At 38.4% G+C, this 144,179-nt stretch overlaps 1 protein-coding gene across 5 annotated transcripts; it reads left to right on the forward strand.

The window, feature by feature from the left end:
• Window positions 1-47,413: 47,413 nt before the first annotated feature.
• CYRIA (CYFIP related Rac1 interactor A) lies at window positions 47,414-101,706 on the forward strand. Of its 5 annotated transcripts, none has more exons than XM_066314770.1 (13): window positions 47,414-47,530; window positions 63,055-63,105; window positions 64,876-64,944; window positions 82,992-83,071; window positions 90,943-91,064; window positions 92,285-92,390; window positions 93,439-93,575; window positions 93,658-93,735; window positions 94,009-94,125; window positions 94,220-94,299; window positions 95,819-95,945; window positions 98,517-98,587; window positions 99,708-101,706. In XM_066314770.1, exons 4-13 carry the CDS (start codon window positions 83,002-83,004, stop codon window positions 99,769-99,771), a joined length of 972 nt encoding a protein of 323 aa, XP_066170867.1. In that variant the 5' UTR covers window positions 47,414-47,530; window positions 63,055-63,105; window positions 64,876-64,944; window positions 82,992-83,001; the 3' UTR covers window positions 99,772-101,706. The 5 variants fall into 5 exon arrangements, with proteins under 5 accessions (XP_066170867.1, XP_066170865.1, XP_066170869.1 ...); XM_066314768.1 differs by lacking the exon at window positions 82,992-83,071 and adding an exon at window positions 83,258-83,337; XM_066314772.1 differs by lacking the exon at window positions 82,992-83,071.
• The last annotated feature ends 42,473 nt before the right edge of the window (window positions 101,707-144,179 follow it).

Below are 144,179 nucleotides of genomic sequence, written 5' to 3' on the forward strand. Positions count from 1 at the left end.
TTCAAATTTGAAAAAGTACTTTTTTCAAAATAGATCACACCTTTACTCAAGAGCTGCACACTAGATGTGGGTCTGTTTTTAGTAATGGTTTAATGGTTGCTAGACTTTTTTTATTTTTCTCTATAATGTAAATCTTTCACTTCTGAGGGGAAAAAATCTAAACATTAATAATCTCAGTTATGTATTTAGGGAAAAAAAAAAATAAAAAAAAAAATAGAGAAAGAGCAATGAGAAGATTTGCCCAAGGTAATAAATGGACTGGATCATTTCCAATGGGATTAAAAGAGAATATAGGATGCAATCAGAAGGGAAAACAACACTTAATTTAGAGATATTTATTCTGTAAGGCAATATTCTATCTTTCACCGTCTCACAGCATTCCTAATGCCTTAATATTCCCACTTGGCTTTATCATTGTGTTCTTTACATTTGAAAAGTAGAAGTTAGAAAGAAAAAGTGACACGCTGGCAGCCTCTCAGAGGATTTTTGGCTGCATCTCCCAAAACAATGTTTAATCTTTGTTTATGTGAGTGGCTCAATTGCTGCTTTTAATGTGCCCATTTGAATGTGTAAGAATTGCCAAAGTGGATTCCAGTTACCAGATCTGGCAGTAAATTTTGTGTTCTTGGTTACTTTGGGTGACTGTGCATGGACATGAAATAAATCCAGAAATCTGGGCAAGGCAGGGTGGGCTGTGGACTGGGGAGCACAAATGTACAGTTAAAATAGTGCTAAAGCCAGAGGATGACAACAAGGTGCTCAGGAAAGGTTGTGATGGGCAGTCCCTGAGCTTGTGCAACTGACGGTGCTGTCAGACAAGTTGTTTTGTTATATTGAGATTAATATTATTAAATGTCTTTGCATTTCTTACCAGAAGGGTTCCTAAGAAGAAGGAGCATATATCAACAGTCAGATTTATGGTGGGGAATATATTTATGGTGGGGAATATTCTGTTAGTCCTATTTCACCCCAGCACTTCCTTCTCTAGAACAGTTCTTCAGCCTTTTGGATGTTCCTCCTACTTCTTGTTGATTTGTGTAAGGGCCGAATTTTAGTAATGGTTGAGAGTGAAATTCATTGCTAGAGACAACATGAGGCCATAGAAATCTGTTGGTCAGATGTCTGACCTCCAGAGCACCTGTCATGTGAAGGATTTTGGGTTTTATTTCATTGTTTTGCTGCATAAGAAAGGTTTTCATTTGTGATGCAAGTGCCAAAAGAAAAGGGAAAATATAATCAATCTTATCTTCTCCAGTGGTATTTCTGGCAAATATGAATGCTATAACAAGGAAATTACTGTTTCTGTCTCTTTATCCCAGTCTGAGCATGAAATAAGAAATGGAGCAGAGCAGCAAGACCACAGAGGTTCAGGCACAGCCCTAGAAGGCTGGTTTAGCCCAGGAAGACAAAATATGGGTTGTTCCTTTGCCACAGGTCAAAGTGGGCACAGGTCAAAGCAGCAAAACCCAAGCCATGCGTACAAGTACAAAGCAAGGAGCAGGTTTAAGTAGAGACAGGGTTGAGTTGCCAGAGGGGTTAACTCTCTTCCTATGCACTTGGTCGTACCTTCAAGGCACATCAGTTCTTTGTTCTTGCCTTGTTCTTTCTATTGACTGGATGTGATGAGTTTATTGTTCATTTTATTTAAAAATATCTGCAGAATTATGTGATTTTAAATTTTGAGGAGCTGCATATTTGTTATTGTTTTTGAAATTATTATTGGTTTATACATGGAAACAATTTATTTCTCCACATTTTTTCCTAAGTATTTATGAAATATAAATAGATTAAATACTCCTCCGAGCAAATGAAAGAGGAAAAAAGATAAGTTTTTCACAACCAAAACTGTAGACATTAGGAAATACAGTTTGTCAGGAAATTTTTGAATAGTTTGGTTTCTGTGCCAACTTGTGCCTTTTTTCCTATTTTTGTGCTTTTTTTCCTGTTTTTATAGATTAGAATTTGATCTAAGAAGAGCTGACTGGGCACTGGCTATTTATTTAATAATTATATACATCTCTTGACTTGAAAATAGAACTGCTCATTGAATGGCTTACACATGGTTTTATTCCTTTTTACCTGCAAGATATTCACAAAAGCATTTAACCCAGTCATATTTCTTCCAAATCTGCAGCCCTCTGCAAAAGCCTGGCTTCACAATCAGGAATTGCAGATGAATTCTCAATTCTCATCCCTGAGCTGGAATGTCAGAAGTTCTAAACCAGGATTTTCTCTTTAGATTGATGATTACATGAGGCAGGAGGTTGCTGGGGAAATCTTAGCAGTCATTGTCTGAATTCAATTACTTCCATGTGGACTGAACTCTGTCAGTTAAAAGATTATTTTTTTTATCGTAAGGGTTTTTTTTGTGTTGACATTACAACCCATGATAATAACATTACTTATAACAGACAGAAAAAGATGTCACAAAAAAGCAAAAAAATAACTTCAAGAAAAACTATCAAGATCTCTGAGTTAAATGTGTTGCATAGGTCTGACTTTCAAAAGAATGAGGCAGCATTGGTTGTTTTCCACAATGCACAGCTGTGACAATGATGTGGAATTAGAGAACAGTCTGTTGAAGTCATACTCACATTGGTGACTCACTTGCATGAGAGGCCCCATCCAAATGAGCAGGACACATCTGAAGCTACCTGTTACCAGTACTTATTAATAGTGCTTGAGATTTGACCTGACCTTTGTTTTTCCTTCTTTTTACAAGCAATCAGCTCTTACCCAGATTTCATTCAGAGCATCATCCTTTGAAAGTAGTGATGCCAAATGCCTTCTCCTGTTCCTCTTTTAAACCATGGCTACAGAGTGCATGAGCATTTGCATAAGCTATTACACAAATACAACTAAGACATTTTCAATTTAAATGTGTATAATACATTTGGCTTATATGAGCCGTTTCAATAAACCAGAAGAATTGATGGAATTGCAGCTGTCAATAAACCTATTAGCTTTAAGGAAATTACTCACCGAAGCAGGATGTGTTTTGGATTCCACAGAGGAAGGGAAGATATGAGTCGCTGGTTTTTCACTGAAACAGCTCCCCTGATACCTCTCCCTGAGCTGCTCATATTAAGCTTATGCTTTAAAGCACTTCAAAGCTGCTGGGCTACTTTGAGGAAAACACATGCTGAGGATCAATAAGTTATACTACAGTTAATAATGTGATTTAAGTTTTGAAATATATACCAGAGATATGAAATCATACAAAATCTTTTTTTTTCTAATGGCAGATTGTGCTTCCACAACTATGAAGTGATGTTCTTGCCTTTGGTCCAAACATAGTCTTTTCCTTATTTCTCTAACATAATTAGGTGCTAGTCAGTATAAGAAAAAAAATCATAGATTTGAGTGTGCTGGTTTTGGAGAGGAGTACATAATTTTTTGTTTTACTTGGAAACAAAAGAATATTTATATCCAGAAGCCCACCCTATTCCCTTTTAAACTTTGATTAATTTATCTACATATTAACTTAAAGGTTATCCCTGAGTGGGTCTCTAATGTCAGTAACTGTTGCAAATACTAATCCTATGTTGTGCTCTACCCTGTGCTGATGGATCTGACTGCCACACACAACATTGTGGCCTGAATTATTTTCTATAAAAGTTTGGGCAGAGGACGTGGCTCACCTTGGACCTCCATAGGGAACAAGATCACTGCTGAGCAGCACTAGCCATGCTCTGCAGGAGCCAGGCTGAGGGCACTGCTGTCATATTTTTGAGTTTCATCAAGTAGCATTTTGGAGATGGCTGTAAAGCTGCACAATCTGATTAAACTTCTTCCTGTGATACAACGTGGGACAACAATTGCCACAGGGGGAAAAGGAAACTGGAACATTAATTAGTACCTGGGAGTATGTTTGCATTTTGGTAGATTCATAAGCAGCAAACTTTACCATGTCACTACATAAGATCATTACAATACAGTGACAAACTCTCTATATCTATAAATATTAAAACATTATTTGCTGTAACATAGCTCCTCCTAGACAGAAGTAGAGCAATTGTATGTTTGGGAACAGATACATTATAATTTCCAGAAACTTCCAGTATTGTGAAGGGAAAAAGGAGTTCTGTAAAGATTAAAAAAAAAAAAAAAAAAAAAAAAAAAAAAAAAAAAAAAAAAAAAAAAAAAAAACAAACCACCACAAACCACCCCAACCACCCCAACTTATTACTGTTGCTGCTATGGAAACTGAACAAAGAACAATAACTACTTGCCAATTTCTTCTGGCTCCTACAGTGAATAAGCCTAAAATACTGACATTTCAAGGACAAGAATTGCTGTCAATAACTAAATATTTAGGTATTTTGAGATTTACCAGCACATTACTTGGAGGTGTTCGGTTTCTAAACCTTTGTGATTTTTTTTTTTTCTGAAGTACAAGACATTATAAGCATGTGATGAATGTTGTTATGGAACGGCAAATAATTTTTACATGGATTAATTAATTAAAGGGTCAATCTAGTCCTGAAATTAGGAATGAATTCACGACATTTTATTTATATTTATAAAGGACAGTGCTTTTATAAAAAGAAGAAACACATTAAATCTGTAGGTGTACCTAGCCCTGCACAGCACCTAGGAGCTTATAAAGAATCAAACGTCCTTGTTTAGATAGTTATTGCCGCTCAGGTATAATATGCTCAGTGCAGCTGTATCTGTATAAGAGGCTTCTGCTGAGACTCCCTTCTGATTCATGGGTGGTTTTCCTATGTAGAGAAGAAGTAGTAGAAATTGGGTGTTTTGCCAACAATAATATAAGGCTTACAATATATTTTTAATAGTCTGCAGTTTGGACTTCATCTGGAAATGAAGGTGAAGTTATTTAAGGGCACGGAATAAGACTTTCAGTATGCTTTCACTATGTTTTCCTACTTCAAAAACAATAACTGAATCCTAAACTTACTGGAATGAAATGGCAGCATTCATTGCTTAGCTTGGTAAAAATTTTTACTTGTTAAAATTTAGAATAGCATAGGTAAAATTAACCACAGAAAAGTTTGTATCTGTGGGGGAAAAGGTATGTAGACTCTTCTGGCAAGTAAAAGATGAGAGAATTTACTTCTGTTCTCCTTTGCCTAGATTTACAGTGGGTGTTCTTGCTGAAAATTATCTCTTCAATGAGAGATGGACATTCTGCTATTCAAGTTCCTCAATATATTCTCCATCTTCATCTTTCTCAGTCTGTGTTTAAGGCATATGGTATTCTTCCAATTCTCTCTGTCAGATGTTAATTTGAGTATCCTCCTATGTGCAACAAAAAGAGATATGACTTAAATATGTTTCAACTTTATCCTACAACATCTCAGAGACAGGAATATTCTTGATGTGGGTTGAAGAGAAAAAGAAAAGTGATGAGACAGAATGGGTGTTGAAGGTCCTTCAAACCTGAGTGATCAGATGGGATCCATCCCAGGGTGATGAGGGAGCTCGCAGATGAGCTTGCAAAGCTGCTGTCCATCATTTACCAACAGCCCTGGCTCACTGGTGAGGTTCCTGATGACTGGAAGCTGGCCAATGTGACCCCCTCCACAAAAATGGGTGGGAAGGAGGATCTTGGCCAGTCAGTTTGACCTCAGTACCCAGTAAGGTAATGGAACAATTTATATTGAGTCATATCATGCAGCACTTACAGGACAGCCAGGGTATCAGGCCCAGCCAGCAGGGGTTTAGGAGGGGTTGGTCATGTTTGACCAGCCTGGTCTCCTTTTATGACCAGGTGACCCTCCTGGTAGATGTGGGAAAGGCTGTGTATGTTGTCTATTTGGATGTCAGCAAGGCCTTTGACACTGCCTCCCACAGCACACTCCTGGAAAAGCTGGCAGCCTGGGGCTTGCACAGGAGCACTCTTTGCTGGGTTAGGAACTGGCTGGATGGCTGGGCCCAGAGAGTGGTGGTGAACAGTGCTGCATCCAGCTGGGGCCAGGCACTAGTGGTGTTCCTCAGAGGTCTGTGCTGGGACCAGTTCTGTTAAATATTTTTACTGATGACATGGGTCTTTCCTTAGTAAATTTGCAGATGACACTAAGCTGGGAGCATGTATCGATCTCTTGGAAGGTAGGCGGGCTCTGCAGAGAGACCTGGAATGGTTGGATGGATGGGCAGAGTCCAATAAGATGAAGTTTAATCAGTCCAAATGCCGAGTTCTGCACTTTGGCCACAATAACCCCCTGCAATGTTATAGGCTGGGCATGGCATGGCTGGACAGTGCCCAGGCAGAAAGGCACCTGGGGGTTCTGGTGGCAGCAGCTAAACATGAGCCAGCAGTGTGCCCAGGTGGCCAAGAAGGCCAGTGCATCCTGGCCTGGATCAGGAATGGTGTGGCCAGCAGGAGCAGGGAGGTCATTCTTCCCCTGTACTGGGCACTGGTGAGGCCACACCCTGAGTGCTGTGTCCCGTTCTGGGCCCTCAGTTCAGGAAGGACATTGAGACACTTGAGGACATCCAGAAGAGGGCAAAAGGCTGGTGAGGGGCTGGGAACACAAACCCTGTGAGGAACAGTTGAGGGAGCTGGGGTTATTTAGCCTGGAGAAAAGGAGACTCAGGGGTGACCTTATCACTCTCTATCACTTCCTGCAAGGTGGCTGTAGTCATGTGGGGGGTTGGTCTCTTTCTCCAGGCAGAGACTGACAGAACAAGAGGACACAGTCTAAAGCTGAACCAAGGAAAATTTAGGCTGGATATTAGGAAAAAGTTTTTTACAGAAAGGGTGATCAGGTACTGGAATAGTCTGCCTGGAGAGGTGGTGGAGTCACCATCCCTGGATGTGTTTAAAAGAGATTGGTTGTGGCACTCAGTGCCATGGTTTAATTGAGGTGTTAGGGCATGGGTTGGACTCGATGATCTTGAAGGTCTCCTTCAACCTAGTGATTCTGTGCATCATTCTGTGTGTGACCCCTTAATAATGAACTCTACAAAATTTTACACAATTGTCCAATACCATTTCTTAAGGATCTTTTCAAACAGAATGAATGTTTAAAAAAGGTAGTCATGAAAATCACAGATGATAGGGAAGGCAACTTATTGTCAGCAACATTCTCTAGAAAGAATCATCAAAAATCTAGAAAGATTTTCCTATAGTATTATTTCTAAATGGCTTTGCAAGTGCACTTCAGTCATAATGAGTGTGATAATCTGGAGGAGGAGATGCTATGTTACAGAATACTAGCAGCTATAAATACCAAAACCCTCAAAGTTAACACCTAAATTCCCAAGCATTTCCAATTCAATTAAGGTTCTTTCTTACAGAAGAGTTTCATGAATTCTTTCAGGCATTTACAGGAGCCACTGGAATTTCTAATATGTCCTTTCATGCAGAATTTTCCTGAATATAATATAAGCACAATACAGCATTGCCAGTTGTTACTCTGTGCTTTTATTGCATACTTATTTTTAAGACAGACAACTTCAGAGCATTTTCCTGTCAAGAGTGCATAATTCTGGAAATCCCTTGCTGTTACAGTATATAGCATCAGAAGCTTCTGCGTTGAATTAGAAGGAGTTTCCAGTTGTATTTTTCTTCATCATTTCCCCAGTATAGCAGCAAATGCAAATGACATTTCTGCCTGGGGTTTTTCAGTGTGCAATCCGCTTATGACACAAACCTGCCTCTCATTTGTCCCTCTCTGTCCATAGACAGAAGTCAATCCTTCAAATATGGAAATTAAAATTAAATATAAAATCTTAGAATTATAGCATTGCAGAACCTCTATAGTAGGTGGGGAAAATAATGAATTTGAACTACAGAATAATTATTTTATTGTTTTAACGTGACTGCAAAGTATCTGTCTATCACACATAAAGTTATATTTCAAACAAATTTGCTTGTCTTTGTCTTGTATTTCTTAGTAAATTCAGTTCAATCATTTTGACAGGATGAAAGTATTAGTGGATTTAGTATGCTGAATGAAGATTCTTCCTTGTCTCTGCTCCAATAAATAGAACTACTTTCAAAATTTCTAATAATTTATTTACAAGTTAAATAGAGAGATAGTTAAGAAATATTTTAAACTCAGATCACCTGAGTTTTGCCATACCATGAGTGGAGGGGAATAGATAAACTCTGCAATCTTAAATATAGGTCCATTAAATTTTGTCTACAATTATATCAAGGCTAATTAGAATTTTGTCTACTACTAAACTTGTCCATCACATGGTAGCAGCTCACTTCAACACTTACAATATAACAGGTGGATATTTTTGGCTGTATGAAGCTGAAGGGTAAAATGTTTGTTATTTATGGAGAAGCCAAGATTGCACACTGCATTTTTAGATGTTTGCAGAATAAAGATATCAGGAATGTTCATCTGCAGGAAATTATTTCCCTTACACCAGACTGCCTTTAAAAACATGACATAACTTGAAGTCACAGCTTACAATGGTAAAGTCGTGTTATTGAAGGAATCATTAATATCAGACTTCATGGTCTGTAAAATGCATTCACAACTATGTCAACACATTACACAAGTTGGTGTCAGCAATTTTGAGTGAATTTGAAATTTGATGCATATCCTACATACACATACACAAATAGGAGTTTTACACTATAATATCCTGGAATGGCCATTCCTTCTCCCCAAACCAGAAGTAACATGAAATGAAGCAGTAATGGCACTTTCGGTTAGAAGTGTTGAACAGTTTAAATGTCACTCCCATTTGCTGGATGAACCCTCCTTCCCTCTGGAGCAGGTATAGTGGAACCATGGAGGAAACATTTTAACAGTGGTCTTAAAAGAATTAATGAAAACTTACCAAATAATTTTCAAATGAAAATCAGGGAGTTTTGCATAAATGTTTCTATTTCTATTCTTCTACAAAGAATGAGAAATACAGAAAATTCTAGGGCTTTTTCTGACAGAAAACATAGTTGGCCTTGTTGCTTCTGCGCTGGTAAACTGAGCAGGGAATATACCTGAGCTCTGTCACTCTGTCATGAGATCATTCCAGCTCTTAACCAGTAGGATCCACGGCATAGGTCTTGCTCCAGCTCATTAAGGCTTTCTCAGGCAATGCCTGGATGTGCCTCAAGGTCAGCCCCTGCCAGGACCATAAGCTACAGAAAGTTTGCATTTGAACCCCCTGCTTTGTGGAAGCTGTAACGTGCAGACGGCATCATGATCAAAAATGTGCCAAATCCATTTCATTTGCACAGATGTTGCAAATGAGAAGAGAAGGAAAACCTACTCCTGGAAATGTTTTTATAGAAGAATAATATTCATTAGGTGAAAATTATATTTCTGTGAGAAGACTTGCAAATATTTCATTAACAGTAATCAGGTTTTGTATAAGATTAAACTGAAAATCACTAGATCAGCTTCTGCTTTTCTGCCACGTTCCCTCACTGTGGCCTGAAAGAAATGAGGAATATTTGAGCTACTTGCTAATGGGATCAGAAAAAGACACTTGGTGTTCTGTTTGTGTGTGAAGCCAAAAAAGAAGAATGGCAGTATGTGTGCTGCTAGAGTAATGATTTGCCATGTCAGATAGGTAAGAAAAATGGGAGAATCAAGAACAAAAGGACATTGTTGTGTTTTAAGTAATTATCTATTTATCTCTTGTATTTTGCTTTGGTTGGTTGGTTTTTATTAGTTCTTCATAGATACTAATCTTTCAGCTGAACTTTTCTTTTTCTTCTTTTTTTTTTTTTTTCTCCTACCTGTTGATTTTGCCTTTATCTTTAGGAGGGAAGTTGTGAAGTTGTTGTTTTCTTATTGGCAAGCATGAAAGCTTGGTATTTTATCAACAGTATTCACTGCACCATTCAGATAAGAATTCACTCTGAATATAACCCTGTGTGAGGAGATTTACTGCAAATTACTGCTCTCTGTGCGAGGTTACAAATGCCAATAAGATACTGGAGGCTCAGAGATAGTGCTCAGCCAACACGTAAAGGTCAGCTAGATAAGTAAAAGGAAGATTGCTTTCCATCACACTGATAATTTCTGTTTCATTTGGCATTTTGTCCCTGCTTAATTATATACTTTATCTAAATCAAGTAGAATCTGAGAAACTTTTTCATTGAGATTTTTGCATTTAAATAAAAAATAATTAAAATCATTTCTATGCAAATAGTGGAAAATTTTGAGTTTGTATTGAACAGATCATGCTAATGCAAGCAGCCACATGAAAAGATATCTCTAGATTGTCTTTTCTTTCTCTCAAAGTTCAAATAGTCACAGTGTCAGCATGTTTCCCTTGCAGATTCCTCACTCAGATCATAGCGTTTTTCAATAGTATTCATGTCCAAAAAGGATCAAAGCGGTGAATAACCATCCACTTCCTGTCTCTAAGCTCCTAGAGCTTGCAGTTGTATTAGATTTGCTTCCACTGACTCCTCTTTTCCTAAATACATCAGACATCAAACATCAACACAAATAACCGTGTGGACAGTAAACGTATTTGGATACTATAACACTTAAATCACAGATCTTTTCAGTTTTGTTAGTGAGATGACTTCCGCAGGCTGTGGTGGACATGGTGCAGGGGGAAGAGAAGCCAGTTAGGCTAACATGGGTACATAACCTCTTTGTTCCATGCGAGAGATGGCATGGTGCTGCTGGGAGCCTTGGCAGTGAGCACAGGTTCCTGCTGGGAGGCTTTCATGGGCTCCTCCCTGCTCCATGAGCCCCTCAGATGGAGAGATGATCCCCAAACCTGGAGCATGGCTGGAGGACTTTCCTCCCTAGAGCTATTTTTCAGACACTTCTGGTTATCCCAACACCCTAGCACACTTGAGTGTCCTTATCTTTACTACATGCTAAAGAAAACCTTGCTGATGATCAGGTCATTTGGTTTTGATTTGCTGTTGGTTCCTGATTTGCTTCACTATTGCTGGCACTCATGATATGCTTGTTTGGGACACTACGAGTGGGACTTCTTGAAGACCTACAAGTTGTTTTGCCAATTTGGCTACTTCCTTGGTCACAGCAAAACTATCCTGATGCCTGAGACAGAGGGATGATCATGTTTTTAATCTCAAATATTAGACCTTTGATTTATGAAGAGTCTGACTGAGATTCAACATATAAATATATTTTATCTTGTTCTGGAAGGAAATACAGAAATTCAGTCTGGACTATATTAATCTGTATTCTTTTAGTCTGCACTTGACCTTCAAGTTCTAATGCCTTAAGGAGAGAAATTTGTAACCAAGGAAACATGAATTATTTCCCTTATTATTCAGTAAATTTGACACAAACTACAGAAAGCATCCATCCATTAGAGCTCTAAAGCTAGAATGTTGTCCTACTTCCTTTTCCTATAATTTCTTTCTGTCTTTGATAAATTACTTATATCTTCAATGTCAGATATCATGGATATACAGACCATAGTAGAAGAAATAAAAAGAAAAAAGCAATTATGCTCCTTGACATATATGAAGAAAGATTTATGATTTCTCTTTCCTCTGTAGATGAAATGTTTCTTGCAGAAGTACAGTACATTACCCAGCAGTTCCCTCTGAAAAGGGTCGTGATTGGAGGGGGTGGTGGTTGTGTCAAAGATCCCAGATTGTTATGATTATCTCTGGTTTTAATTAACAGTTTTGACACCTTTCAGACAGAGCTAATTCTGAGAAAGTGCTGATAGGAATAGTGATAATGTTATGATTAATGCACATGATCAGGACTAGGAAGACCAAAGTTAATACTATAGGTTGGCTACAGAATTCTCTGCTCTGTTTAAAACGTTCAAAATTTCCTAAGCTTAGTTACACCCCAGCCAGGGTGAGTATTGGAGAGAATATGAACATGGCTTTTTAGAAAAGAGAGAAGATGATTAGAAATAGTCAGTTAATGACAAATGAACTCTTTGGCTTCTACTGCAGAAGTAAAAATAGCATCCTGCATGACTTTCAAAGAAAATACTGAATTTTCCATTTTTGGGGGTTATATTTTCTGGTTTTCTTCTTTCTCTGTCCACAATCATCCAAAGTGTACCAAATAAACAAACATGCACAAACCAGGAGAGTTTCCCATGTTGCTATGTATGCATATTGCAGATTTGTTGTAGGCAGGAGTTATCTAACTAAAAACTTGCAAGGAAACCTTCCTGTGAAATTTCTTAACAATTTGAGTTGAAATTCAAGGTGTCAAATTGTAAAGGTGAAAACAGCAATGAAATTGTTCAGAGTCTTTTACTGTAAGTACATGACTTATTATTATCAGTCCTAACACCAAAACAATTGGTGATTGAGGAAAGAGAAAAAAACTTGACTTGGTGTGCATAGAAATTAAGATTAGCTCAACGCCTTCCAGTGTAACTATATCAGATTGGAAAAATGATCATGATTTATGATTTATGACTGTTAATTAAATCTCCCTTCTCTGTGTCATTACAAATACCTTTATCCAGACAATTATCTGATGACTCTACGTGACATACTGATGAAAAACTAGACTCAAACAACTCAAAACTTGGCAAATATGACAATAAAAGATAATCACATGGAGAATACTTGTCAACTATTCACAGATAAAATTGAACATACAATCAATAAATAATCCTTGAATTTTCTGTAATTATGTAAGGAAAATACTTTTATAAATATATTGAGTGCAACCTCAGACAGTTTGCCAATGGCGCTGAAACCAAGCTGTGGTGTGATTGACCACTTGTGCAACACTCATGAAGTTGAATCAACAAGGCCAAGTGCAAGGTCCTGCACCTGGCTCAGGGCAATCCCTAACACAAGCACAGCCTGGATGGAGAATGGATTGAGAGCAGCCCTGGGGAAAAGGTCTTGGGATTTTTTGTGGATGAAAACCTGGACATGTGCACTCACATTCTAGAAAGCAAATCACTTCCTGGTCTGTATCAAGAGATTATATAGTTCAGATTAGATAATGGGAAAAAAATAAAATACTAAGAGAGGGGTTAGACACTGGAATAAGCTGCCCAGGGAGATGGTGAAGTCACTATCTCTGGAAGTGTTCAAGAGGGGTCTGGATGTGACTTCTGGGAATATGCTTTAGGGGCGATTATGTTGGTGCTGTGTTGACAGTAGGACTGCATTATCTTCCAGCCTCGATGAGTCTGTGATGAGCATTGTGACCAGTGGGTCAAGGCTCTCAGGGGCCCTCACCTGGAGTACTGTGCCCTGCCCTGGAGTTCTCAGCATGACAAGGACATGGATCTGTTGGAGTAAGTCCAGATGAAGTCACAAAGACGCTCAAAAGGCTTGAGCACATCTCCTGTCAAGACAGGCTGAGCTGCGGTTTTTCAGACTGGAGAGAAAAAGGCTTCTGGAAGAACTTATGACACCTTTCAGTATATAAAGGGGCTTCTAAAGAGCAGGAGGAACTTTTCAAAAGGACACATAGTGATCGGATAAGGAGAAATAGCTCCAAACTAAAACAGAGCAAGTTTCCATCAGATACAAGGAAGAAATTCTTCATTATGGGGTTGATCAAGCACTGGCACAGGTTGCCCAAAGAAGTCATGAATTCCCCATCCCTGGCAGTGTCCAAGGCCAAGCTGGATGGGGCTTTGGGCAACCTGGTCTAGAAGAAGGTGTCCCTGCCCATGGCAGGGGATGGAACTAGATGCTCTTTACTGTCCCTTTAAAGCAAGTCTATTCTACAGTTTTATGATTCTACATTCAAACTATTTTATTAAGGTAAAACCACCTATGGTAGTTGCTATAATAATATCAATTCCTTGATTCGATCTGGTTGATAAAGTTACCAAAGGTAAAGTTTTTATTTGAGAACAACTTTAAAACTAAAAAATATCTAATTATTGTTACTATATTATGATCAATCTAATGACAATTATAGGGCACTTAGCTTTGCCCAACAAATAAAAGCTATATCTGTGGCATTCAAGTCTATATATTATAATGCAAGCAACGTCTTTCATAAAAAGAGTTGTGCAAGAATGCCTTTCTCATCAATTGATCATTAAAAGGAAAATACTTTCAATAAATAGCTTTAAGCTCTAGTAGTTCCAGATAAAAATTCAGGAGTCTTAAAACAGAGTTGGATTTTTTGTATGCAGTCTCATCATCTGGTCCATGACTTCTAGTATACAGAACATTATTGGACTCTGTTACAAGAAACATTAAAATGGAGCAGTAGAATATTTTTACAGCTAACATGCAGAAGAATATTACAAATAGTTAGATTTTTGTGCCTCTCTAAGTGCTCACTAAATCTTGATTTTCTTATTTGCTTGAGTAAATAAATTTTAATTATTATGAGAATTCAGACAGCTGATTTCTTTCTGCTGCAATATTCTGTATTTGCATAGAAACTCTCCTCTAACAGGGTGACTGCATGTGACAGGTAAATATTGCCTATATTTCGGTCTTTACCCTTCAGCCACAACATCTTGGCCTCTATTTCTTGTTGTCTACTGTGTTACATCCTATTGAGCATTATGGAAAGCCTAATGGTGATGACATTATTTATCAACAGAGAATAATAGCAAAATGGCAAAGGATAATTACTAAATGTCAGAAAAGGGACAGGTGAATGCATTCTATAGTTTTGATAATACTGACATTACATTCCTGTGGAAAAATGAAGGAAACTCAAAATTTTTTTTTTCACTGTATTCACTGGTTCCAGTGCTTTCACATTTTCTTTTGTAATAGATGACAAGTAAGCACCTTAAAGTAATAAAATAATTAATTTTGGAAAAGTATATGGGATAGAAGGGAGAGTTTTTGTCTGTGGTTAAAAACTTCTATCACATCTACACAACTTCACCTTCCATCATACCAATTTCACTTGATTCTCTGTGCATTTAATTTGGTTTATTTTTCCTGACTTCTATTTCTTGCTGCAGTGGTTTGGATGCCCATTAAAGCCATTCTATCACTGCTCTCCTCACTTGGGCAGGAGAGAGAAAACATAACTAAAGGCTTGTGGTTGATATAAGGGCAGGGAGAAATCACTCCCCAGTGACTGTCATGGGCAAAACAGACTCAGCCTGGGAAATTGGTTTAACTTATTACCAATCAAAAGCAGAGCAAGATAATAAGAAGTAAAAAAAAAAAAATCTTAAACCACCTTTCCCTTACCCCTCCCACCCTCTCTGGCTTAACTTTATCCACAATTTTTTATTCCTCCCCTCCCAGTGACTCAGGGAGGTGTGGAATGGGGGATACAGTCAGTTCATGTTGTTTCTCCTGTTGCTTCCCCCTCAGGGAGAGGAGTCCTTTGTCTGCTCCAGCATGGGGTCCCTCCCACAGGAGACAGGTTTCCAAAAACTGAGGCCTTCCCATGGCCTGCAGCTCCTTGTGAGCAGGTCCATCCCTAGATTGGATCCCTCCCATGGGCTGCAGTCCCTCAGGAGCAGCCTGCTCCAGCTCGGGTCCCCCATGGGGCCACAAGTGCTGCCAGCAAACCTGTTCCTCTATGGGCTCCTCTCTCCATAGGCCACAGGTCCTGCCAGGAGCCTGTTCCAGGGCAGACTTCCCATAGAGTCACAGCCTCCTTCAGGCACCCAGCAGCTCCACTGTGGGCTCCTCCATGGGCTGCAGGTGGATCTCTGCTCCGCCGTGGTCCTTCATGGGCTCTAGGGGCACGGCTGCCTCACCATGGGCTGCACCAGGGCTGCAGGGGAGTCTCTGCTCCAGCACCTGGAGCACCTCCTGCTCCTTCTTCTGCACTGACCGGGGGATCTGCAGGATCTCGTTGTTCTCGTGTGTTCTCACCCCACTCTACTCTTCTCTGTCCACAGTTTTTTCTGCCCAATAACTTTACTTTTCCTTCTCAAAAATCTTATCACAGAACTGTTACCACCACCGCTGATTGGCCTGGCCTTGGCCAGCAGTGGGTCCACCTTGGAGCCAGCTGACCTTGGCTCTGTTGGACGTGAGGCAGCTTCCAGCAACTTCTCAGAGAAGACCTCCCTATTGGAGCCCCTGCTATGAGAATATTGCCAAGCAAGTCAAAAACATTTGCTCTCTATCCAAAAGAGAGAGACACCAGACAATTCATCTGTCTGAACATGAGCATTCCTGTCTATTTGAGTTAGCCTAGAGAGGCCTCCAGCTGCTGCTACAGAATGGTGCGAGACTTGCCAAGACAAGTGTTTCATTTGTCAACACCATGCAGGTGTTTGGACAGAGTGGGACATCCCAAACCACGTGTTTAGGGGTCTGGATTGAGACCACACATATGCACATTTTCAGAATATAACTCATCCACTTTGTTTGAACCATGTAGCTCACAATGATGAAGTGCATTAGGAGGAGGCACCTACCCTTTCCCTGCATTTAGCAGAGAGAGTTCAGGGATTTCATTCAGTTAGCTATGCTTGCCACTAAATATATGTTCATCATAACTGACAAAAATGGAAGCATTTATTCACACTAACATTTTATAATATCAACTTTAAAAATTGAACCCGAATTAGAAGCACTACCACCACCCAGTCTCCCCAAAAGTGTCAGTAGGATGTTAAGGTTATTCTCCCATTGTGAAACTTTATCTTCTATTAGGAGAAAGCCATTGGAGATCATTTAGGAGCAATGACCTATGGGAAAGTCTTTAAAAAGAGGACTGAAATAATTTTTTGTTGCCATTGTTATAGTCAGATATGTTAACACAGAAGATAATGCAACTTTTTGGGGAAGAGACCTCTATTAGATATTTTTGCAAATACATTCATAAACCACAAAATGGTATCTTCCATGAAAAACTGAAGCTGGCACTGAAGTCCCAGCAAATAAGTAGTTCAAAAATTAGAAACTCAGACAGTTTAATTTCTTCCTCCAGTTTAGGCCTTTTTCTTTTTTAAATTTGCAATAATGTCCTGAACACTAGTATACAATACTCTTCTAATCTTTCCTCACTGATCTGTTCAGGTTTGTACAAGCATACCTTTATAGTCATCGGAACCTGGATTAGAAAGCAGGTATTTGACTTCTCAGGGGCTTGTCCTAACCCCCACCCTGCAGAGTTGGTCAGGTGCCCCATCACAGACTGTGGCTGCTTCCACAGAAACTCCAGAGTGAGAAAAGGATCCAATACAGTGACTGAAGGTAAACCCTATCATTATTCTTTTAGGTAGTATGAAAAAAAGCAAAAAGATTTTTGAAAATTCATCATTATGCTGAATCCAAACCAATTACTCAAACAGTTAATAATCCATTGCTTATTAGTACAACATGTTTTTTTCAAGCATCTGGATGTGGGTGTTAAATCCCAAACAGCTGTTAGTGATTCCCTGATGTATTCCTGTATTTTTATTATTGTAATCCATGTATCTCTTGAATATTAGAAACATTTTAACACATAGAGTTACCAAGCAACTGCTCAAGATAGCTTTATTATAGGCACATTTCTTGCACGCTTCATGAGGCTGCTCTGTGAACAGAATTATCAAAGCACAGGAACAGAAGACTAAGCTGGAGAAAGAGGCCAGCTAAAGGAGACAGCAATTTTAGAGGACTAATTCTATGAAACTCACTCTATTTAATAAACATCAAAGACTCAAAGAGCGTAGAGGCTGTTAACTTTCTACAGCTCCAGGCTTCACACTCTGACAAGTAAGGCTGGCTGCAAGCTTCTTGCCACAATCAGGATTTTAAAGACTTAAGTCTTTCTATCTTGGTCCTAGCATTATACTTGTGTAGAGCTTATTCTCAAACATTCAACCTTAAGTACAAACCTAATGACCCCAACATAAACAAGCAGCTTAATATGACAGTTTGTTTGTGGTAGCAGCACTCCTACAATGCAGTGTCAGTATTCCTCATTTTATTTAGTCTAGATTTTGCACCTTTTAGTTGCACCTCATCATATTTTTAGGCCTTTTCTCCAATATCAATAGAGCTCAGACCTTGCATCTTTTATAAAAGCCAGATATTTCCTGTAATCACATGATTTCTCAAAGCTGCAGTGCTTGGAAGCAAGCAGCTATATATTTTATATATTGGTCAGCATACTTTGATTATGGTAAAATTCTAAGAAACAGTGTTTTTAGTAAACTGCAATTTATATACACATTAATGCTTAAACTAACAAATATAAAATTTAATTAGAGATATGAGGAGAAGATAGTATTAATGTTCCTGAAAATTACGTGTTTCTGAGAATAATGATAACAAACTAGAGTAGAGCATTAAAAAAAGTGAATGTATGAGACATGAAATGTTGTTCATTGAAAGGATTTGGGGTTTAAGGCTAAGTACTTTATAGGAAAATATGATTTTATTCAGTCTGAAAAATACAAGCTGTTTTTCTTTCCTTCCATACTTCTTACTCCAAGTGTGCTATGTCATTGTAGAATGAATATTCTGGGTTTGTTGTTTTTTTTTTTTCTAGCAGAAACACCCACAAGAGGATCTGCAGGAGTTAGCACATCTCCTGCAGAGCTTGTGTTCAGGCAAAATTAAGAAATCCTTCTGGATAGCAGCTGACATGGAATAGAACTATTTGTCTTTTCCTTGTAACCTTGAGAACTCCAGCTTCCAGGAACACAGCTTACTGCTATGCTAAACAGGTCTGTTACTGACAGGCAGCTGTTTCAGGCTTTGCAAGCAAATAAATGCATTTACTGGGTACTGTGCTTGGATTCGTATTGGAGTTCAAGCAGAACAAGCACCAGTGTCTGATCTACAAGTTGGATAAACTGTATCTGTATAAATGAGAGTTTTCATGTAGAAATGAAGTATGCTTTCACATAGCTAATCAAATGGGATGAAAATATGTTGAAAAGCTGTAGCATCCATATTTCCCATTAAAAGGATGCTCACCTTAGAGTTAAAGAAAGTGATAAGTTCTACAGGATAACTTGAAAAAAATAGTTGCATGTTATTAGCAGGGCAAATGTGATAGTTTTTCCAAAGTATACCTTGGGTCAAATTGAATTCAAATTACTTGGAATGTGAATGCACATGAAAAGCCATGGATTGATGAGATTTCTTGAGCACGTCTCATACCAGCACTGATGTAGTGGTTGCCATAAATTGCCACCAAGGAGAGGGAGCGCTGAAGAAAGGATGGGATGACTTTCTATTCCACACCTGAAACCATAGTGGGAACCATAGCAACAGCTGAGCATGAGACTACATACGTTTCATATGACATAAAGAACATGATAAACCAGGTGACTCACACTGGGAGCTTTTAATTTTTAAGTGGTTTATCACAATGTGTGAACCCTAGTTTTGTGTTGAAGAACATTTGGTTTTGAGATGCCTTATTTTGTTCATCAGACATTAACATCTACTCCAAGCAGCTCCAAAGTTAAACCTGCAGTTGTGTGTCATAAAAGTTTAACCCCTCAACACTATCTGAAAGTCTCACCTTTCTTAGTAAATAGGTCCATCGATTTTTGAAGATTGACTAGCAAAAGTCAACACTAGTGATATGGAGGATGTTCATGAATATAAAAATACAGGATTTTAGAAGCAGCTTTTGGTGATTTTGTAAAAGTAAAGAAACAGCTTGTACTGAGAACACATAGAAGATCAGCTGTTAAGCTTGGTTGTTAGGTAGTTACTAAGTAGAAGTCATGTAGGTAAGATGTATAATGTTGAAATTCAGCCAAGCGGGACCTAAGTATTTGTCAAACATCAATAAAGCAGAACTTTGTGGCCTGAATCCAGCAAAATCAAGCTCCTAATCTTTGGCAAGAGCAAAGTAACCTGAAAAATTGCCAAACCTCCACTGTGCATGCCCAGCAGCAAAGATCAACCTGAGGAAGACATCAGCCTTCCTCCCAAGACCCCAACTCATGACCACCAGGAGGCATGGCAGCCAATTAGACTAGGAAGTGAGAGAAGACAGGGAATGAGCAGGTAGGGAGGTGTGGGATTGTGGGATTAATGTGTATTTACAGAATCACAGAAGAATCACAGAAGAATCACAGAATCACAGGGTTGGAAGAGACCTTCAAGATCATCGAGTCCAACTCATGCCCTAACACCTCAACTAGATCATAGCACCATGTGCCACATCCAGTCTTCTTTTAAACACATCCAGGGATGGTCACTCTACCACCACCCCAGGCAGACCATTCCAGTACTTTATCACTCTTCCGTGAAAAACTTTTTCCTAATTTCCAATCTGTATTTCTCTTGGCATAGCTTAAGACTGTGTCCTCTTGTTCTGTCAGTTGCTGCCTGGAGAAAGAGACCAACCCACACCTGACTACAGCCACATTCCAGTAAGCTACAGAGAGTGATAAGGTCACCCCTGAGTCTCCTTTTCTCCAGGCTGAGCAACCCCAGCTCCCTCAGTTGTTCCTCATAGGGCTTGTGTTCCCAGCCCCTCACCAGCCTCGTTGTCTCCTCTGGACACACTCAAGCATCTCAATGTCCTTCCTGAACTGAGGGCCCAGAACTGGACACAGCACTCAGGGTGTGGCCTCACCAGTGCCCAGTACAGGGGAAGAATGACCTCCCTGCTCCTGCTGGCCACACCATTCCTGATCCAGGCCAGGATGCACTGGCCTTCTTGGCCACCTGGGCACACTGCTGGCTCATGTTCAGCTGCTGTCACCAGAACCCTGAGGTCCCTTTCTGCCTGGGTACTGTCCATCCCCAGCCTATAATGTAGTGGAGGTTATTGTGGCTAAAGTGCAGGACTCAGCACTTGGACTTATTAAGCTGCATCTTGTTAGACTCTTCCCTTCCATCCAACCATTCCAGGTCTCTCTGCAGAGCCCTCCTGCCTTCCAACAGATTGTCTTAAACCTGGACCTTGTCTTGACCAGGTGTGCATGGTTAGGAGGGGGTATCCTCCCATGTGTCCCAGCTGGAAATAAAACATACCTGCTTTATAATTTCTAATTGTAATTCTGTTTCAAGCATCTTCTCTGGAAATACACTCACCAGCCTTTCCCCACTCACCTGAGGAATTAGGCAGGATAATAGCAATCATTTAAACTTCATTTCTTCAGACTGCTCTATTTTAGCTGTAGAAGGAACATGGCATTGTTGATAGAATATGCTTCTACTAAACTGCTTTTTTGTGTAATATCTGGAAAAATAAACCAGCTTTGTATTTCCTTTTGCATAATACATTAACATCCTGTCATCTGTAAATACTCAGACTCAACCTCCTGTCAGATTCCATTTGTATTTCTATCTAATATTTTCTTCCCTTCCTTTCAGCACACTCTTTGATACTCTTCACTATTTTACTGGCTTCATGGGAGCTTGTCTGTGCATGAAATTAATTTAACAACTCCTTTTGAATCCTGTTTTAAAATCTTACATTTAGGTTGATTTAATTTCTGAAGTAATCGAAATAGGTGATAAAATACCTTATTGAAGATTTCTAAATACATTGGTACTCTGGAAAAAATACTGCAGATTGCAATAATTCTCTGCCTTAATCCAGAATAACATTTTACTTCTGGTCTTAAAGTCTATTGCTACTGAGACTCTCTCTAGTGAAGTGAGACTATGATTGATGTTGAAAATAGAATTAAATGAATAATATAATATAATGTAATTTATAATTGTAACATAGTTCTACCACAGCAGTGTTTTTTAATTCTATTTTAATTCTATTTGATATAGTTCCTGGAAGCTATGAATGATTCTGGGAATAAAAGAATTATCATCTGATAGACTTCCTACTTTCTGCATGACTATTGCAGTACAGAAGGGCCCAAAGATCTTCTACAGTGAATACTTTTAATTTGATTAATATGGTCTGTTTAACTGATTTTGTTTCATCTATTCATTGTACCTCTCATCACTTTGAGCCACTAACATGGGGGTCCCCACATCATTCCATTGGCTATGGATGGAATCTGGAGGGTTTGAATAAGGAAAATTTGTCTCTCAATTTCTGACTTTTTTATCATTCAGGCTGCCTCATCAGGACATCTTCTCAGCTCTGATAGATTGACCTCATTATTTGGATATTGAATCCACAACTGCCTCCTCTTCATTCTTGTCCTTCTCTTTCTCCTCCTCCCCCATGCTGTCTTTATATATCTGCACTACAGAATGAAAAATGTACCAGGAGGGACCCTCAGCACTGAGACCCTTTTCCTCCACTCAGCACTGTTATGTTCCCTGTGTGTTTCTGGAAATCTCCAACAATATGTCTCCAAGAAAAATCCTAGGGGAATCCTGGGGAGCGGTCTACCTGCTAGGAGGCAATATCATTAAATCTATCATTATAGCATAGTATCATCAAATGCTTGTTTCCCAAATGCAAGCATCCCTAACTCTCACTCATGCTGAGGCAGGTTGCACCACAGCTGCAGAAAAACTACAAAAATGTTGTTTCTGAGCCATAAGGTTATCAAATGTGGGCATGTGGGTTAGTGCTGTGCTATACAGTCACATGCAGTCTGTCACAGAGGAAGTTAGATCAGGACTGGGGGTTGTTTTAAATAATGAGTTTAAGTTACTCATTATTCTTACTCCTTTGTCATCATACCCCCAAAACAAAGAAAAAAAAATATTATTATCCACTTCTACCAGTAAAACACTTAGAATTTGCCTCAAAGAGACAGACAATTACCTCAGTGCAATTATATAAATTGTTGATGCCAATCCTAGAAATCTTAACATTTATTTTTGTATGAAAAGTACATATGTGCTTGTATACATATATTGTAACTGAGAAAAGCTACTGCTTAGCAAATAAAAGCATATTGTCAATGGAAAATTTGTCAAAATCCCAATTTTCTACAGGCTCTTACAACAGTACATTTTTCTAGCAGCTTTTTCATATCACCAGTCCACTTACTGAGAGTAGACAGTTTCTGGGGATTTACACAGGTTAAATTACCTTATGACATTGTATGATTGCTTTGGAAGACAGCAATATATCTACTGCATCCAGTGCTTGGGTCCTAGGCACTAGCAACATTATTTAAAGCAAGGAGCTGTCATGAAGATTGTGCACTCACTCTTTGCCCCAGTACAGTTCAAGAGGAGGATACAGCTGCTTCATACTTCCAAAGATTTTAGCAAAAGAAATCACTTTTTTTTTGTTCCACGCTTTTTATTCTGCTTCTGCTATTTACATCTTTAGGATACAGACTGAAATAAAAATTTCTTGCATTTAAAATCTAGTGAGATATGATCTCCTACTGAAGGAGAGGCTTCAGGAGCTGTAGTTTTATTAGTAGTAGCTTTGGGCATCTAATCTTTTCCTGGGACTGGGATTATAACAGTTAATTTCTTCATTGATGGAGGAGGAAAAGAAAAAGAGAACAAATGTCAACACAGTGATGTGTTTAAAAGGTCAAAATTAAACATGAAGTTAGATCTGCCATGGGACAGGACAGCAGTGCACTAAAAAGGGAATGACCATCCTTGAGGAAGTGTCCTGGCAGTCCTGCATCAGGGCAACAGCCAGGAGTTTTCACTGTGTTTGCCAGCAAGGACACAGCTCCCTCCACAGTGGCATCAGGGACAGTGAAAAGCCAGTCTCTGCCCTCTACATGGACTCTACAACTCTGCTCAGCTGCCTCTGCACTGCCTCTTAGGCATGGAGATGTCACAGCTCCAGCCTCTTGAAAATCTGCTAGGGGATTTCCATTGTCAGATTCCATTGACAACAGACCTCAAGGCTCTTCTTTCTTGTACAAAAACCAAACAAATATCTGATATACCCCTGATTTTACTTTATAATATCTGACTGGAAACACATTACTTGCAAATATGGAAAATATTTGACTTAATTTTTATTTTAAACAATATCTCAAGACATATTCCCAAGGAGTTTTGTTAATACTGACTTTAAGCAATTAACACAGGTGATTCTTCTGCCAAATGTTGATTAAGGTAGTATAGTGAACAATCTGTACTAGGACTAGATCTCTAAAGGATGGGAAGAAATTCTCCTTAAAAATTTGGTGCTTTTCCACAGTAGTTAACTATCCTTTCCACTCATGTTATGATGAAGCCTATAGGAATTTTTAGCAATTTCAAAGCAGTCTGGTCCCCAGAAGATGCCGTTAAGGAGCTTCCAGAAGACCTGTCAACAACTAGTCAATGCTCCCTCTCACCCATCCACCTCTTAAAACTAATTATGAACAAATAAGTGAAAATATATATTTGGTGCAGGATGATAAATCACAAAAGAAACAACAACAACAACAACAACTCCAAAGTTAAAAAAGGCTCTAAACCAAACAAATTTTACAAAAATCAAAGAAAAAACCCACAACCACCAAAAAAAAAAAACCCATAAAACCCACCAAAGTAGCTGTTAGGCATAGGGAAATATATACAACCTTTCCCTGTATTTTTTTTTTCTTAATATATTTCATTTTGTTTGTTCTGAGCACCATCTGCTGGATGTTGCCAGCCTGCAGTAATATCCCTCCCTGGAGTGAGACACAAGCTGAGTGAGGCAGATCCTATTCCACATACAAAGACACCACTTTTTATGCAAATATCCTCCCAATCATCATAAAACACAGGCAACTGACACATGTTTTATCATTTATATTTAAACACAGGAGAGGTGCTCAGTAGGTCATGAATTGCATCAGTGTTAGAAGTGCTGAAACAAATCAGTGGTACAGCTGAGTGCTCCTGTATCAGGCACTAATCTGCTCTTACCTCCAGACAAGCAGTGTGCCTGGAGAAAGGCAAACTCTAATCCTAATTACCAGACTCATGTTTACTTGCTGTTAGAAGGTGTAAAAAGAGGGGTTTGACCTTCTGCTTTTGTTTCAGGCTTACTACCCTGCCTTGTCACCACCATCTGATGTGTTTGCTGCTTAGAAAATCCCAACTGAATTTCTCCAAAATGTCTGGTTTCACTGACTCTAGTACCTCCCTATTAGAGCCTATTAGACTTGTATAAGGAAAACACAATCTCATCTCATTTTGTAATCCACAAGACACCTACTTTAGAAGTCTTTCAAACTATATGCATGTAAGCTGTGACATTAAAATGTCTACACTAGTCTTTACTAGCTGTTGCTTAATTTTTTTTTTACATTAATTTTGCAAATGTTACGGGATTTTGGCAGATATTCATTCAAATCTTGGGGAAAAAATAGAAGTAATGTAAATTGCTATCAGTGCTGAGTCACTAACATACAGTTATTATCTGTGTGGACCTGACACAGTTATGAAGAGAACTGTACCAAACACTTTTGAGCAGAAAAGTATCCTTGACTGAGGTATACCTTGAAGGGAATGATATAAAGAAGGAATCCTCTCTTCCAGAATTGTCTTTTTTTTTTTTTACCATAAACTCCCTGATTTGTTCCTGAAAACTGAAGCAAAATGGAGATGTTGCTAAGAGCAAAGGCAAAACTAGTGCAGAGAGAAGGAGCAAAAGAGAACACCCCGAATCACATTTGAGAGGGATTTTATCCATGTGTCCTAAAATGCAAGCGATTTACTCCACAAAGAACACATGTCCAACTGAAACCACTTCAGGACAATTTCTACTCGTTATTTTTCCTTTGATATCACAGGATATATGTAGGCCAGATTGAATATACTGTCTACAGTATTTACAATAAATAAATAAATTCCTTCTGCTTTGGATTTTGTCATGACTGTATGAAAAATACTGGAGTCTAGGTAATAGTATGTGTCTACAAAGGGTAGATCAAGAACCATCATTGTGATTGTTAAAACATCCTGCTAATTTCCTTAGGTAATTTCTTTTCTGAAATGAAAAAGATTATGAAAAAGTTGGGTTTTTTTCCTTCCTTAGTCTCAGTGTAATTGCTCTAGCATTCCAAAAGATAATATTCAGGGATTTATAAGCAAAGAAATAACAAATTTTTGAGAGACAAAATAAAAAAGTGAGAAATCATTTTATGCCATCAAAATAGGAAATCAACAGCACTATTGTTAATAATTCTGCACCAGATGGCACAACACTATTGCCACTGTGATCCAATTGAAGTAGAAACAAAAATATTTAAGATTTATGGAAAGATAGGGGAAGCCAATATTCATTGCCTGAGAATGTTCTTGCAATGTCTGATAACAATAAAACACATTTACTGAGCTAAAATCAGGCAGTTGTGCCAAAATATGGGTTGAAATGGATCTTTGGAAGTCACGTGTCCTACTCCCCACTCAAAGTAGAGCCGGTTGCAAAGCTGAATCCACCTTTGATCCATAAGGTAGTCAGGGCTTTGTCAAGCCAAACTTTGTATCTAAGGATCAAGATTCCACAGTCTCTCTGGGCAATCCATTCCAGCGATTTATCACCCTCATTATAGTAATTGGCTTTGTCTTACTTCTTAACTGGGATTTTAACTGTCTGCAGCTTGTGCCCATTTCTCCCAGCACTGGAGGCTGTGCACATCTAAGAGGAATCTGGCTCCATCACTGTAAATGCTCACTAAACCACTGGAGAAAAAACTGTTTGTTTGCTCTTCTATGGGCTGGACAAACCCATCTCTCTACAACTGTCTCCATGACATATGTGCCAGTCCCCAAATCATCTTGATGGCCCTCTGCCATACTCAGCTCAATTAATCAGTTTTACTTGTGCTGAGAAGCACAAAATTTGACATAGTACTTTCAAGGTGGTCTTAGGACTGCTACACTGAATAGACAGCAGCAATCACATCCCTCCTCCTGTGTCTTTCATCTTACTAGTACAGTCCCTGATGTTCTTAGGCTTCACTGCAAAATACATACAAACCAGTTGCATAAAAACCAAACGCTGCTGGGTATTGTGTTGCTCTAATATAATTGTAATGTTGTTGTGTTTGACTGTAACTGAATTTCCAGGAAAATATGTCATTAACTGCAGTTGTTATTTAATTAATAAACATATAATGTAAGCCATGTTATCTGTTTTAAAGATAATATCTTAACAAAGTTCTGTTAGCTGGAGGATCCCTCCTATGAGGTATACAACAAAATACCATGTGGGAAGACACAGCAAATGCAACTGCAGTAGAAGTACACACCCCTTTGCACTGCTGCTGTCAGTTTTATCCAACACTAATGAAGCTGTGTAGAACTCCTACAGAGCAGATAATTATTACATTATGCAGACGGGAGGAACTGAAGCATAAATAAGCAACTGAACTAATTTTTAAGTCCGCAGTTATGGCCTAAATGACCTCTTACTGAGTGGGAGTTTTAGGAATGATTTAATTAGAGGAGAACTGGGTCAAGGCTAAATGCTTTTGAAAATCCCAATCTACCTTCTCAAACTCAAGGTCAAGTAGAGAACAGAAGTCAAAAGAAGGCTCCCCTCCTAATCCTGTAATTTATTTATGCATATCATACTCATAAGTAGTGAATCAGAGTCATCCTACTCAGGCTGTAACATTCCCACTGGGAGTAACACAAAGTTAAAAAAGGGGAAAATTCATTGGTTTCACAGTTCTTAGGAATAGAAATAGCCAGCTAGACAGTAGATGGATGTAATACTATATAGGTTTTTTTAAACGATTTTTTAATTCAGATATTTAGTGTTTATGTACAATACATTGGTATCCAGAACATTTTTCGCACATTGCAAATAAATTATATCCCACAAACAGCATTTTTATCAGGGTGACCTCTCAAGCCACCTTCTCAACAACATATTTTCACATCATGTTAAGACAGTTTGCTTAGCTTCAAATCCTGAAATGTCTTTTAGAAGACATAAGGACTTTTTCTATTTAATGGTATGATTTTTTTTACATGAAATAAAAGATCTCAAAAATGTTCCTGGGTGAACAGGAAGGTTTTCTTTATTTGTTTTCCTAGAAAACATTTCAAGAATTTCAATAATCTTAAAGTCTTTGAAATTAGGGGTGCTTATTGTATTACAACAAAAATTGACACTTATAAAAATGTCAACTTTATGAAGTAATAGAACAGAAAAATCAGGAAATAACCATACAAGTGATGAGTGCCACAAGATGGCACTGCTTCATGCCATTGGCTCAGAATTCTGTGTCCTAAACTTACAAATTTATTAACAGAGACGATAAAATAAAACCAGTAAAAAAATACATATATAAGCTTACAAATATAAAATTAATATTAATAAATTTTAAAAATTAAATAGTTTGCTAAATAGCAGATTCCACAGAAATAAGGTAGAACTCATTCAGCAATGACATATTTGCCTCAATGTAATCCAGAGATGGAGAGTAAAGAACTCATTAAGGTTGTCTAGTATTAAAGCTTTCATTGTAAGACTTAAGATTCAGGAACTATTTGTCCCCACAGCATTCCTCCACCTTCTTCCTTCCTTTGAAAGATAAAATTCATCTACACTAGTTTCTCTGGTCAGAAGAAGTATTTTGCAGAAAAAAGGAGTTCTGCAGTATGGGCACTTACACATTTGTGCAGAGGGTGTGTATTAACATTATTGACAGGCCTAAGAAGAATTGTGCCCAAGCTTCCCACAACAGCAGTGTGACAGAGCACAGTGCTTCCATCCTGGAGAACAGGAATTCTTTTCAAGTTTGGAGAAAGGTGGATCAAAAGAACCTCTTGGGCACACCCAATACATTCAGTTTGGTTGAAACTTAAGAGAGCTGATGCTTATTCAGACCTAAAAAGTTGTGTCTCTTCTATTAGTGGTTTGGTCCATAAAGCTTAGGTAGCTTTATTACCCACATTCCTTCATAAATGTCAAGATCAATTTTACCTGGAAGGTCTTGTCCTGGACCTTCTTTGCATTTCTCAGGGAACACTGTGTTTCCAAAGGCCTATGGAAGAAGGCATTCATTCCCACTGACTTCACTGGGAAAATGTAGGCCATTAAATCTTTACTGGGTTAGCAGTCCTAAGTTCTATGTACAAGTCCTGCTGGGGAGCTCATCACCGAATTAATGTACAGCCTGTCTTTATGTCAATACAGGGGAGGGCAACTTTCTCTCTTGTGGGAAAATGTCAATTTACAATATTTTTCAGGCATGTCTTAGAAAAACACGCCTGAGACATTTGACTGAGTTTTGAGCTGCAATTCATCACAAGTTGAGTTGTGTCTTCAAATAAAGCCAAAGATAAAAGGAAAATCTATGCTGAATTTAAAGGGATGTCTGAAATTCTTTCATTTTTGGATCATTTAAATATTATCTATATTTCTTCTACCTCTGTATTTGGAACATGCAGGAAAAGAAAACATTTAGCTACAAAATGTGAGTGTCTGTGTACAACAATATTATCTCAAGTATGAAACATCAAATTTGATAAGCCTTTGCTAGAAGGCTTTCTAAAAAGTATTAATTTGCTATTCTAAAATATTTCCCAGCCATTTGTTAATAGCAGAATCATTTAGATTGGAAAAGACTTTAAGGTTTTGTTCAACTATCAATCCAGAACTGCCAAGTCCAGCACTAAACCATGTCCCTAAGCACCACATCTACACGCCTTCAGGGATGGTGACTCACTTATCCCAGTCCCAATATTTGACAACTTTTCTGGTGATTAGATTTTTCCTAATATCCAGTCTAAACCTACCCTGGTGCAAGCTGAGGCCATTTTCTGTCATCCTGTTGCTTGTTACTTGGGAAAAGAGATTGACACCCACACCATGGCCCACCATGGTGAAGTTCACTGGCATGGTCTGTCTATGATCTCATTGATCAAAGGTCCATTCACACCTACTATTGGGAAAATGATTTTCAGGCATTATTTTAACAGCTTGCACGGAGAAGAAAAGCAGGAAAAAAAAAAAAAAAAAAAAAGAGTGAGCAACATCAGGGATTTAGGATACTTTAATCTCTTCAAGACAGGAAACGAATAATAAGTGTGAATTTTGGCAAAGGGCTTCTCAGCTCAGATCTTTATGTGTTTGCTGGGAAAGGAGGAGAGACAGGAGGGGGGAAAACAGACATAGTGTTTGGAAGATTGGCTCAGGACCCTGAAATATGTGTTTGTAGAGAGTTCCTATTCTGCAGATAGTCCAGCCTTGTCAGGTCTCTAAGCAACAAGATCTATAAAATGCACTTGCAGTAACAGAGATTAAATTGCCTCAAATGTGCATAAATTTTAAGCCAGATCTGAATCTTTATTTAGTTATTACTTTCTTGTCACAGTAAGGAGGGGAATAAATATTGTCATGGCTTTTAGACCTTCATAAAGCCTATTATTTTCAATATTCATATAATATCTAGAAATTATTTATATTCAGAGTTCTGAGAAATGCTCAAAAAGGGAGATGCCCTTTACCTGAAAAATTCACCTCTTGATATTTTTCCAGAGGGTAGTGCTGACAGAATGTAGAAATCCCTCTATTATGGAATATTCATTTGTGTCACACCTTTATGTAAAATATACCTTTTTCCAGTGTTTGTGATTTAAATTACATGAAACATTTATGTAAATAATAATAAATGAATACACTAAATTTAGAAATAAATTTAGCTGAATTAGGAAAAAAATAATAATTCTGTTAGAAGTAGACTTCTAAAATGCCAGATGCAAATATGATGTTACTTCTATTCCATGTATATTTATCTACTGCATAATTATATTTTTTAAAAAAAAATCACAAATTAGATTTAAATCTTTCAGGTAATTCACAACATTCATTAAAAACTGTACAAGAAATTAAATAATATTTTAAAATGGAAAACAAATATTTTGAAGATTAGGAAAAAATCAGTATTTATGGGACCTGAAAAGTGATTTTTTTTTCTTTTTTTACGCCTGCATTAAGGTAACATTTCAGTGACCAAATAAGTCTACTATAACTGATTGAATTTTATAGCATGAAACCAGCATTCTATAGCACAGAATAAAGAGAAGATAACAGCTCAAGTGAGGTACTAAAAGGTGTGAATGATAAAGTTTGTGCTATTGAAGATCTGGTAGTTTTATTTATTCATTAAATATACCAAGGTGTATAGCAACAGCATTCTGACTGGGAACATTGGAGGCCAATGTGTAATCAACACAATTTGCTCCATAACTCTATGTAGAACAATACAAACTAGCTTGGTTGGACAGGAACCTGGAGAGGGTTCAGTATCTGTACCTCACTTGATAAAGTCTCTTTCATTGATAACATCCTCTGGACTGGATAATCTTGTCGAATAATAATAAACACCAAGCACATGTACAGACTTGTACAGATAAAAAAATAAACATAGGTGTCTCCATCTCGAGCTGAATTCCATCCTAGATGTATTTCTAGGAGGCCATTAGAGAGCTGATGTGATTGCCTTGACTTCTAGGACTGTTGGATATGTGTTAGTGTTGACTTCATCCCTACCTGCCATTGCAAAATGGTCTGTATCACCCTTGTGTTTGACACATTTCTTCAAGGCTTCCAAATATGCAAGGCATCCCAAAAAGTAGTGGATATTTATGTGTGAGCAAGTGAACAGAGGATATTTTGAGTTTCAGTATCCTTTTACAGCACAAAAATGGCTCAGCAAGCACCCAACATCTATAATGTTCCTGGCACCCAGTAGCTTTAGTATCCTTTTTTCCCCCCCTTTCTTTTGTGGAATGTGTTACATACTCTGGTCTCTGCTTTTAGATAGTTTAAGTGGCATTCATCTGTCCTATTTTACACATTTTTATATGATCTGATCTCTTAGAATAATTTTCTAGTTAAGGAGGCTACGACACATTTTTAGACAGCAATTAAACGTGTCCTAAAGTACATGGTTAAAATAGGTCAGATGAATCACATGCCCATTTCTCCTGATTGTTTATACAGTATGGCTAACTCAGGTGTATGCATCTAAAGTCAGGCCAGATGAATCATGCAATGTGGTATCCCTTAAGGACAGATTTGGAGGGAGGAGCTGCATTCCTTCCAAAGTGACTTGTTACCACAGTGTTGTCAGAAGTCAGAAAGATTAATTCTACTTGCATATTTGTATGAAGTATGATCATCATCTTGCATGTCATTGTTTGTAAGTCTCAACAAGTGAAAAGTTTTACCGTGGGAAAATAGGTATAGCATCATCAATACTCAACTGAGCATTTTAAAATTATTTGGTTTAAAAAAAAGCAGATAATCACACTTTCACAGCATTAGTCTCAAACATATGGCACAAAATTTGTTGGCTTTATGTCTTTTTGCCATTCTGAACACAGAACAGCAAGCATTTTATGCAGCACAAGGGGAACCAGATAGACAATGACTTACTATGCATAAAACCTAACAGTGCAAGGTCCATGCCTCACATAAATTAATCACTAAAAGAGGCTTGAATTTACACAGCTGGTTTATACCAGAATAATTATTATTATCATGTGATTATTTTGTTCTGGTGCTAGGAGTCCTAGACCTAAATTTACTCTGTCCTCTAAACAAAGACTGAGAGTTGAATAAGGCCTTGCTGGGATGAATATTTTAGCAAATGCTTTGTTCAACATAGAATAATCCTCTCACTTTTGATCCAATTCATCAAATCTTTCTTTATGCAAATACAATTCCTAGTGAAACTGGATTGTACACAGATCAGTTAAATAATGGAAGCTAGAAATAACTGGCAACATCTGAAAGTTCAGCAAACACGAGCAGAAGAAAGAGTAGAAAGCAGGGGTGAAGGGGATGAGGGAGCTTCTCTGTCAAACTGGCTTTGGCATCAAGAAAATGCCAAATATTTACTGCCGGCAATAAATTACTGCACATGGCCATGATATATGCATATGCAAGTTGCTAAAGCTCAAGGGGCTGAACAACCATGAAATGACAAGAAAGTTGAAAACACCTTCCTGATGGAATTGAGAACCATGAAATCTTTAAAGAAGGAAAAGACATGGAAGACTAAATCTGAATATCCTTCAAAGGCAGTTCTGAAGAACTGCATGAGTTCTGATTTGGCCATTTCTTCTGCAGCCTGAAGATTTAATCCTGAAGGAGGTACTCACATATCCTTGGCCAGAGGACTGTGAAGCATCTATAAGTTAGTCAGATGAAGGATGAGAGAAACCTTTAAAATCTATTACATAAATGTTACATAAATGTTACTAGTCTTTACATTAAAATTGTGTTTCCTAAGCCTTTATGGCAGTATTGTTCACCTTTGCGTGTGTACCTTCTTAATAAGAAGACTGGTTATGTTAGCAACTCCCAATTGGATGACCTGGTTCCACATCCCCAAAGTCTGGAACTTGCAAGAGTTGGACACCATAGTAATGGATTAAGGTTAAGTTTTGTATAACAACTTGCTATTTCATGTGAATGGAAAACTGAGAGACCCGGGGGAAAAAGCTTCAAAGACAGGAAAAAGAGATAGCAAAATAACCTGTGGTTTGCAGTAGCCAAGGAGATGTGAGTCTTTATTAAAAGACTTAGGAATTCTTTTTTGCTCTGCTTTTAAAGCACAATAATGAATATCGTAACATGGCATTTTTTGTTGCTCCTCCATGCATTCTATATTATCTATAACTATTGTGTCTCTGGGAAGGTTATGAATATTGAAGTTATTTTACTCCTTGAATTTTGCATCCTAGCTTTTTCAGAAAAAAAAAAAAAAAGAAAAAAAAGGTACAAAGGGAAAAAAGGCTTTAAACATGTATTCAAATGAAAGATAGCATCTATAAAAAAGATCATCTTGAAATAAGCCAGTAGACCTCCCAGGAATGTTCTATTACAAATATTGTAGCAGTTGGAATGAATACCTCCTGCAGTCTCAGCCTGCTGCCATAACTGGTCTGACTCTGTTACAAGGCATCCCAAGAGGAAAAAAAAGAAAAAAAAAAAAAGTGTCATTTTAAGGACGTGCAATGACTCTTAAGGGCTGTCCTCATTGACTATGACACAAACATCTAATGTTCCTGGTGTCGCTTTCTACAATCAGCACTTTAGTATGTTCAGTAATTTATTTTTTTTTTTTAAGGAGATCCTATTTCACTAGACCTTTTGTAAGGGCTTTTTAGAACTGGTTGCACAGAAGCTGCCAAGACCCATATTTGCCAGTTCTTTGAACAGTTAAGCCTTCTCTCAAGTGACCTCTCTGGTTGCAGTTGGGCCACCAGCCCTACACTTTGTTCCTTTTCTTTTAGCATGCCTATAAACAAGAGTAACTTGCAAGGGGGTATCTGTAAAGAAGAAAAGCCATACAAGGTTTGATCAAGAACCAACCTGTACCTTTATAACTCCCTGGAAACATTTGACTTGCGGCAGACCTCACATTATATTCAAATATCTGTAGTGTGACATATGGATGTCTGAGGCAAAAAGTGATGAAATGCTCCTGCAGGCATTTCCAGGTCTGACAGAAATACTGGTCTCTGATGAAGATTCAGAACAGATATGTATGAAAAAGAGCCACTGGATTTTTAAGTAACTCTTAAGAAAAATAATTACTACTTTCTGATATAACCAGTGGGAAGACAGAAGTTAGGACCTTTGCTTTCCTCAGAAAGCTTTTTGCTTGAGCCTAAGATACACTAAATTCCATTAAAATTTCTTAGAGAAATACATCATTAAATAATTACAACAGGACTGCATTTTGCTAGCCTGGGCCATGTGGAACATGGCAGGGGCCATGACTGAGCCCGTTCCCATCCTGGGCTCTGGCAGTGGGGAGCGGTGCTGGTGGAGCAAGGACACCCTCAGTACTCCCATACCAACTCCTGCCCTGCACCCTGTTGCTCATTTGGACACTTCATTTGAACACAGAGACCCCAGCCCTTCCCAAGGTGCCTTCTGCAGGAAATGAATGAGGAAAGCTCAATATGCCATGTCCTTTGCAGGGGAGCTCCAAGGGCAGCTTTGATGCCAAGGAGAGGCTTGGCTGGCAGGCAGAGCTCTGCTCCCACCCTCAGTGGGCACCAGGAAGGTGCTGACAGTTTGTGCTCCCCACCAGGCTGAAGCAAAGGGCCTATTTCTGATTCCTAGAATGGGCTTGATTTGTGAAAAGAGGGTGTGATGTTTGCTTTAAAATTATAGTCATTTTAAGGAAAGGCTTAAACCAAGGCCGTAGGAAGCACAAGTGATGAAATATTGAGGTATCTGTGAAGTAAAGTGGGGATTTTGAGAACTGGTTTCCAGATTAAGATGCCTAATTTCTGCCTCAGCCACAAACACCACAACTTGCACTCATCACTACGGCATCACCTATATGTTTTGAGGTGACAGCTGCTGCAGAAAAAAAAGATTTCTATAATCAGAATACAATTTTGTGAAACACATTGTGAAATTTCTTCTTTTTCTTTCCTTCATAGCACATATCACTGTTATAGCTATGTCAATTATCCTAGCCCTTTACTGCTGTTCCTAGCAACATATCCAGGCCAAAACAGCCATTATGACTTGCTGAGATGCACATAGCCCAGCACAGTATTAATGCTCCAGCTGTGAATGGGAAATCAGAGATGGAGTCACATTTTCCTTACTGCATGCAGGTAGTAATTAAAGCTACCAGAGATTTTCTTCACTGGATTCTCCCATGGCTCCCTGAAGTTCCATTCCCAAACTTTATTAAAATACAATCTGTGCAATGTTTTTCTGTGTAAGCTATAAAGTCCCCTTGAGAACAATTGTTTGTGAACTGATGGGCTTTTGCTGTGCTTTAAAGTAGTTCTAATATTTCTGTATATACAGGAACATACGTCACTGTACACATTCAAGTACTTTGTTTGCAGTTTGGGTTTTATCAGCCTACACTAACATAAACATGCCCTTGACAGGTATGGGACTATGTAGATACAGTATCATAACATTTTAAGACTTCAAAGATGAATTCTCAGTATTCAAGGGTATATGGGGTTCTCTTATATGCCCAAGAAATGCTTACAACCAGAAGAAAAGGCAATCAGATTGCTCGGGTTTATTTAAGAAAATCCAATTAATATTGCTGCTCATTTTTCAGCTCTTACTTTACAACTTCATGCTTCATGTTTTCTACATAAAATCTCCTCTTGGTATATTTGTGACTTTTCTAAACACTGCAGACTAAAAGTTCAGTGCCAGCTGACTATGCCTTCTATCAATTTTTTCAATGACAAGAACGTGTGCACATGTGTTTCCTGCTCGAGGTGAGATTCATATTTACAGGATATGGAAAGTTAGCAGGACAAAAGTAGTGATTGTGTAGAAGGAAACTCACTTTCATTAGCAGGCATCCTATTTACTCTACTGTCACCTCCCATGATATGCTACATACCATTTCAGACACCAAAGTTCTTTTAGTGAAAACTTCCTGCACAGAAAATGGAAAGTTTGAACAAGAAAAAAAAAAAATTAGAAAAAAAGCAGCTGAGTTTACCCATGGAAAAGAATTATCAGTCAGATCTTTCCTCAGATATACCCACCCAGCATCTACTGAGCCCAATGATCACATATGAACTTGATCACAGAAGATTATGAAGAATTATTTGGTGTAATTAAAAAAAACCCACTTTTTTTAAACCCACTGCATTCTACTCACTGAAGGACTGGCTGTCTTCAAAATACTTTTTCCAAAACCTTTTAATTGTGACCGATGCTAAATTTTCCTGGCAGTGGCTGAGGAAGGATTCCTGGACAGAGGAATAACATCCAGTGGGATTGGACAATGATCCTCAGCGGTGATCTATAGGATTACTGTGGGATAAAGCAGTAAGTTTGCATTCATAAATCCTCATAAAATGGGCCCAGAGACCCAGTCATTGTGTTGGAAAGCCAGTGGCTCAATTCACAACAGTGGAGGAGCTGCAGGGCTCATGGTTACTCTGCCTACATATGGGCACCACAAGATCTGGAAATTTAAGGGAAATCATTTTCCATGCACTGAATTCTCCTGTAAGTCCTCTGCACTTAAAAATTGAGCTCCACGTGATTGCCACTCAAAGTACTGAAATTAATATAAAACCAATTCCCATGAATTGGTGCAAAGACTACTTTTGCCTAATTTTTTAGGGTTTCTACAAAAAATATAAGAAAATAACTATTATTTGAATGTTGCAAGAAATGGCAAGCTTTGCATCTTTGTTTAAAAAATGAAAGTTTTGATGCTGATTTCATCCCAGAATCACCTGCGACCATTCTTTTGCAAAGGCTGTAACACTAAAATTTAAAAGCCTGTCATTTACCCACATGATAAATTATATTCTGTGAAGCAAGATTTGACCATAAGTCAGCTCATATGAATGACTGAATTTAGAATCATGGAATAATACTCTTCTCTGCTCGGTGATGCATGAATTTAATTTTGCGCAGTGATACAGATCACTGAAAATGACCATTTCCAGGGTTATGGAAGATCTTGCCGCTGATTAGAAAACATTGAGTGCACCTGAATATAACAAACAAAAAGGCTGAGAATCAGTATAAAGATCTGAAGTTCCAGCTTCTGAGAAAAAAAAAAAAAAAAAAAAAAAAAAAAAAAAAACCAAAAAACCAAAACCAAAACAAAAAAAAACCTGTGAATGGTTCACTAGTTACTAAAATAGATCGAGTGTTACAACAGCAAGAGCTTGTAGACGTTACTTGTGTAATAAAAATATGGGTGGTAGCAAATTATATTGCTGTGAAGAGCAGATGAGGAGAGACGCCTACTGAAACCTGATGCTGCCTTTGAACTTTAAAATTTTGACTTAATAAGCTTTGCAGTGGCGCTGCTTAGCAAAGAGCTGTCACGAAGGGCAGATTTGTTTCAGAGCAGAGTTGCTTTATTAAAAATCCTCAGCATTTCCATAAAGTCCTGATTCAGAAACAGAAGGAGGAGTTACACTGAACTTGACTGCTGACCTGACAGTGAGAATGGCGCTATTGTGCCCAGGACTGAATATGCATATCTGTGCTTCTCTGCAGAGCTTCACAGGGCACTTTCCCTCCAAGGGAGAGGAACCCTTTAGAGATCTGAAAGCTGCTACTGCCTGATACTGAAACCCTGAAACAGACCCTAAGCTCTGTAGGTTTCACAGTCATTAAGAGGTTAAAATGCAACTTTTAACCTCCTTCTGCCTTTTTTTTTTTTTTTCCTCTGCTGTAGGGTAATCAATGGACTGCAAGCCATGCGCAGCAGCGTGGCCCACGGCGTCATCTTTGTGCTATTCAGCAAACTGCAAGCTAGATGTGCTCAATTAATAGTGAAGACTGTCAGGAAAGCAGAGCTGGAAATGCTTATTTGGTACTGCATGAATTGAACCTGCTTGTTTGAATAAAATACTAATTACCTCACTGACTCTTTTGCATTAAGCCTTCTCTTTATGCTGCGCTTTAGTTGGTGGGAAGGAGTTAGTACAATTCAGCAAAAAATGCGATACAAGCTAATGCTTGGGAAGGAAAAACTCTAATGGCACATTAAGTGTTGTCAATTGCATGCCTTTCTCTATTATCGCTGAGCTTTCAGGATAAAGAAAATACCATCTGTAATCATTGGCTGCACAAATAAAACACAGAAAGGAAATTCATTCCCTCATCTTGAACCTCAGAAAAAGGCAGGGCTCTTTTCTGCTCTGCATGTGTTACTAGGAAGACTAGCATGCAACTAAATCACTTTTTTTTCCCCAGATTTTAACTGAATTTCAAACTCTGTGATGCAGATAAATCTGCTTGTGATTTGATCTAGTAATGATGACAAGAAAAGCTATTTTAGTCGACTTCTTCTGTGCCATCCTTGAGACATAGAGGCTGTCTTCTCTAGGAATTTTTTTAATCTTTTTTCAGTCTTCATCTGTGGTTTTCTTTTGTCTTCATCTGATGGAAGCTGTGGTGCAGTTAAGCATTTTCATGTTAAGACTGCACTGAGACAAAGGTCTTGGTTCTAACAGCTCCTTCTAAAAGTGATATCAGCGGCAGTAACCACTTATTTTAAGCAAAGACATTCAGAAAATACACTAAAAGACTGAGAGGATATGCTTCATTCCATTTTTATGTTTCATTTGTTTTTTGTAAAATTATTTTTTCCATAAATATAATAGAGTTTCTCCTCTAACAACTGAAGGAACAGAATTTTTGTCATAGGAGAAATAGTTTTCTATTGCCATCTATTAATGAGCTAGAAAAGACTGTTTGCATAACCTGCTGTCTGAAAAATACTCTGTTTTGCAATACAGTGACAAACCGAAATCACTCTACAAGGCAGAACTGCAGGATGTCTAACTTGGACCGTTGCAAGAAGCAATGCCAATGCAACAGCACCCCCTGAGTTCTTGTCACCCGTGGTGAGAAGCTCCTCCCTAGAATTAAAGCTCAAAGCAACATCACGATGGAAGATGGCTTTGTGCACTTTAAGGTGAATGGATCTCAAAAGATAAAACAGGGAGGGGGATGAGATTAGGAAAGGTGACATTATTGGGTAAACAGCAGAAAGTGGGATGGAACAAGATATTAATTTCTTAATCATAGCATTTGATGGGAAAAATGAGGCAAAGATGTACTCTTTATTGCTTATCTCTACTAAGTGGAAACCAATAGCATCTTTCTAAGGTCCTTGAGAAGGCTATCAAGAAGACCCAACCCTTCTGCATATCTGGAAGTTTTCAGGGCCAGGTTGTAGGGAGCTCTGACCAACACGGCCTTGTAGAACGAGATGATTTTAAAGTTACTTCCAACAGAAACCACTTTCTGATTCTATGAGAGGGACAGGCTCTCTTGAGTGGTGCATGGCAGGTGGAGGGGTTTCAACAATGCATGTGTGTTCAAAAGAGATGTTCACACTTGTAAGGCAGTGTCCTCAACATGAGGACAGTCATGAGCAGAACAGCTTTCACACAGAGGCTATGCAGTTTACTTCCTTGAGGGTTTTCAAGATCCAGCTGGATAAACACCAGAGCAACATGGTCTGATCTCAAATTGACCCTACTTGGAACAAGATGTTGGACTAGACACTCCCTGAGGACCCTTCCAACAGGAATTATTTTATGATCCCGTGACCCTGTGATTTTTCAATTTTTGTGGACACAGGTCTTTTTTCCACACATATAAATGAGCCTTCCATTTATTCTTATAATTGACTCAGAACTAACTATTATTATCTGTTATTATCTGTTTGACTGCTGACTATTGACTTTCCATAGTTACTGCTGTACTTTTCTTTCAGTTTAGTGATATTTTATTTCATTTACATATAGACACAACGCTTGTAAGAAGAGATGTAAGGTTATTCAGAGAACTCAGAAGAACATGTTCAGCTTTTCTTATTCAGATGCCAGAAAAGGCTGAAATAGTTTACTAAGAACAAGGATATTCTAATTGTAATAAGACAGAAAAACCAATAATGCACTTTTGGGAAGTGAGGAAAGCATTATCTCAATGTTTCTAACACTTCTGTTGCTGTGCTGTTTGTATTACATGCTAGACAAATTATAGTCTAGGCTTGGAATGTCTAAATTGTGGAGGGCTAAAACTGTTTTCATGTTGGCACCATCTCAAATGGAATCTAACAGTACCGACACACTTATATATATTTTTTAATTTGGAACTCCTTTTTAAAGAAGTGGCATTCTTCCTTTTTTTTTCAGATTTTAGGTGAAAAAAATAATTATAGGAATGCAAGGATTTTTTTTGTCAAATGACATGTAAGACATTTTTAAACTTATCTTCTTTGATCTCAAACAAATAAAATAAATAAAACACTAAGATAAGCCAGTCTCCTGCTGGCTTGCCTGTAGTATAGACGTTCTACATTTTGTGAAATATGGACAAAGAGAAAAAAGGGTCCTGAAGAGAAAAAAACTCACTAGGCTTACACCAAGTGATTTTTATACATCCTGATACATCAAAGAACAGACAAATCCAAGTGACTTTAATAAAAGCTATAGCATGTTAAGTTATTTGCTATAGGAGAAGAACCAAATAATTGTAGGAGAACTCATTTGTTTAAATTCCTTGAGTTTGCTGGGCACTAAGCAGATGGCCACTCCAGGAACAATCAGCCCATCTCTCTGCACACTGTGCTGGAAATTGTCACATCTACTCATATCTTCTTCTAGAGCTGACAGGTTGAGCACATCTTAATATGGTTCATTCAAAATGAAGTGACCCAGGAGAGAACTACAATTTAAACTGTTTAATCTAACCTGTCTCATTTTGACTACAATAGACAGCAAAAGTCTTTGGGGACAATAAACAGAGGCAAGCTATGAGTGGTGATGGGGTGGTACCAATACAATGGAATTGAGAAGATGACATCCATTCACATCTTAACGCTCCTGCAAAGGAGGGTCTGGATCCTGAAAATCCTTACCAAATAGTTTATGCAAGACAGGGTATTAGATCATATTTGGTTCGATGTATTCTTTAAACAATGGTGCTGCATACATAAAGCATTTGCTAAAAACAGTATTTAAAACTGCAAAGTTAAGATTTTAGGAATTAAGAAATATCAGAATTAAAATTTTCATGTTCATTTCTCATAGTACAGTTGGGCACCTACCTTTCTTTCTGGCTGAAAAGCAGAGGTTTGGAAAATTGGTTTATAAACAATGGGCATTCAAGTATATGGATTTTGCAAAAGTTGGATCCACACTGATATAATATGGGAAATTCAAAGCTTGGCTTTTCCTATTACAAAAGACAGGAATCTAATTTAGCAACCAAACTGTTACTTCAAAACACTTGTGTAATTTCCCATAACAACTACTCATCACTTCATACATCTTCAAATTGGAGTCCTGGCCTTTTAAATTACCTACAAAGATTTCAGCTCCATTGAAGTTTGGTGACTGCCATATAAAAATGGGGCAAAATTAGATGGCTGAAATTTCCATTTCCATCAGCTCTGTCCTCCACTCTGAACGAGCCTGCTGTACTCAATGAAAGCTCTACTGCTTATTTCCTGAAGCATATTCTGAATATTGTGTTGATCAGCAGCTATTTGAATGTAAATTGAAAGAAGAATCTTAGGCCACCTGAAAACTTCAGTGGCCCAGGAGCAGCATCAGAAACAGCTCTCTTGCTCAGTGTACATCTAAGTCTGACACAAGCACAGGAAAAGTGACTGAGGACCATTTCAGTTCTCTAATTTGAATTTATTGTGGATGTAACTGAGTCCTACTGGTCAGCAGAGGAAAATAAATTTTAGGAGTGGAACAACAATAGCCACTATGCTCACTGAGAAGTAGCTGTAGGGTTGTGGTTCAGCTTATCAGCCATGCTACTAGAAAAAGCTTCATTTATTGCTGTGGCTTTGAAAGGAACTACATAGACCTGGCTGGTCAGAATATTCAGACTCCGTGATTTTGATCCAGGCTGAGAGCTCTTGAGGAATACAAATTAAAAAACCAGGAAAGAATAATGAACTTTTATAAATGTTTCTGCATTTATAGGGTATTATACATGGTACATTTCTATAAACAAGCTTTGTCCCTGATGAACTACATAGTTCATAGAAACTTACCAAAATTTAAAAAAGAATGTTTTGTAATGCTAGCATATACCAAATATACACAGGTTTCTGTAAACTGCCATCTATAGCAAATGTAAAAAAAATAGCTGACACATAAACACCAAAACCAGAAAACAGCTCTCTGAAAAATGTCCTTTCAATGACATTCACACATGATATGATAATATATATTTAGCACTTCAACTTTGTGTTGCTGTAGATGCTGTGTTAGCTTCTCAAGCTTTCAAGTCAGCATTCCTATGTGTGGGGATGCTGGGAGCCTCTGCTCCTCTGCTTCTCTCCATAAGTTCTATGTGAGTTTGATGAAAAATACAGGATTTTCAACATAGAAGATAACAGAGAAGCAGAGCTGTGGTTTGGGATAATCATGACTTCATGGGACACAGGTCGGATTGCTGCTTGCTTTCCACATTAGAGTAAAAAAGTATGTGAATCATGCCAGATACACATTTGAGCTAGATAAATACACTGCAAAAATGTCTAACAGATTATTTTTTTAAAAAATCTAACTCACAAAAATTCCTAATCATCTATCTATAGCTCTGAAACGATGGAAGTTATCCATCTTGTATTCTTGTGATTCCTGCAGTATTGGTTCCCTCATTTGCATAAAATGAATAGAATAAATTGTTACGAATCCAAAAATATACGGTTGCCAGGATACATCTTGCTCGATGCAAATGAAAATGGGTTTGTGCCGACCAGCTTAAAGTAATTTGGAACTTAAGACATTTTCTTATTAATAGTGATAAATGAAACATTACATATACAGTGAACTATTGAAATTATTAATATTTGTTTGGCAAAAGGAATGTTACTTCAAGCAAATCTGAACTAATGGTTTTACAATGTAATTCTACTAAAATACCCTGAGGTTTTACTGTAGAAGCATCGTTCAGAGTGAATATTTCATGCTTGCTTCTTTATAAACTTTTGAATGTAAGTGGCAAGTTTCTTGTTAATTGTCTTTTTATGATTTTCAGGGCTACAGCTTTAACAACAAGCATCTATCAGTGTACAGAAACACTGTTATTATGTTTTGTCTATGCATAATATGTGGGTAAAGTAGTTATAGTTGACAACCATATACAAACAAAGTCTCAGGATCTAACAACATTTCTATACAATGACACAGACATATTCCTATTTAATGTATACTATTCTGACTTGCTAAAAATTAAAAAATATAGTTTGTTTTGATTTTAAGCATTATATTTTATAAATCTCAGTTTTTTAAGCTGTACACATGCATATCAATATTTTTAAAAGCCTATGCCAGAAGTTAAACTATATCATTTTTTTGAGTAAATTTTTTTAATTTGCATTGAATGTCTAATGGACACAATTCATGCATTAAAAAAAAATTACATTTTTATCGTTTGCCATTCAAGTTGTATACATGTCTTTAAAAGGGAATTATATATCCTATATATTGACTTCCAAACAGGTAGATAAACAGGGATCAGATTTCCAGCTGTATTCAGGTGAGATTCCAGTGGGTTTAGTGAGTGGTGTAGCTGCTCTAATCTACCGTGGCTGGTCTCTTGCCAGCAAAGGGCTGGCTGCCCATGCCTCTGCCAATGTCATGTGCCAGTTGATGCAAGAGAGAAACTGGGGGTTACTACTGTCAAGGCTCAGTGTGCTCTGAGAAAAAAGAAAAAACCTCTTTATGCTGAAGATACCTTAGACAGTTGAGATGAGGAAGTTTTCTCTACCCCCTTATTAATGGTTGGTTCTTTGTTAGGAGACAAATATACTGACAAAGCCACAGCAGCACTGTTCTTCTTTCATAGGAAACAATTTAAGACACAATTCAGAGTTATAAAATTATAGATTAACTTCCTCTTCTCCTCTTCTGGTTTGTTGTGTCTTGAAAGCTACTGGCTTTGCTCCTAATTTTCAGTCACGTAACTGAAAAAGATTATGTCCCTAAATTATAGAATAGCACTGAGGCTCCTCTTCACAAGTTACCATTACAAATATCAGTGGTACTGTGAATTATAGAAGTGATGACAGGATCATACTGAATATTCATATAATTTACTTAATCGACTATATAATTATCCTTTTTCTCTTTATCAATTAAAAAAAAAAAAAAATCCTTCCAGACTGAGGAAATGATTAAGGGGCTGATGGGGTTGATGGAATGGGCACTGAAATTAAAGACACTCTCCTTTGAATCTGGCAATTTCTGAACAGAACTCTAAACCTTTCTTTTCCTGAAAATGCTCTTTGTACTAACCTGTTTCCTTTCAGTCTGCACAGAGCTAAAATGAGCATTAAGGAAGATTTCCTTTTATTCTACAAATAAACTCCTACATGTAATACTGGAGAAAAGTGCTAGATAAATACATTAGTTCTGCTTAGCAAGTTAAACATTAAAAGCTGCAAACTCATGTGCCCATCTTTTCTGAGACTGCTGGTTGCATCCAGGTGATTTTGAATGCAATTCTGCATACAGCCATGAGTTTCAAGACTTGCAAGGCACCATACCCTACAAAAGACTAAACAACACTGGTTTCAGGTAGATAAAAATACAAGTATTTGCCAGTATTGCAGATGACTTTATGAATCATTCCTGTTTAAAAAAAGAATCTGTGTCACCATTTAAATTTCAGCAGATGTTATAAGGCCAGCACCTAAAAAAATCCAGAGATTGCTGCTATGCTGCTATGTTCTAGTTTAGCCATGGCAACTGGTTGTGTATACATTGTCATAACTATGAAATAAAATGTGTTAAAATCCCCTCAGATTTCAGATTGCAAATCTATTTGGATGGGAGTCAGTGTGAAATTCAGACTCCTAAGTTTTAGATGCCTGTCAGCAGGTGTCTTTAGCTACGTGACTTAAATTTCCACTGCAGTGACAACAGATTCCCTTGGGTAGCAATGGGCATTCTGACCTACATCTACAGGTCACAGGACCTAGAGGTATACTTCTGAAACACCGGTAGGAAATAAGGCAAGATACCCAAGGGTAACTTAAAAATCTCTGGATATTTGTGCTCATCCCACCCATGGATCAGGACTGAGGTAGCTTTAAGTTGTGATAACCGGACTGTTACTGGCTGGCCCATTGTATTGCTCACCAGAGAACTGATTTTAGGTGCCCACCTGCTTCTTGTGATATGTGAAACAACTTTATGAAAGCACCAGACCTGCACTTTAGTACTGCCTGTAACGGGAGATTAGACACCTAAATAACGTCTAAGAAATGAAGGTGTCTGTATATCCATATTTAGAGGCACTATTCACCTCTGTAAATGCAAGCACATCCTTTCACCTGAGAAAGTTTCGGGTGCTTGAGGTATTGGGATGGGGCTGGTAGAGATGAGAAAGAAATTTATGGGTATGCTGCATCTCTTCACAGAAAAAACTGGGTGATAAGTGAGATCACTCACAGAGCCTAAGTGATAAGAAATTATTTTACTGAGGAATCTGATCCTTACCCAATGTGCTGCAAACTGAATTTGCCTCACACAAGCACTAAGATAACAGTTTCACAGAGACAGTTATGGCTTGGCTAATATGCCAATAGGCAGTGAAATAATTGTTTCCTGGTCTCTAACGTCATCATCCAAAGCTGAGAATCTGAAATCTATCACTCGCCTGCCTTTTCCCCTACAGGCTGATCAACTTCAGTCTCATGGTAGTATGTGACACTATAGCTCATTTCATCAATATCTAGCAGACCCTTTCTTTTGGAAGGATTTAAAAGTTGGATTTTTTAACTCCTAAATATTACCTGCATGCAGAATAAAAATATTCTTCTGGCTAAGTCATTGATGCATTCAGTGCAGACAACTTTAAGACCATACAAGCAAGCAGTCATAGGATATTTCCAAAAGATGGGTGACAGCTTCCTCTTCTCTTGTAAAAGCATCCAGTTCAAGACACGACCATTACAAAACAGTCAGAATGCATGCCCCAGAAAAATAATTAGAAGGGGACATTACGTTGCTAGCTGGGAATCTGAGGTTCAGTTCTTTCTCCTGGTTCAAGTTTTCCATGTGACTGTTCTTCCCGCTTGAAAGTGGAGCAATGCTATTTACTTCTTTTAAAAGGTACTTTGAGACTTGTGGGTAAAAAATGCAAGCCAGCAGCTCAGTGTTCTACTAAGCTGGGTGCTGTAAGCTAAACTAAATGTGCTACAGCACCAGACACACAGCCTTTTAATAGACTAAGTATGTCACTTGAATTATTTTCTAACTAGACAATTTGGAATTTTCAGACCCAAAAAAAGAACAATTCAAGGACATCTGGATCCAGCCTGGGTAAAGGGAAGAAGTTAAATCATGAAAGTTACGCTGCTCTGGAGTGCTTGCTTGGAGGGAGTGACAGGCCAGAGGGTCAAGGCAGCAGCGGGCCCATGTACTCACAGCTCCACCAAACCACTCCACTTCGCAGCGCTCCAAAACTTGCCAACTTATTCATGAGAATCACACCTCTCAGAGCACACAGCTCTCCTCAACACATTTGCCCGAGGCAGGACGCAGCTGTGAACTCCCAGGTTCACTGGCACAGAGCTGTGATGGCTTTGTGGTCAGCATCACAGCTTCTCACATTTAAAGAGCTCAGCAAGCATAGCCCTTTGAATAAACGAGCAGGTATTTCTGTACTGTACTTCTAATTCGGTCACTTGTAGGCTTTTTGTTTTGTTTTTCTTTTCTTGCTTTCTCGCTGTAAATGACGCACAGACTGACTTTTGGGGAAGGGGGAAACCAAGCGCCGCACAGCAGCCACTCTGGCGACTTTAACCTCATTTAACCCTCAGCACAGCAAGAGGAAGTACAAAGTATTTTCACGAGCTGTGAATGGGCTCAGATCTGTTTTTGACGTCTTGAGGAAGCGCTGCCTTCTGCAAAGCCAGAAATACAAAAAAATGTATGTGAAGTCCCGAACTCCGGGGTTTACACACAGACACCGTCCCGTCCCACTTGCCCACACCAAAACAGAGGCCACCAGAGAGAGGGGGATGGGATCCCTGCGAAATGCGGAGGCTTTGGGTCAGCGTCCATGTCCCCGGGCGGGGCGCAGCGCGGGCGGCAGTCACACGCACCCCTGCCCTGATTCCTGAGGGGGCAGCCCAGCGACCCGACCCGCCGTCTGCGGAACCAGGGGGTCCCCGCGTACGGTCTGCACGGGGTGGGGGACCCACCTCCATCACCCCCAACCCCATCCCCATCGGAGGGCGCCTCGCCCCGCGGCGCGGGAGGCGGGTCCGGGGGAGCCGCGCCCGGGGCGGCCGCCGGCGGGAGCCGCACGCAGCCACCGCGGGGCGGGGCGGCTCTGCCAGCGCCGCGCTGGGCCGGGCGGGCTGGGCCGCGCCGCAGCGCCGGCGGCTGATTCGGAGGCAGCGGCAGGGGATGGACGAGGGTACCTGCGGCGGCCAGCGGCGACGGGCGGCCCAGGTAAGAGCGGGGAGGCACGGCGGGGCTGGGGGCTGCGCGGGGCGCGGGCTGAGCCGCCTCTGCCGCTCCTTCTCTTGGCGCCCGCGCATCGCGGCGGGGCGGGGACGGCGCGCTGCAGCCCCGGAGTTTTCCCCGCTCCCCTCGCCCTTTGAGCCTCCGCAGCCGCCTTTGTGTCCGCTCCCCGGCCCCGGGTCACCGCGGGGGCTGCGGGCGGCGGCGGGGGGGAGCCGGAGGGACACGGCCAACTGTTGCCTGGGAAAGCGCCGGGCGCGGAGCGCTGCCAGCGGCCCCGGGGCGCTGAGCGCCGGGGGCTGGGTTCGCCCTCAGCCCCGCTCGGAGAGGCATCGGGTGCGGTGCGAGCCCCAGCGGAGGCTCCCGACTGGCCTCGCCCAGCCGAGGAGACGCTTCCCCGGCCGCTGTGCTCTCCCGGGTGGGAGTCTCCGGGTTTGTGCCGCAGGCCGGTGGATGCCGGAGCCGCAGGGACGAGCACGGCGCTGCGGGAGCCGGCTGTGCCCGCGGCAGGGCCCGGGGGAGCCGGCGGGGCTCCGCGCTGGCCCGCGGTGTCGGTCAGGCAGCGCCCGGCCGGACTGACTGCAGTGCGGGGGCAAAGAGCTTGATTAAGCTTCAAACTTTGATTATACCGAAAACTTTCTATTCCATCTGCTGGTGATTGCTGGATGCGAGGTGCCATAAGCGTGGTGTTTCCAGAGGGATGTACCTAGACAGGAGATGAGAGACAGGCTCTGTAACGCTGCATTCATCTCGTTTAAATCGCTGTCCATGTTGGGAGGTATTACAGCGAGCAGATAGCGCGCTTGCATCTGTTCTTTTTATTATTATTTTCCTCCTAATTTGATTCCAGGACCGTTTAGTTTTATTTATTTTTATCTGGTGTTTGTTTTGCTACGGTCTCAGTAATACATAGTGCCACTGTGTAAAATCGAATGCTCTGTAATTCACTGGCAACACAGCGAGGCTCTTAAATGCACAGGCTTTCAGTGGTACTGCTAATAACTTGCCGAGGATGGTGATGTGAGTTGATTTCCAGCCTGTTCCTGGTCTCTAATTGCCATACAGACCGTCTTTACACTCTGCTTTTGTAACCAGTTCTAAAGTGACTTTATATGTGTTTGGGTTAAGTGGGACAGAGATGTCTGTGCTTTGCTTTTTCTGTTTTGACCATCTGCAAGGCCATAAAAAAAAATAAAATTACTTTTGCAGTGAACTCCTAGGGGGGAAGATTTGGAATGAATTGCTGTCGTGACATGAGGGTGCCTTGTGGGCAAAGATTTTCACATGCTCAGCGCAGCTCTACAAAAATACCCCAACTCCTATTACACAGGGAAGAACTGAGCTGCTACTTCCTTTTTCTCTGCTATGGTAACTTTTGTATTTCTGTAACATGTAAGGAAGACTGTTACATCAGCCATGCACTTTTTTTTAAAGTCATTAAAAAAAAAACCAACCTTGTCATTTCTCCCACTCGCCATTCTCACCAGGCCCAGATTAAAAACTAATGATAAAGTCCTACTATTTCCTATGATAGGCTTTAAAAAATGTTTTGATGAAACTAAATTACAGATTTTGGGAATATCATCAAAGGTTTGACTTAAGTTTATAAAAAGCGTAAAGAATCAACCAAGAATAAAATCCTAAAAATTTTATTCTTCAACTGAAACTGCTGTAGTATAGTTTACCCACTGGTCTTTAAAGTTTCACTTGATGTAAACTATGGCAAGTGTAAGCAAAGCTTTCTGAGTTACTTATATGGTTTCTCAAGGACTGTGCAATATTTTACTGTATTCTCCTTTTTCAGTACTCTCCTGTGCGGGTTTTGCAGTGATGCTTTGTTGTTTTCCCCCATGAACTTCTGCTCTTTATTAAAAACTGAAAATAAACAAGCCACAAGTGATCAAAAAGACAGTGTATACCAGTAATTAGAATAAAACACCCTTGATTAAGTCAGAAAGGAAAAATGGTGATCATCTTGGATGCTATTGTGTAGTTACAGTTGTCAGATGTTGTTTTGCCATGACAGTGGCAGTCTACTGGTGAATTTTACAGTGCTGAGAAGATAATTCATTGTTAGTGTGCTTAGCTTGTCCTCATGACATCATTTTTGACGCTGTTTTGTCAGGCTGAAATATCTTGTCCTCAGCACTATGGCAGCCTTACAAAGACATTGAGGATTTGCATGTGTAGTATGTTGCAGATTTCCACATTGTGTGATACACAAAACGAGCTTAAATGCTAGATGTTATTTAGATTAATAATAATTCCTGTACTTTGATAGAAATAATACTTTGTAGGTGTACAGACTATAAGTAAGACCTCTTTATCATATTTTTATCTACTTCCAAATGCCATTCTAATTAGAGTTTTTGGAGAAACTGTAAAATATTTTTTGTGGAATTACTGGCATTCTTTAAAACTAAATGTATATTATATGCAGTAGCACATGAACTTAATAATTCAGTTCACATTTATAATATACATTCTTTAGCACTAAATGTATATTATATGCAGTAGCACATGAACTTAATAATTCAGTTCACATTTATACAAACCAGAAAAATGCTATTCTGTATCCAAACCCTCTATATGATCCAGACATCATTAAGTCTCCTCTTAAAATCCCTGGAGACAAACAGTATTTTACTGGGACCTATAATGTCAGTGGATAGGGGTGTATGGATACTAACAATATATGTCAATTTGAAGCAGCCAAACCTCTTAGTGTTTTCTCTGTACTGAATTCAGTATGTATTTGGATCCATTTCAATATTATCAATCATTCTTTTAGCAGTGCTTTCTACTCATGTTATCTAGGAATGCAAAACAGTAGTACTAAATCAGAGAAAACAGTTTGAGAGGCATGAATTAAAATATTTAATATATGGGGCAGTTTGAGAGCTGCAAAAATGCAGTCATAAATTTGAATTTTGTTGTTTAAATTAAAATTGTGATAGAAGCTGCTCTGCACTCATGTGAATGATGATGAGAGCAACCTGAATGATTTGAGTTGTACAGGTCCTGCTTTTTAGGAAGTACCAGGAATTTACCATTTTTCTGCTTAGACAAAATTCTAATTCCTGCTTCCTATTAAAATGAAAAACATATCTTATTGTCTATCTTTACATACTGCACAATACAAGCTCTTGATTTAAACTGGTAGCAGCAGTTGATTCTACAAAAAAGAAAACAGTAATTTGTAGAGGACAAGAACCTTTCAGGACTGATGTGACCCAGTGCAGCACTGACACACAAGTGCTTGAAAGATTTTTATTTAGTATTGTGCATTTAAAATGTTAAGAAATTATGCCAACATGAAGATACCAACCATGAGATTTAGCTAAGCATCACTCAGCCTTACCTTAACTCAGGAACAGTTACTTTGGCATGCTAACAACTGAAATACTCTTGTCTAATTTATGAACTTGTCAATAGACTAGAAAACCAGTGCTCTAAGGGACTTCTTTGTGCGTACTACTCTTTTTTTTTTTTCCTTCTGTCCATGACAGTACCTCTGTAGTGCTTTTCATCATGGACAGGTTGACAAATTTTAACAATATGGCTTAGCATTACTAGCAGTGCAAAAGGTGAAGGTAATGCATAAATCCTAGTCTAATCTTTGAGTAAATCTCTGTAAGGAATTTATGATGTTTATAATATGTGAAACGTTAATTTTGAAGGTTACAGTAGCAGTGCAGCTTGTGCCGTTTGTGTGCGCTTATCGTAAGTGCTAGTCTGGTTTTGTTTCAAGTTTCGGGTTAATAAATGTGATTGGTGAACATGTGTTCCTCAGGCCTGGTGAAGAGCATCCATAGCATCCATTCAGCATGAGAGTTGTCGTGTCTAGAATATGGCATGGAGCATCCTGAAATCTTGAGTCTGATCCCATTTGTCTGTGATGAGCTCGGGATGACAGAAAGCAAGTTCGCACGATAGAAAAACACTGTGGATGTGGTTTGGTGTTTTTAAGGGAATGTGTAGACTTAAACTGACATTTTAGATAAAAGTCATTCTCTACTGTCCTGCATCTCTCTGATACACATAGGTTTAACTTAAAATTTAAATAGTTGTTAGAAGCTTTCTTATATATAATTTATAGGATTTGAGCGGGGGGAGGTTCTCTCTGCTGTATTACTGCCTGAATTCATAAATTATTTGAGTGGCCTATTTTACAATTAGATACCTCAAAGCTGAAGTTGATGGTCCTAAAACCCAAGTCTGAAAGCACACTTTTCTACATTTTTTACTGTGAAGAAAATGAGATACATAGACCTTCTGTTCTGCATCCATCCATAGCTATTACCACTGAGACTGTTCCAGAGAGTGGAATTTCTCTCCTGCCTCACTGCCTTTGGCATCCAGAGATGGGAATGTTCCCTCAGGATTAGGAAAGCTTGTTTTGCTAAGAAATAAGTGTAAGCTATTTACTCAAACTTGAGTAGAAGCATTTGCAATGGTGTTAATCTCTCTTCCCTTCATGCTTTATGGTGCATTAGTTGCATCCCATATTCATTAAGTGTGACAGTTAATGTCCTTTTTAGCTTTAAGTACCTTGAGCTCACATCACTCTCTTCCCAAGAGAGTGAAACAAGCAGAGTGTCATAAACTGTCCTTTATTTCACCTGCAACCTTTGGAAAAACAAACAAACAAGAAAAACCCCGGTAATTAGGCCAGAGACCTAGACTCCTGCCCTATGATTAAGGCATTCAGGTGAGGGAAATCTGGTTTCTATAGGTGTTTCATTCTTTCATCCAGTAAATATTTTTTCATTTCATAACTTCTTCAGGGATAGGCTTAGGACAGACAATAGCCTGTGGTTTAGGACACTACCCTGGTGTGCAGAGATGTGGTTGGGAAGCAGTCTCTCAACCTGAAAAGAGCCTACCACCCGCTTCTACTTCCTCTGTGGTTGCTTTCCTGATGCTTTTAAATAGCTCAGTGGTGCTTGAGGGCATGCTCCTGCCCTCTCATCCGAAACTTCAAAATTGCATGACGCCTTTCCTCAGGAGCTTGTGAAAGGAATGACTTTGTAGCTTGCTTCTGGAGAGGCCTAAGGGTTTTACAACCCTTTTTAATAACACAGGTACTTCTTGAGCTTCCAGGAATAGGTGACATTTGTTTAAGGTACAGCCTTCACAACTCTCTCACCTGTTAGGTTAGGTGGCTTCCTTCTTGCTATCCCAGTTATCTTACTTTCCCTTATATACCCAGATAAGAGAATTGCAGCCATGCTAAAAATTCTCCTGTGAGTCCAGTTTGGGTTTCTAGACTTACATGGATTAGTAAATCTAAGAGCATAGATTTTGAAGGGATGAGGCCAGACTTTGGCAAGACTGAGGACTTCTGGAGAGTCTTTCTTTTGGGTTTAGGACACAGTGTGAATCTGGTTTGATTCAGTTGTTTAGTGTAAGTGTTTTGTCCTGGCTGAGATGCTTTGCAACAACTGTTGGATCTATACTTGGTTAGCAGGCACAAGGAGGCCAGAAGACCCATGACCTGCATAGACCCATGTCCTGGAGCACCTACTGGGATATTTCAAAACAGCTCAGTATTATTTGCCTCTGCAACTGAACTGAGCCCAGTAGTGTCCCAAGACTCTTGTTGCCTAAGCTGTATGTGGTTATTCTGAGAAGTGGGAGGAAAGGGTTGTTTTCATGTTTTTAAAGGATGTTTCAAAGCAAACCTGCTTTCTGTTTTATTTTCTTTATTGTGAGTGTATTTAATACCTAGCTTGATCATTATAATTTTCATTATAATGAATGCTGCCCCAGATAAAATCTGGAAGGTTAGCTTGAATTAATGGCTTTCTGGGAAGAGGGGAGAAAGTTCATCTTCTGGTTTCTCTTGTGCATGTTAATAATGGTGTGCAGCTGTGGGGCAAAAATTAATTTCTGTTTTTAGCTGGTATTGAAATGCTGAGTGATGGTGCCACTTACAGAGCAGAATTGGTTTTGGAGAAGAAGGAAAAGTCTGTCTGATAACTGATCCTTATGGTTCTATCTCCAGTAAATTGATTCCAGAATTGTGTTTAAATAGCCTCCATGGGAGATATACAGTAGTATTTGTTGGGTTATGGGTGATCTGTTGGTCCTTATTTTTCGGAGGATTGCTATAATACTGTGGAGTCTGGGGAGGGAAGCAGTGGCAAGGGGAAAATTCTATAAAATTTCTCAGAGTTGTTGAGATCTGTTTAGATTTGAGAAGGCTAGATTGTTAAATTTGTTATGTTTTATTTCCAGGAACAGTCTAATTTTGTCTCAGTTGTGCTTTGTCCTACCCACGTACACACGGTCTGACTCCCTGTGTGTATTGCTCTGTAATTGCAGTATTTTGCTTCAAGGATCATCTGTAGGCAGTTGGTGACTTCTCCAAATACAGATTTCGTGACGGACATTGGCATCTTTGGAAGCTTCTGGAAATAAGTCTGTAATCCTTTCCCTAATAATTGATGGTGGCAGAGGAAGTGGGTTCTATATTTTGTAATGGTTTTCCCTATTTTTTTTATTATGAAAGGGTCAAAGCCCTGTAGGGCTGACTGGAATGCTTCCCTCACGCTCTCACAAGGCTGTGCTGCAGCAGGGCTCTGTAATACCAATTACTGTGGGGATGGTTTTGCTGTTCCAGATGAGATCATGATGGGGGTGCTGGAAAATGAGTCTCCTTCAAAATGTGTTTTATGCTCTGAATGCATTAGAGATTGTGTAATTGTAGTGCAATACTTAAGTCTTTGGTTTAGGTTTTTAGTTAGTGAAGGTGTTAAAAAATCCACTTAGAATTTTTTTATCAATGTCTCTTGTACTCAACAGGAAAACAAAATATTTCCTGATCTTGAAGTATTTTGGGGCTGTTTTGCCTGTAGAACTGATTTGCATTTCTATAACTAGATAATCTTACTGGTTTTATTTATTTCATTTTTTTTCTTTAAAAGACAAGGACAGAGCACATATATTAGTGGTCCTAGATATATAGGTAATATGTTTGTCTGGTTTTATATTGTGAGACAGAAAATTATTTGAGTCTGACTACTTACGCCTTTGTTTTACAGAGGTTTTGATTCATTAAGGCACAGACAGTATCATGTTGTCCTTTACTGAACTAAAAGTAAAACTGCCAAAAAAAATCCCCTTTTGTTCTGCTGCTGAGGAACACTGTGGGCTGCCAAATCCTGACAGTCTGAGTCACCACAACTGTAATAAAGTGTTTGTACTTCGGTGGTTGCTGTTATTCAGTGTCTTCTAATTTATTCATAAGGCAAAGGGACACCTACAGATTTAAAATACTACTTTTTAAAGATATAGTGTTTATAAAGAAATAATATTCGTCAATAAAGAATAAAATCCACTGTGGTAACACTTCAAGGCTTCTAAGGAGTACATAGTTAATCTTCAACAATAAGAAATATACTTATATACATTTATTTAACAAATTCCATGCTTTGTGCAAGAGCAATGCTAGACTCCAAAAAATGATGGAATTATTTTAAACTCCTTACTGATCTGTGGTGTTTTGGCCATCTGATCTGACCTGATAATGATCTGATAACCAGGGAGACTGCTTCCTTCCTAAAAAAACCCCCACAAAAAACAACAACAGTGACAAAAAAGTTTTAAGTACAAGGCCTCTGACCCTGGAAATGCTTATCTACATTTTAGCTTTGAAGTGTGGACTGTGACCCAGCAAGCAGAGCTCATGTAATTGAATTCAGTTGCATTCAGCATCACTTCCAAACAAAGCAGTCAAGTTCTAGTAGTCAAATTAAGTTGTAATGGTCAAATAAAACTCAGAATGAGTGCACACAAAGAGCTGGTGGAAAGCAGGGAGGCTGTGACTCAGTGGTGATACCTGTGAGGCTGACAGGTGTGTTCCCAGACTCCCAGCAGCTGTTCTGCCCGTGGCCATGTGCACACTGTGGTTCTCTGGCTGATAGATCCTGCTGCCTGTGCTTGAGTGGGAGATGGGAGGACTTAGAAGTTCTTGATCCCTTCACCTGTGTGTGGAAAGGAGGTGGATTTCTTTATAATTTCTCCATACTGTAGCTTTTTATGGATGTGAGTCCTCATATTGTCTAGTATCAGTTATTGAGGCAGAAACAATGATTCCTTTCTTTCCATTGATAAAATAACAATAAGGCTTTTATTCTTGATACATAGGGAATTTTGTGTGTCATTTACCTTGCCCTAACATTGAGCTAATGAAATTTACACAGTTCTCTCTCAAAAAAGCGCCAAATTTGCTAAACTGGGTTATTAATAACTTTCCTTGATTTCATCTTGTAGAGCTGCTGATGAAAAGAACTGAGGTGGATGTGGGTGGTAGGCGCTGGGGCAGTGTGGAACACATGGAAATCCTTGCAGCAGAAAGTACTATAATTTTAATTCCTGCTCAGTGTCATACTACCACTGCAGCTGTTTTCCAAAGGAGAAGTTTCCCTGCTATTGACAGGACATTCACACAAAGGAAGGAGATGATAGATAAGCAAATGCAAATATATGACATGCCTTCTATCCTTTGGTTTTTAATACGTGCTGTGGTGACGAGTTCAGCGTGAAACACTCAGTGACATGTAATTACATGTGCTTTAAGTGGAAGTTGATTCATAGTGTCCCTCTCTGAGAGTACCTATCCATAATGCACTGAGGTGGGGATATGAGAGGGGCAGCACAGCTCTGAGCTGCTTAATTCATGTGGCACTGCAGTCCCGCTCGGCTGCTGACTTCCTTTCTCCCTTTTTTTTTGCCCATAAAAGGAGAAAACTGCTGCCATATGACTCGCTTTAGAGAGAATCACAAGATGAGGTTGGGGCCTGAGGGAGGGGGCCACGGGGGGAAGTTATTCAGGTAGCTTTGTTTTTTTGTGCATGATACAAAAACATTCTGCTTTCTGTGTTTAATGTGGTATTACCAGCAAACTATGTGGTAATATTTCCTTCAAGTGACATTGCAATCAAACCATTTCATTCTTATAATAACTTTTTTCTTTTTTTTTTTTTTTTTTCTTTTTTTTTTTTTTTTTTTTCTTCATGGATGAGAGACTCTGAAGGGAAGGGATATAAATGAGTTTGGGAAGAGATAACTTCAGTTCTTAGGGATTAGGCTGCCCTCCAAACACTTTCCTGCTGGTTGTTAAGGAGTAACTATATGTGGTATTCTCCCATCTTGTGCCAGTGACTGTAGGTAGGCACGCCTGAATTCATTGCCTAATTTTGCACTGTTAAAAAGCTTCATCTCCAGTTTTTCCAGAAAGCAGACTAATTGGGTGATTCTCTGAAGATTTGCTTGGTGATCAAATCTGGACAACTCTGTGCCTTTTCACAAAGTCCTTGAGCTCTTATTCTGCAGTCTCACAGTGACTCCCTTTTACCATAAAGCAAGAGTTGCCTGACTTCCTTTGACATATTCTGACAAAAAGCACAGCCCTCCCACTCATTAGGGTCACAGTTTCTCCACAGAGAGAAGGCAATTAGCAGCTCTAAATGAGTTCTGCTCAGTTTCTGGCATGGGTTACTAGATGGTGTTTGATGGCTCCTGATTCTGCATCAGAGTGCACAGCAAGCACCAGGATGGTCAACTCCAACCATGCTGCCAGATAAAGTCTTGTGTCTGTGTGTTCAAAGCCATCTCTGAGTTGATGATTCACAGTATTGATCAGCTTAGGTTTAGTCAGCCTTGCATGTTCCCTTTATTTACTGATGCTGTGAAGTGATTTGACATGGAGGCATACAAATCAGCTGTCTCTCTTCTTGCTCAGTCCAACACAAGATGTTTTAGAAATCACAGCAAAATGGACGTGTCTGTGCAAACCAGACTTTTTTTCTTTAACAACAAAGAAAAATGGAGATCATTGACCCGAACATTTACTTTCATATGAAATGAAGCATTTTATCAAGAAGTCGAAAGGGAGCTGGAAAAAATTAGTAATGAGCAGTCATTTCCTACATTTCCTAGCATCACCCTTTTCTAGTGTCACTGTAGGTATCCTGGGAACAGAGCAAAAGGACCATACTAATTACGAATCTAAAGTATTTTTTCCCTCTAGCTGTTGAGTTTTGGTCTTTTTTTACATCAGAACTAGGATGTAGGCCAAAATCTGTGAAAAACAGATGTCTGTCTCATGCCTGCAGTGTTATCATCACTGGGATTTAATAAATTTGTTACTTCATATATGTGGGTGGTTTTTATTGTGTTGTAGACTTCTGTTTTGGTGTTGTTTTTTGGTGTTTTTTTTTTGTGTGTTTTTTTGTTGTGTGTTTTGTTTTTTTTTTTTGTTTTTTTTTTTTGGTTTTTGTTTTTTGTTTTTTTTTTTTGTGTTTTGTTTTGTTTTCTTAAAAGATCTGACAGTTTAATGGTTTATTGGATGCTCTTTAGTTGAGTGTTGATGTCATTGTGGAGATATATTTGTCATCTTTTCATCTCTTTGGAAAGCTAAAATTGTACCTGTAGTTCAAAGTGCTACAATTAAAGTATTCATGAGTAAATCAGAGTGTGGGAGTTCATCTGGGACTACCAGGTTGGAGCAGATGGTTATTAGGTAGATTATTAGGTGGACTCACTGGACCAGATTGGCAGCTGGTATTGCAACAGTTACAAATGGGTGCTCAAGGTTTTACAGAGTAATAAGCAGTTTTGTCAATACTGATGTGGGTTGACCCTGGCAGGTGCCCACCAAAGCTGCTCTGTCACTGTCCTACTCAGCTGGCAGGGAACAGAAAACAATGAAAAAAGCTTGTGGGTTGAGATAAAGGCAGAGAGAGATCCCTCACCAGTGACTGTCATGGGCAAAACAGACTCCACTTGGGGAAATTAGTTTAACTTACGGTGTGGGATAATGAGAAATAAACGCAATTCTTAAAACACCTTAAATCCCCACCCCACTCTTCTTCCTGTGCTAAACTTCTCTGTCAAATTCTCTGTTTCTTTCCCTCAAACAACACAGGGGGACAGAGAATGGAGGTTGCAGTCAGTTCAGCCCACCTCTGCCGCTCCCTCCTTAAAGACTTCCTCTTCTCCAGCATGGGGTCCCTCCCACAGGAGATAGTTCTTCATAAACCTCTCTAATCTGAGTATTTCCCATGGTCTGCAGTTCTTCATGAAGTGCTCCAATGTGATCCCTCCCATGGGCTGCAGTCCCTCAGGAGCAGCTCGGGTCCCCCATGGGGCCACAAGTGCTGCCAGCAAACCTGTTCCTCTATGGGCTCCTCTCTCCATAGGCCACAGGTCCTGCCAGGAGCCTGTTCCAGGGCAGACTTCCCATAGAGTCACAGCCTCCTTCAGGCACCCAGCAGCTCCACTGTGGGCTCCTCCATGGGCTGCAGGTGGATCTCTGCTCCGCCGTGGTCCTTCATGGGCTCTAGGGGCACGGCTGCCTCACCATGGGCTGCACCAGGGCTGCAGGGGAGTCTCTCCTCCAGCACCTGGAGCACCTCCTGCTCCTCCTCACTGACCCTGGGTCTACAGGGTTGTTGTGCTCATGCACTCATTTTCTCCTCGGCTGCTCTTCTGCAGCAGTTCTTTTTCACATTCTTAACTCAGTAATCCCAGAGTGCTGCCACCATCACTGATGGGGTCAGCCTTGGCCAGTGGCAAGTTGTATCATCCCATCCTGTTCCCCTTCACTGCCCTCCCCACAACCAAAACCTTGCCACAGAAACCCAGTACACAGTACCATTGCACTCAAAGATTCCAAGGTAAGGACTTGGCACTGAAGATAATGGTCTGTAGGTCAGCAGTTGTGAAAGGGTTGTATGTTTTTGTATTGTCAGGATGATTTCTCAGTCCCCCTTTGACACTGCATAATCACATCTATACAAAGCTTTACACACAGTAATTCTTGCCAACTACAATATTTACATCCATATTTGCACCACGGTAGTTGTGTTTTCCTTTGGAAAGTTTTATGTGCCTCTCTTGTCTTTACAAGATCTTCTTGCTTGTGTTCCTTTTTGTGGAAAATAAGAGTAAATGTTTTCAATTCAGGTTTGCGTTAATTCTTTAAAAGTAATTAACTTGGGATTTCTGACTTAGACAAAAGAAACAGATTTGTGAAGACATTTATAACTTTGTGAATTATTAAAAAATCCTCACATATTTGTTCCTAAAATGCTGATCTTGTAAGATTAATTTCTTCCTTACCCATCACTCTGATGTGTGATGAATGAAGTTTGGAGAAGCAGAATCTCAGCTGTGCATTGGAATGCGTTGATATACACTTGATATGCCCATTTTATACCAGCTGACAATCAGGGCTAGTGTTCTACTGGCAGCAGTCTAGACTTGGTGAAATTAAGAAATCAGATGCTCAAGTTCAATCCACCTGAACACATTAAAAAGTTTAAAAGCCTAGAGAGTGCAAATTTTCACGTGTGCTGCATATGATGTTTGTGGAAACACAAATGCTCAGATGTTACATGATTTTGTGGTTTTCTTCCCCTGATTTGAAAGCAGCAACAACCTAGGCAAGGACAGCCTGTTAATTCTGAAATGCCTTTGGGTGGTTATTAACTTCTAATGATGTTCTCCAGAAGCAACTGAGTACTGTATTTCTGATGCATGCTCATAGTAAGAACTAAATAAGGAGTGGGTATGGCATGTGACTCTACTGTTACATTTTTAGTCCTGCTCATGACACAGTTTTGTTCTATGCCAACTAACACTCTCCCAGATAATGCCCAAGCATAGTTCTGGGGTTAGGAAAGACGATGGACTGTTTCCAAAAGGCTGTTTGAATCTGGCTGGGCTGTATGGAGGAATAGGATTTTAGTTGTCCAGCTACAAGCTGTAACATGTTTGCTGGTTCCAAGCCCAGAACGTGGCTATTTGCCCTGGTCTGTTTTATTTTCTGACATACATTGGCCACATCAGTGGCCACAGATCCTGCTTTCCAGGAAGCTGGGATTCAGCAGCTTCTTTGGGAAGGCAGTGGCAGCATTGTTGTTATGTGCTTAAGAAGGTAGAAGAAAAATTCTTTCAAGCCTGGAAGTGAGAAGCTGAGTGGAAAGCAGGAAAAATGAATCAGAGCGACCTAAAATCATGGAATAATTGAGTTTCATATTTCTTTTATAAGACAAGCCCCAAAGAATCCTCAAGTATAATCAGCCATTTTGAAAGCACTTGTTAAAAAAATATTTGAAGAATTATGACAAAAATAAATAAACTGAGTGTTAAGCAGATGGCATGTACAATGTCCTCAACTGGAGGATCCTGGCAGTAGAGTAAAATTTATCCCTGACCTACACTTTGCTTTCTGTTAGCTAAAGGAGCAGTGCTAGTGCAAACCTGAGTTGGCATGATCCTTAGCTTTACCCTGGGGAATTCTTGTCTTAAGCAGATGTCTCAGCCCTCTTCTAATTGTTTGCCTCCTGTCTAAGAGGTGCAAGTCTAATCTTATATTTAGCAAAAACTGTAGGGTGTGAAGTTTTGTTGTGTGGGTGTTTTTTTTTCTTTAAGCAGTGTTAAAGCTATTAGCATCCTAATGACTTAACAGTGTCTGGTCCAACAGACAACTCAGGGGTTGACTCTAGTCTGTGGAACACAGCCATCTGTCTCACCACCTCGCTTCTACAGGACATGAGGAATAGCTGTCGGGATGGCACAGGCTTCTTGGGAACCTTGTCATGTGTTTGTCCCCCTGGAAGTGGTCCAGTGATCAGAAACTGAGCTCCCAGTCTTCACATGGACAGTGCCGTTCCTGGGCTGGGAATTCCTGGTGCAGTTTGTGCTTTGAGGGTTGCATGGGGAGAGAATCAAAGCTCAGGTCAGGATTGTCTAAGGATGAACTGCCCTCAGTTACCTGTATTGCCATTGACATATCTCACATTTTTCTGCATAAGATTTAAATAATGCCAGCTTGGAAGGAGAGGTTTTAATGAGTCTGTGCTTTTTCAGTTTATACATTGATAAGTGTGTTCACCTGCTGCTCCATTTTTAGTTTTGTATTTTAAATCAGAATAAAATTCATTGCTTCATTTTGGAACTTGTACTTTCTACTTCTTGAGTCAAGGACTTCTAAAACATGAAGTAATGTTGTGGTTCCATAGTGAGGATAGAGAGTTTGGCCTCTGACTCACACTTCATCTCATTTAACTCTTCTCTTTTACCTTTGAACCTTATGTATTCCATTCTGAAATACAGCTTCACTTAACTCCTCATTTCCAAATAGAATTAATTTAGCATCTCTGCTATTTATGCTTTGTTGAATACTGATTGTACAGCCTTAATTATTTCTTACACAGCAGGAAACTTTCAAAATAGCAGCTGTGTTTTTCCTTAAGTCAAATTGGTTGTGAACTACGACTGCTCAAATCCCTGGGTGGATAATAAGCTTTACTCCCAGCAGGTCCCCCAGACTACTATGCTAAGGGAACTGAACTGACTCCTGTGTTTCATTGTATAAATGCATTTTAACTAGAGATAGATTGACATGCTGAAGCTTCCCAAAATAGTAAAAGAGAATTTTCTCTTCTGCATTAATATGGGATGGTTTGCCTCTTTGTTAATATCCTTCCCTTAGAGCAGCAATAAAGTTTTACTGAAGTTTCCAGAGTGCCTTATTTATTTCAGTCTGTTTTTATCAGGCTGCTGTTTAAGAAATTATTTATTTCTGACTTGCAAATTCTCCCAAGAACAAGACTGGTTGCTCATAAATAGGTTTCTTCACCCTGTGGTTAAGTCACAGTGTTGTAAGAAGTACCTTGATAATTACTTAGTGTTGTTCCCCTTCATTTCTCTCAGCTTTCCTATGGAAAACTGACACCAATCTTGGAATGTTTATCTCTACTTTAAAAGGATCATTTTAAAGATACCAAATTAGAAACTCTAAACTTTTCAGACTAGTTTATCCTCTTTTCTGCCCATGCCACTTGATGGCATCTCTCTCAATCCAAATGTGGTACCTCAGTGAACTTGCCTTGCAGCCCATTCCATGCTCACAGACAATAAATGCTTTCTGGCATCTGTTTGTAGTCTTTTTTTAATGCCCATGTCATGCAAATTACACTGGCATTGGTTTTACACCCCATTTGATTTTGTGTTTCATTTTGTTTTATACTGAGTGAAATTTAGGTATCCGTTTTGTTTGTTTGTTTGTTTGTTTAAGATTAAAAAGCCAACTTTCAGAATGTTGTGTGCATTTGAAAAAAAAAATGTGTAGATGTGAAAAAATTTTAGAAATCTAGTCCAATCATAGTTACTGCTTAAGTTGTGCTGAGGGATAACTGCTCTGTGTAAATTGCAAAGATTTTGTAATTTTGTAATTCAGCTGAACAGTAGGTTCTGCTTAATAGGTGCTCCTGCAACAGTCATTCACTATCCTGGTGTGTGCTAGTATGAGATTAATTGACCTTTGGCTGTGGGAGAAATGCACAGTAGAAGACACCTTGCAGAGTACTCTTTGCTTTTGAAAAAGGAAAGTTATTCTCTATAATAGAAGGCATTTAAGTAAATTTTCTGATTTTTACTCATTAATTTAAAAAGTTCCATCAATAATGATCTTTTAAAATAAATTTTAAAATCCACAGATTGCAGCCTCTGTCTAAGTATTGGGAAGGCTCTGGATCATCTTCAACGAGGTAAGAGTCAACTCTGCTACTTTCAGACTTGCACAGAACAGCTGTGGAGCAGATTTGAACATCATCAATGATAAATGAACACTCAGCCCCCATTGAATACCATTTTTTATGTAGTTTTACTGTTGCACCTTGCTGACACTTTCAGAATGCTATCTGAGCATAATATTCTCGCCTTGAGGTTTTTATTTGTTTGCTTTTTCTTATTATGGAACAACAATTGAGAATTCTTCTTCCCATGTACTTTATTCATTTACTCCACTGTTTGTTTTGAGTGTTTCACTGTTATTGTTCTGGTCTGTGTAAACCCTTGGGACAGAATTGGCTTAGGCAGAGAGCAGGATTTGTTCACATCCCTTTTGAAGTCCTGGTTCTGTGATTTTTATGGGTCTTCTACTGCCATTTTTTTCCCCAAATCTTGACCGAGTTCCCATCAAACTGTCTGAAATATAAGTTGCAAATACCGTGCATTGCTACAGAACTGGAGAGAATTTGCAGCCAGCAGCAACATAAAGCAATGCTAAAAAAAAGAAAAGTTTTTCCCCTAGAGAAAGGGAGTTTCCTGACTTGACCAGCTACTAATTGATGCCTAATTAGATCCCTGTGTGGGTGTTCTACTTGGGAAATTAGTGTTACATTTTGATACAATTTAATCTGCTTTTATGATGAATTGTTACAATTTGCATCAAGGAACCTATTTTTAGGAAAAAAAAATGCATCTGCGCTGCACCGCAGGAGTTTCAAGAAATAATTCCTCTTTAGGGCAGCAATCAAGGTTACCATTTTGAAGTTAAATTAATAAAAGCCCATAATTAGATTAAACCCAGTTTTTAGTCACATATTTAGAAATATAGCTGCAGAAACACGACAGTGTATTTTTCAAAGCCAAAACTTAATTAAGCCGTATTAAGCTGATTTATGAACTGGATGGCTTGACCTCTGAGGCTGTAAGGATAGTGAAACTGAAAATTTGGGAAAAGTATTTGTGGAGTTATATTATCATTATTGAGGTTATGGTTGAAATCAAAGATCATTTCCAAGCTTTTCTGTAGTGGTTTTATTTTTCTTCTTACTTTCGCCTTTATTCTGGGAGCAAGCTTGCATCTCTCTTAAGTTATTTTATTTAGAGACTTGAAAAAGTAACATTAAATAGCTGTCTGTATAGAATCTTATGAAGGACCTGGTCCCCTTGTTTTTCTAGTGGCCTCCTCTGCCCCAACACTTGGAAATTGAAATCACTATTGAGCATTTAAATTATATTCTTTATTTCAATAGCTTCAAAAGATTGGAAAACTCATTTCTGAACTTAGAAGTGCTTTAACTGGATTTTTTTCAATATAAATATTGTTTTAAATAAATATAGCCTTTATACTAAATTGCTAAATGTTTTGCAAATGTATTTCCATTTCCATAATTTCATTATTATATCTTTTAATTCTTAATATAATGCATGCCATTACCAGTGCGTATTATTTTCTTTTGGCTGTACCAGTCTTGGCAACAGCTCATTATGAAATCCAACTTAAATTGAATCTATGCAGCAGAATTATATGGGATAAAATTTAGTTTGAATACCTGATCATTTCAACCCAGCTGCATTTTTTAATAGCATTACTGCAAAAATGTTTGGATGTTACAAATTTCACTTTGAATAGAATAACTTTGATTTCTCATGGAAATTTCTTTTTTCAAATTAGAAAGTTTCATTGCAAAATTGAGACAGGGAGAAGCAAAGCCAACCCCAAGTGTAATCTTGAATATTTTTCATGACAGACGGACGTTGAATGTTTAGCATCACCTCTTTGGATTTTTGAATGTGAATTGGAACCACTTTGTTTCTAGGTAAGACATAACTGTGTGTTTGTGTTGATTACCCTCTTCCTTTTATGTGTGAATTGTGAGAAAGCTAAAGAGTGCAATATGCTGGACTTTGCTTTGTGCAGTGTTTATATATTTGTTGAATGGGTCCAATGTTATTTGAGATTTTAAGTGCTAATAGTTCATTTGTCCTAAATGTCTAAATTCCCCTGAGAGAAACCACACCAGCCACTCCATATGTACAGGACTTAATTTTGTGATCAGGTGTATAGCTGTTCTTTTAGCTCATTGCCATCTAGAGGTCAGGGCTGTCTGCCCCTTCTCTTGCATCAACACCTTCACTCAGCAGGATGTGGTGGTTTAGAGAATTTGCTGCTGAAAATCTGTGGGATTGCAAAGGCTTCTTGGAGGATTACTCTTCAGTCAGATTAGACCTCTGCATCAGCTCACTGCAGATTCACACAAGTACTGGCATCAACGCCAGGGAGTCAGTGCCAGTACCTGCAGCAACAAATTGTTTTGTTGGCTTTAAACTTCTTATTTCTCTCTGCTCCAAGAAAAGGTTTGATAAATGAGAAGCACTATGAAGGGGTTGTGAGCAGCTGCAGACTTCAATAGCTGAGTGGGAAGAATGAGGTGATAGAGATGAACTAGAAGGTTTTGATCTGTAGATGTAATTAAAAGAAAATTTGTCACTGAAAACAAACTGCTTCATAGTGAAATACTAGAGGTTGTGCCAGTCTGGCTTCTTGTGTTTTCAACAAAGATTATAGGGATCAGAAAGGCCGTCTCTGTCACACTTCACATGCAGCTGAGTTGTGGTCAGCACAGGGCTGAGAGGCACAGACACTAGTTCTGGTTGTGACCCAAACATGCTGTTTGCCAGCCCTTCCTGGATTCCTGGGAAGCAGACAGGACATTTGACCTGGAGTGCTTGCAGCATGTTAACACCTAAAATCCAAAAGGCAATGGTATCTTATCTGTATTGTGGGTAGTAAGGCTGTGCGAGATGGTAGCTTTGGTCCAGTGATTTCTTAGAGAGATGGAAGCCACTGAGTATGGAAAAGATTTTTAAGTTAGCCCTGCTTTAATATAAGCAAATGCTGTCATTGATTCAGCTTGCTGTGAGAGGCGTCCAACAAGTGGTGCTGTGGGCAAAAGACCACAAACACTTCCATTTGTTGCAGGTGAAAACAAGCCCAACCTGGCAGCAGCCTGACTGGGTTTCTATTAAAGCTGGTTCACAGTACCCAGGTGAAGTCAGGGCAGTCTGTCAAAATAAAGGTGTTTACTGATCATGAGGAGGTTTGTTTAAAAGAAATAAAAGCCACCTGCAGAGGTGGAAGGGGTAGGGATTCTTCACTTTAAGGTCACAAAGGATGTGGAACCAGCATAGCTGAAAGACAGCAGTATTCCTGTTTCAATTCATTGGATGGGTGAGCAAAGGTCAGGTCAGGGGGAGGAGGTGGATGGGAGGGGTGGCAGGAGAGACTTAAGATGAAAGGCTGCAATCAGAGCTTTGACAATTTCTGCAGGGTAGGAAATTATTCTCTGTGTTTTAAACTACTGATGTGAACTTGTAAGGACTGTATACACAACCAGCAAAACTATTTTGCCTTTTTTTTTCCCTTTTTTAGGTTTTACTTTATCCATTAAAAGAGCTTCCAACCTTCTATTTTGTTACAGTCATATGGAAGTTGAAACAGGAATTATGTACATGACATACCTATTAAATTTTATAATGATATTCCAACTAAAATTAATGGTCCAGGACAATCCTTCTGAACCAGAGAGGAGAGAATCTCAGAAATGGGTGTTCAGCATGGACTTGTCCAGTCCAGTGCCTGGGACTGAGATGAGCTGAAGGGAGATCTTAGAGACAGGACAAGTAAAATGAAAAGGAAAAGTAAAAGGAAAAATGGTAGGAGTAGAGATGAATCTTGATGTGACAGAAGAAACAGGAAATGGAGAGGAAAAAAAGGGAGTGAAATGAGGAAATAAAATTTTTTTAAATTATGGACTATTAAGTATTTATTCAATAAAAAGTTAGTACTACTACAGCGTGGTTCACTGTTTTTATTAGGTTCATTAGTAGAAAATAATAAACTGGCAGGAATTACACTGGGTAAGAAAATTAGTTAGGTGTTTGGGTTTTTTTACCTGTTGTATTTTTGAAGTCCTAATTGGCTGTTATAGACCTTTTACAGTTAAGACTTTTTTTCAGAATGAAACCCTTAAATACTAATCTACTGATCTTAAAAACTTATTTTTTCACACTGACCAAACACAAGTTGCAGAAGCATATGAAGATGATTTTTTTGTGCATGTGTAAAAGGAAAGGTTCTGAAAATCAAATCTTAATATAAAAGCGACAAGCCTGTAATAAACTCTAAATGCTAATGCAGCAGAACCAATTTTTTGTGCTCTTAGGTGTGAGCTGTTTGAGCTGTGCTGGGAACTTTACATGATAAGCTGTTAATTTCTGTCAGTGAAAAGAGGAAAATTGAATCTTGTAGACTGTTTTTGAAATGGCCAGTCTCCCTTACAACTTTTGAAAAGCGTGACATGAATTATTGCTGTAGTTCTCCAGAGTTTAAATGTCCTACCAGATTAAATAATAGTATAACTGTTTTCAGAAATGTTTTGTGTATACATGTATATGGTGATCTCTTACTGTTGTTTTTTTTTGAATGACCTTGGGAGCAGGAGAATTTGGTGTGGGAAGAGAGTAAACTAGTTTTCATTTTCAATTTCCTGTCTTCTAAGAATACATTGGAATCTTTCTTAATTAATGTCATAATAGACAGTTGGAAGATGAACTATGATGATTATATTCAGGTCTTCACATGGTAAGTATGTTCTTAAAATAGTAACAGCTTGACAAGAATTTTCCACCAAAAGTAGTGTGAACTGTTTAAGATGTAGTTAGCAATGCAGGGAGAGCAAGATCAAACATTTAACCTAATCCAGACAATTAAGCTGAATGTCTGAAGTAGGCTTCACTAACTGCTTAAGGATTGATGTTGAGTGCCAGAATTAATATCTAGAGCTGAATCTCTGGAGTGAATTTTTACTTCACACACAAATGTGTCCTTAGTTTACCTTAGGCCATGATGACTTACTAACATCTCAGGTATCTTGATAAAATGGGGAGCGCTGTGGTTGTAGAATTTCAGAATGCATTTCAGACATTTTTTTAGAAATTAAAAGTTTATAAACAAGATGATAACATTTCACACCTGTTGCTGTGCAGTTTTTCAGACTGTTTTTATCTCACAGAATATCTTGTATGTTCTGTATAGTTATGAGGAGTACCACATAATGAAGTTTTTAACACAGACCTCTAGTTAATTCATTGCCAGGTATTTTACAGGTATAATCCATAAATGTGTTTCAGGGACAACTGTGAAAACAAGTACTCTGGTAATTGTAGGGGTTGCCTTGTATTGTTGGCCAGATGTGTTTTGCCAAGAACTAGGCACACTCTCAATCTGGAATTCAGCTTTATGCCAGATTTTGGTCTGTAGTGCTAGATTGTGACTCAGAGCCTAAAATTAAAAGGCTTTTCCTGAGTTTTACATCCCAAAAAAAGGATGGTTTTCCAGCAGGTGTTAATGATGAGATGTCTGCTAATTTAGAGACATCTCATTGAAATTTAATTAAGTTTTTGAAATTCAGGATGTAAATTTTCAGAAGTAGCAAAAGACATAAACTCAGTGACTTCTTCTGAAACAAAGGCTTTAATTTTTCACTTACAGGAAAAAATAAGGCCTTGGATTATCTCTTTAAGTCTTCCAAATATTTTTTTTTTTCATGAAAAAAATTGCAAGCCCTTTTTTTGCAATATTCACCTTCGTTAACACAACTTGCTGACTTCCTTCCTCAGCTGCAGTTCTTCCTACACTCAGAGGTCAGAAAAGAGCAAGATCAACAAGCCACACATCTGGCTGTCTCTCTTTCCAACTGGAACAAAAAACAAATTTTTAATGGCTTTTTGAGTTAATTGTAAACAATTTGGTTTTGGAGTCGCCGGCTTGCAGCAAATGTTTGTCGTAGGCGGATGTAGGGAAAAAGGACTATGTCCTAATGCAATTCCTCTGTGACCAGTGAGGAGAAAAAAAATCACTTAAAAAAAGAAAAGGAATGTCCTACTCCTTGTAGCATTAAAGTATGCTGAGAATTTTGAGTGCATATATAGGATATTTCACAAGTTTAAAATATATGCTTTGATGAGGCAGAGAGACAGAAGTACTTGCTCATTTAATTTTTCTGTTATCTTGTATACAGTAATACTAATTTTTCCACCCCCTTTATTTTCATAAGTTGTTTATGTATGAACAAACTGACAGTGATAAAAGACTAGGGACAAACAAAAGGAACAAGGGAAAACTATTTTAAAGAGAGAGTTCTGTTCTAATATTTTTCTCTGAAATTTACATTGTTCCTAAAGGCATTTCTCAAGTAAACAATTGTCAGAACCCTATGCTTAGAGTCATTACCCCTAATTAATATTTTGAAAACAAATCCTTCAATAATAAGTAAAGTGTAGTAGTTTTCTTACTTTCCCAGTTGTCATAATCTTTTATACTCTTTAGAATCAGGTAGCATCAGTATATCTAAGTTATTAGAACTACCTTTTTTTTTTTTTTTAGGTGTTTTCTGTAAAGTAAATGTTTGGTGTGGCTTTTATACTTTTACACTTCACAATAGGCTTGTTATTTTACAGCACTTCTGAAGCCCCAACTCCTTTTAAAATACCTTGCTGTAGTTTTTTTGTATCTTAATTTGGACTCACATTGCTCCCACATTTTTGTTGCTGTGTTTATTAGGTTTGTTATGATGGTTTTATTTCTCATCTGACCATCCTGCTATACATTTACAGATGTCTTGATCTGAAAAGTAAATTGATAATCCTGTTTGGAATTATGCCAAAGCATATAACAAAATTGAATAAAATGAATCATTCAAAGGAAATGTTTTCTGTCTATTTGTTTGTAGGAGGTAAAGTGTTCTGTATTATGGTTTTTAGTTGTCGAAATTAGTAGTTTGGGTTGCTAATGCCACTTAGTGGATATCTGCCTTAACTGCAGCCTTTTCAAAAGCCAAGTCAGGTGCCACACAGCTCTTTATTTATATATTGGAGTTTTCCTCCTGCTTGGAATAGGTTGACTATAGCATGTTTTCCAGAAACTTAATTATCAGGTGCATTTGAAGAAGTTAATTATAGCTAGTTCAGTTTTTTGATTAAATTTATTAAAGTGTAGGAATTCTTTATTACAGAATTTTGAACTTAGAAGAAAATAAGGTTCTTATTTTAATATTTAATTTGATTTGAAACATTAAACAGCAGTCTTAATCACTTTGCACTGATTCTTTAGATTAAAGAAATATTAATTGACTATTAATTACTATTAATAGTAATGTGATCATTTTGGTGGATTAGGTTTTGCCCTTTTGGTTGGTGACTGGGCAAACACTGACCTGGAACAAGGTGATAGTTCAGGAACTGAATCGAAGGAAGTAGTGAGTGCCTTTTGTTTGATGTATCCCAAATGGGAGTGGGACAGGCCCTGCTGTATTTGGGCTTTTTCAGACTTTAAATAACTGGTGAGAGCAGGGTGCTGATAATGCCAAAGTTGGGGGGTTGATCCCCACAAGGGCCATTCACTTCAGGGCTGGACTCGATGATCCATCCTCATGGGTCCCTTCCAACTCCAAATATTCTGTGACTCTGTAATTCTCCTTTGCAAGATCAGAAAGGTGAGATAGACACCAAATGTCTGTTCTACCACCATCATTGAAAGTTATCATTTCCTGAATATCTATATTTTTATAAAGTTTCTTTTTTCTAAGTAGTTGGGATGGCAGTATTAATAACTTAGTGTATTTGATACAAAATGTAAATATATTAAAAAGTCTGTCTTTTATCTGCTATGAATACATATATATAATATACTATAATCTATAAAGTATATTTTTTATAAATCTATATAAATACTACAATCTATATAATATGATTTTTCCTAATATTAGTGTTTTAACAGATCTGGTCTATACGAAAAGAATATCATGCTTTTTGCAATTTAAAGGTTTGGGGTTTTTTAATGGAAAAGATACTTTGCACTTTTGAAATGTTAATTGATTTAGATCTTTCAATTTCTTTTTAGTCTCTAAATCCTGTTCTTTGAACTTTGTTTTGATTTCAGTAAATTTCAACTAAGTTTTAAATATTTTTATATTTCCTATTTAAATGGTTGTTTGTAATTTGAAATCTTCTCAGAAACTAATGAATGGTGCCTTTTCAAGGATGTATTTATTTTAAATGTCACTTTTGTCACCTCTAAGTGTGATGGCAAGTTAGTTACAAGTAACAATGAAGCAAGGTTATGCAAAAGTAAACTTTAAAATTTTGCTTTATGCCTAAATATAGTGTATTTTGTATAGTTCCTGGTTCTAGAAAGCATAAAATGAATCCCTTTGAAATGGGATTCAGTAAAAGTGTAGTCAGAAAGTCTTGAATGTGACTGCTTCCTTCCATTTTTGTTAGCAGGTAACTGGCATTTTAAAATTGGAGATCTCATCCTGCGTACCTCTTCTAGTCAGACTACAAAACCGTTTCTTCATTCTCAACTCTAGGCTGCTTCTTGAATTCAAAAGAAAGAATGTTAACCCATACTTCTTGAAAAAGTGTAAATAAACGGAGTGTTTCTGTACAGATTGGATTGTGTACAGATTGTGGCAGATGCCGGGCGGGGATGCTCTGCTGAGAACCCTCTCCAGGCTCGGGATCTCGCTGTGCCGAGCCTGAGCAGCCCCGTGTGCCCTTCAGCCTTTGGGTGGGAATGACACTTCTGGTAATTCCAGATGCAGTCACAGTTGCTTTAAGCTAAATTCTGAGTTTCAGCAGGAAAAAGGGGAATTGGTTTCTAATATTGGTATTAGTTCTGAAATGTGGTTATTATGATATTGTCTGGATTGGTTTGGGTTTTGTTTGAGCTGTGAGGTAGAGGCGAAGGCGCTGGGGCCCATGCAGAAATGCTGACTGATCGCGCAGAGGGAGGTTGGAGGGAGGTCAGGGCTGATTTCAGCTGGTGTGAGGGCTCCATGGCCTTTTTTGGGTGGGAAGCTGGGCTGTGGAGACGGTCAGGGAACTGGTGAACCCCATCTGTAAGGAAAGGCTGAGGGAGCTGCGGCTGTTTAGCCTGGAGAGGAGAAAAGTGAGAGTAGACCCCATCAATGTGTGTAAAAGGGTGTCGAGAGGATGGACCCGGCTGGCTCGGTGGTGCCCGCAGTAGGACGAGAGGCAATGGGCAGAAACTGAAAGTTGGACCTGAACGTGGGGAAAGAACTTCCCTGTGCGGGAGCAGATAGTCCACGGGGGCTGTGGATCGCCCAAGGGGCTGTAGATCGGCCCAGGAGGCTGTGGAACGGCCCACGGGGCTGTGGGTCGCTCGAGGGACAGTGGATCGCTCACGGGGGCTGGATCGCCCCTCAGGGACTGTGGATCGCCCAAGGGGCTGTGGATCGCCCCACGGGGGCTGTGGATCGGCCCAGGAGGCTGTGGATCGCCCCACGCGGGCTGTGGATCACCCGAGGGGCTGTGGATCGCCCCACGGGGGCTGTGGATCGCCCAAGGGGCTGTGGATCGGCCCACGGGGGCTGTGGATCGGCCCAGGAGGCTGTGGATCGCCCCACGCGGGCTGTGGATCACCCGAGGGGCCGTGGGTGGCTCTCCCTCGCTGGAGCTGTTCCAAAGCCTGGCGCGGTGCGCTGGCGGCCGTGCGGCAGCAGGGGGCGCTCCCACGCCGTCCCGTCCGCACCCCGCTTTCCATGGATAATGGATAATGGAAAATGGATAATCGATAATGGATAAGGAGCCTCCGCAGGCCTGTGAGCCTCCCAGGGTGGGAGCCAACTGGCGTGAGTGGGTCTGGGAGTGGCCGCCATCCACACTGGTCAGTCAGCAATACATGCATCCATACAGGGAAGTGGGAGTAGGGTATAAACTCACTACCGTGCATCAATTTTATTGTCGTAATAAAAAGTTACTGTGCAAATTTCATTACTATACTAGGAATGGCTTCCAGGAGTGATTGGAATTAATTACTGCAGAGCCTGCCAGGGTCAGTACACGCTTTCAATTTTCATTTACACTTACAAGAAATCTAATTTTTAATTAAAAGGATGGTTTTAATTCTGCACCATCCATAGTAATCATTACCTGTTTGTCATTTTAGGCAAATGACAGGATTGTTAATATACCAAAAAAAGTTGCATTGGTTTTAGCAGCTCATGGTGAGGCACAAGGCTTGTTTGCCAGTCAGTGTAAGTAAAACACATTATTTGAAAATAGATTTACTAGGGAATGTGCTTCTTAAAGTATTAGGCAAGCACAATGCAAAATTAAGAATCTCTTTGTGTTTGTATCATTAAGAAGGCTAATGTGCTTGTCTATTAACACAATTTTCAAAGCAGGCTCTTGCAGAAAAATGCCACAAACCCATTCTGCCCTGTATGTCTTAATGAATTGAGTCTTTAATTTGAAAGTGTGTGCACTTTCAAACAAAATAATATCAGAAAGATTAAAAAATAGACACAGAATTAATTAAGAAAAAAGGAGGAGTTTTATTGAAATTTACACTTTCCAGTAACTCCTGCATACTTACATGTTAGACTGGTGTTTTGGAGAACATCTTTTATTGTTCAATCTTCAGTCTCCTCATCCTTTAACTTGACTGTGATAGCAGTCATTGAAAAATTCCAGAGTTAAGCAACTTTCCACCATGATTTATGTTTAATTTATAGTCCAGTATAATGATTAAATATTTTTTCCTTGGTCTTTCTGCTTATCAGTCTATCTACATTTGTGAGATTGATTTGGTTTTATCATTGAGTGGAATAATTTACATTTGTATTAATGGAATGTCTTCTGGATAGTATCTCCAGTTTATTAAAGTATTTTGAATTACGATCCTATTTTACAGAATATTTTAATTCCCTTCTAGCTTAGTGCATATTTTAAAAGGGTATTTTCTTCTTCCATGCCTGTCGCTATTTAAAAGTATTGAACAAATCTAGGTCTATACAAGAGATACTGTTTAAAAATACCATAGTCTTTTTTTCTTTTTGCCAGTTAACTGCTGACAGCTACTTTTTCAGATTTTCAGTGTTCTAGCAAAATTATGGTAATAAATAACATTTTCTCTCTCCTCATGTCTAGTGCTTTGTCAAAGTTCCCTCTATATATTTCTTATACAGGTGTATTGATTTCTGAGCCTCCGTTTTGTCTCTCCTGTCCATCAGAATAACCTGTTGTGCATTTTCTTTTCGGTTAAGTTTCCTCCACTCCCTTATCCCTTAAATCAACTTTCCAAGAGACCTGCCCTTCCAGGTACCTGAGATTACTGAAACTGCTTTTATAAAATCAGTTTAATTTGCTCTTTTCTCCTTGTTTAGTAACCTTCTCTTTATAATTTCTTCTGTTTCCATCCTTATATTCAGTTAATTCTCCACATGAATTATTCTAATTCATAGAACTCAATAGTAGCTTCCAGAAAGGACATTTATTACTCCAGAAACCTTTGGAGATACATGATAAATTAATCCTCCTGAAGCTTTTTGCCCAATTCTGTTACTCACCTTCATGCTTCAGCAGGATCTTCTTAAACACTTGCCTGGGTTACATGGTCTCTCAGGTTGATGTTTTGGGATGTTACCTACTGTTTCTTTTTTTTTTTTTTTTTTCTTTTCCTCACCCAGACACACATAGAAGTTTTTCTTTTACCTTTTTCTGAAATTTTAAATACATTTAAGTATACATTGTCCTCCAGTTTATTTGCAGTGGGTTTTGTTTTTTGGGTTTTTTTCCTAGTGGAAATCTTGCTATTTCCCTCAGCAACCTTGTAGAATTCTTGTAATAGGTCAGCAAGTTTTCTTATTTTTGTGATAAGATATTTAAATAAGACCACTATGACAAATTTTTAAACTAAAAGCAGCAAATCCCTAGAAAGATCCACATTTCATCCTTAATTCCTCAAATCTTGAGCTATTGGTAAATATTTCCAGGCATAGCTGTCTTAATTCCACTGATGTCAGTATCTTTGATTGAATTAATTGCCTCTTTAGTATTTTAAGATGTCCTTGAATTTATGTCCCCTTCCCTGGGAAACAATACTTGTAAAGACTCCTTCTGATCCATATCTTACAGATTATTACCCTCCAAACCATAAATACAAAATGGCAAAATGCATTATATCCTACATACTGACACATTCAGAGCACATCACTAGGAAATACACACTAAGAAATCCAGTCCCTGTAGAATTTATGTTTGACTTACTGAAATCAGATGTGCTGTTTTAGCATTTATGTATTAAAATGAGAAGTAAAATACTAAGAGAAGAAAGCTAGCATGCAAAGTCTTACTTCTGTTATCAATTGACACAAAAAATAATTGAAAAATTAAATCACTCTTTGGAAAGTTTTTACCATAGTTGCCCAGAGAGCTAGAACATGATGGTCTTCATCTTGTTTTTCAGACACTTGCATTGGATTTTCTTTGCATATAATAAAAATACTCTGTGTGGCATAATCAGAAGACTGAATGATTTTCAGTCATGTACAGGCAGAAAGGACTAGGAACATATTTTTTTTCTGTTTCTGATTTTTCATCCAAAACTCCTGTTTCTGATTCTAATTCTTATCTGATCTAGTGTAGATTTTTCACTCATTATATTCACAAATATTGAAACCAGTTACCTTCTCAAATGTTCAAATCATTACATTTCCAAAACTTAGTGTGTTTTAACATGCCTTTTTTCTTTTCTCACTACGAATTTGGTGAGAGATGATAAGGACAAGAAAACTTTTAAGAGGAAGATAATAGTGTGGCTCTCTCACAAGATCTTGGAGGAACTAAGTCAAACTCCTCTTGGAACAAAATACAGTGGGTTTATTTTGAAAGAAGAAACTCAAATTAGCCAAACCTGTCCTGTATCTTTTAAAGATGTCTTGGTTTTGCCAGTAAACAGCTGGCAAAAACTGATAGAGGCTTCATTTGTTGTGTTCAGAGGAATCGTGTCCCTGGATTGTGTAAAGCATCTGTGCAGGCAATGCCATATTCAGGCTAGTTTGCTCTAGTTACTCTGTGCTCAGGCAGAGGGATCAAAGTGCCACAGTGCTTTCTTAAATTCTAATATAATTTTACTCTAATTACTTAATTGGATTCCATTCTACATTTCTCTTGGTGTTTGTTTGTCTGATTTGTGTTTTGTTTTGGTTTTTATTATGACCAGATATCAAAATCCAGATATTTTGGTTGCGTGGTTTTCTTTCTTTCATGATGGCTGCTCTGACATTATATACTTTGATAACATGCAAGAGCTCTGTTCAAAGTAAATTCAGGTGTGAGGGTTGGCATATAGAAATATCCTCCTGCTGGATAAGTTTTAGGTTCATCTAAGGTAATTTTTTCTTTTCTTCCCTTTTAATTCTAAAGAAACCACAGGCCAAGCTCTGTAATCCTTGGGGCTACAGATACTAATGTTGGCTAGCTCTTTAAACATTTTGTGATTACTGAAAAACATATTTGTCATTACAACCCATATATTAATTCCCTTTGACTTTTTTTTTTTTAGGTTTTAATTGTGTCCTGCAATCTGCATATCAGTTAACAGCAAATGCTCTTGGCTAGAAATGTTCCTTAACTAGGAATTTTAATAAAATAGTTGTTCAAAGAGGGAATGATTCTTTTATCTTAAGTTACTTTTACCTTGGGCAATTTTCTTCTCTTATTCCACTTTTCACTTCTTTATAGCTATTTTCTGGCTTTGAGTTTTGTTGGGGTTTCTTTTTGTCTGTTTATTCTTCACCTGCCAAAGGAATGTGTGGCACTGATTTTTCTTTGCTTGTGTATAGGTTGCCACTTGGTGCACTTTATGTATGTTATTTCTATTATGAAAACCTTATAAATACAGTGCTTAGAGGCGAGCATTGGGGATAATTTCTTTTTTTCTGGAAAATTAATATAACTTACCTTCTGAAAAGAATTTGATTATGTTTTTGTCTTATCTGTGCCTTTGTAGAGAGTACTGTACATACTTTATTATCTAATATCTTTGGAGATTTGTGCAATTATCACCTCAACACAAATGTATGACTATTTTTACTTTTTCCTTAGTATTACAATACATTCTTTAACTTATTTCTAAAATAAAGTCCATAGAGAAATAATACCATTTTTGAAAACTAACTAGATTTGCACAAATGAGACTATTAAATTTCAGTTGTCATATTTTTTCTTCATCAATGCAACTGCAGTTTGTATGATTTAAAGACTTAGCAGTAAAACAGCTGAAGACAGCAATAATACCATATCCATGCAAATATTGTCAACTATAAGAAAACTGAAGAGATTATTAGAAAGAAGCCTACTGTGGAACTGATGGGAAGAAGTAATAGAAACATAGAATCATTTAGATTGAAAAACATCTCCAGGTTCATTGAGTTGAGCTGTTGACCTGATCCTGCCAAATCCACCATATCCCTAAACATAACATCTACGCATCTTTTAAATACCTCCAGAGATGGTGACTCACACACTTCCCTGGGCAGCATATTCCAGTGCTTGACAGCCCTCTCAGAGAAGAAATTTTTCCTAATATTCAGTCTAAACCTCCCTGGTGCAACTGAGGCCGTTTCCTCTTGTCTTATTTCTCATTACCACTTCCCTGTGGTCCTGCTGGCCACTTTATTCTTGATGCAGGCCAGGTGCCATTGGCCTACTTGACCACCTGGGCACTCCTGCCTCACATTCAGCTGCAGTTGACCAACACCTCCAGATCCTTTTCCTCTTGGCCACTTTCCAGCCACTCTTCCCCAGCCTGTAGCACTGCAGGGGTTGTTGTGACCCAGGGGCAGGGCCTGGCACTTGGCCTTATTGAACCTCATACAATTGTCCCTCAGCATCAGTCCAGCCTGTCCTGATCCCTCTGCAGAGCCTTCCTGCCCTCCAGCAGATCAACGCTCCTGCTCAACTTGGTGTTGTGTGTGAACTGAATGAGAGTTCAATCACAGAATCACTTAGGTTGAAAAAGAGCTCCAAGATTATCAAGTCTGACCTTTGATTGAACAGCATCATGCCAACTAGAGAGTTGCACTAAGTGCCATGTCCAGTTATTTCTTGAACACTTCTGGGGTGGTGACTCCACCACCTCCCTGGCCAGTCTGTTCCTGTGTTTAACCACTCTAACCATGAACAGGTCCTTCCTGGTGTCCAGCCTGAGCCTCCACTGGTGCAGCTCGAGGCCATGTCTTCTCATCCCATCTCCACTTGTGTGGGAGAAGAGACCAACCCCACCTGGCTACAGCCTCCTTTCAGGTGGTTGTAGAGAGTGATAAGGTCTCTCCTGAGCCTCCTTTTCTCCAGTCAAACACCTCTAGCTCCCTCAGCTTCTCCTCATCAGACTTGTGCCCCAGACCCTTCCCCAGCTCCATTGCCCTTTCCTGGACATGCTCTAGCACCTCGATACCTTTCTTGGACACAGCACTTGAAGTGTGACCTCATGACTACAAATCCCCTTGTCCAGATCACTGCTAAATACATTAACTGCGACTGAGCCCTGGGCAACACCGCTGGTGTCTGGCCACTGTTTGAATCTAGCTCCATTCACCACTACAGTTTTTTACCCTGTGCTCCTGTCCAAGCCATGAGCAGCCAGTTTCCCAAGATCATTTTTCGCATCTTGCACTTCTTCTGTTTCCTTACAAGCACTTCAACAAACTGTATGAGTGAATATCACAATGATTGGAATCATGCTTTTGATCTGAGAGATCTTGAGTTTGTTCAGATGCTGGTATATTTTTGAAACCACAATTAATTATTCATGCGGTAAGGTCTGTTGCAGTGCTTTAATGATGCTGATGTGCTTAGTACATTTCCCTCAGAATGTGGACTGGATGCCTCATGTCTCAACACACTTAGGTGTGCCACTAGAAGTTATCATTCTGAATCATCCATTGCCACTCTTGAGCTTGGGAGCCTCTGTTTCTCCTGCAACTCCCAGTGGAGCTGCTCATATAAACACGCACAGCCCTGCTTTCATTAAGATGATGTAAATGAGGTTAAGCAGTAGGTATTTGCTGATTCAGCTCATTTTGACAAAAGCCTTTCAGACCATGTTTATGTGAGTAGACAGATTTAGGAAATATTATCTGGCAAAGGAGCACTGATGAGTTGCAAAGACTTGAGCTGGTGAATGTGTCCTTTTTCACTAACACAAGGTTTTAAAGCTTTGGCTCTGTTACACCTTCAGTGTACTGCAGTGCTGCTGATGGTGTTGAATCAGTACTAATTAAAGTAGTCCTGTAAGAGAAGAAATCAATGAGTACTTCTCTAGCAATTTGTATAGTACTAATATAGCTATTACTTGAAAGTGGTGCAAAACTCCACACTTGAAAATTGTGTAGTTGCTTAAAACAATGTGTAAACCAAGATTTTAAAGCAGCATTGAATAATATGATATTTAGTGTTTAGTTAGTAATACCCAGTTTGGGAAGACTTACTAAATTTTCGAAAGTGGATTTAAGTATATAATAAATATATTTCAGTACACTTTCATTATATGTATATAAAATCTGTGGCAGATTTGAGGGGTGGAATTCTGATTTGTTTTGGGAGATAGTATTTTATGTATCACAATTCAAAAATAAACTGATTGCTTTAGTGGGGTAGAAGGAATTTATTTTCCCATACAAGGTAATATCTCTAGAACATTGAAATTAAATCAGTGAAATTTTAGGAACACAGTTATTTGTTGGAAAACCAGCTGGTGATATTTTGTTCAAAACTCAAGTTTTAAAACATGCTACTAGATAATGGTAAATAAAATCCAAAATGCTAAATGTACCTTCCTGTTCATTGCTTTATTGTTTATTTATGTCTGTACTACAAATTAAATGTTGAGCATCAAAAATTAGGCAATGAGGTTTAAAATGTCAACAATAGCTTAAAAACTGTTTTTTATGTGCTTATGTAATATCTAAAGGTAAGCTTTAATGGTTTGGAAAATAATAGGAAAAAATAAAATGTGAACATCATTGTCAACGTGTCATAATTTTTAAAGCATAGTTAAAAATTGGAATTTTAAGGGATTTAGACACTAAAGAGAAGCTGCTAGCATTTAGTGGTACAGCATCAGCAATATTTTTGTATATGCATTAAGTCTTAGTTCAACATTTAAAATGATTTTACAGTAAGTAAAATAAAATGTTTTCCGGTTTAATGAAATAGAATTTTATGCTCCTATTTAAACCTCTATGATTTGCTTCTGTACATCAGCTGTTATTTGCATTTGTCTTGCAACCACAGTATGTGTGTATATATATATATATGGATCTGCTCAGAATATGTGCTGTTAGTAACTTTGAAATCTCATTAAAATTATCCTGGAGGTGACTTTCAGTTCCTGAAGTTTGGAATATGTTATTAGAGATTTTGAGGAAAGACAGTTTGAAAGAGCCAAGTACTGGGAAGCAGCAGGCTATGCAGAATAAAATAAATCAGTTGGAGGCAAAGACTTGTGTTTATTAGCACTTCCTTTAAGGTGAAGGGTGGCCTTTTAATTTGAAATTAAAACTTAGTGTTGAATTATGAGTTACACTTGAAAGCTTCTTGGAACCAGATGTTGCTTTTAGTTCTGATTTTTAGGAAACCATAAAAAAATTTTATAAAAAATAATTAAAACATGTTTAGCAGCTGCCTGAACCATATTTTCTGGATGCTGATGTTGAATATGACTATTTTGGGGGTTGATGTGCTTTGACAATGGATAGTGTCAAACCAGAGCCTTTAGGATCACTAGAAAATGTCTCCTGCATGAACACGTGTGTATGTAAGTTTGTGATAGGCTTCTGTTCTGTATTTGTGACCTGAATAGCTGGATCAGTTTCTACACAGGGATTGAAGGAGAGGGAATAAAGTGAAAAACAAGCTTGGAAATGTAAGAAAAGTTCCGGAAAAATACTGTGAAATCTCCCAAGCCGAGATGTGCTGTACTTGTTTAAGAAGGATCAGAGGCAGAGCTTGGGCACATGACCTCAAACTACTCAATGCAAATGAGGGAGCATATCCTCAGGTTTTTGGCACAAAGGGTTTCTCTCTGTTCAAAGCATGCTATCAGCTAAAGCAGTTCTGGATGCAGTGCAAGCTTTGGCAGCAGAAGAAATGCTTGGGCACTCTCTGAAGATTGAAGGTGATGAGGTAAGATATGGCTTAAAAAGAGTTGAAAGTGAAGAATCCAAGCTGAGTCAGTCATTTTGATTGTGATGGTATTACATAATATAATTGTTTTTTCCAAGGTTATGAAAAACAAAATAAGTGCGTGTACTTTTGTCTTGTTTCTCCTAGCTGATGCTGACAAAATGTATTATACCAGTGTGATGAAAATATTAAATTATTGAAGGTATAAGTTTTAACACTAAAAAATCCATTTTGCTCTGTTTGCATGTTTTTCTCCTTTCTAGGCTAATCAGAAAGTCAAACTAAGTTTATAAGGTGCTGATCTTGCTCTGAAAGTAAAAGTGTAAATAATTTTTCCTGCATGTAATGAATGTAACGTTATGAATAATGGAAAATGTTTCTTTGTGTGTCAATTTTATATATGCAAGATGTTGCTAATTATGAAGGGCTTGACAGTCTGCTCACTGGATCTGTTCTGGAGAGAAAATTTTGAAGTGTTTATTGCAAAACAAAGCCGTTTATTTAACAAAAGCTTAGCTTACATGAAACTACATGTTCTGAACAGATTATTGATTAAATTTATATCATTTTATGGTATGACTGTAGCTGCTTTGAATTCTCTAGGCCTCACATTACTTTCCTAGGTTTTCCTGATGTAGAAATACACATCTTTTATATGCACATAGAAATGAGGGTTGATGATACTTTTCCTACTGTAATGCTTGTGGGAAAACTTGAAAAAAGCTTTGTCTCCTCATGTGGAGTATCAGCCATGTACATGCTTAGAATAATTTTTTGTGGTCTGATTTCTTAAGTGGGAAAAGAGTTAAACTGAATCACAGATGCACATCAGATGTGAGCCCCAAGAGCCGTGGTTTAGAGTAATGAGAATATTTCTCTTTGAGGCAAAAATCAGTTTTCAATCTGTGTTTTAAATCTAAAATTACATTTTTCTACATCCCTCCAGGCAGATCTCTTCATCCTGATATGTCCTTTTCATGGTTTAATTTTTCTGTCTTCTGAGAAAAAGTTTGACCAAGAAAGCTCTACTTCTACACAGTTTTAGAATAACTTATTTTCCTGTTCTGGCAAAAAAAACCCTCTCTCTTCAAAGCTCTTTCCTTTTTATCTTCCATAGAGACTTGCTTTTTTGAGAACTGGTCACTTTTCCTTTTGGGGGATGTTCATAACTTGAAATACAAAGAATTCCAAGATGATAAAAGATAGGAATAACAGATAAAAATAAAGACTTTAAACTTCCCCTTTTTACTCTCTTTTTTTTTTTTTTAATGCATACATACACTTTTAAAAGCTAAAAAGCTTTTTAGCTGTCCTTTTTCGTAGAATTTTATAGTAATATATTATAAAATCTTACTGACTAGAAACAAATAGGTGGGGTTTTTTTCCTTATAGTGAGTTATTTTCTTAAAATGACATGGAATTATGCTAAAATCTAAGACAAGTGTTAAGATGTCTGTTTTTACTTTGAAACAGTATTCAGTAATTTGGATTCCAGCAATTTAGAGAATTAACAAATAGAAATATAGCTCTGAGTTTATTTCTCTTGCTAAGTATATAAACTCATAAATACCTGTTTATACATTGGGATGTTATCCTGATGTTTAAATTCCAATTCATTGAAGGGAATTATTTCTGTATTTATCTGAGATCTTCCTCTTTCTGCATATGTATCACAAAATTCACCATCAAAATGTTTCTCATTGTCCAGAACTTGCCAAAATGTTGAATATATGATGCAGACTGTGTCAAGCTCTTAGCTGTAGTATTCTGAGTTTACATGTATAACTGTTTATGATTTTGTTGCATTCACTAGGTTTGCTGGGATGGGTAATCTTCTTAAGGTCCTTACCAGGGAAATTGAAAACTATCCACATTTTTTCCTGGATTTTGAAAGTAAGTTCAAACAATTTCAAGACAATGAGAGAATCTTTTCCCTGACTTAGCAGCAAACTGAGGGAAAACTTAAAATCTGATTGCTTACAGTGTATATTTTCCAGCACAACCAATCTGTCCAAGTCCTTGTGTCTAAAATCATTTGTTCACTCAGGACTCCTTTTCTCTTCCTTTTCTATTTTTCAGGAACCAAATGGGAAATCTTTTAAAAGTTCTCACTTGCACAGAGCTTGATCAGGGGCCAAATTTTTTCCTTGACTTTGAAAGTGAGCAAAGCTTCTTGCCTGGCTTGCCTTCTTTGCTTATTATTTCCTAATAAACTGCATGTGCTTATGCATCATAAAGCAATTCAAAAGGGATTTGCAAACAAATCAAATTACATTTCAGTAGAATATTGCTTTCTGATATTTATAAAACCATACAAAATTACTTCATTCTGAGCAGAGAAAGGGGCAGAGAGGTAGATATGCAAGTAAAACCTTATCTTGAATTAAATTCAAAGCACCTATGAGCCATTGTTAAACTTAAATATGAATAAAGTCAACCTCAACTTTCTTTAACAAATCAGGGTTAACAAAAATTGTGATTCTTCCTTGAATGGAAATACATGTTGGAGATAAAAAGATAGGAAAAAATAACCAGTGGAGGTGGAACTATTTTTATTTGGTTGGGTGATGATTTAGCTGGGTTTATAGTTTCTAAAAAGTAGTGAAATGGTCAAAGTGTATGTGCTTGATTGCATCTCTCTTAATTGCATGGTTTTCAGTTGCAGAACTGTGTTTCCCATTCCAGTTGTCTTGTCACATGATATTTAATTCAAAGCTGTTTTCACTTTTGCTGACTACAGTTTTCCGGCATGTACTTCTAGACACTGTCACCAAATCCTTTAATATGGGTTTAATCTGTCTTCACTACATATGTGAAATATGGGGTTTTTTGAAACACTGACAGTGTGGGACATTTTCTCCCTTAATACCTCTCTTCTAAAACAACAAAAAAAAATAAGCCAACCAAAAAGTTTTGAGAAAATCTAGTGGTTTTAAAATACTTCCATTTTGTAGCATGGTTTAAAAGAGCATTTCAGGTGATTAAACACATATTTTGTCATCTTGAAATAGTTTTGTTCTTTAATAATTTATTCCTGAATTATTTTCTGAAAGAAGTAATAGACATGCTATGAACGTGTATGTCTATGTACACTTGGAAGGACTGCTTCAAAAAGTCATTTAAATACATATTTAAATCTGATGAAATTGTTCAAACATGCTTTCTTAGATGAGAGCTAGAATGTATGACTGGAACTGTGCACATACCTTAATCTTCTCATCTAGATCTTAATTACCTTATTATGAAAAATCGGTTTTGAATTATGAAAAAAAGGTTCATAAAGGTAAAGTTTAGCTTTAGGATAAGCCATGTATCCCTTCTTCTCTGTCTTTATAATTTAAAAACTTTACTGTCATCCCAGATTGTCAAATCTCTATCCAAACCGCCACTTAATTTTTTTCTACCAAACTTTGAGGGCCTGGCAGTGCTCTGTGGCTTTGCCAAGCTACAGTGAAAGCTTTCAGCTGCTCTGAGCTTCCAGGTTTAATCAGTCCCATTGTGTCCTTGTTGGCAAGAAAGTGTTCCTGACCCAGGCTACAGGCTTGGCAGGAAACAGGTGCTCTGGCAGTGAGGAGCCTTGGGAGAGGTCGTGGTGAGAGAGGGAAATACTGAATTTGTTGCTTTGGCAGTGAAGGTTGTTTTTCTTTCCAAAAGCACGTGGCCAAAAACTGAATGAAGTCCCTTCTCCCACGGGAGGTGCCAGTGGTTAGGGCACACCAGTCAGGCACACCTACCTGGAGAGGAACAAAACTGTCAACTCCAAATTTCAGGGACTTTCATGCTTGTAAGTGAAAGTTTAAAAGTTTTTCTCACCACATACAGTCCCAGAGGTTTTAGTGGCACAAAATCTGAATTTGCTCACAGGGATGTGACTAAAAAAAGGGCTGTGGTTTTGTGCTTTGGTCCCACGTAATTTGCCATCATACAGTGGAAAAGGACACTCTGAGTGAGTGGACATGGGTCAGAATTTGGTGTGGGCTTGCTGGACGTGTGGCTTTCTGTGGCCTGCGCTGTCAGTTCAAGCTCAAGAGTGAACACAAGTCACTAGAGTTCGCCATTCAGAGGATGATGAGTGTGCTGAGCTGATGTGTTTACTGTATTCATTATTTGCATCAGCATCTTGCTTTTTAGTTTCTGTGGGCTTTTTCATTAGCTGGCTACAAAAAAAAAAAAATAGTTTGACATCATCTTTTCCCCTTCCTTTCATGCAGATATCCACACTGTCAATTGCAATTCTTTTTGACACCTAACATTATTCTTCAGTCCAAACTGGAAACCAAGTTTTGTGATTCCATGGTCATACTTGAGAAAAACTTGAATCCAGCATTAATTTCAGTTAATGCTGTATAGCAAAAGCAGTTCTGTTTGCTGCCCAGTACTCATTTTAGAGTTGGGCAGTTACTCTAGGTCTGTGTGGAGAATAACATTATCCGTACAGGTGGAAAGGTCTTTTCCTTGAGGGGTATAGCAGACTTCATGCATTCAGCCAAATTATTTTTTTTTAAGGTCTGCTGAAAGGTTTAAATAAAAATAATTTCATGCTTCTTAGAAAGTGCACCATATTGCTGTTTTACAATTGGATCTTGATGGGAGTATTTTTAATCAAGCTACTACCTCTTGGGTTTGATCATATACCACTTACTTTATCTTAATTCCTTCTTACTGCTCAACTTGAAAATAATGTTAGGAAAAGTGAGTGCCTGGCAAGTCTTGAGAGTGGCAAGTCTTGAGCATCTGTGGATTTCAGGATTTCACAGCAAATTCTATTGAAATGGATTTTGTCAGTTCAAGAAAACTGTTTTGTACTTTAAATGTTGACCTTATTTAAATTAGTTGCAGATAAATTAATTCTGGGTATTTGAGATTTGAGCTCTTTTTGTACAGTCTTGTGAGGTTTTTTTGTTTTTTTTTTTTTGTTTTGTTTTTTTTTTTCTTCTCTCCCAGAAAATCTATGGTCAAATCACTGCTGCCTTTTCCAGACAAAGTAAACAAATAATTCCACATGAATTCTTGGCAATAACTTGAAAGCTAATGCAACAATTTATTTTGAATCTAAAAGACTAACACTTATAGATTATTTGTAGATGTCCTTAAGTGACACCTACAGTCCCATCCTCTCCTCAAATACTTTTTATAAGATATTTCTAACCTCAATGTAAGCAGGTTCTTTTTCTTTTTTTTTTTCTTTTTTTTTTTTCCAGTGTTAGCTAGGTGGATTTCACTTGATCCTAGTTAAATCCCTCTCATGCCTCCAAGAATCTTATTTTCTAGGATTCCCCCACATCCCCAGAAAGGTTCATGAAATTTTCAGTTATTATTCATGTACGATTAAAAGGGTTTATTAATAGAACATGTCTGGCAGCAGAGCAACTGCCTACTTTTCACATAATAGGCTATTAATTAATACCCTTGTTGCACAGGCAGCAGGGCTAGGGATATAATCTGGGTCCAGCCTGCAGGAGGTTGCACTCAATTCCTGAGCTGTGGAGTGCCCTGAGCCAGAAACTGCAGCTCTGTCAGAGAGGTGCTGTGTGTGTCCATCCCCCACCCACCACAGAGCTGAAGCTGGGCACTGATCTCCCTGGCACAGCACCCTGCCTGGAGCCAGTATTAACAAGTTAGGGAGCTTCACTTTATTCTAGCTAACTTAGGAAGAATGAAATTTAAAAATCCTGTGTAGCCTGGATAGGGTACTGTTTCTGTCCAGTTCTGGGGGTTCTTTAATGTATTGATTGTAAGAGGTTCTGGTCTCTCTAAAGTGCTACTCACTTTAGTTACAATGCCTTTGCTCATTTCTGAGTTTTTCTTTTAATTTTGTCCCAGATTGGCATGGAAAAAAGTCATTGTCATGGTGAGAAATCTGAAATAGGACTTCAGCATTATGCAGTTAAATATGTGTGCTGCTCTCTAACTTGTAGGCTGGTGTAATTATTTGCCACATTCAGAAGTGGGCATGACAAGAAAAGCTGAAAGCAGAGCCTGTGAAAGCTCTTATTTAACTCACTTTCTTTTGCTATGCTGTCGAGGCCAGAAGGGCATGGTATTTTTATGACAAATGTGATTTTACATTCACTGAAACGGAAGGACTAACCAGCCTCAGTGGGAATCTTCTTAACCACCTAAGGGTGGAATAAAGTTCTCAAATGTTGGTCTGCATTTCAGATTCAGAAAGGAGTGTGTGAATTCAGTGTGAGTTGGAAGTGCTCCTTCTAATAGTGTTCTTAGTACTGTTCACAGAACTGTTCTTTCTTCATTAAAATTAATTACTGAGATATTGTTAATTTGATATCAGTAAAGGCATCACATCCTTTCTATATTAAGTCTTGTCCTATGAGTACTAATGTTTTACCTACCTAGACTATTCTATGTTTTTTTTTAACTCACATTTGGCGGAGGATGAAGTAGATACCTTACATGTTAGGAAGGTTTTCTGAAAAAAATGACAGGTATTTTGCTAAGAAAATAATGATGATCCCACTTCCATGCCCCACCATTCACTTGAAATGTTTAATGTATCCACAAATGAACTGTAGTGGGTCCAAGTTTCCTCTTGTTCTTTGTGAAGTCTGACGTTCCATCCAAAGCATGGCATAGACCATGTGTAAATGTGAAAGAGAGCATGTGTTCATGGAATGGATGAATTACCATGTCCTGGTTATTTCTGATGGAGCCAGTGGAAGTGTATTTCTATCCAGAGCTAAAATTTTCAAATTTTGCTGGTGGAATCTGGGAGATTCAAGCCTCATGTGACTCTTGCATTAATTTGTTACAGGATTCATGTAGTTGTTTGGTTTAGGGTTCACATTAGAGACATTTGTACAAAGGGAGGTGAATGGTTTCTCTATTTTGTCTTATTAAAGATAGAATACTCTGATTGCTGATCAGGAGTATTCTAAAAACTCAGCCTTAAAATGAAGTGAGTCTGGCTATTATGGTAACTTGTTACTGAGAGGGCTTGCATTCACCATGGGTTAGTCAGTGGAAGTGGTTTCATTTATAAATGGGCTCAGGTTCCTGAAGCACATGCTGGTTCTCTGGTGATGTGGGATAAGAGGTGAGCGCAGCCAGCCAGTGATTCCATACTGTGGTTCAGGACTGGCATTTTTTAATTAAGAGCAAAGAAACAAGCTTTAGTTTCATTGGAATAGCAAGCCAGTTTTAGAAGTCAAAATCTGTCATGAAGTCTTGATTCCTTTTAGTTGTTGTTGCTATTATTATTATTGTTAACAGTAAGATGAAATTGTTTTCAACGTGATCCATTATGGTTATTTCAGCTGACCATTTTTGGCAAGATCTTCTTGTAAAATCCCTTTTGAAACATGACCATGGTCTTATCAGAACATCTGTTTGCATAACTTCTATTTCATAAATAAATGCATGGGGTTTTTTTTTAAAAAAAAGCCTGTATCATTCTCCCTACCTTTCTTTTTAAGCTAAACACTTCCAACATAAATATAAACCGCTTCTGCAAATGCAAGCTAAGCCTGTTGCTCTGGAGCCTTTGCTGCCCTCTTCCTCTCTCTTCCCTTTCTTTCCCTCTTTCACACACTTACCTGCCTCTTGCTCCTACTTCCCCAACTGCTGGGATACTACAGAAAGCTCATTAAGTTTCAAATATTTCTCCTTTCACTAACTTCCAAAAGATGAATTGGGAAATTTTAAAAAAGACTTACAGTAAAGGGTGTTACTAAAAGCCTTTTTGAAGTCCCAAAGTCTTGTGCAGTCTATAGCATTTGCATGCCCCTTAAGCACTAGAACTTTTAAAGCAAATAAATTGTAAAAATTAACATGGAAGTACCTTGTAACCAACAACGTTAAACAAGATGCTTCAGGTGACCCACACATGCAGATTTTACATTCATGAACTGCACTAACAAGTTATTTATTCTCTGTTAGTATTCACTGAAATTTTATTTTCATTAACTTGTTTAACTGTTAAAATGCCAATACTGATTTTTGTGTGACTCCTACCTTCCCCTGCTCTGTTGTTGTATGGTATGTAACTATTTCTCAGGATCATTGCTTTTCCCATTAAAGTCAGAAGGGTTTTCTGTTTTGCTTCTTTATCAGAAGATGCCAAACCCCTTATGGTGTGTACCTGAGTCTTCTTGCAGCTTGAGGAAAGAACCAGTCTGGAACACTGTAAATTTAATGCAACTGATGGGCCAGTTCAACAGCCATGTCCCATGGGATTTTCCTGTTGGGACAGTTTTCCCTTTCGGTGCTCCTTTCCCTCAATTTTTGAAAGATAGTTGAATTTTTTAGTTACGTGAAATATTTTGTCTATAAAACCCAGCTAAATAAGCCCAGTTCATGTTTATTTTCACCTTTTAAATAAGAGAAAGGAAAACTTCCAGAATAAAAGGGAAGTCCAGTCAGTATTATGTGTGCAGTCTCATGTGACTCATGATGCCATAAGAATATGGGAAGTGTTTTAAGTATGAGTTGCTTTGAAGCTACAGATATGTAAATCTCAGACATCTGTGTCCTGTTCATGAAAAGTCTGTAGATTACTGAAAACATTTAAACAAATTATCTGAACCTGAGACATTGTGGAGTGAATGCCTGTTTTCCATACACTCCAGTGTCAACCAATTAATTTGTTTTTCATAGGGACTGTGTAAATGAATCTTATCCTGATGCATGGGTAAAAAATTCATTTCTTAAGGACAATGAGATGATTAAATAGGAAAAGTGTTTTTAATATTTCTTGTCTATTAATATAAAGGTCAATGCAGTAGCTTAACCTAATTGATGAGTTTTGAACTGAATTTATCTCATTACTCTTAATTCAGACAAGCAGTTTTTAAATTCTAAGATTCAACCTCAAGGTAATTTTATTCTTTCATAAAAATTAGCATTCCACCTTTACAAACTAATAGAAATCTAAGGGAAAAAATAGTTGTGTCTCTCTAGAAATCTGCTGGGATAATATCATTGTTCCTTCATGTATAGAGTGCAATCCCATATGTAGGTCATCCAGTCTTTGGTCAGTGCCTGTCATCTTTATGTTTTAAAGTAAAAGAAGACAGAAGATCTCTGGCTTGTCTAATGTGCCAGTGTTCTGGGGATAACATCACTCCCTGGTGTCACACTGCTGTGAAAATCCCATAGGAGAAGATTTGAATAGGAAAATTGATCTACTTTCAAATATCATTTTGCTCAACAATAAAGGTCTACAAGTCACTCACACCCTGAAAACTGATTACTGACAGAGCTGGATTTATTTTAGTGGTAGGAATGATATCTGACATATATAAGAAAAAAAAAATGGTGCTGTATCTGTTCTACAAAAGGAAAAATAAATTACCCTGGTTAAGGAAGCCTGGAGGAAAGTCAAAGTGGAACATTATCCCACTGCTCTATCCATTGAAAGGCCTGATTTTATCCCCAAGCTGCAAGAAAAGTGAGCAATTCTTTGTAATTGAGCCATGGAGCTTGTGAAAGAGAGGGACTGATGCATTATCCTATTTTCTAATAACATTGCTTTATGATACTGCTGCTCTTTAAAATGCTGCGTTTTGAGAAGAGGCATTATGAGCCAGAGCATACAAAAACTGTACTGTTTTTCCTTTCTTGCTATAAAAAGCAGAAGCTTGGATGTTAGCAGAATGGCAGTATAATTGTATATTTGGAAAAACTACATCAGAATGGAGTTACACATAGCCAAGCTGGATGTGGTATTGTTAAGTAGAACTGAGTAATTTTGCTGTTTGTACTGCAGCTTCCTTTTGACTTTGTGCATTTTGCTTTTCTCTTCTTAGATGCACAGCCCACAGATGGAGAAAGGGAGGTCTGGAACCAGATCAGTGCAGTTTTACAGGACTCAGAAAGCATGCTTGCAGATCTTCAGGCTTACAAAGGAGCTGGACAAGAAATTAGAGATGTATGTTTGTTAATGACAGTTCTTTGGAAGCAAAATCAGGCAAAACTCGATGTGTTCTTTGCTTCTGTTCTCTATCCAAGCACATTCTATGAATTCAAGGCAAATTGTATTTCTAAAATATGTAACAGGTTATGCAAAACATTCAGTATAAAGTTCTAATTTGAAATTATAAAATGATGGCCGTTGGAACTTCTTTCAGGTTTTCTGTTACTAATTAGTCATTATTTTTCACTTCAAGAAACACCATTTCATATGCCTTATTTCATGTATCTCATGGCAGAAGTCAAATTTGAGGACATGGAAGAAGTAATACTGAGGTGTCAGAAATACGTGATACAGATAGTTGTTCTTTTCTGTGTGGGCCTGAGAGATTTTAGCCTCCTAGCAGCTGCTAACTTTTTCCCAAGGAAGAATTTCTCAAGAAAGTTTCTTCTCAAAACAGTCTTTGCAAACAACTCTCCTTTCTCAAAACAATCTTTCTCCAGGTGGTGTTTTGCTGTTTCTCTAGTTTAACCAATGGGATTAGAGAGGTGTCGTTCCTATTCACCAACCATGTTAAGTCTATATTGGAACACCTTATAAAAGGTAGTAAGAATTTAGACAATAAAGCTTTTTCTATGCTCTTTGCCTTCTGAAATATTTGGAGTAATTCATCTTTCTTTCATGTCCTACAGCAACATTTGTGTAAGTTGAATAATGAACAACAGTAAATTATGACTTCACATCCATTTAGAGGCATCTTATTCTGTGAAACTGGTCCTGAAGTACACTTTTGAACTGTGACTTAGAATTCTTCTCAGGTGCCAAAACTTTTCCTGCATTAGATGTGCAGATACTCTTAGTGTGAGCTGTTGGTTACTTAAAAACCTCAACATGTTGAAGATGTCATAAGCATTAAAACCTGGAAAAAAGGCTACTTTTGCAATCAGTAGTCACACAAAAGGTTATATCTGCTGCTTTTACGATAGTTTTGCTCCCAAAAGAATATGCTAGAAAATATTTCTATATCTCAGTGGTTCACTGTAATGAATGATTTTAAATCAGTTACAGGGGGAGAGGGAAGGTGAAAAACACAGTATTTTATTTAATCTTATGCAATACAATTTCTCAGAATTCTTCTATGTTTTACAATACTTTTTAAAATAATTAGAAAAATTCCAAACAACCTCTTGCTCGTTATTCATTCATCACAGATCTTTACAGTAATATTTTTATTTCAGGCCATACAAAATCCCAATGATATCCAGCTGCAAGAAAAAGCATGGAATTCAGTCTGTCCCCTGGTTGTAAGGCTAAAGCGCTTTTATGAGTTTTCACTCAGATTAGGTGAGCCCTGTTTTAGTATATCTGTTTAATAGGTTTTTTAATATATAATGGAAGAGGAAGTTTTGTCTTTCAACAAACTTATAAAGAGTTTTAGAGTTAATATTATTTCTGTTTGATATCAACAGACATTTAACAGATATTTTAATAAATGCAATTGTATTTATCAAGGCATCTCTTTAATCTTGATTTCATAGTTTGTTAGTTTGTTTATATTACCTAAATAGCATACAAGCAGAAAACATTATAAAACTACAATCTTTTTCTCTGTTTCCTGTCATATTTCTGCACTTCAGTGATCCATGTTGGACTAAAGCAATTTTTTTTTTTTTTGTAATTTGGATCCTTTGGAGTTTTAAAAGGAATATAAGCCAGTAATATTTTGAGACTTTTTAAAAGCAGAGATAATGGGGAAAGTATATGAATTAACTCTCTCACATGGTGAAAATCCAAAGTTGGATGTGTTGTACACTGACTTTGTCATCTCAACAAACACAAAAAGTGAAGCAATTACTTTTTTAATTAGGACTCTTGAATATATGTATGAAGTGAGAGGGCTCCTAGTGCAAGGGTATTCTTCAACATCCTCTAACTATGTCTTTCACATTTTGAGTTCTACTAGTAATTACAGGCATAGAAGCTGATTTACATTGCTATCTCTGTTACTAGAAGTGCCTAAGAGAACACTTTTAGTAGCAGAGATGCCAGAATAATCTCTATACTGAGATGATGGCTAATTGAGGAAGGTGAAAGTGTTGAATATCTGAATACAAGAAAAGTGCTTCCTCTAGAATTTTTGATAGGGATCCCAGATAAAGGGTGACAAAAATGGAAAAGAATTCAATGATACAAAATGGAGAGAAAATGGCAGAGCCTGAAGAGGCAGGTGTCTTTAATTAATGTTTCTCACTTCAGAATAATATGAAAAAACACTTCTGTTAGGGCTTGGCATGTTTGGAGGGTTTCCTCCCTTTGAATGCAGTATGTTTTAGATATGTAGTTAAAACTTTGTATGGACTGACTACAATTTGTGCTTCTGTGTTTTATTCAGAGAAAGCCCTGCAGAGTTTACTGGAATCCTTGACATGCCCTCCCTACACTCCAACTCAGCACCTGGAACGGGAACAGGCTCTAGCAAAAGAGTTTGCAGAAATTTTACATTTTACTCTTCGTTTTGATGAACTTAAGGTTAATAAAGTCTTTCAATACATGTTTATTTTCCATGTATTTTGAACCAAAACTGATTCTTTTCTGTTTGTCTTCCTGGAAGATGAGAAACCCAGCAATTCAAAATGACTTCAGTTACTACAGGCGGACAATAAGTCGCAACAGAATAAACAACATGCATGTAAGTAAATAAACTGATGTGCTGAACTCAGTGAGGAATTTATTTATCAGGATGCATTTATGCCATTTGTGGCAAAGTTTGTTGCTTTTGATTCAGTAGCTGTCATGTTTCTCCTTCACAACAAGAGTTAATCAGCAGTCTGGATGAAGTGATCAGAGAGGATTATTCAAGCAACAATCTGCTTGCTGACATGAACATGTACTGCATCTTACTCTTGCTGCTGGCAAGATTTTAAAGAGTTTTACTGACTATTTTTTCTCCTATTTTCATCAGCTAGACATTGAGAATGAAGTGAACAATGAAATGGCCAATAGGATGTCCCTATTCTATGCAGAGGCCACACCAATGCTGAAAACCCTCAGTAACGCAACGACACATTTTGTATCAGAAGTATGTAAAGGGGGAGAAAGGTCTAACACAGACATTCTTGATTTTAGTTTTACAAGATACTTTATTGAGCATTGCCTTTTTCTTACCATTACAGAACAAAACATTACCAATTGAAAATACAACAGACTGTCTAAGTACTATGGCCAGTGTATGTAAAGTCATGTTGGAAACACCGTAAGTTTTATCTTAAATCTTGTGGAGCTTGTATGACAGAACTTATATTTTAATTAGCCATCTGTAATGCTTTTTTTCCAAGTGAATTCCTGTATGTTTGCCTTAAGTTGTAATCCTTTTGTATACAAAGCACAGCCTGGTATTAAAAAGCCTTGCCTCCTGTTCTAACCACCTTATGACATCTTTCATGAATCAGTGTTGATTTCTGTTGGGGAGAGCTTACATGGCTAGTCTGCATTTCAACAAAAGGTTCAAATAGAAGTGTAATAATCTTATGCATTCACAGGCTTCTGTGTCCGTGTCTTGTCTAACCAGAGGCAAAGGCTGACTGCTGCCTCCTGCTTGCCCGTGCTGCTTGATTATTAGCACACAGAGGGCAAGATTTTGGCTCTTCTAAGCAGTGCTTTAGGAAATACACAAGGGCTATTTAAGGATCATTTAAGTAGATCTTTTTTTGGATGCAGCCATCTTATTCTAGATATGAAAAATTCAGCAGTATAAATTTTCATACATACAAATGTAGTGAGCTGTATGATTGTGATTGTATATGTTAGTGTAGATAATAATAGCCAATGAGGTTCTTTATTATTATTTTGGTATGCATTTACTGGAGTATATTTTAAGTTAGATATCTCTTTGACTGGAAAACACATACAAGATAGAGTCAAGGCAGTCTTTCTGCCTATGAGTCATTTGTTCATGGAGCCATGTAAAGGATAGAATTCCTGAGTTTTGAGTTTGTTCATGAAAATTCTGGAGAACTGTCTGGAGGGGTGGGACTCATCTCACAATCCTGAGACATCATAGAAGTAGTATTGAAAAGTTTCTTATGAGTCAGCTCTTTTTTTGGCAAAAATGGAGATAAAAGGTTGTGAGTCATCTAGAAGATTATCTGATATTTAATTCTAATTGTGGGATAATCAAGCATTTTCACATCAACATTTCTGTAGATTTCTTTAAATCTGTTCATGTTACAATGCTGTGGAAGAATAAAAGTTGAAGTTATTGTAGGCTGGGAGGTACTACAATACACAGAAAGAGAGAGAAAATACAAATGACTGTTACAATCCACCTTGGTGAAACCCTGAACTTCCTAGCTGCTGAAATTAGATCCCAGTTAACTATTCCAAAGTAGGAATTTAAGCAAAAATAGTAGTTTTCCTTAGTAGTAGTCCCAGCATGTGGGACTAGTAGACTAGTCCCAGCATGAGATTAAACTGAAGTATGATCTATCTCCATCATATTTCACGAAGTTTTCTATGAAGCCATCATCACATAAATTTTGAGGATCTCAACTGTGCATGGGTGTGACAAGTGGTTCACATATGTCTAGTCTTTAACCATTCTTTTAAATTCTTCTGGCACAGGCTTACGGAATTCACAGATATTTAGTCTTACTAATGTGCATCTGCAAACTAAAAATACACTTTTGGTTCAGATTTTATGCACTCACAGTCTAGTTTTTAAAATTATCTAGTAAAAGGTCCAGAATGTTTGTTTCTTTTGTTCTGTTTTCCAGAGAGTACAGGAGTAGATTCACCAGTGAAGAGACCCTTATGTTCTGCATGCGAGTAATGGTGGGAGTTATTATTCTATACGATCATGTTCATCCTGTGGGAGCTTTCTCAAAGACTTCAAAGATTGATGTAAGAGAGGCCTTTCTTTAATACTCTGTAGGTTTGAGAATACTAGTCTGCAGCTCTTTTTCAACACAAGCTTATGGCTTGGTATAAATAATTTTAATTACTTTTGAATGGCAAAATTTAGAATTTGTCTTCACCTGTGCACTTTATTATGTCCGTTTGTTTGAAAATAAAGATGAGCTTTTTTTTCTTGTTTATTTTGTTCTAGACACAGATAATAATTTTTCTTTGTTAGCTCTGCTTTCTTTACAACTGTATAGTTAGGCTAAAATAATTTAGTACTACACCTAGCCTGGAATTTGTTCCATGGTCATAATTTTTTTAAAATCATGTAATTTATAATTGATGGAATGCTCATTTTTCACAGTAGTTCTCTTGTAAATAATTAGATATTCAATGTTGTCTTTGCATGAGAAGTTCTGAAGTAGCAGAACTGAAATATTATTGTTGTAATGTTGATAATGATCCCTCAGTTTTATCTTTGGCATGGCCAGTCACAGAGAAATCAATTTTATTTTTCCATTTGAGAAACTGCAAGCACACATGGAAAGAGTTACCTTGTTTTTTCTACGTTTTTACAAACCTTAATCTCATGCACCACTTCTTTCAGCAGAAATAAGCTGTTGGTAACAAAAAAGATGCCAAGTATTTCCCTTTACAAGAGAGCCTGCTTCAAAAGAAAAGAAAAACACATATGTTATTGCCCTCCATGACACTGGGTCTTCATTAGCGTTTGGCATCTCTGGATACCAAAATTTTGCCACATCTCCTGTTAGACTCTGTACAGAGAGAAAGATTTGTCACAATGAGGTGAATAGATTTTCTCAAGGTCATGAAGCAGATAGAGCCCGGGACTTGAATGCACATTTCCTGACTGCTAGTTCTGTCTCTTGCCTACAGTGGCAACACAAATGAAATTCTGATAGGACCAAATACAGTGTGTACTTTGTCTCTAATATTTGTCCTAAAGCCCTGTAATCTTACAGGAGAGTTAACTAGATGTAATTTAGGAGGCAGGAGGTGTATGACTCAGTTCTGAAAAAATGAATATATAGTCCCAAATCTTGATTTACGTAATTAGTTTAGTGATTTTTTTGTAGTTAAAAAAATCTCCTAATGTTTGAGATGATGACTTTGTTTAACTGTAGTAGACAATTATTTTCTCCCAACTCTTCACTTTAATCATTCAAGCTACTTCAAGAGAATTTCAGGGACAGTGCAGTATATTACCCCTTCCTTATTCTTTCAAGACTTGAGGCTGTATTTTGAGCTATTAATTACAGTGTCCTAGCTTAGACTCCTGTCTTGGTTTGGAAGACGGGTGTCTGCCAAGGAGATGAGAACCTCCCTTGGCGAGGAGAACATGACCCCCTCCCTCTGAATTACTATGACTTTGAAATCAAGGGGCTTTCAGGCAAAGAGATGGAAAAAGGAACAACAGTTCTTTACTAGTATGTATGTATATAACAAGACAAATGAACAACAATGGCAGCAACAACTAACAAAAAGGGGGAAAAAACCTACAGAAAAGCCAATGAAGTCCTCTCCCGCATTTTGAGCCCTTTCCCGTCGGTGCAGTTCCGGTCACAGCCAGCGGGGGCGCTTCTGGCTCCCGGCCGGGCAGGCACGGTGCCTCCCCCCGCGTCGGCAGGGGGCGCTGCGGCCCGGGGAGCGCACAGGAATGGCGGCCGGGCCCCGATGGGGGGGAGGCTTCGCTTCACAAACCCTGGGGCAGCCGATCCTGGTGCTCCACCAGGACTCTTGGAAGCAGCAGGCTGGAACGGCAGGAATGAGCAAAAATCCTGGGCTGGTGGAGGAGTTGTACCAGAGTTGTACCAGAAACTCCTCAGCTGTAGCTGGAACCCTGGGGCGTCCCAGCAGGCAGGGGGTGCAGGGCTACAGGGCAGCAGAAAAACCAGAGCAGTGGAAGAGGAACAGCGGTGCTGGGCAGCAGCTCGGCTCCAGGCGGGCTTGGGATCCTGGGCTATCCCCAGAGGCACCCCAGCAGATGGCAGAGGGTCCTGTGTTTGGTGAGGTGGGGTGTTAAGGTCCCTGTGCAATGGCTGCTCTTACAGGCAGAGCTCCACGCACAGTAGAGGAAAGGCAGCAGGAGATTGAGCCCTGCAATGATGATGAATTCTCCCCACAGCAACTGCAGCCTGCTTGTATGCAAACACAAAAATAAAAGTCAAAGTTAAAACATCTCTTCTTAGAGTTGCTAATAGCAATGACGTGGAACTCCCAAAATCTCTTTTTCTCCGCTTTTATCAGATGGTCTTGGTTTTTGTATTTTTTACTTGGAATTGGAGAAACAGTGTGCAAGTTAAAAATATAGACATTTGGTACAGAATTTACTCTCTACAAGTGCTCATTAAAGTCAATGTTTGCACCAAAGTTAAGTTTTTAACTTAGAAATAATTTTTAATAAGTTGTAACGCTTTTATTGTATCATGTAAAGCTGCACTAACACTCATTAAGAAAAGAAACCTGCCTGTATATGGTGAAATTTTTCCTTGTTTTCAGCTAGTGCAATTCATATATTATTGTTCAATAGTGGCATGCTTCTGTTCCCAGATGAAGGGATGCATAAAAGTTTTAAAGGAACAACCACCTGACTCTGTGGAAGGACTTCTGAATGCTCTCAGGTATGTGTGATTCAGCCTTCGAAAATTCCTTTATTTTTCTTGTAATCTCTTTATATTTAAGATTCTTCACTGTAGAAGATTGATTTAATAAGATTGTCCTATCAGGTTTGCCATCATCACCTGAGGTTTTTAATATTAATTTCTTCTCATTTCATTTCACTTGAATAAGCGATAACTACTAATATTATAAACTGTATATTCTAGCTAAAATTTGCTATATAAAATACCCCAGCATCTAGAGCACTTTAGAAAAGAAATGTTAGATTTCTATTTCTCAAGCTGTAACTACTTTCCTTCTCCCTTTCCATCTTTATAAGACCTTATTTTTTTAATTTTTTTTTAACTTGCTAAATTGTACGTCTCCAGGAAAACAGCATCCTAAATCCCAATCCTGTTTGTGGTGCTGTCTTGGAAAGGAAGACACAGAGGGGTCTGACACTTCTCTGAAGCTGAGAAGGGAGTCAGTATCAAATTTTTCATAGCTGAGTTCTCTAGCTTTTGAGTGCTTTGCTAGAGGGAGGACTGCACCTCCATATTTGCTTATTATGTCTTTTGAATTAAGGTTGATGTGGAGTTAAGTCCTACAAGTATCAAGAGTTTCATCCTATGTTATAATCATTCTCCCTATTAGCATAAACAGTGGAGAGTGTTTGGGTTTAAATGGAAAAGTACTAAAGCTCTGCAGTCCTCTCAGAATATTTAAGAAATCTGCTTAAAGTCATAGATTATGCCAAAATTCAGCCTAGATTGCTAAGTTATGTTAGTATTTACCATATTTCTTATGTCTTTTCATGATTTTGCTTCTTTTGAGGCTTTTAACTAGAAAAAATGATGAGATTTTGACCCAAGATTTGACCCAAGACAATGTCATAGACAGATACCAAACAGGATTTAGCCACAGTTCTCCTCCTTTTGGCAGGGAATAATTTATAACATAGGGTGTTTAGAAGATAAAGAGCACCAGATTCTTACCAGTTAAATTCCAGTGGTCAGTACAGGAACATGTAAATTCCTCCTTTGTGTAACTGAACTGTGCTGATTTCAAAAATAGGCTCAAGTATTCAGACTTCTCCTATCCCTGTTCATTTTATAAATTATTGTTTTAACTTGTAATTTCTAGGTTCACTACAAAACACCTGAATGATGAATCTACTTCAAAACAAATTCGAGCTATGCTGCAGTAGTATCCAGAGACAAGTAGATGTTTGTATTGATCACAGAAGATGTGTATGTTTACATAATTTAATACAGTTTGATGTTAATACTTGTGTGTATTTACATAACCATTTTCTTCACATTGCTAAAATATATGAATCTGTTCATAACCTGACTGACTTTATATAGTGCAACCTAAGTTTTTATTCTAGCCTTTATCTTTTGACTTTTAAAATACTTTTTTACTTAGATACTTCAGTTGTGACAGTTTACCAGTGCATTTTAATCCTTAAACACCTTCTCTATCAGAGAAGTAAGTAGTAGTGAAGACAAAATGGAAATCAAACTGAAATGTCAAAGGTAGCACAGAAAAGGAACTTCAAAGAAGGTTAATATAAGAGAAAGCAAAATTCATTTGGTATGTTTTAAGGAACATGTGCCCAATTTTTTGTCAGTTTTAGACCTGAATGTTCATCACGCTCATAAAATGCATTGTCTTTCCTGTAATAAGTGGAGATCACCTAATTTTAAGGATGAAGTCTGACACCCGAAAATGTATTTTAAACAGGTAATTTTACCTTTTTAATTAAGTATAACCCATACCTTTCAACAACTGAGGAAATTAACATGCTTTTTCAGATGCAGTAGAAATAAACAGAAAATATGCTTAAAGGTCATGGATAGATTTTGAAAACTCTGTGAAATTTTATTTGATTTAGAAAGGAAAGGGAAAATACTAATGCCTTGACTTGACTGGAAAAGGTTTGTCAGTGTAAATATATCACAGTGAACATTAACTACCAGACAGCTCTAGCCAGTAAGTAATTTTTTGGCTGATCTAAACCAGTGCCCTCTCCTGTAGCGAGCTTCTCTGGTGTCAAATCGGCCACATCTGATTAGGGATGGTTTAAATTTAAGAGCTGACCTGTTCTTAGGAACTCCATTAACTTCCTGATAGTGTTATTCATTATATGATTCAGAGTCAACACAGAAGTATTTATCAGCTGACTGCTCTTCACTGGCTTTTGAGATGTGATTGATACTTCAAGAAGTTAATTTCCTTGCTGAGTTGGTTGTTCTTACTTTCTGGTAAATTTTCCAGTTAATGGAGTAGAAATACTTTGCCCAAAGCAGCCAAGTGCTCATGCTCTGTTAAATGTGTCTACTGGGTGGTCTGCAGTTGCTGTACATATTCTTGCAGAGGTCACGTTCTGAAAATGTGTTTGATTTTGTGTACTTTGCTTGCATGTATGTGTGGAAACTCCAGTGCTTGTGCACAGATTCAGATTGTATTTGCTTATTCCCATATAGATAAATCAGGGTTTGTGTGCTTTCACTGGAATTTTCATGCACATCTCTTCTAAAAACATTACCTTAGGACTTTGAAAATACATTTGGTCTGCTGGAACTCGGCTGTGCTGTGACAAACTGTCATTGAACTCAGTCCTTAAACAGTACTAATGTCACAAGTTCTCTGGAGTAGAGATTGACTTGACAGCTTATTTCTGAGCAGAGCAAGCCCTGTGAGGTTTCTCATGACAGGTGCCAATGTCATGCATGTCCTGATATTGGACAGCACCACAACTCCAGCATTCATGTCACACCTCTGCAGGTGCTGCGGCCAGTTGCTATGTTGTCGGGGAGAAAGTTAGAACTCACTCACATTAGATCTTTTTCTTTTTCTGAAAGCAATGACCACACATTTTTCACAGTAGTAAATCCACAGTTTACAGGCTCCATTTTTAATGGGGGGACATTTAAAAATGTATGTTAGGGAAAATCCTGCTTTGTTCACAGTCACTTCCAATTAGGTAAATTAGGTGGATGACAGGCCATTCTGTTGAGCTTTGATAACTGAAGTTATATATGCTTACCTGCAATTTTTTGTCAAACAATGAAGTCTTATCTTTAAGTGGCCCAGAGAAAAACTTTGTCACTTGTATAATAAAAATGTAAACCTTAAAGCATTCTGTGAGTTGTCATGTGCTGTTTGCTGAAGTTATGGGATTTCTTTGCGTGCTTTGATGGTTTTGTACAGAAGTTTGTTTGAAATAATAAAAAATTTGGTACAGTAAGCTTTGGAACTCCCTATATTTAGTGGCAACATAAACAGGTTGAGAAATACCTAATTTAAAGTTTTGGATCATATAGTAGGCTCACCTTTATGTGTCTAGTTTGCAGTTTATTTTAAAAGCACTGGTTTAACTTACATGCTACAACAGTATAACCTCACATCACTTAAAAAATTTTGTGGTTTTCTGACATATCTTTGCACTTGTTTGTCATCATGATCAAGGGAAATTGTTGCTACTGCTGCAGGCATGAATCCTTTCTCTGACTTTTAAATCTTCACATTAGCCATCCTGACCTATGGGAGCCATCTCAGGTTGTGTTCATAATCAATAAGGTCACCAGAGGATTATTCATTTGATTGTAAGATAAATTGAAATGAATAGCTTTTGGAAGAAGAGCTGTATAGACTAATGGTCAAAGTTATTGATCTCCATTTTGTCAGTGCTTCTTATTGTCTTGTTATGTAAGAGAACATGTTTGTGGTGTGATAAATATTTAAGCCTCATAGTGACAGCCACTTCAGAATGCACATAAATGAGTGTGAATTATTTGATTTAGAAGAGCCCTAAAAATCTTGCTAGTTTTGTAGTGGAAGGAAGTACTATTTTAGGGTTGTATGAATTTGAAAGACTAAGATTTGTCACTTTGAACAATAGAATGTATTTGAAACATAATTTATGACTTCTAAGGCTTCTACTGCTTCTAAGTGGCTGTCATGAAAGATATCCTTTGAGATTGCATTTACTGGTCTCTGGTAGGCCACGTCACTCAGATAGTTTTTGTCCATGTCTACTAAAATTTACAAACCAACAAGAAGTCCTCTCTGTGTTGCTTTCTCTGTTGTATTTCAGCTAAATCTGAAGTGGAAGTAAGACATATATGCATGAAATTGTATATTTATTCTGAATTCAACAATGTAGAACATAAATTCTTCATATTAAATTATCTGTCCTCCCCCATTTATTTCTTGAGCAGCTTAGTGGAATCAATATATTCCTATAACAATACAATGCCAGTTCAGTAGATTCCCATTTGGGAAATGGTGCATCACGTTTTCATGCCATATCTTAACCAAAGCAGTACAGATGTCCAATTCTCTGTGTGTCAGTGTCCCTCTAAATGGCAGCACAACCATCTGGTGTATCAGCAGCTCCTCCTAGTCTTGTATTCCTGAGGGTGTATTCTGCCCCATCCTCTAGGTCATTTATGAAGGTGCTAAATAGTATTGATCCCAGTACCAACCACAGGGGAACACCACATTGATCCCAGTACCAACCACAGTGACTGTCCTCAAGGTGCATTTTGTGCTGCTGATTACATTCCCTTTGAGCTTAGAGTGCAGCCAGTTCTCAGTATACCCCACTGCCAATTTATCTCGTCCAGAGTTCACCAGTTTGCCTGTGAGGAAGTTACAGTACCAGAAGCTTTGCTAAAGTCAAGATAAACAAGATGTCAGTCAGCTCACTCCACATTTATGGTGCATCCTATCAGGTCCCACTGATTGCGTAGGTCCAGCTTGTTTAAGGTTCCCACCCTGATCTCTGATCTCTGATCTGGCCAAAATTAAGTCTTTCTTGCTCCAGACTTTCTGGTTTCAGAGGGCTGGGATTCCTGAAGGCAAATCCTACCATTAAAAGACTGAGGCAAAGTGGACACTGAATTCCTTGATTTTCTGTATTCTTTGTCACAGGTCCCATAATGCATTTAGAAGCAAGCACACATTTTCCATAGCTTTTCTGTTGCTGCTAGTATACCTGTAGAATCCCTTTTTTATTGACCTTAACGTCCTTCACCAAATTTCACTTCAGAAGGGCCTTGGCTTTCCTAAGTCCAGCCATGCCATCTTTGCTTAGTTTCATGCTTGTCAGGAAGGACCTTTCATGTGCTTGCAGGAGGTGGCCCTTAAAAGTAAGTCAGCTCTCCTGGACAAATCTCTCTTGCCTGTATTCCATGCAATGCTTCCAACCAGATCCCTGAACAAGCTAAATTAAAATTCCCAAGGTAAATCTTTTTTTGTAAATCATCTTGTGGCTGTGTAGTCAGAAATACGCTTTTAATGTTTTTGGACTGTTTGAAGTGTGTAGTTCTCTGAACATCAAAAGTAAAGAAATACAAAAACTTGCATATCCTAAAGTTTGCTTGTAGTTGCAAATAGTTGGAAGAGGTGGGGTTTTGGTCCTTTTTCTTTAAAATGTAGGACACTAATTACTGTTTCCTCAGTAACAGAGGAATGAATGATGAATTCTCTCATCTAAAATTACAGAATCTATTACTTCATGCTGTGAAGCACACTAGGAAATGCAATGCAAGTAAGCAGGCTGAAGCAGTGACATGAATTTGAATTATCAATAAGAGAATAAAACCAAGTTATGGTTAAAAAGCCAGTATAGCAAGCTAGTATTTTAATTTAGCAGTCTGTCATGCATCCTACTATAGACTAATAAATGTGAATTCCTGGCTGCCACATAATCCAGATTCAGCAAACACAGAAATTTTTCATACAGATTTGAGTCAAATATAACTCAGTGGACTTCAGTAGAGCTGTTTCTGATTGACACAGGTGTAAACAATGCCCTTTGTCTTTTCTCAGTTGTGGCCTTTGACCCAGGTTGCTTATTACTGAGCAAATTGAGTCCTCTTGTGAGGATCAATGGTGTAACATGATAATCTTGCAGAGATCTCCTGTGCTTGACTGCTTTGAAAATAAAATGAGCAATGAGGTAGGTGTTCTAGAAAATGAGTATATAGTTAAAACACAGGTACAAGCAGTATTCCCTAGTTTAAGAGGAAGAAGCATCATTATTTTCCAACACATTTTAATTTGGGGTCGAGCTGGAATGAATATAACTCTCTTGTCTTGGGTATTTTGGCTGTTGACAGTTAAATATGTAGACTTGGGTATTAAGAACTTGACATGCCTCTCGACATTTTGAAATTGCTCCCAGAACTTGAAGATTAGAATATTTGTATGTGGCTTGGATCAAAAGTGCTGTTACAGCTCGTGATAATTCTTGTTCTGTGAGTATCCATTTCATGTAAGGTGGAGATTGGTTTTGTTTTCTTTTCTTTTTGTTTGGTTTTTGTTTTGTTTGGGAGATTTTTTTGGAATTGCATATAAGGCTGTGGTTAACTTCAGGCACTTCCACTATTAAACTCAGGCTTAAATAATGTGCAGCATCAGAGCTCAAAGGCTCTTTAATAGAGACCTTCCCAAGCAAGATGCCTTAAAGGGGAGTGGAATTAAATTTCTTAGATGAACTTACTGAACAGATAAATGTGGTGCCAGTTGCTGAGATACTGAATATATCAATATGAGACTGAAGCAGGTATTGCATCTCTATGGAAATTTTTAGTTTGGGGAAAGAAAATTTGTGGTAAATAGCCAACCTGATTAAAGGATTCTGTGGAGATTTTTGTTGTGTATCAAATGAAATGGATGTATTTGTTCAGATTAATTTTGAATTCACCATATTCAGGTATGCATTCATAGTAATATCTATGATACTTATACAACGAGAGATTTTTTTGTAACCTGACTGACTGACTTAGCCGCTGTATTTGCAGCTGTGTTCTGAAACTACAGAGTGAATGCCACATTTGTTTTACACAGCCTGTAAGATTGACATTTGCTTTATTAAATTTGAAGCTTAAGATTCTTTTTGTTCAGTGGTTTCAGATTCACATTGAGACTCACTGTTCTGATTATATGTTGTACATCTGTAATTAATTTGAGATACACAGATAAGATCATTTTTTTTCTTTATTCTTGTCATTTGCTATATAATTGGCCAGAGTTTAGAGTAATACAAGATTAGGTTAAATATAATCAGCAAAAATACTCAAGTGCATGCTATGTGAAAATTACTTTAAATTATTTTGTTGAAAAAATATTACTTCTGAGACAAGATTATTTTTCAAATAAGTAACAGTATTTTTGTATTTTGGGGTTTTTTTCCAAATTGAAACTGAGGGTTTACTGCTACAGATATTGCCTGAGTATGTGAGTATTTTAAATCAAGAGGTACAGTGTAACTGAGCTGAGAAAAGACAACAATTTAGTTAGAGTTTGACAAGGAGCCAAAGACACTGATAACTGTTCATGTTGGAAATTTAGAGATTCCTCAATTCTTTCATACTGATTAATTAGAAGGAAACAAAAAAAGTCTTTTGTCTTGGACCCCAAGTACAATTTGAAATGCCATACTTAAAAAAAATTAACCAATCTAATAAGCAGACATTGCAGGTTTTAGCTTTGAAAAGCACAGACTTCAATTTAATTCAGATTATTTTCATGACAGGTACTAGTGGAGCCATTACCACGTGAAACAAAAGGCTCAGGAAACAGCAAAGATTTGGCCTTGCGAGTCAGCCTGGGGTTTTGCATGTATGTGAAAAGTTAATTCTCCTGGGGCTTTTGTTCAATTGTATCACAATTGCACTGGATTGTATTGATTCTAATTTAGTACTGGAAACTTCTGCTGGAAGAATTCTGGGACATCTTCTATTGACTTTATGGGTCAAAAGGCATAACAATGAAAGCATTCTAGACTTGGCAGTATCAGGTCATTTACCGCCCTGATCTTAAGAGCAAAATGAAACCAATTCATGGTCATAATACTGGTATCAGAGCTGCTAAAATGACATCCTCTCACCTTCTTTTTAATGGCAGTAATTTTTTAAAATTTTCTTTTCAAAATTAATTTTTGCCTCCATTTGAAGTAGACCAATCCTTCCACGCTTTACTTATATAGATATTAACCTGATACACTTTTTGAAGCACAGAATTTTTTATCCCACCTGACACAAACATCTTGAAAATACAGGTACAGGAGTTACAAACTTATGCATGTGACATTTCAAGGCAAAACACTTGGAACAGCCATAGGTTTTAAACGCTTTTAAACGAGGTAACAAATTATGCCATATGTGTAGTCCTCCAAAGAGTATGGAGAGAAAACCCCTTAATGACCCTTGTTCTTTTGTTAGGGTAGACTAAATTGTCCCCAGAAATGATAGAATGGTTTCAAATGGAAGGAACATTACAGTTCATCTAGTTCTGACCACCCTGCAGTGGACAGGGACACCTCCTGCTAGACCAGGTTACTCAAGAGCCCCATCCAACCTGGCCCTGAACACTTCCAGGGATGGGGCATCCACAACTTCCATGGGCAACCTGTTCCTAGTGCCTCACCACCCTCACATTAAAGAATTTTTTCCTAATATCTGAACTAAACTTACTCTCAGCTTGAAGCCATTCCCACCTGTCCTGTCACTACAAGCTCTTGAAAAAACTTTCTCCATCTATTTTGGAGGCACCTTCAGGTACTGGAAGGTACCTGAAGTTAGGTCATCCCAGACCCTTCTCTTTTCCAGGCTGAGCAATCCCAACTCTCTCAGCTTTCCCACACAGGAGAGGTGCTCCATCCCTCAAATAATCTTGGTGGCCTCTTCTGGACTCACTCCAATAGGTCAACAGCCCTCTGCTCATGGAGACTCCAGAGCTGGATGCAGCTCTGCAGGTGAGTGTCAGCAGAGCAGAGCAGAGGGGCAGAATCCCCTCCCTCATCTGCTGCCCACACTGCTTTGGATGCAGCCCAGGACACATTTGTCTTTCTGGGCTGCAAGGACACACAGCTGGGTCATGTCCAGCCTCTCACCCACAGCACCCCCAAGTCCTTCTTGGCAGGGCTGCTCTGGATCTGTTCATCCCCCAGCCTGGACTGATACCAGGGGCTGCCCCAGTCCAGGTGCAGCACCAGCACTTGGTCTTGTTGAAAATCATAAGATTCCCATGGGCCCCATTCTCTGTCTCTCCACTGTTGCCTATGGAGATCCTGGGTTATTACCTTGGATGAAATGCCAGCTCTTACAGTCATCTTTGGGAGAGGCAACAAAGCATCCAAGTGTTCTCAGTATCTGAGAGTTTTTGCTTAGAGCAGTATCTCTTGCTATCCTGTTCTGGGATTTCTGCAACAGCAAGAGGGAGGCAACACAAGCAGCATTATAAAATAAATGACATGGTTTTCATTCTAATTTAGTTTGTCTTTCGTTGAGAATCTGATTCAAAGTCTGTTTGAGTCATTAGCTTCCAAATTGCCAAGCTGAAAATAAACCTAGAAAAGGCCAAGCAAAACTTTTTCACTCCTACAAATTGTACCTTTTTCTTCATGTGTTCTTATAAATCATCTTCTCTGTCTAGTAGCACTCAGCTACCTGACAGCATCACCAGCAATGCTAATTTCCTCAACAGGGTTCAGCAGTTCAACCTTACTGGGTTACTAGCAACTCCTTTGACTTACTCTCTCTGGTCTCTTCCATCTGTATCCACTTAGAATAAATGTCCTCTAAATACCACATTTTAAGACATGTTACCTTACATTTGCCAAAACACGAGTTTTTTGCTCTGCTGCAGTAGTGGAGAGTTACCCAACATTTCTTTAGTAATGTCTGGGTACAATTCTGTGCTCATTGTATGTCTTAATTACAAGAATCTTAATTGTAATTACAAGCAGTTTTTAATTCTAATTACAAATAATTGTTCAAATGGAGCTATTCAATAGATACTCAAAGCATTTACATCAGCAACTATGCAACAACTCATAAAATCACAGAGCTTTTTTATCACATAGATTCTAGAAACCTCAGCATTTACTAAAATAAAACTAAAAAATAAATATAAATAATGCCTGTTTATATTATTATATTCTGGGGGTTTGCTTGCATTTTAAAATAAATGTATTCCTCGTTTTATGCCTGTTACTTGTGCTTATTTTCTTTGAGATATAAGGAGTGTTTGCTGATAAAACAAGGTCTAAGTGTGATTCTAGAGCACACAGAGGAAAGATTCACACTCTAAAAGTTTTCCTCATCCTAACAAAGAATAGTAAACATTCAGCTCAGCTGGAGATCACAGCATCAGAACAAACCACTCTTCCATAACAGCTTTCAAAAAAAAAATTGATATTTTGCCTTGGAATCCACTGAAGAAATTGACAAACTACTGATGGAAAAAGAAAACAAAACCAAAATAATTCAAATTTGAGCTTCAACTTGCATTTGGTAGAAAGACTGCATGAATCTTGTCTGACTTAAGCAGATTTTTAATTATTACCTTTGTTTTCATCAGATCAGATGCAGTTAAACATACAGCTCATTCTCAGATTTATTGTGATGTAATGAGTGAGAATTTTTTTAAGCGAAGTTGAGGGACTGGATTGTTTAGTAAGAGTGAAATTGATTTTATTGTTTGTATTTTTCCCTGTGTTAGACTTGATTACTATAAACTGCAAACATTGTGCCAACCATGGGCAAAGACCTCTATGCTGGCATAACCCTATTAATATAAGTGTCCTAGACATTAAAAACAGCCTTTACACACATGTGGTGTGTTTCATGAAGCAAAGGCTTTCATGTACTCTTTATACATCATAAAATGCAAGAGCGCCTAAGAAAGGACAGAATTTGGACCTGAGTTTAATCTTATTAGGCATTTCTTTTGCTGGGGTTTCATTGTGAGACAGATTTCTCCCTTATTACCAGTCCTACTCTAGCAACTTTCTTTCCATGTACTTATATTTCATATAGCTTTTTTTATTTTCCTTCTACTCAGATCTGCTTTTGTCTTATAGGGAAAGAAAAAATAAGAGACTGGTCTGTTATCTCACATTTCAGTTAAATCTAGCATATTTGCTTAGGGGTAAAAAAGGTTGAGGAAAAAAGGGAAATGTCAAAAATGAATAATAAATGGCATATAAACAGAAGCAGATTTTCTGTGATATGTTACCCCTGATAAACTTGATAATGTTTCCCAAATGTGTTGCCTTGGTTCAAATCCAAATCTACTGGTCAGGTTTTACGTGCTATTTTTAATTTTACTGCTTAAAAAACTTTACATCATCTTGTAGGAATTCCCTCCTACTGCATAGCTGTATCTAGTTATTTGTAGGTTAAAATTCATCTTAATATAGATTCATATAAAACATGTGTCACCACAGAGGCAGCAAAAAGGCAGATCTGGGTGGGTAAAACAAGCTGGATTTGCAAGGAAACTCTTTTTTCTTTTTAATGAAATATGTTTTCCTTTGAGGTCACTCTGCTGTTTGATATTGTAGACTCCAAGGTCTTTCCATTCAGTAAACTTACCTTGCCCTTTAAACAGTGAAATCAGAACATGAGAGGTGAATACAAACAACCAGGGACAGGGAGACCTGGAAACATTTAAGATCCACAAAAAGCCTCTAGAATTAAGCAGTGAACTTGAGACATTGCAGAGCAGTTCAGCTTTTTGGAATGCTTGAAAACATAGACTGTTTCGTATAAGTATTCACTTGGTAGAGGTGCTCTACTTCTACATGGATAGTAGTGGGGATATTTATAGAGAAAGAAACTTTCTCAACATAAAATATTAAAGATATGGAAGCATTAAAATGGATGGAAAAGGAAAGGAATTATGCTTCCAGTGGCACAATACTGAGATAAGAAAACAGAACCCTGGTAACAGAAGAGCTTTGTAGTGTTACTTGTTGCTCAGTCCATTAGCTAGTTTTATTCACCATTATCCCATAGCAAGCAGGAGATATCACAGAATCACAGAATATTTGGAGTTGAAACAGCCCCACAAGGATCATCAACTCTTTAGTGAATGGCCCATATGGGGATCAAACCCACAATCTTGGTGTTATTAACACTCTGCGCTGACTAACTGAGCTGATCTCATGTGCCACAAGTAATATCCTTAAATACTGATTCCGTGCTTCCCAGCCTTAGCTAATTACAATATTTTAGATTAGGTTGGCCTGATGAACTTCATTGTAAGGAATTTGATTAACTGCATTAGCACAAGGTAGTTATTTCCAAAGGGGAGGTGAGTCATGTGCCTGCCCTTAGAAATTGGGTAGGGGTGTGGAAATGAGCCTGCATAGGTAACAGACCATGCCAGACCATGTTAAAGCAGTATAGTTTCCTTAACAGAAGGAAGCAGCACAGAAGAAGCAGCAATATCAAGTTCATTTGCCTCCATGAGGGCTTTTGATACTACCCCACCCAGATGGCCTGAAAGCATCTAAAGCAGTGTGGTCTAGATAAATCTGTCCCAAGGTGAATAAAGCCCCGTTCTGCAATGCAGACACTCCAGCTGTACAGGGCATAGGGTGAGCACTGAGAGCCTGTTCAGCCATGCTTCACCCTGTGCCCCGAGAACCCACAAAGGTCTATGTACAGCTTCAGCCTTTGCTCTCTCAGTTGGGACAGGTTTGTTTTGGAGGCAGAGGCAGGGCAAGGGCATGGCTGTAGCCACATCCTGCAAGTCAGGCCACTGACTGGAGACTGCACATGTTCAATTTATCGGTAGTGATGCAGCCTTTTTGTGTAGACACTTCGAATCTTACTCCAGGTAACTGCTTCAAGGAGACAGAGCTGTTGGATGGGGAAAAAAATCATACATTTATACATTTTGTGTAGTCATTTCTTTAAACAAACACCAAGATCTGTTCATTTGTATTAAGGAAAATGTTCAATTAAGTAGTTAATTATTAAGTGGTATTATATAAAAATGCATACAGCTGATGAAATACAACCACTCCAATGCAGTCTAAAATGTGAAGCATTTAGATATCATCTCTTGTACCCTGCTGGAACACCATAATTGATTTAAAATGTAAGTTTATTCTGACTGAACTTTGTGAACATTAAGGCAAAATACTAACATTCTAACAATAATATTTTTAAAACTTCAGCAGAAATTAATGGATAAGATATCCTTGTGCTGGCTCTCACTAGGAAAGCCACCATATTGCCTTTATTTACCAGTTCATAGAACAGGAGTAATTATGCAAGGCTGGATCATCTAATCATTGGGCTAACAGGGCTTGCATTAATACCCTGGAATCAGAGATTACATTTGTTTTTCTTCCTTATTTGAGTGCCCTTTAACTATGAGTGGTTTGCGAAAGCCATGAATTATAATGAATATAATCTGGGAAAGGTGAAGTGTAGCATAATTGAATATGGGTAAAATGTTACTCTCAGTCTCCTATTCCTGCTACATAATCTTTATCAGCAGATAGTCAAAATAGGTAAAGACAAGAAGAAATGAAAATCTAATTGTTATAATGACAGATTTAATAAACATAGATGCCAAATAACAACAAAATTTTGTGAACCATTTTTTATCTCACTTCCATCAGCGCTTGATCTTTCCTGGGGATGAAAAGACTCCTCTCTTTCCAGAATAAACAATGTTTTGGCAACAAACTTAAGTAATCCACATTTTTTATGATTTTTTTTTTTTTTTTTTTTGGGAGGGGAGATTGTTCATTTGGGGTTTTTTGTTTGTTTGGGTTTTTTTTTTGTTTGGAGTTGTTTGTTTGTTTGTTTTTGTTGGTTGGTTTTGGGGTTTTGGGGTTTTTTGGTTGGTTGGTTTTGTTTTTGGTTTGGTTTGGATTTTGGTTTTCTCAGTATGGCTGTAAAATAAAACCAGGGCATGTGAGTTACAGCTGACTCTGGCTAAATGCCCAGCCATGGAGTTCCCCACCCTGTGGCTCACTTTGCTGCCAGGAGCCAAAGGTCTCAGGAGCTGCTCAGGAGCTGCTGTCCGTGGCCAGGGCTGAAAGGCAGGAATCTGAGCTCTGTTACATCCTGCGGAGAGGCCAAAGAAGGAATCAGGATGCAGCAGCAGTAAGAGTAAAAGGAGGAAAATTGGCTGTGTACGGGACTTGAGGAGAGGAAAGCAGCAGAAAACACAAAAAAGCCTCTGAGTGAGTTGGAAAGGGGAACAATACAGCTTTTTACAAAGTATACTCCATGGAAAATTATGTGTGTGTGGCTCAGAACAACTCAGATGCCTGTGTAAACATGGCTGAGGAGCCTGAGTCCCTTCTTTTGCATATTGCTTATAGTTTTATGTAATTCTTTTAGTTTAAATCCCATCAGAAGGCAATTTTCAAAAACAAAAAACAATGAACCTTCCTTTTAATCTATAAGTTAGGAAAATAAATCATTATCCCTCTGGTAAAACCCTAAGAAGAAAAATCTCATCTGTTAAATACACATAATATTGCTCCATTCCTAATGGGAAGGTAACAAGGGCAGTGCAGTATAGAAATTATACATGTTGAAGCATAGAAGGGTGCAGGTACAGTTTTTAAGTGCCTGTCTATGAAAGCAAGGGAATGATATCAAGAGAAGGCAGCTGAGATCTCTGGCAGACTGAACCCTTCCACAAGGTTGCCACCTGAGTAAGGTCTCCTTGAAAACTGAGGCAAGATCAGTGTTGGGTTTAATTCTGGATAGAGAACAGGAGAGATTTGAAACCACCTAACCATGTTATTCAGGTTGTGATTTCTGCTTGGGAGAACAGACTTTTTGTTTGTTTTGTCTCCTGCCGTGTTTGAAAAGGCAGAAGAAGCTGGAGGCTGTAGGTGAAACAATTCTATAGGACACAGGGATTACTACAAGTGTTATGTGCAGTAAGTATTGGCAGCAGGTTCAGTATCAGCTTGCTGACTTGTGGGACACCCTTCTCTCTGTTTTGCCCTGCTACTTAATCATAATCAAACTGGAAAGACAACTCAAACCCCACATAGGTAGCACAGAAGCACAGGATCAAGATGGTGCAATCAGAAATCACTATGGACATTAAAAAAAAAAAAAAAAAAAAAAAAAAAAAAAAAACCAAACAAAACCAAAAAAAAAAAAAAAAAAAAAAAAAAAACCAAAAAAAACAAAAAACCCAAAAAAACCCAAACCTACAAGACACAAAACCACAAAAAAACCCAAAACACCACCACCTAAACCAAACAAACCCCCCACTTTCAAAGAAGGAATTGCAGTCTTATAAGCCACCTACTATGGACGTCTGTATTTCTTAAGTACAGTACTTTATTCCTATCCCATTTAATCCTATTCCCAGTGAATTTCGCACTTGTCAAGATTTTGAACTCTGTTTCTGGTTTTCAGTGCACTTGCCAGGTGCTTTTACAAAGTCTGTGGCTGAAAGGACACACTATTCTGAGCCAGGTGTCATACCACTTTCCCATATACCATGTGCAGTGCCAACTCCTGTATGAATGTGTCTGAAAGAAAGCAGGGGAAAACAGCACCATTTTTCAGTAGCAAGATGTACCTGAGTCTTTTTGTTGCATTCTCAGTCCATCCTATATTGCTATTACTTACAAATGTATTGGAAGTATCTAGTCCATTTGCCATGACCTTTTTCCCTTGGGAGAAGAAATTGCTGCCCATAAATCTTTTGATACAGACCCTCCTTCTGGCAGAGAACTACTGATTACTGATTACTTTTCCTTTAAGCAATTCATTTAAGTAAATTATTTTGGATTAATATGGATTTTTTTGTTTATTTTAGGTTTTTTATTATTATTTTCATAGGCAGATTTGTCTACAACAATGTTCATGCTAAGCTGGTAATTTCTGAGGGCAAGTATTGTTTTCCACTTTTAGGGTATCCTTGGACAGGAGCTTTATATGTGCAGAGATGTTAAATCAAAAAAATATCCCTGACAACTGTGAGAATATGTTCCTTCATCAGTCTTCAAAGATGCTGTGTCTAATTTTTAGGAACTTTTTCTTCATATCAAAACATCTCCCAATTTGGCACAAACCAGAATAGCTCTATTTAATGAGTATCTCTAATTAATCCAAGTACAGGATATGAGCTTACCAAGCACTGCATTCTGAGGCAAAATATGGACAGTTTATGCTTGAACCCCATGGAACTATCTTGTCTGTGAAGAAATACAGGTTTCTATTTCTGGTCTTCACTTATATAACTATATAAAAAAGGCAAAAATAGAAGACATGGAAGATTTCAATGTGAGCTGAGGATAAAATGCAATTTTTACCTAATAGACCACAGCACTTACAGACATACCAACACTAGAAGTGATGATGATTGGAATCCTTGGGCATCAGTAGCACCTTCATCACTGCCAGGAAAGCTACACACACAGAATCTGCAGAATGGGTTTTAGCTGTACTAGTTTTGTGCAAAGCATGGAGGATTTTGGATGCATAGGTCTCTGAGGTCAGGTGATAGGTGCTGCAGATTTAAAGTGTGCTCATGCATTCTGCATTCTGTTCCTCAGAGATGATAAAATAAGAGATGGGTACACCATTCTGACTTCCCAAACAGAAATACAATTTCATTATCACATCCTCTTCCAAAAGTGTCTGCTGGAGTGGACAACAAATTCAGAAAGCTTTGTCATTCCCATGAAAAAACTGCCACTCTTTTGAAGAGTGAGATTTATCTGACTCTGATTAAACTTTTTATTTAACTTTCAAAAAAATTAAACAAGAAAAATGGGTAGAGGTATGTACATCTTCACTGCAAGAAAACAAGGCTTTTACCTGAGAAGACCCTGGTTTTGGAGGAAAGAGATCTTACATGTATGGGTATGAACCATGCTGTCATCTTTAGCATGGTTTATTTACAAGCATAGACATAGCCTGAGGTCATAAGATCCGTATTTTCCACTTCTTTAACGTCCAATCTGTAGATCAAGTTGAAGAAATATGAGTTGCATTTACCCCCTCTTCTCCATCAAATGAAATGTGTGGCTGATTTTGCATAGGCAGCAGCCCATGGCTGGAACTGAGATGAGGGAGGGTGACATGGCAGAGTTTGAATCCATATACAGCAGGTCCATGGAAATAATTAAGCAACATATTTGGGTGTATCTGCCTTAATTTTTTAATTTGTTTCAGGGGAATGGAGTTTTTGAAGCAGGTCTCTGAGCCATGTGGTAGAACTACCTTGGAGCACACAAAAAACCTACTTTGCCCTGATAACAAATCAGGTGATGTGCTCCAAAAGCTTGCTTCACAGCCCTGGCATCTAATGAGCATTCATTTCATGTCACCAGAATAGATCTGGCCTTACATGAAACTTCCAAAATGCACATACAGGGGACATCATTTCAGCACCATGAATTTTGCTCTACAGATTCACTCCTTTTCATCCACAAAAGTAAATTGCATCAAATCCATTATTATTTAACACTAGTAAGAGCTTTATTATACACTTATTACAATGTTTTTACTACAATCAACTGGACACGGTGGTAAAAGGCTCATCCACTTCCCTGATCTCCCAGCAATCACAGGAAGATATAAAATAGAATTATACCAGAAACTAGCAAAGTCCAGTTCCCTACAACCAGGTGAATTCCTGCCTGTGAATGGCCATGAATAAAGCACACTACTGTACAGCAGCTTACTTCCAAATTAATTTCATAAAATGAACTTCCCTTTAAAATTCTGCTCTTCAAGAGTTGAGTAATAAAACAACGTCACAACATTCTGTAAAACTTAGAATTCCTAGGAAACCAGTCTGAATTTTTGCCCATGTCCAAAAGTGTGCTTCACTGGAGGCGGTTTCACACAGCTGACTGAGCTGTGATCCTGTTTAGGATGATCATCTCAAGGGGCCAAACCCCAAATTCTCTCTCCATTTTTTCCCATGTTCATCTTCTTTTTTCTAGCTGTTGCTTGTAATAATTTCCAGGTGTGGAAGCCTGGGTGAAATAATGATGCCTTTTGCCATCAGCAGCAACCTGAACTAATTCTGCTTTATTAGCATTGTTCAGGATAATTTCTTGCCAAACTGTAGAGGCTTCCTTGGGAATATTTCTAACAAAATCTTCTAGACGTTGGTTTCGTCATGAGATACAGATGTTTTCCAAATTCTGTACTGTATGTTTCCTGTCAGAAATATTTAACAGCAGATTATGATCTCATTAGGCAATCTCAGTAATCCAAAGCTAATATATGTGTATAGAAAAATGCTCATAGCAGAGTTTTTCATCGCTAAGAATGGTAAGGAACAAGTTGGAGTTTCAACACATGGACAGGGACTGTACACAGAAAGATCAGGTACTATAATTTATGGGAGCATATTATCAGGACAAATAAAAATAAATACTGTGACACAGCAAACTTTTATCAATGAAGATAACCAAACATTAATGGCATGATATTATACCATATGGTAGTGTTCCTCATAAAATGGAATAAATGTTGCACAATTTCCCAATGTGAATAGTTTCATTAAAACCATGAGAAATACCTGAATGACAAAGCAAGAGGGTTTTTTTAAATTATAATTTAATATTTTGACTCTGCCCAGCAGTGCTTCTCTGAGTCATAGCGAAGAGAGGTATTCGCAGGGTTTCAGTTCATCTGTATTCACTCATCCAAGTCAAATTCTTTGGACTGGATCCAGCAACTTTACACAAGTGCAAGTTCTGCCTGCTGGAAATGTCAAGATCACCTGTGATTTCAAAGCAAAACTTATGTGCTTGCAAACAGTTGTGCTCCAGCACCCCAACAACCTCATTAAAGCTGGTCTCAGGAATGCAGAAATCCAGCACCAGAAAGTGAAGAAGTTAAAGGGAGTGCAGGAGGAACCTGTAAAGCAACAGTTAGGGAACTTGACCAGAGTGCCAAAACAATTTCTGTTAGTTAATAATGGTAAAATACAAATTGTTTAAAACACTTATTAATTAATTAGAACCACTCTTACTTTCTGCAAAGTATTACAGAAAATTATTCATAGATGTCACCAGTTCATGCCTTAAACAGTGCACAGGAGAATGTTTGCATCAAACAAATTCATTTAACAGCATGGAAATGCCAGCAATGGTTTGAGAATGAGCAGTCTAAAATCATATGTTGCAAGTTATAGAAATAAAGGAATTAGGAGTGGGTTTGTTTTTTGGGGTTTTTTTATAATGTAAGACCATTCAGCTTGTTGCTGACTTATTCAACAAGAAGGGTAGCATTTAGTTTGCAATGCTAATTAGAACTTAACTTTTTGAAAGTCTCTCTACAATTGTATTGAATTCAATTTTTAAAGATTTAAATAAAAGTATCACTGCCTAAAAGTACTGCAATGCTTTTAAATGGCCTGCTTATACGCTGACAAAATCTAAATAAAATATGACCATCAGCAATATGAAGTGCTTCATGAAATTAGCAAGAGCAAGTCTGTGTGTTTTGTGAGGTTAAGAAATTGCCAGACTTAGGAGGTAAAAGTTGATATCAGGTTTCCCTTTCACCTTTGAAAGCCAGAGCACTTCACCTTAACTTTTTTCAGTCCACGTAGCTGTTGTTCAGGACTGCTGTCTTGTTCAGTGTCTCATTGTTATTTCCCATGTAGCAGCCTGCATTCCTCCTTGTTCATTGGACCTTGAATGCATAAACTGTGAGCTGTGTAACACTGCAGACTCAGAGGCCTCTCTGTCAGTCAGTTTTGCTGTGTTTCACTGAAGTATCAGTCTTTGTGTATTGACTTACTTGGGCAATTTTGGGTACACTGGGCAAGGCCTATCAGAAGCAAGCTCAGAGCATTTCTTCTTGCTTCCCCAAGCTTTTTTTTATGTCTCTGAATCACCATATACAGGTGCAACTACTCCACCCTATGTGCACACTGAAGATGAGCATTTAGTCCTCTCCCTAAAGCACAGTCCCCCTCCTGCCAAATTAGCTGTGCTCAATTGCTCTGTTTGCAGGGAAAGCACACCCTTATGCTGGTGCATTAAAAAGGACATAGATGTGGTATTTCTAGACTTAATTACAACAGCTAGAAATACTCTCAATTTTGTACACCTAATTCTCCATTAAACTCAACTATCCAAGGCTAATTAATTACATTATCTCTTTTATAATATTTGCCTTCATCATTCATGACCCCTCTTGTCTCATTATCTGAAATATAATAGAACGTAAATGAAACAATCCAGGTTAAACTGCAGGGTAGCTCCTGCTTTCTAATCAAAGATGGTTTTTAGCTTAAAAGTAGCACTACTGCTGTGCTAACAGAATTTTTAAAGCTTCAAGTTTTTCTCTTAGTATGATTTTGAAGTACATATTCAAGAGAACTTTAGATATTTCAGAGCATCAATAGGGCTACAAAGATGATCAAGGGAGGGGAGCATCTCTCTTAGAAGGAACAGCTGAGGGAGCTGAGCCTGTTCAGCCTGGAGATGACTGAGATGAGACCTCATCAGTGTCTGTAATTATCTGAGGGGAGAGTGTCAAGAGGATGGACCAGCCTCTCCTTGGTGGTGCTGAGTAGTAAGAGACAACAGACAGAAACTGATGCACAGGAAGTTCCACCTGAACATGAGGAAGAAATTCTTTACTGTGCAGGTGACCACACACTGGAACAGATTGTCCAGAGAGACTGTGGATTTCCCTCACTGGAGGTATTAAATGCTGCCTGGGCACAACTCTGAATGATGTGCTCCAGGAAAGCCTGCTTGAGCAGAGAGGTTGGAAGACATGACCTCCTTTCATCCTTAACTATTCTGTGATTCTGTGATCTTAGACAGTTTTGAGGGAAGCAATTTGAGTCACATCATTAAATGTTTTTGTCACTGGAGAGCTAAACAAGTTGCTGTAGAAGTGTGGATATTTATGCATATAGAAGCAACTAGACTAGAAAGTCTTGACCTGCCAAGGAGGTTAGATAGTTTCTGTCTTTTTGGACAAGAACCATGTATGTCCACAGACTAAAATCTTCCTGACCTGGGACTTGGGAAAGACTGAATTCTACTGTCCAGTGAAGGATGGAGCAGGAGGAATCCACCTCTTGTCCTCTTGTTCCTCTCCAAATGTCTCCCTCTGTGAGCCTTGAGAAATACCGTCCATAACATTTGTGTAGTGGTCACATTTGATGGCAGTGACAACCACAAACCAGAAGACTACATCATGGATGAGAAGGTCATCCAGTGCCATCAGGGACCAAAAGTGTGAGGGGGTAATGGCAGCCAACACCCAGGAACATGGATCAGCAAAAGTTCCACAGGCTTGGGTGCCCTCAGCAGACACACAGAATGCTGTGGCACCAAACAGCAGTGTCACACACCCCAGTACTCTCACCCCTAGCAGTGTTACCCCCCAGCAGTGTCACACCCTGTAGCAGTGTCAGCCTTTAGCAGTGTCACACCCCCAGCACTGTCACCCTCTAGCAGTGTCACCTCACAGCAGTGTCACATACCCCAGCAGTGTCACACCCCCCAGCAGTGTCACCCGCTAACAGGGTCACCTGCTAGCAGTGTCACTCCAGAGCAGTGTCGCACCCCCCAAAAAAACCCCAAACAAACAAAAAAACCCCACCAAATCCAAGCTACAAGTTATCTCCCAAACCAAGAAAAGCCACTTTTCAAGACTTCTTTGTGTGCATAAACTTGATATTGTTTAAAAGCTTGGTCTTGCTACATATTGAATAGGAAAAGAACAGACTGAGACATCTTCCTGAGATCAGACTGCACTGGTCAGCAAACAATCTCTTCATTCTCTTGCCAATAGCATGGTGACAATGAAAAGATGTTCTGGTGAGAAACAGCATCTTTTGTTTGGGGTGATATACCAGCTCCTTGGGTAGAGGGAGAGCTTAGCAACAGAATTACTGAAAGTAGTGCTCAGAATTTACTGAGGCTGTTCTCTTTACAGCTGAAGGATGTCTTTTTTAATTCAGGAGATATTTGTTAGTGCTTTTTGTACAAAACTGACAACTGACATTGCATTTCAGAAGTGCATGAGCAACTTGGTGAGCTTGACTCCTGATTTCCCTGTATCACCTGTGACCAGAGATTCATGGCTTAGTGCCTGTCAGCAGAGTGGCTGTAACTCACTTTTTTGTGTGCATTTAGTTTGTAGCAAATGTGGATAAAAGGAGTCACAGCAGACCTCTGTGAAAAAGGTAATACTTGTGTGTTATCCTTGGTGGCAGCAATGGGCTGCGATTAAGTGCACAGGAGCTGCTGTGGTTCAGCTGATGCAAGGCAACTCATTAATATTCAATAACTAGATCATGTGTCAGAAACCTCTGTTTCCTTTAGCTGCTTTAAAAATTCTTAGGCAGGCATTTTACCTTGGGAAGGACCTTCCACCTTGGACAGGTATGATTTTCCCAGGAGTTTAAGCCTGCGGCAGCTGGAGGGTGTTCTGCCCCTGAGATTTTGCCGTGAATCACATCTACGTAAGAAAAAATTTCAAATCCTACCCTGGCCTATGGCTGCTGCAGTAAATCTGTAAAAATCACTCCTGCTGAGCCGTATGGATCCACATAGGCCTGTGCAGAATGTAAATCACATAATACTGAGAAAACTGCCAGAGCTGCATAGGAGAGAAGTTGGGGCATGCACAGAATATGTAAGTATGGAAAGGCAGACTCTTCCCCCCACAGGTGATTTGTGAGAGTTAACATTTGGGTAGTGAGACATTTAACCAATGCCTTCTCCTCCCTCAGATTGTTTGGTAAAGGCTAGAGGGGAAGATGCAAGCAGCCCCTTGAAGTGTACAAAACCCTGAGCTGGGGGGAAGGTGAGGGGGGCAGGCAAAAATAAGTTTTACAAAGCAGACTTTTAAAAACAGGTAATTAAACTCAGGATCTTATACGCCTTCTGTCAGCTAAAATGGATTTTTATGGATATCAGCTCATGGCACTTGACTGAAGGTATGCCAGGAATGCTGGATAGGTTGGCTGGGTGATGAGCTGACATGTCCTAAAGGAGTGAGATATGATGCAAGAGCAATACCACCATTAAAACATGTGTTAGAGTATGTCAGGACAGAAAATTATCAACACCTCCTCCTATAGTCCTCAGTCTGCACAGCAGCAGTGAGTGGACCATGAGATGTTTTATTGATGACACCATGCACTGTGAGACAAACTTCATAGATAAAGATTTTCAGGTTTGCATTATGGCCTTCCCAATAATGAGTAATCTCTTTTTCAATAAGATAAGAATTATTTGCACTCCTTTATATTATCACAGATGTCTGAAATATACCTTAGCTAATTTAACATTAATAGGAAGATAATTACAAAGCCAATACATACCTATTGATTGCTCCAATTGTGTTTACTGAACTTCATCATCTATCTACTCTTACATGCACACAATCTGCCAGACCTTTCATTTAAATTTTTAGTCTTAGAGGGGGACTCATATTAAGGATATTTTTAAGGTTATTAGGTAATAAGTTTAGAAGACTTTCTGCATACAGGAAACCAATTTCAGTTGTTTGTAAGTTTTCCTATTTTCTCAGCTATTTTTTTATTCTAAGAATCTGTCTTGTATAGAATTCAGCGCACATGCACAGAAAGTTTTATTTAAAATACTTCAGCTGTTTTTGAAAACTAATACATGAGTTTTAAGTATATGTTTTTATAGCCGTTACAGCGAGATGATTTACTTTAAGTAGTCGAGTTACCCACATGCCATGAGACTTTAAATACGGAAGAGGGAGGGACTGTGCTTTTTACAACATCGTGGTCTTCATCTTCCCACAGCAACACGTCACCAGATTCCTCCTGTAAAGCCATTCCTTTTCTCATTTCATTGTTTGCACTTTTACAGATCCACATGTTCTCAGGCCAAGGCTTTTTTTGTGCATAAGTGTGAGCTTGGACAGAGACCTCCCAAAGGCCAGGCCCAGGAAGTTGGTTTGACTCTTTGTTTCTCTGTTGAGCCTCAGCTCCTCACACTCTGCTCACAATTCCCTCCCAGTCTCCTGCCACAAGCTACTTTATTATTATTATTGTTCTTGTTATTACTATTATAAGGTTGTTTTGTTGTTGGGTTTTAGTTTTTTTTTTTTTGCAGAAATACTGCGTCAAGTTCAAACACTCATTTAATATTCCTAAAGCTTTGCTGTTTGTGAACTTTATTGTGAATTCTTTTTCCCTACATTTTTTCCTCATTTTTCCTGGGATCTTTTCCTTTTCTGAGACCCATTTAACTCTGCCTGGATGCTTCTAAATTCCTGTAGTGCCAAGCTAAAACTGCAACCTTTTCCCTATAGGGGGCTAAAAATATTAGAAAGAGTGGTGAAGCGCTTTGAAATTTCACCTGCACACCTGCACAAGGGTGAGGCTCCATTTTCTTCCTCAGGGCTCACTCACACCTCATGACCTCATTTAAATCCTCACTCAGGTAAAACTCCCCTTGAAATCAATGGCTATAGAGACTAATTAAGAACTCCTGGACTGGAACCAGACATTTTGTAGGAAGTTAATTAGGGATGATTCAAAGTTGATTGTCTACAGCAAATCAAATAGGCATTCTTGGTTTTCTTTTCTGCTCTTCTGAGAAAGCTGAGAGTGGCTGCAGAAAAAGTGTTTTTGTTGATATTGTACTTCATGTGTGGCTGTATGTAGGTGGCTTCTCTTTGTGACTGTTCAACACGGCTCAAAACTACTTGCTAAAAGAAAGAAACAAATGACAATAAAATTTTTAAAAGGTGCTAACATTCACAGCACTCTTTTAGTGACTGTGTCTGGGCTGTGTACAGTAGGATATAGTTCCTTTAGACACAAGAATTCCTGTGGAGTTGAGGTTATTATTCAAGAAAATGTGTTCTCTGGTAACAACAAAAGAAATTTGTTTGTACTTAGGACAATGTTGTAGAAGCCTGGGTGCTGATGCCAGGCAAGTTGGCTTGAGTATTTACATTGCAGTCTGAGATATGTTATTTGTGTGAGAAATTTTCAATGAATACCAAAACACTAAAAATTGTCATTTATAACCATATTTTTTCTCTCAATGACCTGTAGAATTTCATTCATGCTGACATTTGTGGACAGCAGCTTTCAACAAATAAGCACAGAATAATAGAGGGGTTTTGGTGCACTATATTTCAGACGTGGTAATCTTTCTCTGATTCCATTTCTTTCCTTGACCAAGTGGGGGTGTTCTTGGCATAATATTTCTCAAGAATACAATCCACAAATCCATGACAGTTCTCTGCTGCCCCCTGAGAAAAGTTGGTTTCAGTCTATGTCCCAGCTCTGACAGCAACCAGATCTCCACTTTGACTGGATCTTAGAAATGGTCTTGTACTGACACTCCTATTATAACAAAATCCACAACCATAGTTCTGGAGCAATGCATTATAATTAACATAATCATTGGACACAATGTGAGATAATTGCCCTGACAAAAATGTTCTGTTTAATGTTTAAATCTCTAGCTGAGGGAATATTTGGGGGAAATTTTTTTTTTCTGTTGGTTTTAAATAATAGAACAAAATAAGAATTCTGCAAATAGTTTAATGTAGTCTGTAAAAAGTTAGCCTTTTTTCTGAACTCAGTTGTTTATCCTATCTCTGTGAGTGACTAAGTAGCTCTGGAATTATATTAACCTTGACTTGATGTTTACATGGGTGTATATAGACTTTTGTGCTTTTGTACCATTGCACCTAAAAAGAGAAAAGGTCATAGTTTGCAAGGACCTTGTTAGACAGGGTGAAAAATGATACAAGATTTCAAGTCACAAAGAAAGGCTGTGACCAAGTCAGGAAATGAAGTCAGGGTAGTGCCAAATATAGCACCATCTTTTCTATTTTCTTGTCACTCTTTAATGATCACTAAAAATAAGAGTTGAGTAAGTAGCTAAAAAACTGCTCCTCTTGTCCCATTGCCAAGAAGAACTGAGCATGAGGAAAATTAATTTTAATTTTGTAGGCCTTTACATTAGAGCTGTGGACTTTCTCTTAAAGGTGACTTTTGCTTCCCAAAAACGAAAGTGCTGTCACCTGAAATATCTGCTCCATGGTCATGTAAGTGGGTAACCAGCAATCAAGTCATGGCCATCATCATCATATAAGGTGAGAACTCCTCAGCTTACAAGGACCATGAAAATGTGATGTGAAAGTAATGAAGAGGGTAACAATGTGGATGGAAGGAATTACTATTTTCTTTTACAAATAGGAGTTGTACCTGAAGCTTCTTTTCTAAATAAAGCATAAAATCAGATTTCATGTTTCCTTGGCCCCACACAGTACTCTACCCATAAGCCTGGACTGACTCTTAAGCTGAAAGATATGTGTCTTCAAGAAGACATCTGTACTCACTGTTGTCTCAGCAGACATCATCACCTTGACACAGGCATGTTTCAGCTTTTGTTATTTCAGTCACAAGCCAGTATTACCGAGGAGATAATATCCCAGGCCCATGTGAAGGTCCCTGCAGTAAGCAGTGTGAGATTACACTCCACTTGTGCAGGTACAGGAATCTATGCACGTGGATCTGCCATACTATCCATCTACATCCCAATAACTCTGAATCACTTCACTAGTTTCAACCCAGGATAGCAGAAGTTAGCAAGAATTAAATATCCAGTTTTGTAGGAATGGGTGGCTGAGCAGGAAAGAGATGTCATTAGTGGTCTAATCAAGTCAGACCTTCTCTGATCACAAGGTTGCAGTGTGCTCTCCACCCACTGGAGAATTCACACAGAAGACAACTATTATGACTGTCTCAACCACAGGAAGAGTTTTAATTGGTACTCACAGCAAAGAATCCAACCACAAGGCACAAATCCATTATAAAACCCAAGCTTCATTAGATCATTGCAGATGAAGCTGCTTGTCTCTCCAGGAACCACCCTTTATTTGTGGCAATTTCATCAGACTTTTCATGTTCCATTTCATTTGAGCTGATCTCTCTCCATCACAGCTGGCCTGCTGAGCTGTGAGGAACAGATGTATGTGGTGCCTGACTGCTGCTTGGCAAACCTGGCTTGTGCCACTTCAGTGCTGAATGATTCTGCCACATCTGCTCCTTTTCTGATCTCTGAGCACTTTGAGCTATTACAAGGCAGCTGTGCATCAGAGAAGGTTCAACAGAGATTCCTCCTACATTTACTGGGAAAAAAAAATGTCAGCAACTCCATTATTTTTCTTCTTTTTCCAAAAAGACCACCTCCAATATCCCAGTGTTTTCTAATGGAGACAGTGAGTTGGTTTTGGAGCATATGTATTTCATCCCTAAACTAAATCCAGTTGTCTGAGCAAGCTTGGTGTGACCTCCTTTTATCAATAAAGTGTTTTTTCCTGTCTCTATAAACTGCAGATTTTCTTCTCTGTGTGAACTGCTTAAAGGATTGCTATCCACAGAGAAAGGCAGGCACTTCTGCAGACAGACATTCAGGCCAGCTGTTTTTAGGATATATTATTGGCACTCCTTCACAGTGCCTATGTATATTACTAATGTGCAGGAGGGGCGTTTCTTGATGAGCAGCTCTGCTCAGGTATCTAAACTTGAACATGGTTGAAAACGTTACAAAACATTACTCAAAATATATGGACTATAACCTCTCACATGCATAATGTAAATCAGAGCATAATTGCCGTTTGAGAAAGGAAGTTTGAAAGTTAAGTGATTTTTTTTGTGACAACCCAATCCTCATTTGAAATAAACAGGCATCAGCAGCCATCAAAATCAATAAGATCACGTAATAAAACAGCAGCTAAGCATGTGGACTTAACAGTTTTTTATTTTCACTAGGTAGAAAATCCTAGGAAGGAAGCTGCGGCCTTGAGAAGAGCCAAGCAAATCCATTCTTTCTCTATGCCCATCTCTTCCCTATCAATAGGGAAGAAATGCTGACACAAAATAAAATGTCAACTTAAATGGACAAGAGGCCAGTGATGTCAGTGTATTTAAACCCCAGATGGGAGCTCCACATTCTCTTTGCCAAGAGTGGACAACAAGATACAATTCCCCATGATGACAATGGACTCATAGAGATGTTATCTAGTCCCTTATATTTGGTTTGTTTCCTTTACCTACAGAAGAAGGAAAACCTTGAAGATGAACCTAATCCTTAGGTTCAAATCAAATGAGCTACTTTAACTACCAAATTCTTAAAGTCCTCTAAATGCTCAGGAAAAGCAACAGTTAATGCTTTTGCAAAATTATATCTTACCCATATGGGATCTAATCAATCCTTTGCATCTCTAATTATAATAAATCCTATTTTATATTAATATAAAAGGGTTTTGATTCAAATTACTTTCCTAATAATGATAAAAATTATTATTCTCTTTATCCAGTCTTAATGTAAAATTCTGCAGTGTATTGAAAGTACATGATGGTACCACTCTAGGTTTTAAGATAGGCTAGAGGACAACAGCTGTAACTTTCTGAGATAGCTGAGAAATTTCAGAAAACTGCCTACCCCCAAATAAATTTGACTGCAGATTCATATCTTCTTTCCTTGGAAAATAGGATTGCAATATGCAAAACCCTCCCTCATGTTTTTATATCACCCAAGGCAACAGCATAGAGAGCTTTGACAGAATTTAGGGAAAACATAATCAGAATTTTCTGAAATATTTCATCTCTAGGTACAGTTCTAGAAGTCCTTGATTTATGTTAGATCTGACAGGTTTGGTGACTACAGTGGAGCATATGAGTGATGCATTATGTTCTTTCATGAAATCAGCTATATGGAAAGATGGGACCACAGTAGCCCTATAACCTTTTAATTTTTTGAAAGCTTAGGATACCAGAATTTCCTACTTTATTATCTTTATAGGAATATCAGGAAAGAACTGGCCACTACTGACAGATGTGCATGTTCTTGGCAAGATGCCAGGTTACAGTGTTTGGTTACATTGCAGTGCTGGCACCAAGCCAAGGAATCAGCAGTTTTGGTTTCCATGAAGAAAAAATTCTTCCCAGTGAGCTTCTATATGATGGGGTTTTAATGTGATCCAGGATGTTTCTTAGGTCTGCAAGTATTTTCTGTGTGGTGAAAGGAAGCATTATGAAGAGGAAAGCCCTAAAACCTGGCAGTCAGGGTGCTTTTGGAGGTAACCCTACCCCTGCTCTTGGCGTGCTGCCCCTCACTGCATGCAGGGAAACTGTGTTCAGTTAATGATATCCATAACTGGGGACTTCAGAGAGCTGTGACAAATGCAGCTGATTGATTGCTTTTCTCAGGCATTGCTTACTCTATTTTTCAAGTGCAGACCAGCTGCTGGAAGATGTTACATCAATTCTTGCTGTAAGGCACAGCTCTCAGTCTGAGGTGCCACTTCAGCCTTTTCTGGAAACACCAGTTCCCCCAAACTGAAACCTTGGACACTGTACAGGAGCATTTGATTAATTTTCTTTTTGTATTTTAAGCAATATCTGTTAGCACTCAAATTATTCTCTGCTTCCTGCAATGTTCCCTAAGATAAGAGTGGTTCAAGAATGTACGTTTGTGGTAATTAAACCATCCTGAAAGTGCAACGTCAGGAAATGTATGGTTCTCTACTCTTTTGTTTTTCCCCTTCCCTTTTTTTTTTTTTTTTTCCCTCCTGCCAGCTACTTGTTTATTTATAGAAATACTCCTCACCATTTACTTCAGAGCAGTGACATGGAGAAGCAGATATTTAGAGGAAGTCCATTCATTTGACGAAAATATCCATTACCTTTATCACCAGTGGAGACCAAAAAAGAATCAATTACAATACTTCACTTGGGAATGACCAACTGAATTGTGAAATATACTGACACTCTGAAGTCACTGTGGTGAGCTAAATACTGGCACTTGTAAAAGGCAGGAAATGTAGATAAGATGCTGATTCAATTGATTTGAGGCTAGAATGCATTTTCAGTTTGTGTTGATGCTCTAACTCTGTCTAATTTCCAGCAAGTCTTATTAATCAAGGGTCAGGGAATTAGCTCAGAAGAGAGAACTGCAGAGGATTTGCACCTACTTGGTTCAACTATGAAATTAGCTCTGAGTGCTAAATACACCTCATCCCATCCTGCAGTCAGAGATCAACTGTCAGCTCCGTGTTTAATCACTGAGCCACTTAAATTGGTCATTTAGCTGCTCTAGTGTTGCATTTATCTTACATCCTCTGCCATCATCCTCCTCCACACTTGCTAGCACCTTCAAATCCTGCAGGTGAAGGCAGAGAAAAGAGGCAGAGGTGTTGTTGGATGGCCTCAGATGGATGTGCTCAGAGTCCTGCTGCTGTTCAGCTGTGTCTTACATTAACGGACATGGAAACGCTCCACCGGACATTCTGGAGACTGGAACTTCATCACCTGTGATGTTAAATTCTAAGGAAGATCCTTGGCACAACTTTAGTCAGAGCCATCCTCCCTATCCCAGATGCCTCAGAAATGTTCAGAAGCTATCACAGGTCCAATAGCAATTTCAGGAGGCACTTTGGGTGAATGGCTTCCATTTGGATATTCACGCTGGATGCAATGTTCTCAATTCAGGTTTTACTTTGTCCTTTGACCTCAATGGCAGAGAATTATATGGTTCAAATTTAATTTACTGGTGCAAACATTGTTTCCATGCTGCAAGAAATTACTGTTCAACATAAAATACAAAAACTTGGGAAATCTAGCAAAAAAAAAACCCCATTTTTTTATGTATACTACAAAATTAATCAAATAATATGTTAATAAAATAAGTTAATTCTAATATAAAAAGCTGCAGATGGATATAATATAATTACTATGCTTGCTTAGTAACAAGCATGTGGTTCGTTACTGAAGGAGACTTGCATGTGCTCAGGGGATCCTCTCTTTCCCATTTCCCTAAGCTCCAGGAAGGAAGAAGGGGTGACCTTCCTGCCCCAGTGGAATCCACCCTACAGACACATCCAAATCAAAAGGTACCTTTTATTTCTAGGGCTTTCTGAAAAGCTTCTGAAGAGGAAAATTCTTTGGTCTTTGCAATGTCCTAGGGGCCTGATCCAAGCACTTTGCAAGCAAAGAGAATTGCTGAGCTTGCTACAGAAGGTGAAATCTCAGCCACTGAAAAAATGCTGTCATCCCCTTGATCCACTGAAGTTAGGATTTAAGTTAATTTCTTCTTCAATTCAACGTATTGAAGAATTCTATCTCCATGTCTCTCAGCTTTAACACTTTGAAATAACAATAGTTCAGCAACATGCTTCAGTGTAGTCCATGCTTCTTTTACCTACAAAAGAAATAAAAGAGCATTCTGTAGATATACTTAATTTAAACGGGTTTCTAATTTTTTTTTCTTATATATTTGGTTTAAACACTAGAAAGGCTGGTCTTATTTATGAGATGAACTGTTAGATTTCCCTCCGTGAAATTGACTCAATCTCCTTTGTATCTAAAGGATTTGTGATTCATCGTGGTGTCAGGAAGGAATGTTTCTATTAGAATTGATAAGGTTATTCACTACAGCAGAAGAAAAAAAATCAGGAAAGAAATGTGTGTTTATAACCTGTGATCTGAAGAACAGAAGCTTTGAAGGGTAGAAAGTAAGAGACTGGGTCTACTACTAAGCTCAAGGTGGAGGCAAAGGGAAGTGAGAAAGAGAACGATAGTTTAAAAAGGTAATCTACTGGGGTTTTTTTAGTCCATATTTACATTGCAAGATGCTCTGATGGTGGACATCTCATGAGAGATGGAGTTTTAGGTACATTCTACCAGTGTTCCATAACCGGCACAAGCACCTTTCCATTTTCAGGCAGGACCAAGGTGTAATTTTACATTAAATAGAGTTCACATGGCCCACTGGAGGACATGATTCTATTGAGTGGAACTTGGCAATATTTCTGTGTCAAACGTTGCTGGAGAGAGCAGTATCCATAATTTAGATAGACAAATATCAGGGGAAGAAATATCTGAATTTGTAGCAACTTGCCTATGGGCAGACAACAGCAAGCTGGCAGGACTGGAGTTTAAACTTGATTTTCTAACTCTTAAATCCATGGCCTGCTTGTTCAGTGATAGCAGCCAGAAGTGTAAAACAAAACAGAAATTGCAACAAACTCCTCTCTCTCTTTTCCCTCCTCTTTTCCCTCCTCTTTCCCTTCCTCTTTCCCTTCCCTTCCCTTCCTCTTTCCCTTCCCTTCCTTTTTCCTTCCCTTCCTCTTTCCTTCCTCTTTCCTTCCCTTCCTCTTTCCCTTCCCTTCCTCTTTCCCTTCCCTTCCCTTCCCTTCCCTTCCCTTCCCTTCCCTTCCCTTCCCTTCCCTTCCCTTCCCTTCCCTTCCCTTCCCTTCCCTTCCCTTCCCTTCCCTTCCCTTCCCTTCCCTTCCCTTCCCTTCCCTTCCCTTCCCTTCCCTTCCCTTCCCTTCCCTTCCCTTCCCTTCCCTTCCCTTCCCTTCCCTTCCCTTCCCTTCCCTCTCTAGGAGCTTAAGGTAAAGTTTTTACTTAAAATATCACTTCTTAGCTAAAGAGTTTCCTTAAATGTCATTAAAATAAACTTTGAATCAATGAGTAAACAATTTTGTGTCAGATAATTTTTGATCAGTTATTTCTGCTTGTGAATAAGATGCAATGTGTTTATTAATATAGAGACAAAGCCAAGAGTCCAAAATGTAGCTTCAGAAAAAGAACTTAAAGATCACAGACTTGCTAAATAGAGATGCCAGGTCATTTCTGTGTACAAACACAGGGAAGGGAAATACAGGAAATACAGCAGCTCTGTATTTTAGAAACAGGTTTTCACATATGGTGTGGATGCCTAAAAGAACATTTTCTAGAGCTCTTGAAATCCAACAAATTTAGAAAATTGTGATGTCATCCTGAAAAATCAGATTTTTTACAAGGGACTTCTCAAAATGTATACAAGAACAAGTACACATTTTTTCAGTTGTGTCACATGCAAAAAATTACACTCACTCCAATATCATTGCCAAGGGTTTACACCACATATTTCCAGTGCACCTGTTATACAAATAAAAATTTCACTGCCAACTGAAATTTTATCTGACCATGTCCACATTCTGTATTAAAAGCTGGCTTGCAATTGAAAAGGGAAACACTAGAGCCTGAGGATGGGACTGGAAGAAATGCTTACACAGACCCTCACTTTTCCCATGTTTTCAACCAAGTAGAGGATGAACTCCTTAGATGAACTTAATTTTGTATAAAAGAGCAATCATGAGTATAGATGTACTGTGGGAAAATGAGTCTGGCCAATGAACTGGAATGAGATGGACAGGAATACAAGCTGTAATTCTTGTTAAGTCCTTTGGCAACATCTAGTTAGGTTTATCACAATACAAGAATGATACTTGACACAGTGAAGTCTTTGTTTGTGTTCTTATAAATCTTTACACTAGCACAAATTCACAGTATTTCCATTTCCTGAAAAATTACCTTTTGTAATCCTTTATGGGAATTATACCCATGTTGCTGTCAATATATTCTACATTGTCCTTAAATGATGCCAAGTGTGCAAAGACCCCAACAACTGGTTAGAGCCTTGACAACTGCAAAACAAAGATGTTCTGTGCTGGCCTAAGCTTATGAGAATGAGAGAAGTGCTGCAGCCAACCACATACTTTGGGAGTTTTCCAGTTTGTCAGAAAACCCTTTTTTTTTTCTTGTTTGGCAACAAATGGCACTAATGAGAACAATGAATTTCAGTAATTAGGTTAAGAGGCTTAAACAAACAACCTAGCTAGAGCAATGAAAGATGAAGATGGGAATATAGATTATTGTGAGCTAATTGTCATTGTAGACTGATGAAAGTTTAGTTAGCTAGCTGGCATTTATATTTTTCATTTCATCACAAATTTCATTCCAGACCGGCCCATTTCTCTATTTGCTGTTTGGGTTTAGGAGCAAAAAAGCTGCATAACAGAACTGGAAGAAAGTAAATCTGAGAGGCTGGGGGGGTGAGCTGACTGCACAGGAAGTACATTCCTTGTTCAGCCAGAGAACAGCTGTAGTTTTTTACAGAGAGGAAGCTCAGTTCATGAGTTAATGTCTCATAAGTTTTTGGAGAAGAGAGTTCAAATCCATCCTCTTCTGCTCATTTTTTGATCTTGAACAATTCACTTCAAGTTTCCTCTTAGCTAAAAATGACACTTAAATATGGAAACAATTCTATCTTGCAGGCGTATTGCGAAGCTTATGACATGCTCAGATAACAACAAGTTAATTTAAACATCTTACGAACGACTGTAACATTTTGCAGATTATCCTTCTCACTGGCTTTGGCTGAAACCTGAAGACTTTGCATGCAGGCTGATGTTTTTGATGTTCTTTCTCTGTGACACTTTCAGTGGCTCTTTACCTGTGAAGATGCTATATGTTTTCCAAATCTGCCCTTTTTTTTTTAGCTGTGTAGTCAGTCAAAGGAAACAGTGTTTGCAAAAAGAGTTCATGTTTAGAACAAACGACGAGGGGCCCTTCATTGGAGAGGGAACAAGTTCATTTTAGTCTTCAGGACAGAAACAGATGTAATTATAGAAGTCAGTTTTGCTGATAAATTGTTTCAGGAACAAGTGAAGCTGCTTTCTATGCTTTCAAGCTTTCATAGAGGTGTAACAGGATGTGTTAAGTGATGAATAAATGTAAGAATGCTGTTGGACTGGAAACATGCTTAAAAAAGACTGATTGCAATACTTAAGGTGGAGAATATATATCTCAAATATTATTTAGTATTTACTTCAAAGTGTATTTAGAAGGGTTCCATTCATAAAGGCAAAACCAGATTGTTGGTAAGGAGAGATTGGGCTAGAAATTTAGGCTGATAATAATTTTGCTTTATTTCATATTTGCTACATACCTAAACCTTCTAATAATGCACATCCGAATCTCTCAATTCTTCTATAAATAAAACTTGCTTACATTAAGAAATAAGATAGAAGTTACAAAAGAAACCCAAACACAATGATATAAAATATGTGACTTGCATGCTAAAAAATAATAATAATAAAAAAATCTGAAAAACTAAAAATATAGAGGAAAAATGTTAGCACAGAAAAATGTAAGTTTGTAATGTATGCTGGTATAAAAGTATATCTGAAGATAGAGTGCTTTTGGAAAATAAAAATATCACTATCACGATGTTGGAAACAAATCATCAAATTCTTTTTAGAAGACATAGAAGAGTTAAAATTCATAAAAATACCTGAATTTCTAGAATTAAAATACATATGCTGTACTTCCAACATATATGAACAACAAATTTCTTTCTGGCTTGTCATGGTCTGAAGAAAATACAAAGCAACTTAAGTAGAATTAAACACCTCTAATTCAGTGGAAACAGATGTTTTACACATAAATTGCTCTAGGAAATCTTTAATCTTTAATCCTTATTTTTGACAAATTCTGGAACACTAGGAAAATTCCAGAAGACTGAAATTGAGTTCATAGTGAGCCAATATCAAAAAAAGTCCGACAAGATGACTAAAGTTCAGAGTCGGTCAATTGGTCTGACATCTGTTCCAGAAAATATAACAGAAAAGCTGGGAAGAGAATCAGCTGAGAAATAATTAAAGGATAGAAATAAAATTATTTCCAGACAACATGGTTTTATGAAAAGCAGATCATGTCAAAGAAATCTCATTTTATTCTTTGATGAAATTGCAAGCTTGTTTGAGTAATCTGATTTTTGTAAAATATTTGAATTTGGCAGCACAGCATGTTCTGATTTAAACATTGGCATCATATACTATTAATAAAGCAAATGTTTTATGAATTAAGAACTGGTTAAGTGATAGATGTTAGAAAGAGATTGTCTCCAGGAAATTATCAACAGCTGAACATACTTAGTGTTTCATGGGGATCAGTAGCAGACCTGATACCATTCAACAACTTCACTGATTATTTTTGAAAGTAAATAATAAATCACTTATGATAACATTTGTAATTAATGCCGAAAAAAGAAAAGCAAGTTGATACAATAGTACATAAGGGTATGACAATGAGGCAAGATGATCTTTTCATAAACAGGACTGTGAAAAGGACCTAGGGATCAAAATGAAGGAACGACCTAATGTGAGGTCTCAGCATGGTAAAAGTGCTGATAATTAGCTGTAATTGCAGTCTACCTGCAAGTGCAGCTAGGCTGTTCTCTGTGTCCTGGCTCCTCAGTGTGCAATCAGAGCTGGGGTGTCTGTGTTGCACTTCTCTACACTTCCACTTGTGCTGGTTTGTATAAACTGAGACAGCTCAGATGCCTTGGATGCCTCTGCCAGCATGAGGTAGTTTTGCCCTTGATCACAATCACACTACTTTCACAGGGAGACTGTAACGGGTATTAAATAACCCTTCAATCTAAGAGGAAGGAAGTAACAAGAACCAATGTCTGGAAGCTGAAGACATGCACATCTGAGTTAAAATGTATTATTGTTCCTATATACACATCACTGGAAGAAATTATCAGGAGAATGTCCAGCTTTAGTGAAGCTTGTGCTTTTGGAAGCAAGTAGTTTTGTGAAAGGAGGTGGCCATTTCCACAAGACATAGGTGAAAAAAAGCACTGTATAACTTTCTCATTATTGTTTTTAAGAACAGAGACCTGGTTGCAAGTTCTGTTTACTGCTCAGAACAATTAGCTTGCTGACACTGATTTTGGAAGGGAAAGGGTTAAAATCCCACAGGCAAAGTAGATAATATGTACAGAAGAATCTGTAAAGAAAAAGAAAGTTCATAATATAATGCACTAAAAGTCAAGTCTGAAGCTCTGCTCTCAGGCAACAAGCCTGCCAATTGAAAAAAGTCTTAGATTGCCCACGCTTAATGCTTTTCAGATGACAGAAAGGGTATGACCTTGAGAGGTCATCCGCTATCTTAAGTCAAGATCAACTCCACTGAAAGCTGATTAAGAGAAATGAAATGCCAGTAATGTTAAACTCACAGGTATAAAAAAAGTCCTTCCTCAAACAACATAAATGACTTCTAATCCAACTGAGGTTCCCCCTATCCCAGGCATTGCAGGGAAATAATAGCAGCTTCTCATACAACCTTGTGAAGACGTGGACCCTTTCAGAAGAATCCTTAAAATTCCCCAAATATGTTGATCAATCAGAGACTTCAGGGTACAGATGTGTGTATTGTAACTAAAGTTTGAGTCAAGGATTAAAGAGTGTCCTAGCCCTGAGTGAGTCCAGATTGTGTGGAAGGATGTATTTCAACAGCAGAAAGAAAACAATAAAATCAACTACAAGTGACCAAACTTTTCAACATAGAAAAACTCGCTCTTTTAAATTCAATTTTATAGAAAGAAGTCAATACTCTAACTTGTTTGTAACTCTCCTTCTGCCCACTCCTGAAACTAACCCTTCTGGACTTCAGTTCCTGTGGAATCACTAATCCTATCTGACAAAAATATTGTTAGGGATCTTTAAAATAAAGATTGCTGATTTGGAAAATCACAGTAGTTTGCAGTGAAAGAGTGATATTGAAATATCTGCTTGGTAAAGTGACCTTGAAAATCCCAGCTTATTCAGTATCTTTTAGACAGTGTATGGTTGTACATCTTCAGTACAATTTCATTTAGGAAATGTTGCTGTAAGATGAGCTGACTGGGGGAGCATGCTGCTGGCAATGTTCATTTTCCATTATGAATTATTTGGGGATGTAGATGCTCTCCCATAAATTACTTGGATACAAATATTTAAATATTGACTATAGTATTAAAAGAGGTATCTTCCTTCTAGACAAAATAATGTAAGAAATAAAAAAGTGTTGATACATCTGCTTTGATACATCAAAAGTGTTGATACATCTGAACTGTTACTAGTGTAAGACAATGATTGACACAATCTACTCAAATTACATCTTACAAATCCCAAAGAGATCAAGAAATGTAGAATTGACAGCGTTGCATCAATTTAATTAAGCAAGGTTTGACCTAAAAATGGTCCAGAGGAGACCACAAAGATGCTAGGAGGGCTGGAATACCTCTCCTATGAAGACAGACAGAGAAGGCTGGGGCTGTTTGGCCTGAAGAAGAGAAGGCTCTGGGGAGGTCCTATTGCATCTTCCAATACCCAAAGGGGCTACAAGAGAGCTGGAAAGGGACTTTTGACAAGGGCACGTTGCAGCAGGGGAATGGCTTTAAACTGAAAAGGGGCACATTTAGATGAGGTATTAAGAAAAAAATTTCTTTCCTGTGGGAGTTGTGTGACGCTGGAACAGGTTGTCCAGAGGAGCTGTGAATGCTCCATCCTGAAAGGTTTGAGAACAGTTTGGATGGGCTTGGAGTGACATGGTCTAGTGAAAGGTGTCCCTGGTCATGGCAAAGGGTCTGGAACTGAATGATCTTTTAAGTCCCTTCTAGCCAAAACCATTCTGTGATCCTATGAATATGGTAAGCTCTTTCTGCTCCCACTCACTATCACAATGGTGTCTGTCAAGAATAATGTATTTTACAGAATCACACAATATGCTGAGTTGGAAGGAACCCACAAGGATCACTGACTCCAACTCCTGGCCCTGCGCAGGACAATCCCCCAGAGTCACAACATGTACCTGAGAGCACTGTCCAAATGCTCCTTGAGCTCTGTCAGGCTGGTGCTGTGACCACTGCCCTGGGGAGATGCTCCAGAGCCCAAACACCCTCTGAATGAAGAACCTCTTTCAAATATCCAACCTAAACCTCCCCTGACACAACTTCAGGGCATTCACTCGGACCCTGTCACAAATCAGCACAGAAACCTGTGGTTTTGAGTTTACAAAGACTAAGAAACTCAAATTAATTTTTACATTCTTTATTTAAAGTGAGAACAAGTTTTGGGAAAAGGAGTGTAGATTCCATCATAAAGTACTTGCACTTGTGTGAGAAGCTGTATTAATTAGGAAGAAATTGGGGTAAGGAGAGAGCAGGATTAGCCTGTCAGCAGAGAGGTAGGTGAGCTCAAAGCAGCTGTGAAACCACACCTGAAGTCTCTTTTGTGAAGTTATCTGGATCCCCAAGTCCCTAATGGACCAGGTCCCGTCCAAGAAAAGTGGAGCAGGTCTCCAGGCAGAGAGACCTGCTGGAGACATAGGAGCTCTGGCCTCGCATCTGTGCAGCAGGGTTAGCTCAGGCCCTGGCTTGATCTCACACTGCTCAAGCAAGTGGTGCAGACAGACCTCACAGTGCTTCATAGGCTGTCTTAGGCCATGTGTGATGCACACACACAGTGAAAAGATTGTGCCTGACCCAGTTTTAAAAGATCTTAAAAGATGAGTCTAAAGTGAAAGTTGGCAGAAACCAACAGATGCAGTAGAGGGAGATGTGTGGGAATTACCACTGGAACACCAGATCAGTTGTCCTTCCTTTAAGCAGCTCTTTATACACAAGGTGGGAATCTAGCTTGAAGAGTCAACATGCAGCACATAAACCACTTCTCAAACTCAGATCACATTGCCAGATTCTCCCAACACCCAAGCCAGTACAGCAGCAGCTTGTGTCCTAGTGCTTTCTCTAAGGGTCATCACAAGCATTCTCCTTTGGGATAATGTTTACTTTGCAGTGCCAATCCCAGCCAATACACTCAATAACAACTCGGTGGTCACAGGCTGGAGACACTGCTTAGTAAGAAATGTCAAGGATGTTATACATTTGCTCTCAAAGTTCCAAGGCTTGCAGATCAGGAGGATGGACAGCAGCCAGAATAGCCTCTCCCAAAAGAGTGGGGGTTTACTTGTGCTTCTTTGTGGGCTTACCAGACTGCCTTCCCCAGGTTAGTAAACACAGGTGGAGGAGACACCTGCATTACTCCACCCCTGGAAGTGTTCAAGGCCAAGTTGGATGGGGTCCTGATCAGCCTCATCCAGTGGAAATTGTCCCTGCCTGTGGTGGGGAGGTTGGAACTGGATGATCTTTAAAGCCCCTTCCAGGCCAAACCATTCCATAATTCTGAGTCTATGATTCTATGAGTCTGTGAGGCTATGAGTCTATGAAATGAAATTTATAGACAAGAGAGTAATTTAAATAGTCTCTCTAAAGGAGGTCACATATTACTTTTTTCAAGTAAACCAAACCCTAGAACCTCATGTATCAGAGGAGAGGAATATTCAAAAGTCTTTTTGTAGAAGATAGAAACATCCTGATAGACTTGGGTTACATTAACCCTTGTTACACCGTGTTACTTATGTGGACACTAAATTACCCTTTGCTTTAAGAAAGAGCATGTGTTGGCTCATTGATGACAGACCTTAAAGGAAAACCTTTAAGCTGCCTCGGGATGTGTTCTGCAAATGTGTTTCTTAGTTCCTATAGTGTGGATTGGATTAACTGCTCTGCTTCTTGTCTCAGAGGTTATCTAAAATAGACTCCTTAACAATTCTGTTGGAACATTACTCATGTTTTACTATAAGCACAAGCTTATATTGCTGTAACTTCCTAAAGAGTTACTCTGACAAAAACTCACATACAGATTCAGTTACAGGAGTGAACAATATCAGCAGATTCTAGTGTCTTCACTGGCTGCCCTCATCTGAACACCTCTGGACAGGCACTTCTTCATTGTCTGGAACTGTAGACAAGCTGTGCTCAATAAAGCACTGTATGCTGTACTGTTGTCTTTCTCGCCTGGGGCAAGAATTAACCCTGAATTTTTAACTTGAACCATTAAATGCCAAAGGTGGTGTAGCTGCAGAATGACAGATTTTCCTGTGTACCTCCAAAACTGCCTGCATCGCATTCAGCTTTGTAGAACTCTTTGAACTTAGCAGTCCTCTTTGGTGCAATGCACAAGTACAAAGAGTAGAGGCTTCAGCTGTGAGTTTTCATACATGTGCAGACTTCAGCAGTCCTGGATGCATAAACTTTACCAAATGTGATGCAGTTGATTAATTTAATATTTGTTTAAACACTGTAATAATATTTTGTTATAAAACATTCCTATTATGGGCTTTGCTACTCAGATGTAGCTACTGCAGAACAAAAAAAATCCCCTACCAACTCAGAAGATGAAGGAGTGGATGTTGAGTAAAGGGTCTCTGTCCAGCAAAACATGAGGAAAGAATTAAAGCATTTTGAGAGGACAGCGGCTGGTCTCTGAAGGATGAAACACAGTTCAGTGTTTCTGTCACTGCTCCAGCTGGCTGACCTGCAGATTGGCTCCAGACCTGGGAACAGCTCGACCAGTTATCAGCTCAGAAACAAATGCTTCAGCAACTGAGTATGTCAGATAGAAATGTAAGAAAGAAAGAAAAATGCTAATGGGATTTTATATAGAATTTTGTGAGTGAAATATAGAAATAATGAAATAACACACCAAAAGTAGTAGTGCTTGGGAGAGGAAAAAGAAATTTTTGTCTGGGTTTGGAAAGGGCTAAATTGAATAATTTAGAAAGTAGTAGACAATAAATAAATAAATAATGAGAATCACATAAATGAATAAACTTTAAAGAGTTACCTTACCAAGGGTTCCAAAGAATGTAAGTAATTATTAAACATATCAATTAACTGGTTGCCTGTTTAGGTCTGTTTATTGTAGAAATGCAGAATCTCATTCTAAATCTGAATAAAGTGGCGTATGCACTTGGGGAATGTGCAGCCCATGCAGAGGGGTTGCCTCAATTTGCAACTGTTTAATTACATCTGTTCATTATATAAGTAAGTAAATGAATTCATTATGGGAGGAGTAATTAGCCATTTGATAAAGGTGGAGCATCAGTTTGTGCACTGTGCTCGAAGACAGAGAGAAAAGGCACAGATGTGTTTATTTCTCCACACAGTATGTACATCTTTACTGGCTATGTAAAAATCTGTAGAAGTTCCTTTTTTCCTCCCTTGCCTGAGTCATTGAAAAATGAAATGTTGAGAAATATAATAGTGCAGAATATTTCTCAGCTATTTGGAGAAGTGAATAATATGGGAGAAAAGTGAAGTGACACTCAGTACTGAATAATGCTGAATATGACTGGAATATAAGAAAGGCAAAATCTGCCATTTCTGTGGGCACAGGAAAGACTAAATACCAGTTTCTTTAGTGAGTGGAGGTGCTGCAGTGATGTCTCATAGATGTGGGTTGGCCATTGCTACAGCTTCAGTGTTTCATTCAGTAGTAAGATGCAGGATTGATGTACTCAGTAAATGGTTCCTGAATGTTGTTTCCTCAGCCTAGTCAGACTGCACTGGTCTCTCTAGGTGTTCTTTTGTGTCACTCCAACTTCTCCTGAAGTTGTCACAGCATTTGCTCTCTCTAGTGCTGCAGTCAGTTCTACAAAGGCCTGTTTTGGTACCTTGTGAGTCCTGGTTAGAGGATGGAGAAGAAACCTGCTTTATCTGTGAGCAGTGACCAGCCACGTATCTGGTACAGCAAAGATATTGCTGGATGTTGGATTTTATGTTTGGGACCTTATTCTCCCCTCCTCCTTGAATTCTCAGGAAAGACTCAGCTTTAGAGAGGTGGACTCTCTAGCTTGGCTTTAGGCTATCTTTTCCCTTGGGGTTTCTGCAATATCACAATAAACATGAACAGGACTAAGGAGAAGAAAATATGAAAATTCTGAGCACAAAAACAGATCAATTCTTGCAGAATACATTAAATACAAATGTGTAAGCAAAAAAAAAAGGACTTAAACACCCAGAGTAATAAAAGCTCTTCTGCAAAAAAATATGTTTGAATATTTAAATAACCATTTCTGGTAGCCTTTTGGGTAACAACATCGTTTGATTGCTGGCCATTTCCTACAATGGAAACTTAAGGGACATCCAGTATAGTTTTACTGTAATAAATAAAATCTGGAAAAACGAAATGATAAGGCTTCAAAGCAGACTGTTTTCCTCAACTGCTTTTCCCTCTGAAATATTTTGTTGGCATGACATATACTGTTTATTGTTTTACATGTCTTTATAGCCTTCAGCCTCTCCCTCTGTCAACACATTACTCTTCAGCTTCATTGTGCTCTTCTGTCTTCTTTGGTGCCGTGGGAACATAAAGCAAATGATTCTACTGTTCTCAGCCAGAAATTGTTTTTCATTATAATTTCAAGAGGAGCTTTGAAGTATCTACTTAGGCTCTCACAGCTAATAAGAGACAAGGCAGTTGCTATGCTACTTGTTGATTAAATGAAAACCAGACCTGATAACATGTGAAATCTTCCTGAGGGAGGTGTTTCTCTTACGGAGATGAGTACTGAACAGTTAAGATCAGAAGTTGTATGTCTAAGGTTAAATGCCTAAATGGTCATTTTAAGCTCTGAAAGCAGTGAGCTGGCTGTCTGGAGTCAGAGTGTCAGTGGGTGTAAAACATCACTGACACATCCTGAGCATTTGGGAACTAGGGGCTTTTAGGACAAAATGTCCATTTTCTATTCTGAGCATTTGAAGTCCTAAATTTTCATTTAAGAACTAAACAAAAAATAAAATAAAAAATTCTGACATGTAATGTGACAGAAAATTCTAATGACACCCAGGGGAAGATCCTCAGCTCTGCCAAAACCAAGATATCATATTTAAGGACATAAATAATATATAATGTGTATTTGTATGAAATAACATTTCATACTTGTCACAGTTTGAAAATGAATTTATGGTGAAAACCCCAAAATACTACTTATGTTTCTGAAACACAGTGTAGACCTCTAAATTCAAGACATTAATCTAAAGCCCTGAATCTATTTAGACACTGGAAGTTTCTTAATACATGGGGTTTCTCATGTATGTTTTTTAAAGTGTATATTCTACCCTTTAAATCAGATTTAACATGTTCTGAGAGAACCAATTGGAGAATAAGATATAAGTCACAATGAATTTCACTGTGAAACACAACAAAAAGAGGTTCCAGAGCATTAATAGTTTTATATATTTAATTTAAAATATCATACTTAAAACTGCAACTCTCTTTTTTTTTTTCCTTTACTGTTGGAAATGGGCAACTCTGCAGCAAAGGATGCAAGAGTCATGAGATCAAAGAAAAAATAAGCAATATAAAGGATAGTTTTATAGTCCAGTGATTTAAGTGTTGTTGGAAAAAAATAGAACTCTCTACATAATTTCGTTTTATGTGTGTTTGTCTGTTTCAACAGAAATGCAGAAGCAATCCTCAGCAGCAGAATAGAAAATGATATTACACCTTTTCTCACTTGCTGTATTTTTGATCCTACACTGTGGTTACCATGTGAACTGCTTGAAGAGTGGTGAATGTACCTATAAGCTTCTGTTTATCCTCTTAGAGTAGATATCTGAATTTAGTTTCCTTAAGCTAAGAAGGGCTTTCTGCTGTTCTGGTTCTTGGTAGCAAATCAGCTGATTTTGTAGCTGCTCACAAACAAACAAGAGAGCAAAGGTCTGCATTCTGGCTTAGCTGAGGAGCAAACATCAATTAGACAAAAACATGGATGGCAAAATTCGAGACAAAGGGAGATGAACATTTTTCAGATACATTTCTATTTCCATTTGGAAGAAACAGCCAGATGCTGTCAGCACCCTCCTCTCCCATGTGTGTTTTCCACCCCTTCTCCAGATTGTCTAGATTTGAGGTGGTACATTACTGTCTGTTGCATCACAGGACATTCTTGTAATGGGGTTCTGTGAAGGGGTCATCAAAATGTGTTATCTACCAATGTATTTCAGGCATATGGTCTGTTAAAATTTCAGTGATTGCCTTAATGCCTTCCTCATTGTATTAGAGGAAGAAATAACAGTTCACTGTCAATGTGTTGTTAGACAGTAAAACTAGAATTTTTCTGAAAATTTCAGTTTTTGAAAGAAAAACTACTTTAGATGTTAACAATGATAGCACATTTAATCTATTAATTTGTGCTGTCTGAAAATGACATGAAAGTAGGGAGATTATCCTAGGGCAGCAGTGTCAACAGACATTTCCCACTTTATACCTTTATTTCAGCTTCATAAAAGGAAAATATGTGCTGGGATAATTTTTTGTTTATTGTGTCAGTTTTCCTTTATTGCACTTGGCAATTTTTTCCAATCTGTGCACTGAAAAAAAGAAATCTTGTATTTCCAAAACAAATAAAAGCTCCAGTTGCATGGTAACCAGCCCACATACTAAGCCCTAGAAATATCAGATCCAGAGGGCTCAGGACTTTGCCAAAGAAACAGTGCTTTAAACTGATTTCTTCATATGATAATAACAGGGATTTTAACCACTGCATCATAAAAAATGATATCAGCATCATTTTTTGTAAAGAATTGCCAAATTCTTTACTGTCACTGAAGTCAAGGGGGTTACATCATTAGCAAAGGGGATTCCAGTTCTTCCAAAGCAGTTTGTCCTCATGCAGCCTGCAGAGGGAAATTTGCCTCCATCACAGAGGGCAGGTCTCACCAGGCTACATGCCTGCTCTGTCAAAAAGGAACTTTATTTTAGAGACACTGTGAACTTTAGATCCACAGAGTAAGTAGGCATAAGAATAAAGAGAGTGGGGAGGGATGAAGAGAAGCCCCTCAATGTTTGCCATCCCTCTCATATTACAGAGATAAAAAGATAGACACATTTGCATGATTTTTCTCTGCACATTTCATGTTAACTTGATAGTTTCAAAGGCTGTAGTCACTTTGGCCCCCTGATGATGTGGAACCACTGGAGGTAGGTTTCAAGAAGCTGGAAGGAGCATTAATCTGGTGGAAGTGCCTTGCTAAGGATCACAAGATAGGATATCATAGTTTAACTCCAGCCAGCAGCTAAGTACTGTGCAGGCACTCACTCAATCTGTCCCCCTTCCCCAGTGGGATGAGGAGCAGAATCAGGAAAAAAAAAAATTCAGGGTTGAGAGAAGAACAGTGTAATAATTGATACAAAGTAAAAAACACTAATACTCCTAATAAGAAGGAGATGGAGAGAGAGCTAAAATCCAAGAAAAACAAATGATGCATGACACTGTCCACTGACCAATGCCCAACCCATCCCCAAGCACCAATTGTCT

The sequence above is a fragment of the Sylvia atricapilla genome, chromosome 3 (assembly GCF_009819655.1).
Source record: "Sylvia atricapilla isolate bSylAtr1 chromosome 3, bSylAtr1.pri, whole genome shotgun sequence".
Taxonomy (NCBI): Eukaryota; Metazoa; Chordata; class Aves; order Passeriformes; family Sylviidae; genus Sylvia; species Sylvia atricapilla.

Bases quoted from the DNA above. Each gene is read 5' to 3' on its own strand.
- CYRIA (XM_066314768.1), top strand. From the start codon at position 83,265: ATGGGAAATCTTTTAAAAGTTCTCACTTGCACAGAGCTTGATCAGGGG. The intron at 95,946-98,516 runs GTAAGAGAGGCC...TTCTGTTCCCAG, and splicing joins CAAAGACTTCAAAGATTGAT to ATGAAGGGATGCATAAAAGT. The intron at 98,588-99,707 runs GTATGTGTGATT...TGTAATTTCTAG, and splicing joins GGACTTCTGAATGCTCTCAG to GTTCACTACAAAACACCTGA.